General features: G+C 33.0%; 11 protein-coding genes, 1 long non-coding RNA gene and 1 other non-coding gene across 21 annotated transcripts; 10 read left to right on the plus strand and 3 right to left on the minus strand.

The window, feature by feature from the left end:
- The first annotated feature begins 3,144 nt into the window (after positions 1-3,144).
- LOC140184045 (uncharacterized) lies at positions 3,145-3,693 on the plus strand. Its single transcript, XM_072234327.1, has one exon. It carries the CDS (start codon positions 3,145-3,147, stop codon positions 3,691-3,693), a length of 549 nt encoding a protein of 182 aa, XP_072090428.1.
- A 3,128-nt stretch (positions 3,694-6,821) lies between these two features.
- Positions 6,822-12,295, minus strand: LOC140184046 (uncharacterized). Its single transcript, XM_072234328.1, has 4 exons — positions 12,253-12,295; positions 9,858-10,649; positions 9,702-9,783; positions 6,822-7,058 (listed from the first exon to the last, which is right to left on the minus strand). The coding sequence occupies exons 1-4, from the start codon at positions 12,293-12,295 to the stop codon at positions 6,860-6,862; spliced, it is 1,116 nt and encodes a 371-aa protein (XP_072090429.1). The 3' UTR covers positions 6,822-6,859.
- A 20,664-nt stretch (positions 12,296-32,959) lies between these two features.
- Positions 32,960-34,784, plus strand: LOC112794207 (ferritin-like catalase Nec2). The gene is made up of 3 exons (XM_025836314.3): positions 32,960-33,323; positions 33,562-33,787; positions 34,292-34,784. Exons 1-3 carry the CDS (start codon positions 33,001-33,003, stop codon positions 34,658-34,660), a joined length of 918 nt encoding a protein of 305 aa, XP_025692099.1. The 5' UTR covers positions 32,960-33,000; the 3' UTR covers positions 34,661-34,784.
- A 10,720-nt stretch (positions 34,785-45,504) lies between these two features.
- Positions 45,505-48,867, plus strand: LOC112796308 (ferritin-like catalase Nec2). The gene is made up of 3 exons (XM_025838689.3): positions 45,505-45,964; positions 46,811-47,036; positions 48,291-48,867. The coding sequence occupies exons 1-3, from the start codon at positions 45,657-45,659 to the stop codon at positions 48,663-48,665; spliced, it is 909 nt and encodes a 302-aa protein (XP_025694474.1). The 5' UTR covers positions 45,505-45,656; the 3' UTR covers positions 48,666-48,867.
- A 1,809-nt stretch (positions 48,868-50,676) lies between these two features.
- Positions 50,677-53,526, plus strand: LOC112796309 (uncharacterized). Of its 2 annotated transcripts, XM_025838690.2 has the most exons (6): positions 50,677-50,763; positions 50,833-50,912; positions 51,508-51,658; positions 51,954-52,149; positions 52,763-52,782; positions 53,136-53,526. In XM_025838690.2, the coding sequence occupies exons 3-6, from the start codon at positions 51,543-51,545 to the stop codon at positions 53,164-53,166; spliced, it is 363 nt and encodes a 120-aa protein (XP_025694475.1). In that variant the 5' UTR covers positions 50,677-50,763; positions 50,833-50,912; positions 51,508-51,542; the 3' UTR covers positions 53,167-53,526. The 2 variants fall into 2 exon arrangements, with proteins under 2 accessions (XP_025694475.1, XP_025694476.1); XM_025838691.2 differs by lacking the exon at positions 50,677-50,763 and having other exon boundaries at positions 50,911-51,034.
- A 4,750-nt stretch (positions 53,527-58,276) lies between these two features.
- Positions 58,277-62,099, plus strand: LOC112796310 (nuclear poly(A) polymerase 3). The gene is made up of 10 exons (XM_025838692.2): positions 58,277-58,948; positions 59,068-59,145; positions 59,656-59,763; positions 59,884-59,946; positions 60,025-60,186; positions 60,308-60,421; positions 60,565-60,627; positions 60,714-61,019; positions 61,138-61,302; positions 61,393-62,099. Exons 1-10 carry the CDS (start codon positions 58,709-58,711, stop codon positions 61,795-61,797), a joined length of 1,704 nt encoding a protein of 567 aa, XP_025694477.1. The 5' UTR covers positions 58,277-58,708; the 3' UTR covers positions 61,798-62,099.
- A 383-nt stretch (positions 62,100-62,482) lies between these two features.
- TRNAW-CCA (transfer RNA tryptophan (anticodon CCA)) lies at positions 62,483-62,554 on the plus strand. The gene has a single exon. It is a non-coding gene; the product is annotated as a tRNA-Trp (tRNA).
- A 3,528-nt stretch (positions 62,555-66,082) lies between these two features.
- On the plus strand, positions 66,083-66,619 carry LOC112794208 (cell wall / vacuolar inhibitor of fructosidase 1-like). Its single transcript, XM_025836315.2, has one exon. It carries the CDS (start codon positions 66,083-66,085, stop codon positions 66,617-66,619), a length of 537 nt encoding a protein of 178 aa, XP_025692100.2.
- Positions 66,620-75,522: 8,903 nt separating this feature from the next.
- Positions 75,523-80,230, minus strand: LOC112796311 (uncharacterized). Of its 3 annotated transcripts, XR_003199088.2 has the most exons (6): positions 79,768-80,227; positions 79,356-79,398; positions 77,848-78,021; positions 77,214-77,261; positions 76,593-76,804; positions 75,523-76,494 (listed from the first exon to the last, which is right to left on the minus strand). It is a non-coding gene; the product is annotated as an uncharacterized lncRNA (long non-coding RNA). The 3 variants fall into 3 exon arrangements; XR_003199087.3 differs by lacking the exon at positions 79,356-79,398 and having other exon boundaries at positions 79,768-80,230; XR_003199085.2 differs by lacking the exons at positions 79,356-79,398; positions 79,768-80,227 and having other exon boundaries at positions 77,848-79,163.
- A 1,230-nt stretch (positions 80,231-81,460) lies between these two features.
- LOC112796312 (cystathionine beta-lyase, chloroplastic-like) lies at positions 81,461-85,621 on the plus strand. Of its 6 annotated transcripts, XR_011880952.1 has the most exons (11): positions 81,463-81,824; positions 81,921-82,036; positions 82,174-82,211; positions 82,536-82,591; positions 82,888-82,952; positions 83,425-83,495; positions 83,604-83,695; positions 84,025-84,070; positions 84,155-84,261; positions 84,884-84,985; positions 85,287-85,621. XR_011880952.1 is itself a non-coding variant. In XM_072235074.1 (10 exons), exons 4-8 carry the CDS (start codon positions 82,950-82,952, stop codon positions 84,177-84,179), a joined length of 237 nt encoding a protein of 78 aa, XP_072091175.1. In that variant the 5' UTR covers positions 81,463-81,824; positions 81,921-82,211; positions 82,536-82,591; positions 82,888-82,949; the 3' UTR covers positions 84,180-84,261; positions 84,884-84,985; positions 85,287-85,621. The 6 variants fall into 6 exon arrangements, 4 of the variants coding, with proteins under 4 accessions (XP_072091175.1, XP_072091176.1, XP_072091174.1 ...); XR_003199092.3 differs by having other exon boundaries at positions 81,461-81,824; positions 82,536-82,952; XM_072235074.1 differs by having other exon boundaries at positions 81,921-82,211.
- Positions 85,622-89,548: 3,927 nt separating this feature from the next.
- Positions 89,549-90,085, plus strand: LOC112794209 (cell wall / vacuolar inhibitor of fructosidase 1). The gene has a single exon (XM_025836316.3). The coding sequence runs from the start codon at positions 89,549-89,551 to the stop codon at positions 90,083-90,085; it is 537 nt and encodes a 178-aa protein (XP_025692101.1).
- A 9,263-nt stretch (positions 90,086-99,348) lies between these two features.
- On the plus strand, positions 99,349-100,101 carry LOC112796313 (cell wall / vacuolar inhibitor of fructosidase 1). Its single transcript, XM_025838694.3, has one exon. The coding sequence runs from the start codon at positions 99,398-99,400 to the stop codon at positions 99,983-99,985; it is 588 nt and encodes a 195-aa protein (XP_025694479.1). The 5' UTR covers positions 99,349-99,397; the 3' UTR covers positions 99,986-100,101.
- A 924-nt stretch (positions 100,102-101,025) lies between these two features.
- Positions 101,026-104,600, minus strand: LOC112796314 (uncharacterized). Its single transcript, XM_025838695.3, has 4 exons — positions 103,980-104,600; positions 102,511-103,354; positions 101,780-101,918; positions 101,026-101,458 (listed from the first exon to the last, which is right to left on the minus strand). Exons 2-4 carry the CDS (start codon positions 103,061-103,063, stop codon positions 101,404-101,406), a joined length of 747 nt encoding a protein of 248 aa, XP_025694480.1. The 5' UTR covers positions 103,064-103,354; positions 103,980-104,600; the 3' UTR covers positions 101,026-101,403.
- Positions 104,601-127,135: the final 22,535 nt, after the last annotated feature.

Below are 127,135 nucleotides of genomic sequence, written 5' to 3' on the forward strand. Positions count from 1 at the left end.
CAGAACACTTTCAATATCTCAAACCATTTTCAATTTAAATTCATTTTTCTACAAATCAAGCTCATTTCCAACATTATAACCCTTTCCAGATTCCAATTCATTTCCAACAAAGTCAACTAACATTTCTCAAACACTTTTCATCATTTTCAAACCCAAGTCATTCACAAATCCCAAATCGTTTTCCGAAGTCAAACTAATTCTAACATCAAATCATTTTCCAATTCTCAAATTATACTTAATAAACATTCGAATCATAATTTCAAATTAATCTTTCATCCACTATCCCAATATCAACTCAATATTTAGAACTAGCCACAGATAAGTAAGCAATCACATTCATTCAAGGCAGTTCAGTTCAACTCATAAGACCCCATAATCACTAAAAATATTTACTTGTCTAAATATCAATTTATAACAACTCTTAAGAATAAAAATGAGTTTTAATAAAAATGCATATACCTCGCGAAACCACTAACCAAACGCATTGGAGAATTCCTTTTTCCTAATTCCAAAATCAAACGGTATTGACTCTGACTATTTCCCGCAGCCGTATAGCCCAAAAAGCACCATTCACAACAAAACTCAACCATGAGACATTAAAGTCGCGTAAAACTCAGAAACATATAATTGAATACTAACATAAGGGTTTCGAGACAGAAACACTTGCTGTACTAAGAAAATGAAACAACGGCAGTGGCATTAGCTACACTAAAAACTGTCCGCAACAACACCATCAAACACGACTCTATAGTTACAATGGTTTAACCCTGAAACGTGAATACCCAAAACCCTCAACAAGCATATAACAACAATAATAATAAGGATTTTAGTTAGGAATTCACTACAGTTATGGAAAAACAAAAAGATGAAGCGGCATCACCCATAACTCTAGTAGCAGCAACAGCAACTTTGGGAGGAAATTTAATAGAAGGTGAAGCAAATGCAAGGGTAAAATAGAACAGATCATCAAAGGAGCAATAATCAGAATATTGGTTGTAGAACAAAACCAATCTTACCAAAAAAAATACAGGAAGGGAGCAGCATTAATTAGGACAATAGCGACGTCAATTCCAATGATACTCCAGTAACAACGACATTAGTAATCCTCACAGCAGTAATCAAGGTTGCAACAAAATTAAGAGTTCAAATTCAATGGGATTGGAAATGGAAATAAATTCAATGGAATTGAAAATAGAGATAGCTTACAATAAAATAATGAAGCAGCAACAACAGGGTTTTCGAGCAGCCCCAGTGGCCGCTTTCAGTGACGACGACAGCAATTAGAACAATGGTGGCAACAGCAAGAGTTCTGGCGGTGGCGGCATTCTCCGGCGGTAAAGGTGTGGCCGGAGGCTTCAGAGGCGGTGGATCTGACAAGGATGGCGACGGCGACGAGGCTCGGGCTAGGCGGGCTGGCGGCGACGGGTCAGACACGCGTCTCCTCTCCTCGCGGTTTGGCGGCGGTGATGGCTTGGTGATGACGAAAGCTACTTCCTCCTTGCGCTCAGCCATCTCAACGGCAACTAAGCAAGGCGCGGCGACAGCGGCGGTCTTCACGCCTGCAACCGTGACGACGATGGTGACACTCCTCTCTCTCCTTAGCTCTCCTTCGGCGATGCGACGGCGGCGACCGTGGGCTCCTCGCCGATGCCGTTCCTCCCCCAGTATCTCTTCTTCTCCCTGTCCGCTTCTCTTTCTCTCTTCTTCACCCCCTTTCCTTTCCTTTCTTGTTTCCCCATTCCTTACTTTCCCTTTCTGAAAGGTGTATATGTGTTTAGATTAGGTTAGGTTTAGGAATTGTATAATTAGGGTAAAATTAGGTGTAGATAGAATTAGGATTAGGTTAGATATTTTTATTAAAATTTTAGGTATAGTAATGTAATTTTATAAAATAAATAAAAAGTAGGATAATAATAAGAATTAAATTAAATATAAAGTATCTATCTTTAAAAATATCTTCTAATTAATAATCTTTAAATAATTTTCGGTTAAATAGTAATTTAGTGAAAATTAGAGATAAGTAAATTAATCCTTCTCTGTTTATAAAATAAGGTTAAAATCTATATATTAAAATTAAGGCATATGAATAGCTCATTATTTTTCAATTATAAAAATTCTAAATAATAAATAAGAGTTTACTCATTTTTTATATAAAAATATCTAAAATGTAGTATTAAATAAATATAATACATCATAATAATTTATTAATAACTTTTAAAAATTTAGGGATCTTACACTGTCATTCCTCTACCATTCCATGTACCTGGTGAACAATTTGTTATTTATCAGGATCTAGAACGTGTAGAGGACGTTGTTGACAAGGCAGAGAGCCAAAATACCATGTTTTTTGCTTGGATGGATGCTAACAAGGAATATACATAATGACCACCCTGACATATTCTGAGTTTCCTATAAAGTCTGTGTGGCAAAGAGATGGGAAAATATGGACACCAAGAAAAAGGGGATTCTCTATTGGTAGATTGACACATGTTCCTACAACAAGTGGAGAAGACTATTACCTTCGCCTTCTACTGAATATTCAGATGGATTACGCTAACTTTGAAGACATAAAGACGGTGAATTGTGTAACTAATGATACATTTTAGGATGCCTGCTTTACTCCTTGGTTGTTGCAAGATGATAGAGAGTTTATAGATGCCTTAAATGAAGTATAAATTTGGGCATCTGCATCACATGTGAAGAGGCTATTTGCAATTTTATTGGTATCAAATAGTCTTTCAAGACCTGACATTGTCTGGGAGAATTGTTGGCTGCAACTTTCAGATGATATTCTACATCGACATCAAAGGCATTTGAACATGAATGGTATAAATGTTACTATCTTATTTATATATTTCATAACTTCAAATAATATCTTATGGATAGATATAGTTTGTTGACCTAGCTTTTTTCTAAATTGTGATAGATTTAGTTATGTTTGATGAGGATATCATGAATTTTACATTGTCAGACATAGAAGATATCATACATTCTTATGGAAAGAGCTTGCAAGAATATCCTCCAATGTCAATCCCTTCTGGTAGTAACTATTCAATGCAGGATGCATGACTAATAATAGAGGAACTCAGGTATTACAGACGTCAATTAGAGACCTTAACATCATTGATTTTGTGCATGGTGACTATGGAACAGAAGAAAGCGTATGACAGGGTTATGAGGGTTGTGAATGGATCCGAGGAAGGATTTTTTTTCCGTTATGGTCATGGTGGTTGCAGTAAAATATTCATTTACAATTTAATGTCAGCAAAAGTTAGATCAAGGGGTAAAATAGTGCTTACTGTGGCTTCCAGTGGAATAGCACCGCTTCTCCTAATAAATGGTAGGATTGCACACTCTAGATTCAAGATACTTATAACTGTAGATGAATATTCTACGTATAATATCCGACAAGGCTCACTCCTTGCCAAATTGTTGATAAAGATAGATTTAATAATCTGGGATGAGGCACCTATGCTTAGCAGGTATTGTTATGAGGCACTGGATATATGTTTGAGAGATATTATAACGCATGCATCAATTGCTAATTGTGAGCGTCCATTCAGAGGAAATGTAGTTGTACTCGGTGGAGACTTTAGACAAATATTGCCTATAATTACACGAGGATCTCGACAGGATATAGTGCATGCAACCATAAATTCTTCGTATCTTTGGGAGTTTGCTGAAGTCATGTGACTGTCAAGGAACATGAGGCTAACTATGAGATGTGAAAAAACCAACAGAAAATCAAGGAATTTAGTGATTGATTGTTAAAAGTTGGTGATGACCTATGATGAGCGGATAATTTATATGCTTTTTGGCATTGTTTTTAGGTAGTTTTTAGTAGGATCTAGCTACTTTAGGGATGTTTTTATTAGTTTTATGTTAAATTCACATTTCTGGACTTTACTATGAGTTTATGTATTTTTCTGTGATTTCAGGTATTTTTTGGCTGAAATTGAGGGACTTGAGCAAAAGTCTGATAGAGGGCTGACAAAGGACAGCTGATGCTGTTGGATTCTGACCTCCCTGCACTTGAAATGGCTTTTCTGGAGCTACAGAACTCCAAATGGCGTGCTCTCAACGGCGTTGAAAAGTAGACATCCAGGGCTTTCCAACAATATATAATAGTCCATACTTTATTTGAGCTTAGACGACGCAAACTGGCATTTAACGCCAGTTCCATGTTGCATTCTGGAGTAAAACGCCAGAAACACGTCACGAACCAGAGTTAAACGCCAAAACACGTTACAACTTGGCGTTTAACTCCAAGAGAAGCCTTTGCACGTGTAAAGCTCAAGTTTAGCCCAAGCACACACTAAAGTGGGCCCCGAAAGTGGATTTCTGCATTTAAACTTATTTCTGTAAACCCTAGTAACTAGTCTCGTATAAATAGAACATTTTACTATTGTATTAGACGTCTTTTGATTAATCTTTAGTGAGTGTATGCAATTTTAGACCTTCAAAGGGGGCTGGTCATTTGGCCATGCCTGGACCACCACTTATGTATTTTCAACGGTGGAGTTTCTATACACCATAGATTAAGGGTGTGGAGCTCTGCTGTACCTCGAGTTTTAATGCAATTACTACTATTTTCTATTCAATTCATGCTTATTCTTATTCTAAGATATTCGCTGACCTTCAACCTAATGGATGAGATGATCCGTGACACTCATAATCATCCATCCTTATGAACGCGTACTTGACAACCACTTCCGTTCTACCTTAGACCGAGCGCATATCTCTTGGATTCCTTAATCAGAATCTTCGTGGTATAAGCTAGAATTATTGGCGGCCATTCTTGAGAATCCGAAAAGTCTAAACCTTGTCTGTGGTATTCCGAGTAGGATTCAGGGATTGAATGACTGTGACAAGCTTCAAACTTGCGATTGTTGGGCGTGGTGACAGACGCAAAAGAATCAATGGATTCTATTCCGACATGATCGAGAACCGACAGATGATTAGCCGTGCTGTGACAAGAGCATTTGGACCATTTTCACTGAGAGGATGGGATGTAGCCATTGACAACGGTGATGCCCTACATACAGCTTGCCATGGAAAGGATTAAGAAGGATTGGATGAAAGCAGTAGGAAAGTAGAGATTCAGAAGGAACACAGCATCTCCATACACTTGTCTAAAATTCCTACCAATGAATTACATAAGTACTTCTATCTTTATTTTATGCTTTATTTATTATTAATTTTGAAAACTCCATAACCATTTATTATCCGCCTAACTGAGATTTACAAGATGACCATAGCTTGCTTCATTCCAACAATCTCCGTGGGATCGACCCTTGCTCACGTAAGGTTTATTACTTAGACGACCTAGTGCACTTGCTGGTTAGTTGTGTGAAGTTGTGAAGAATGTGAGTGAACCATAGTAGTGTGCACCAAGTTTTTGGAGCCATTGCTAAGAATTTTAAAGTTATGAAAAGAGTGAATCACAATTTTGCCTATCAACCTACTAGGAGGTAACCTAGATAGAGAGTTAGAAATTGAGATGCCTATGGATATGATAGTTCCAGATTCTGAATAAGCATTTGATGAGTTAATCGACTTTGTCTTTCCAGGCTTGGTGCATAGCTATCAGTCAAGCATTTACTTTAATGATCAAACATACTAGCACCGACCGTAGACATTGTTGACAAGATAAATGGTCAACTACTATCAATTATTCCTGGTGATGAAAATATGTATCTTAATTCAGACAATCTTTGTGTTGATGAAGGTAATATGGAAAGCCACATGAAATTCTTTGGTCCAAAAGTATTGAATGCTCTTAATTGTTCTAGTCTTCCACCTTATAAGCTCACACTTAAGATTGGTGTTCTAGTAATGCTACTTAGGAATATAGATCATTCAAATGGCTTATGCAATGGTACACGCCTACAGGTTAGGAGATTTGAAAACCACTTAGTTGAATGCGAAATACTAACAGAGACCAGAATAAGAAAAATTACATTAATCCCAAGAATGAATATGGTTCCAAATAATGACAGAATTTCAATAAAGTTTTAGAGAAGATAATTTTCATTGATAGTATCTTTTGGTATGACAATCAACAAGGCTCAAGGACAGACGTTGAAAACTGTGGGTCTATTTTTACCAAGACCGATTTTTACGCATGGATAGTTATATGTGGCACTTTCAAGAGTTAAGAGCAAACAAGGGATAAAGGTTTTAATTCAGAATTATGAAGGGGTCTCTAAGAATTGCACAATTAATGTTATGTATAGATAAGTCTTTGATAAATTGCGATGATCATGTACTGTTTAATCAATTGATATCTCTTTGTTATGAATTGTGTTATTTCATTTTTTTTTTGTAGTTAGATATAAATTATTAGATAAATAACATATAAATTTTATTTGATACAAAAACAAAAAAATACAACATATAGATGTACAACGATCAATATTAGAGACAAAAAAAATATTTATGCACATTTTCTCATAGAAATTAAGACATTATTGATTTATTACATATTATGACTTTTTACTTAATTAATCCAATTGTTTAGTGAACTTCTTTGTTATGTACTATTGTTTATTATTCACATGAATAAAAAGATATAAATTGAGTTTGATTTAAAGTTTAATGTGTTGAAGAGTACTTTGGTTAAAAATACTTCAGATATAAATAAAATATTAAATATTTTCCATGCATTGCACTGGTATATATGTAACACCCTAACTACCAAAGTTCACGCTTCCGGCTGCGCAACTCTGATAGCTCGGACATTACGATGACACTTATACTATTTAATACTAAAATATGAGCATGTTTAAAACTTTAAACCGCAATACCGCTCCCAAGAATACTTTCGTTCGACAACGTACGTCCATAGATACCATATAACTTACAAAAACTCATAAAGGATACATCCATATAGATACATATATTTATAAATAATATCACAAGCAGTATCCAATACAATTCCTATCCCTGTTACAGAATATATCAAGATAAAGGCGAGGGTACAATAAACCATAACTAAAACAATACAGAGCATCACAATAACAATTAAATAAGCTCTTCGTAACTTCTGCGCCCATATCCTGAAAGGGGAAAAATGTAGGGGGTGAGAACATCATCCTCGAAAGGGTTCTCAGTAGAGGATTTTTGGGAATTACTGTAATAGGATACGTGAAGATAAACCGTACCAGTGATTCATAACTGTCTTATGCCTCTTTTCAAAAACAACGGTTTACAATAAAAGTAAAGTCGGAAATCCTTTCTCAAAGAAGAACCGTTCAATTCTCAAAACTCAAAAGCCTTTCAAAAAGGTTTAACCATGCTGAACTAAATTAGCATTTTATACTTTTCCAAAACCAGAAACCCAAAACCGAAACTAATCATCGGTCCATCTTATTTCACCCACGGCCCTAGGCCCAAACAATCCAACCATCAACCAATCACCACAGTCCAACAGAGTCTCAGTAGCAATCACAAATAGGAAGATGCAAGCACAAACAAACAGTTATTGCAAGTAGAACAATTAGCAGTTAATCACATAGGCAAACCAAGTACAGTATGCACACCAAAACAATGTCACATAGATGCATATGATGCATGCCTATCCCTAGTGGCTGATGATATCATCTGTCGATTATATAGCCAACTCGACACGTCCTGGTAGCTAACCATGGACAGAAACACCCATCGCGGAACAATTAGGTTTGAGCTACAACCCATTGCTACTATCCGCTCAACCCAGAGCCAGTGGAATAACCACTACTACGGCTACTACCCAGGCGGGTGTTTAAAAGCTCAACCTGGAGCGAGTGGAATCACCACTACTACCGCTACTACCCAGGCATCACAGTCTCTGACCTGGGGCAAGTGGGACGAACCACAACCCTTGCTACTACCCAGGTATCTCAAGCATATATTCATTCAGTCCCAACCATGGATCAACATCCATCTCAGCCATCCGGCTTAAATTCATAATTCATAGTCAGCCATACGGCCCATAATTCATTCGGCAATTAGCCATAAATCAATATCATACACAGCCATTCTGGCTCACAGTTCAATTCAAAACCAGCCAATATTCATAATCATACACAGCAATTCCGGCCCATAACAAACAACACTTCCACCATTCAACATCATCAAATTTATAAAATCGGCGTTTAAGCCATAAATCACTTTTCTCAAGCCATTTCACTTTGAAATCAAATTTCAACTCTTTTCAGCTTTGGCTTTAAAGATCTCATTTCTCAAATTATCTCAGGCTCATAAGCCAAATTTACTCAAAGTGAGTTCTCTTTTTAAAACAAAGCCACTCTCGGCATTCTCTTTCCAAAACTTCCAAAACCATGGCAAGTTAAGGATTTATTTCAAAGTATTCAAAACCACCCATCCAACAATGGAATTTTATAACAAAAGCTTTTCGGCAGAGTCCCAAGTCTTTAGGGAAGCTCAACTTATATCAATTCCTTCAAATTCATTGAAACTCTTAAAATCATGGATTCTCGGTTCAAGTAAATAAAATTAAATTTATTATGAAACCGACCATACAAAATCACAATTTCCAACCCGGTCCAAAAATCAAATCATTTGAAACGGAATCGGTTCATTTGAATCAAACCACTTTCAGGTTTCTTTTTGGAACCCATTTTTCTAACTCTTTCAAAATGCCTCAAACTTAATTACTCAATCAAAAGTCTAGATTCTTTTAAAATCACTAAAAGCTTCTTTTTATATTGAAATTAATATTAGAGCATCATTCGTTCCTTCAGTGATTCAAACGGTAAAAATAGTTCATTTCTAAATAAGTCGAACTCAAGGCATAAAGTTCACTAAATAAATTAAGCTTGAAAACATAAATATTCTCTTAATAAATCAAATAATACAACTTCTCAACTCCAACCCGTTTTAAATAATTTTTCAAATAAGACTAGGATTTTGTAGAAATTTCGGCAACACCTCTCCTAAAACTTGGACTTTTGCCACCCGGTTTGGGTCCCAACTAAACCGTTTCTCATTCCTTTTCAACAGCTCAAAACCAGAAATCAATTCAAAAGCAAGCTAAATCCAACAGTCACCTCAGTGGCATATCTCAAGGAAACCATTTCAAAATCAACTCAATATCAACCGTTTAACTCATTTCCAAAACTTTAAAGAAACGGCTCAGTAACAAATCATTTGTCAAAAACCAAGTCAATTAAAGTAAACCATGCTGAATTCAAAAGTGCATTCGACTTTTCACATCACCAAAATAAACAACTCAATTCAAAACAATCCTCAATGAATTAAACTCAAATTTCAAAACTTTAAAGAATCAGCTTCAAAACATTACATTTTGCAAAGCCGCACAACAATTCAGCCAAACCAACATCCATAAACATTCGAGTCAATCAAATAATACATAAGGCCGATACAATCACCAAATACACATTTTCTCACATCAGTATCCATATGTAATAATTCCAACATATAAAAATATAGTTTTTGGAAAGCACCCCTACCTCAAAACGCAAATTCCATAATCCAAACGCCTCATAAGTTCTTTCCACCTCAACTCGAAATTAAAGGCAGCTTCAAAGCACAGCCCCACACATTTTCGCAGCAGCATAAACAGCTCTAAATTACAACAAGCAACCTCAGTTACTAAATCCTAAAAACATTAATACCGTAAAGGCTTTAATACACGTACGGGACACTAACGTAGGGCTTTCGAAAACCGATATACTCACCGAATTAAGAAAATGGAACAGCTACGATTTCGAACCGGCCTGGCAACGGCTCTGTCGGCGGCCAGAAGCTCCGGTGGGTCATCTATAAAAAACCGCGCAGCATCAAAACCTTCTCGAAACTCAAAATGACCGGAACCACAAATTTAAAACCCTTACCGGTAGAGTTCTCTGGCGACGGCAGTGAAGTTTTGGGCGGCAGGAGCGACGGCTTGAGCGGCACCCAGGAGCTGGTAGCAGTGGCGATAGCTCCCTGCCTGCTCTTCTGATCGCACTTCCTCTTCCTCAGATCGGACCGGTGGCAAACCCGACAGAGGCCACATTGGCGACGTGAACGGCGGCTGGTTGCGGTGGTTAGACCCCCAGCTCGATCGCAGCTCTCTCTATCTCTCCTGCTCGGTGTGACTGGGCGGCCTCCCTCCTCCTTCAAGTTTGACGGTAAAGGACCCACGGTGGCGCTGTGCTTCCTCCACGATTGCGGCTCGATAGTGGCGCGGGTGGTAAACAACGGCGGCGGCGCTGCGACAAGGAGCACAGCGGCATAAGCACCACGGTGCACCCCCTCTGCTCTTCTTGCACGACCAAATCCTCCCTCTTCACTGACTCGACGGCGTCCATGGTAGAACGGCGATGAGGGTGCGGCAATGGCTTCCTCAGCAGCGCCTCGCGAGCGCTCTCCCTCTCTCTGCCCGATCTCTTCTCCCCCACGTGTGTGGGTGTGTTCGGTGTGTGTGGGTTTATGAAATCTGAGGGTGAGGTTATGAGGGAGAAGAGTGGGTGTTGGCGGTGACTGACGGCGAGGCACGGTAGGTTCGGCGGCGGCGCAGTGGCATTGACAGAGCACGGAGAACTGAGAAATGACGGAGGTGGCTCTACACAGCACGGCGGCGGTGAGTTCCCTCCTCCCTTCCTCGCCGCAGCTCAGTATCCCTTTCCCTTTTGCTTCTGATTCTTGGGTTCATGGAAGGAAGGGAAAAACGGCATGTTCTGCTTGTAGCTGGGTTCTTGGGGGAGGGTTTCAGTGGCGGCTGCTAGGGTTAGAGGGATTAGGGTTTTATTTTCAAAATTTAGGGTTAGGGACATTTTAGTAATTTCACTTAAAAATAGGAATAATATAGTAATTAGAAATGAGTTCTAATCCAACAATAATAGTGTATAAAAATACTATTTGCTCATCAATTTCACATTCTATTTTCAATAAAATGTTCAAATCAAATAATTAGAAATAATATACTTAATTTCTTCATTTTCCAAAATAGCAGTATTAATATTTAAAATATTACTTATCTAATCCAAATCATATAAAATCCTCATTATTTCATAACTATCAACTTTATAATTCAAATATAGAAAACAATCCAATAATTATAAAATTGAATAATGATCATAACTTATCTTAAATTCAATAAATCAAAACTCGCCTTAATTATCTTTAATAAAATAATTTCTGAAATCAAGACTATAAATAACTATATGATTTGAGACTTGATCATAATAAGACTTTTCAAAGGTTTTGGGTCTTACAATATACACTAGTATTATTATACAATGGTGCGAAGAATGCTAACATGGCATATTCTGGTACCACTATCCATACCTCTCTCTTCTCAACTTATTTTAAAAAATTATCTCTTTTATAATTATATGAAAATCAATATTTAATCCACAATTATACTAATTCCTAATCATTAATATTTTCAATCATTTTAATTATCAATCATTATAATATAATTTTTAATAAAAAATAATTAGTCATAAATGTGATATTAACATTAATAACTGTTAATATTCTCAATAATTAATTTTTATAATTAATAATTAATTTCTTCGTGCTATTAAAAGGTATATATAGTGTTTCTTTTGTGGTTTATGAGTTTAGATTTAAGAGTCAAAGCATTTTGTTTAAGCTTTTAATTTGTTATTCATTCTTGACTACTTCATAGAATAAGAATGTATTCTTCATTTTTTATTGAAGTTGATTGTTTTAAGGTACAAGTTATAATTTTTTATGATATTTTTTATGTTGTCATTCTATTATTCTTTTGATAATTTAATGATTGTTCTTACTCAAACTTATTCTTTTTGTTTAATGTTACGACACGAATGTTCTTTGACGTAATTGTTTACAATGCACCACATTTATCAAATACCACATCGAGTTGTATTCATTGATTCGGGTTCTAATTACATGGTTATAAGAGTTTAATAAAGGGACAATGAACTCTATTTTATTTAAGAATGGTTGAATCTACTCATATATTATGACCAACCTAATGGAAAGTGGGTAAAATTAGATTTTTTTTAAAAGGAGTTCGATTTTTTATAAAGCAATGGCTTCCAATCATTTCTTTCATATTTTCTATATCTACCAGAAAAACTTTAAAGTTGAGCATATAATGAGATTGAGTTTTCTCAATTTAGGTTCAGTTTTCAAATAATTGTATTAGGTTTGGAGATGCAATTTTAAAGGTTGGTACTGTATTTAAATTTTTTTCTTTTAAATTTTAAGTAATAAAAAATAATTTTATAATATATTATCATATTTTTAAATTACCATCACCCTTCTCGTGCGTCAACGCAATGCCATTGATGGGCATAAATGTCAATTTAGTTTTTTACTGTGGCTATTCTATACTTTGTCATAGTACATAATTATAAATAGTAGATGATAAAACTTATTTAATATGAAGATGATCCAAATTTGTTCAGGTTTTAAATATTCAAACTGATGACATTATTTTAGTTGGTTGTTGTTACAAGAGTGACTCTAATATATGTCTAAGGTCTAGAATAGTTTAAATATTATTTAAATAATTTAATTCTAATATTAGCATAGAATTAGATTAGTTTTAGAATTTCTTAAATTATTATTACCTCAATTTATATATTATATCAATTATTTTTTGTTATCTTATTTTTCAATTTTTCAATTTATTTTTTATTTTTATTGACTCTCATGATAACTAATAAAAAATAAAATAATTTAAGTTAAAAAATACGTTAATAATAAATAATATTTTAGATTATTATTCAAACAAAAACTAAATCTTATATAATACTATTAGTTGTACTAAAAAATTTTATTGACATTGTATACAATAGTTAATAATTGTGTTAAAATTTATCAACAACTGTAAGGTTAAAAATTTTACTTATCCAATATGATATATTTAATTGAGTTAAATTTTCACTAACATATAACTAATAGGATCATTGGGTTAAAATTTAGTTGTCAAATAATATATATTTAGATATATAAAAAAATAATCATGGGCATAAAAAAGCTAAGTTAATAACTACAATTAATGACTATAATTAATATATATCAAATTAATTTAGTATTAATTAAAAATTTATTTGTCCAGTGTGATTAATTTAGCATTAATATATCAAATTAATGACTATAATTAAAATTTTGTTGTCAAATATTATTTATGAAGATTACTGTGATTTATGAAGATTACCGTGATTTATGAAAATTATACGTACAATGTCGTGTCTGCGTGTCGGACACATTTCGGACACGACACTCATGGACATTCGTTCGACACGTATGTCTGTTATGTCCAACCGTGTCCGATTAAAAAAATAAAAAATTCTTCTCTAGACACGCTTGAACACACTTAAATACCATCACGTGTCAGCGTTTTCAACCTTATTTTTAATATGAATTCTTAAAATAAATTTAGAAATAATATATGATATTATTTATTAAACAAAAGTATTTTAAATACTTTATATAATAAAAATTAAATATTAAAAATAACTAAAAAATTAATTTATGATTTAATATCATTAAAATATCAAAATATCATTATGATTTATATAAAAAATACTTTATATTTTATATATATGCGTGTCTCTGTTTCTTATAAGATTTTAAAGTTTGTGTGTCGGAATGTCTCATGTCGTGTCGTGTCCTGTGTCCGTGCATCATAGCTTGATATTAATAATAAAGAATAAAAAATCATTGAATGAATCATATATATAATCATAATTAGAAAATAATTAATATACGTGACTTAAATATACTACAGAAAAAACATTGAGTATCATCAAATTTATCTGCGAAAAACGAAATTAATCCGCCGATAATAAATTTACCATCGGATTTTGTGTCGGTTCCAATCCAACGATATAAACCAAGGTTTTGGAAACCGAACTGGTCATCAAACCGCTCTAGCTACTGGTTTATTAGTTTATAGGTTTAACTGGAATAACCATTTTATAATAAAATAAAAAATAAATGAACACACTAAAACAAACCATTTTAAATTCCACTCCCCTCTCTTGAGAGATGCTAAAATGATACTCTTCTTCCCTCTATTTGTAAAATATACATTCCGCTCTCTTATAACTTTTAAAAAACTTTCTCTTTAATCCATTTTAAATTTTGTGTTAACTAATGTTAACTTTATCCATTTTTCAAGAAAAAAATAAATTATTTTTTACAAAAATACTCTTTAGTAAAAAATTTATTTTTTTGTCATTAAATTTTGCTTACCAAAATACTCTTTAATAAATTATTTTTATTGATTAAATTGTATTTTTACCAAAATATTTTTAAAAAATTTAATAATTAAATTATTTTTTCTAAGATACCCTTTAATAATTTTTTAATTATTAAATTGTGATTTTATCAAAATTTTTGTTAACAATTTTTTTATATTTTACTATTAATTTTCTGATATCAATATATATTATTTTAATATTAAAAAATCTAAATAAGATTATTTTTCGATATCAATATATATCAATTGTTATACATATTAACAGTGGTAATATTTTTTTATTTAATGTTAAAATAACATGTATTGATATCTGGTGCGCAAAATTAGAACTTGCACAACTGAACCGTCAAGTGCACCGGGTCGTACAAGTAATACCTCAGGTGAGTGAGGACCGATCCTACGAGGATTGTCGGATTGAGCAAATAATGGTTTTCTTGCAGATCTTAGTCAGGAGAATAGAAGAAATAGTGGTTGTTGTAAGCGCATAAAATAAACAATCGATAAAGAAAAGACGTAAAAATAATGATAAAAAATCAGTTAAAGCCTTGGAGATGCTTGTTCTTCCTGATTAATACTTCTTACTGACTACTTTAATAATGAGTGATTCATTCAGTGGCAAGACTATAAGTGATTAAAGCTCGGGCTAGTGGTCATTAATCTCCTTTGATCCACATCAAACACCGATGCTAATGGTCATTCAATATGAACGAGGGTGAAGCTCACGCAATTCAATCTCTGGTGATCCAACTCAAAACGCCACAGACAAGGTCAAATCTTTCGGATCAGAGAATGATGCTCAGTATTCTAGCCTTAATGCCACATAGACCTCTGTTACCCATGGCTAACGAGTTTTTATGTCACTTATTCCAATTAGCCCAAATACGTGTTGGAACTTGTGATGTATTCTCAAGTTGTAGCTCAATACTATCCGGCTAGGGTTTCGCAAGAGCTCATGTAGAATAAGGGGTCATACACTCGTTCCACCCTAGATTCATAAAGATGAAGAACGATAATACATCATAGAACGGAATCAAACAAGTATTAAAGTAGAAAATTAATGATATTAATTCATAGGAATGAGTAGAGCTCCTATCCTTAACCTAAGAGGTTTAGTTGCTCATAATTTACAGAGAAAACAGAAAAATGTATGATAAGTCGGAAGATCCCTAAACATGGGTGATCTTCTCCTATATATACTAATCTAAAAAATAGAAATTACAAAAATGAGATAAACTAAGCTAAAAGGTGCAAAAATCCACTTTTAGGCCTACTTGGTGAGTGTTTGGGCAGAACTTGGCGTCCAACTTGGATGAGTGGGCCTTGAACGCCCACTAGGGGGTGTTCATGCTACCTTGTGCTCCCTTGCTGGAGTTGAACGCTAGAGAGGGGGTAAGTTGGGCGTTCAACCCCCGTTTTGGGCAGTTCTTTCCAAAGTAAAGTATAAACTATTATATATTGTTCAAAAGCCCTGAAAGTTAGCTTTTCAACGCCATTGAGATTGCATCAATTGGATCTCTGTAGCTCAAGATATGCTCGTTGGAATGCATGAAGGTCAGGATCTGACAGCATCTGTTATCCTTTCTTTGCCTCTAAATCAAACTTTGCCAAAACTTGTCAGTTTCACCAAAAAATCACCTGAAATCATAAGAAAAACAAAAAAAACTCAAAGTAGTATCCAAAATGTGAATTTTGCACTAAAATGTATTAAAACTAAATAAAATACTACTAAAAACACTCTGAAAATGCACTGAAAAAGGGTAAAAGATGCTCTGTCATCAATATCAAAAAATTAATAGTAAAATATAAAAGTAATTGTTAATAAAAATTTTGGTAAAATTATAATTTAATTATTAATATTTTTAAAATATTTTAGTAAAAATACAATTTAATCAAAAATAATTTATTAAAGAGTATTTTTGTAACACCCTCACTATCAGAAGTCACGCTTCTGGCTGCGCTACTCTGATAGAAAGAAGTATTACGACCACTTTACATACTAAATACTAAAATAGGAGCCCGTGACTCGACACCGTATCGCTGATTTCTTTGAAAACCGGAAATAAATACTTTGTCTTAAGAAAAACACAAGCATGCATAAAGTCATATACCAGACTCCTTACAAGATAACTCATAATATAATATACATATAAAACATACAATTCCTATCCCTCTTACAAACTTGTAATAATAGAGACGAGGGAAGAAAATAATCTAATTAATACAACAACATATAAACCAAACGCAGTATAACTCTTCTTAATGCTTCTTCATCCGGTTCTTGAAAAGGTAAAGTTGTAGTGGGTGAGAACCTAACCACATGGTCTCACCACAGAGTTTTCGAAGTTCTCATAAGAAGATATTTAACAAGAAAACTGTTTTCAAACTCAGTGATTATCATTTCTTTATGAGTCTTTTTAAAAACCAATAGGTAATCATTCAAAACGTTTTCAAAGAAATAATGTTTAATCTTTCAGAAATCCGAACCTTCCCTTTCTTATAAGAAAATCTCAATCAGAAACCAACCACGGAATTAACCACACAATCATTAATTCAACACCAAAATTCATTCTCAAATGTAGCACGCCAGGGCTAACACAAGCAAGGCAGACAAGGAAAGCACAAGTTTAGGTAGCAGTTACAGCAAGTAGTTCAAGTAACAGTTAAGAACAGTTTAGCAAGTAGGCAAACCAAAACACGTTCAAACCCAAGCAAAGCATACAAATGCATATGATGCATGCCTGTCCTATGGCTGATGAGGCTCATCTGTCGGTTATCCAGCCAACCTGACAAGTCTGAATTGTCCTTAGACTGTCTCCCGACGTGCATCCCCAAGAGTCTATACATAGCTTTTCTCAAATAATCAATAATGCTTAATAGGGGTAACATTCCCGGGAATTTATATAGTGCCCGGTCACACTTACGTCGTAGGGTCAACAGAATATCGAGTTTTCAACCTGGTATACTTGGTGGCAAGCCACGACACTTAATCCAGGGAACCTCGTATCTCAGATATTTCAAATTCATAAGCCAAATGAATAATTCAAAGATCATATCTCAACATTCTCAATCCATATCTCAACATCATCATCATTCATCAATCCAAATCTTATTTCTTAATTCATTTAAAAACTATATTTCAAAGAAATCCTCATAATCTTTTTTCCATTCCGTTCACTAACAATTTTCAATCCAAAACATAGCTTCTCCTCTAATAAATGAGGTAATCAATTACAGCAAGTAGTTCAAGTAGCAGTTAAGAACAGTTTAGCAAGTAGGCAAACCAAAATAAGTTCAAACCCAAGCAAAGCATACAAATGCATATGATGCATGCCTGTCCTATGGTTGATGAGGCTCATATGTCGGTTATCCAGCCTACCCGACAAGTCTGAATTGTCCTTAGATTGTCCCCCCGACGTGCATCCCAAGAGTCTATGCATAGCTTTTCTCAAATAATCAATAATGCTCAATGGGGGTAACATTCCTGGGAATTTATATAGTGCCCGGTCACACTTACGTCGTAGGGTCAACAGAGTATCGAGTTTTGAACCTGGTACACGTGATGGCAAGCCACGACACTTAATCCAGGGAACCTCGTATCTCAGATATTTCAAATTCATAAGCCAAATGAATAATTCAAAGATCATATCTCAACATTCTCAATCCATATCTCAACATCATCATCATTCATCAATCCAAATCTCATTTCTTAATTCATTCAAAAACCATATTTCAATGAAATCCTCATCATCTTTTTTCCATTCCGTTCACTAACAATTTTCAATCCAAAACATAGCTTCTCCTCTGATAAATGAAGTAATCTTAAATCGTAAAAATACTTAAAATTTAAACCTTTAAAAATAACTACTTCAAATGAAACTTCTAATTTTATAAAATTTTGGCAGCATCTCCTCTAAAACTCGGATTCTGCCACCCTTTTTGGGTCCCATCCAAACATTTCTCACCTTTTTTTCAACCATTTCCAATTCTCATTCACTTCCAAAATTCAAACAGTTCCAATATCAAATTATTTTCAAAGCAAATCAGTGCCAATAATAAATCTCTTTTTAAAATCAAACCAGTTCAAATACTAAATCATTTATAAAATCATTTATAAAGTCAGACTAACTCAAAATTAAACCGTTTCCAAAATTAATTCAATTTCATAATCCAAATCATTTCCAAAGCAGATTCGTTTACATTATCAAAAATAGCTTCAAAACCAAGAAAGCCATTTTTCATAATAATCAACTAATTAACCTTTCAAACTAATTCCCTTTTAGCAATCACAAACTACTCAAGAAATCAAGCAATCAGTCATTCACCAGCAAAGAACCACAGTTATAAGACAATCATAAACACAGACATATGTTTCTCACATTAATATCTATTTATAACAACTCTGTATTGTAAAATAGATTTTAAGAAAAATCCCTACCTCGATTAGCCAAAATCGTGGAATTTAAATGCGACAATCCCCTTTTTTTTCCTAATTTGCAGTAGCGTCAATTTTTCTATGGTAATTCCAATGGTTTCACCAGGATTCGAATTTGATGAAATCAAATGTAGGAACAACACTGAAAGTTCAAGACAACGCGAAAACTAAAATGGAATTAAAACCAGAACAAACAAATAAATGAAACCAAGGCAGGTTAGCGTGTAAAAGTGAAACAGAACCAGGAAAAAGGTTAAACCAGGGTAGTGACACTGAACTTGAATTGAGGCAAGACAATAGAAATTCTAGGGCCTTCGGGTGGTGACTGTGATGGCAGCTATAAACACCACGGCGTAGCCACACAAACAGCAGCGGTGATTGTATAACCTGACGCGAATAACCTCAGTAACAACTCACGAAAGAACCAAATTAACAGAAAAGAAGATCTGAGGCAAGATTAGAGCTTACCAAACAGACTTAGGCCTTAGTGTCGGTTTCTGGTGGCGGTGGCGTGGAGCTCCGGCGATGCCGCAGAAAGCATAAATGGCAGCGGGTAGATCTGCGGAGGCGGCCATTCTTCCAGCAGCGGTGGCAAAACGCGAATAACCTCTCTCTCCCCATGGACTCTCTCCTCTGCCTCATCCATGAACGATGGCGACGCTGGCTCCCTTCGGCGACGACGACGGCGCAAACAGTAGCAGGTGCGACGGCGAGCTTCATCACCGACAGCGACGGTGACTGGCACGAAGAAGCGGCATAGCTTCTCCTCTCCTCTCGGATCTCCTCTCTGCCTCTTTGCTCATGACGCGACGGTGCAGGGACAGTGGCCATGACGAGGCAGTGGCGAGCTACACGGTCTTCCTCTCCCGTCAGTGCTATCTTTCTTCTTCTCGGATCTCTTTCTTTCTCTCGGTGATGTATGTGAACTCAATGAAGAAGGGAGAAAGAAAATGAGTGGCGGCGCTGATGGAAACATAGGAGGCTGTGGGTGTTTGAAATTAGGGTTAGTGTAGGTTGATTTGGGAATTTAGTGTTAGGGTTTTTGTACTAAGGATAGTTTAGTAATTGAAAACCAATTTAATCAAACAATAATCATATATAAAAATATCGTTTATTCATTAAAATTATAAATTATTTTTAAATAAATAGTCTAATTTAAAATACAAGATAATATGCTTAATTTTCTTTGTTCAAAAAAAATAAAGTCTTAAATTTCAAATCTCAATTATTTAAACCAGATCGTGTAAAATTCTTATTATTTCACAGTTACCAAATTTTCTAATTTAAATATAAAAATTATCCAATAATTACATATAAGATAAAAAATCTAATTTAATTATCAAAACCTGCTTTAATTAATTTCATTGAAATAATTTATGGAAATAAAATCTCTCTAATAAATAAATAAAATTTGAAATTAGCTCATAAGAAAAAAATATTTTTTTTTGAAATCTTTGGATCTTACATCCTACCCATCTTACAAAAAAATTTTCGTCCTCGAAAATTAAAATAATACATAGGATATTACATAATTTTAATACTTTTCTTTTGAGTACTTTTTAAAAAAAACAAGAAGTTTTGGCATATATATAAATTTTCAAATACTGAATAATCTATAAAACTTAGATATCAGAAAAGAGTCTGGTTTAAAACAGAAATTACAAGATAGGTCCAAAACGAAGAAGATATATGCTGTCAGCATCATGAGTTTTATCATAGTTCACTATCACAACTGTTAACTGTATTTTATCGAGCGAAGCATCTAAGAATTCTCAACCTCATCAATCATTTCACAAACTCTCTACCAATCATAAGTTTAATATCAACCAAACTCTTTCGCGTGAATCAAAGTTCCACAACTCCCTTTGATGTCACTTACCAGAATGTAACTTACTGACATGCTTCACCTTCTGCGTTTACTAACTGTGTTCTTAGTACTAATTTATTATTTACCGTATCTAAAATCGCACGTGACATTAAAATAAACCTCGTATTTACTTAGAAGGACACAAGATTTTAGAAAGGAATAACACACGACGAGGACAGTACTCAAATGATTTAAAAGAATGGATGAAATTGCAAGTAAACAGCATAAACAAGTAATGAAGATTGCCGAAAAGGAATCAATTGATAGCTACAAGGATAACTCTTGAATTCAACGAAATTCAATAGGATCAATAACAAGAAAACTAGCGTATTAGTTTAAAAAAAATTCAAACCGAGATGAAAAAGTATGAGATTTTACAGAAGAGAAATTATTAAAGCCAAAACTGCCTAATTAAAAGGAGCACTTAACACTTTTAAAGGTCTATGTCTCGATGTCGTACCCAAGTAGTTTCAATGTGATATCAAAGAGTACAAGGTTCATGATGAGAAGTATATGACAAAGATAGACATTCTGAAAGATTCAAACGATAGTTTACAAATAAGAGATGGATGCATTGAGAGTTTAAAGAACTTCAATGAAAATAATGAGAGAAAAATTTTGCATTTGTCAGAATTAAAGTCAAGCTTAATTAAAGTATAAGATTTACAAGAGGAAAATTATCAAAGTCAATGGCATTGTTTATCGAATTCAAGAGAATGTTTAAGGACATAACCGAATAACATGTCCACAGAGAAACGAAAAAACTAAAGGAGGAATTATTTTACCTTTGAAAAAGAATAAATATGAATTAAACATTTTTCAGAAGAACCAAGAAGAGTATAAATATTTGTGTTACATCAAAACATATTCAACTTGAAATGAGTTATATGAGGGTTGTAAAATGAAGGTTATTTGGAACAAGAACAAAAATCTTCCTTCAAGAGTATTGGAAGATATTTAGGTACATAACCAACAAAGATAAGCATAAAAATAGCAACAAAGTTGGTAAGAATCAAGTTACATTTAAATAAAGAATCAAAAGTGAAACCTTCTATAAATCAGTAAAAAAGTAGACGTATATTGCAAATATGTAGGTTTAAACCATATAAAGAAATTTTGAAGTTCATGTAGAGAGGTACATGTAAAAGTAAAAACAATTCTCATAAAAAAATTTAAAAATTGGTTGTGGATAAAATTAGGCAAAGGACGCATCACTCAACTTCTTTAGAAAGATCCAAACAAAATCTCAAAAGAAAGTCATAAGATATGATGTAGCAAAACGAGTTCGAAGCTTATCGAGGAATTGTGTTTTCCATGTACAAAATCAGAAGCCATGAGGTTTGAAAAATGAAGGTTAATTGCGTTAAGACCATATTAGTTTTGCACAATTCTCGAAAGACTTTTAGGTACTAAATTAAATAAAGTTGTGTAATGAAATCGCTACAAAGTTTGAGGGAAATTAAATTTTATTGGAAAAAGAAGGAAAGTTAGCGGCAAAATTTTAAACTACATAAAATTTCAAGATTCTTATTCAAACTCCATTTAGAAAAGAAATTTCCAAGGTAAAATTTGCTTATAGGTCAATAAAGAAAATAGGTGTCGCGTTGCAACAGACAGATTTCTGCTAAATGAGGAAACTTTCAAAACTTCATGTAAGATAGTGCAAGCCAATTTCAGAACAATTTTGTCAAATTTAATGAATGGCTATGGATGCATTTAAGCAAGAAAAAATCGATTTAAAATTTCTTAAGAAGGGAATCTAAAACTTGTTTTAAGAAAAATTCACATCAAAACTTCAAGAACACACTTGAAATTGTCATCACCTAGGGACATTCAAGATTATTAAGGTATACAAAAAAGAAATCAAGCCATCTGAGAAAGGATCTTAAATCAAGGGAGTTCAAACAAGACCTATGAGGCATGAGATATCAAACAAACTTTCAATCGGTCCAAAAGAATACAAAACTCGTAAGAAAAGATAACTCAATCAATAGTGAATTTTCAAGAGAGAACCTTGACAAAATGAAGACAAATAAGAGGACAACCGGTGCACTAGATTGAAACAAATTCAGGATGATTCAGACGAGTATGAAATTCACAAGAAAAGGAAAACTAAGATTAATGGTGATGTTCATAATAGTAAAAGAATAATTAAAAACAGAACTAAGTATATCATTTAAAGAAATGAAAAGCTTAAAAAAATTGGTCTGTTCCTAAAAGGAAGGGTATGTGCCAATACTTTTAAAAGAACAACAATCGCATAAACAATGTGTTATACTAAACCAAATTCAAATTAGAAATAAATTAAGCGAAGTTCATCAAATGAAAACCAATTGGAAAGAGACAAAAACCTTTCTTTGAAGAATTTCTAAATACATAATCAAATAAAGTATTCATAAAAATTGTAATAATGTTGTTAGAAATCAAGTTATATATATATATATATATATATATATATATATATATATATATATATATATATATATATATTATTTAAATAAGTATATTTTCATAAATCAGTAAAAGAACTGGCAAGGTATTGGAAGTAAATTGTTTCTAAACTGTATAAAGAATTTTCAAAGTTTTATATAAAGAAAGTCATATCAAATAAAAAATAATTTAATAAAGACTTTAAGAATAATGGTTGTAAATATAGTCAAGTAAGAGAAAAGCTAAATCGCAACTCCTTTTTAAAAAAGAAAAACTCGGAATAAGAGCTTAAAGGGATGCACTACATTAACGTGACCAAAGTTATACCAAGGGATACATGGAGCAAGAAAAGAGTTTAAACAAAGAGAAGCAAACACACCAAGAGTGTTAAGCAAACTTATGCGGTTAGAATCAAACGAGAGAGCACGTAAATAAGAGGGCAGGATTGGAAGATAATCCGATCACTTTCCAAGAAAAAAATCACAAACAAGAACCTTAGGGCATACCAAGTAGGAGCAAGATACATGATATTCGCAGAATTCAAAACACCTAACCAAGTAACCTCAAGAATTAACTCCTAACGTTCCCAAAACCCACAATTCGCACTTTCTATAACTCGTATACCATCTATGACAACCCATTAGTGCTATCATATGCATAATTCACTAATATTAAGCCGGCCAAACTTAATACCAGGACTTATACAATGCAAGACTAATGGTATTAATCAATAGACCGTCATGTGCATAAAGCTCTAATTCTCGTTATTCAAACAAGACCTACTATATGACAGACTCTCAGAATATGTAATTGAAGCATAATCAGTCCATTCCTAAGGCTCCACATGATAGACCGCTCTGATTCCATAATGTAACACCCTCACTATCAGAAGTCACGCTTCCGGCTGTGCTACTCTGATAGAAAGAAGTATTACGACCACTTTACATACTGAATACTAAAATAGGAGCCCGTGACTCGACACTGTATCGCTGATTTCTTTGAAAACTGGAAATAAATACTTTATCTTAAGAAAAATACAAGCAGGCATATATTCATATACCAGACTCCTTACAAGATAACTCATAATATAATATACATATAAAACATACAATTCCTATCCCTCTTACAAACTTGTAATAATAGAGACGAGGAAAGAAAATAATCTAATTAATACAACAACATATAAACTAAACGCAGTATAACTCTTCTTAATGCTTCTTCATCCGGTTCCTGAAAATGTAAAGCTGTAGGAGGGTGAGAACCTAACCACATGGTCTCACCACAGAGTTTTCGAAGTTGTCATAAGAAGATATTTAACAAGAAAACCGTTTTCAAAATCAGTGATTATCATTGCCTTATGAGTCTTTTAAAAACTAATAGGTAATCGTTCAAAACTTTTTTAAAGAAATAATGTTTAATCTTTCAGAAATCCGAACCTTCCCTTTCTTATAAGAAAATCTCAATCAGAAACCAACCACGCAATCAACCACACAATCATTAATTCAGCACCAAAATTCATTCTCAAATGTAGCACGCCAGGGCTAACACAGGCAAGGCAGACAAGGAAAGCACAAGTTTAGGTAGCAATTACAGCAAGTAGTTCAAGTAGCAGTTAAGAACAGTTTAGCAAGTAGGCAAACCAAAACAAGTTCAAACCCAAGCAAAGCATACAAATGCATATGATGCATGCCTGTCCAATGGCTGATGAGGCTCATCTATCAGTTATCCAGCCAACCCGACAAGTTTGAATTGTCCTTAGACTGTCCCCCGACGTGTATCCCCAAGAGTCTATACATAGCTTTCCTCAAATAATTAATAATGCTCATTGGGGGTAACATTCCCAGAAATTTATATAGTGCCCGATCACACTTACGTCATAGGGTCAACAGAGTATCGAGTTTTCAACCTGGTACGCCTGGTGGCAAGCCACGACACTTAATCCAGGGAACCTCGTATCTAAGATATTTCAAATTCATAAGCCAAATGAATAATTCAAAGATCATATCTCAACATTCTCAATCCATATCTCAACATCATCATCATTCATCAATCAAAATCTCATTTCTTAATTCATTCAAAAACTATATTTCAAAGAAATCCTCATCATATTTTTTCCATTCCGTTCACTAACAATTTTCAATCCAAAACATAGCTTCTCCTCTGATAAATGAAGTAATCAATTACAGCAAGTAGTTCAAGTAGCAGTTTAGCAAGTAGGCAAACCAAAACAAGTTCAAACCCAAGCAAAGCATACAAATGCATATGATACATGCCTGTCCTATGGCTGATGAAGCTCATCTGTTGGTTATCCAGCCAACCCGACAAGTCTGAATTGTCCTTAGACTGTCCATCGACGTGCATCCCCAAGAGTCTATGCATAGCTTTTCTCAAATAATCAATAATTCTCAATGGGGGTAACATTCCCGGAAATTTATATAGTGCCCGGTCACACTTACGTCGTAGGGTCAATAGAGTATCGAGTTTTGAACCTGGTACATGTGGTGGCAAGCCACGGCACTTAATCCAGGGAACCTCGTATCTCAGATATTTCAAATTCATAAGCCAAATGAATAATTCAAAGATCATATCTCAACATTCTCAATCCATATCTCAACATCATCATCATTCATCAATCCAAATCTCATTTCTTAATTCATTCAAAAACTATATTTCAAAGAAATTCTCATCATCTTTTTTCCATTTCATTCACTAACAATTTTCAATCCAAAATATAGCTTCTCCTATGATAAATGAAGTAATCTTAAATCGTAACAATACTTAAAATTTAAACCTTTAAAAATAACTACTTCAAATTAAACTTCTAATTTTATAAAATTTCGACAGCATCTCCTCTAAAACTCAGATTCTGCCACCTTTTTTGGGTCCCATCCAAACATTTCTCACCTTTTTTTCAACCATTTCCAATTCTCATTCACTTCCAAAATCCAAACAATTCCAATATCAAATTGTTTTCAAAGCAAATCAGTTCCAATAATAAATCTCTTTTTAAAATCAAACCAGCTCAAATACTAAATCATTTATAAAATCATTTATAAAGTCAGACTAACTCAAAATTAAACTATTTTTAAAATTAATTCAATTTCATAATCCAAATCATTTCCAAAGCGGATTCGTTTACATTATCAAAAATAGCTTCAAAACCAAGAAAGCCATTTTTCATAATAATCAACTAATTAACCTTTCAAACTAATTCCTTTTCAACAATCACAAACTACTCAAGCAATCAAGCAATCAGTATTCCCCAGCAAAGAACCACATTTATAAGACAATCATAAACACAGACATATGTTTCTCATATTAATATCTATTTATAACAACTCTGTAATGTAAAATAGATTTTTAAAAAAATTCCTACCTCGATTAGCCAAAATCGTGGAATTTAAACGCGACAATCCCCTTTTTTTCCTAATTTACAGTAGCGTCAATTTTTCTATGGTAATGCCAATGGTTTCACCAGGATTCGAATTTGATGAAATCAAATGTAGGAACAACACTGAAAGTTCAAGACAACGCCAAAACTAAAATGGAATTAAAACCAGAACAAACAGATAAATGAAACCAAGGCAGGTTAGCATGTAAAAGTGAAACAGAACTAGGGAAAAAGGTTAAACCAGGGTAGTGACACTGAACTTGAATTGGGTTAAGACAATAGAAATTCCATGGCCTTCGGGCGGTGATTGTGATGGCAGCTATAAACACAACAACGTTGCCACACAAACAGCAGCGGTGATTATATAACCTGACGTGAATAACCTCAGTAACAACTCACAGAAGAACCAAATTAACAGAAAAGAAGATCTGAGGCAAGATTAGAGCTTACCAAATAGACTTAGGCCTCAGTAGCAGTTTCTGGTGGAAGTGGCAGTGGCGTGGAGCTCTGGCGGCCGCAGAAAGCATAAATGGCGGCGGGCAGATCTGCGGAGGCGGCCATCCTTCCAACAGCGGCGGCAGAATGCGAACAACCTCTCTCTCCCCATGGACTCTCTCCTCTTCCTCATCCATGGACGACGGTGACGCTGGCTCCCTTCGGTGACGACGGCGGTGCAAACAGTAGCAGGTGCAATGGCGAGCTTCATCACCGACAGCGACGGTGACTAGCACGAAGATGTGGCACAGCTTCTCCTCTCCTCTCAGATCTCCTCTCTTCCTCTCTGCTCGCGACGCGACGATGCAGGGACAGCGGCCGTGACGAGGCAGTGGCGAGCTACGCGGTCTTCCTCTCCTGTCAGTGCTCTCTTTCTTCTTCTCGGATCTCTTTCTCTCTCTCGGTGATGTATGTGAACTCAATGAAGAGGGGAGAAAGAAAATGAGTGGCGGCGCTGATGAAAACATAGGAGGCTGTGGGTGTTTGAAATTAGGGTTAGTGTCGGTTGATTTGGGGATTTAGTGTTAGGGTAATTTTGTACTAAGGATAGTTTAGTAATTGAAAACCAATTTAATCAAACAATAATCATATATAAAAATATCGTTTATTCATTAAAATTTCAAATCATTTCTAAATAAATAGTCTAATTTAAAATACGAGATAATATGCTTAATTTTCTTTGTTCATAAAAAAATATAAGTTTTAAATTCCAAATCTCAATTATTTAAACCAGATCGTGTAAAATTCTTATTAGGGATAAGTATTGTTTTGGTCCCTCACATTGAGGGTCGGAATCGAACTCGTCCTTGATGTATATTTTGATTTGAAATCATCCTTAAAGTCGTATTTGAATTTAAAACCATCCTTTCTAATAAAATTTTTTAATTTATTCCTAAACTATCCCTAAAATAAAAAAAATTATAAAATTAAAAAAATAAAACGCGTGGGGGGGAGAAAAGGGTTTACGAAGGGGGATGGAAGGAAAAGGGGAAGGGGAAGGGGAAAGGGGGAGGGGGACGGCGGGGGGACGGCGCCGGCGGCAAAGAGAGGGAGGAGGGGAAGTAGAAGAAGCCGGAGAAGAAGCGGGTTCGGGGTTGGGGGAAGGGGAAAGGGGGAGGGGAATGGTGGTGGAAGGGGGAAGGGGAAAGGACGCGGGGTGGGAGTGGGGTGGGGGTAAGGGGATAGTTATGAACTTTGATATTTGAAGTTGTTTATGTCCTTTTAATGATAAATTATGGATAATTTATTTTGTAAAATTGTTAAATTTTGAATTTTATTGGTTTAGAAATTATTGAATTTAAATTTTTTAAATTATGTATTGAATTTTTTATAATTTTATTCTATATTTAATTAAATTGGTTCAACCCCGATTGAACCATTGAACTATTGAATCAGTCACTCGATCGGTTCAATGACTGATCCGGTTTTCGCAACCTTAAATCTAACAATCATAATTTACAAGATCAAGGACAGCCCAAGAACAATAATTTATCAAAGTAACAAGTTAGAAAGATCAAGAACGTAACAAAACAAGTTAACAAAATAAGTTAATACATCAATACAACAATAGAATAAGAACTAAAACTGCAACCTACTAATTAAAACAACCACTAACTAAAACAAGATCTGCAACCTCGACTCAATCATTGTTCTGCACAATTATTTTCAATTTAACCAAATTGATACTATCATCTAGCCAATAACAAAATTTAGTTAACAGTAACCCAATGACAAAAATAATGAATTAAGATCAATAACATAAACTAACATCAAAATAACAATAATAAGATTAAGATAAAAAATAATGAACCACAACAAGTACAATTTATCAAATTAACAAGTTATTAAAATGTCAAAAATAGCACAACAACCTAACAATCACAATTTACAAGATTAAGAATATCTCTAGAACAACAATTTATTAAAGTAACAGGTTAGAAAGATAAAAAAAACATAACAAAACAAGTTAATACATCAATCCAACAATGATATAAGAACTAGAACTGCAATCTACTAATTAAAACAACCACCAACTAAAACAAGATCTGCAACCTCCATTCAGTCATTATTCTGCATAATTATCTCCAATTTAACCAAACGTCCAACTAAGTGATTATGCATAAAAAATAATTAAGCAAGATCATGAATGAATAAACTAAATCTTACTGATCTAACCAAGCAAAAGAGAGAAAGAATGTCTCTGAATCTAAACAACAAATGAACAAAATAAAAAAGCAAAAAAAAACCATTACTTTCGGTATGATACTCTGAGCAGTGAGCCAGGAGCAGAGTATGAGGGAGAGGGAGTAAGAACGCCATCAATGAAAAACCCTAGTCACTAAAAGTCATCATCATCATCGTCATCCCGCTGGTCTTGCTATTGAGGCGGTGACCTAGGCAGTGATGTCTATGCTCCTCCAGCAGCGCCACTGCCACCAAGAGCAGTGCCACTGCCATTAACGTGCATATGATCATCTTGTCCTATATAAATTTCTCCTGTAGAAAGAATATTTAGCACGAGTTAATCAAAATTAAATACATAACTAAACAAAATAAAATATATAAACTAACACTAAAGTTTGAATATGTTGACTTCTTACCACCCACTTCTGAAACCATTGCTCTCTAGTCTCAGCTGGGATCTTCTTGTAGCTCGGCCATTGGTGGTTGTACATTAGCTTGATCACATTATTACACTCATATGTACATGCATTAGTATTTGGCGCAAGCCTATCAATGGAAAACTTAGGTATGGCACATCTATAACGTAGGTTTAGTACATGTATAACTTCGAAGTAATCTATAAAATTAAATTATATTTAGAACTTTTTAGAAATTTCGGCAGAGTTTCATCTATAGTTAGAATGTGCCAACCACTACAATCATCAACCGTTCACTTAAACAGTAACATCTATCAACAATCAAGAATTATCAAACACAAAATTGTAGTTCAAACCTACTAAACTGAATCGAACCTATCTTAACTACCTAAGTCCACTAAAACTAGTAAAATTGAGTGTCACTAAATTAAACTAGATAACTAAAATTGTTTGCATATAAAAGATTTAAAATAGTACTAACGCTGAAGTCCTATCAAGCCAAATCTGCATCCGTACAATGAGAAGTGGTGGAAGGGTATTTGGCTGTGATCTGTGAGAGGATTCCGGTGGTGTATTGTCTGTCGCTGGAGGCGTTGTTGTTGAGGTAGTGCGCTACTAAGCGGATGGAGGTGGTGGAGGAGTCCAATCTGACCAAACAGATGGACAACTTCCTGGCTACAAGGGTGGTACAGCAGTAAGAGACATGTAGTTAGGGATAGGGATCATGATGAACGGCTGGTCCTATGCACCCATTGCCTATGACATCACAGGGGTAGTCGGCATAGAAGGGGACAACTGAGAAGTCCAAGGCATTCCAATAGAACCCCTCCCTAGCTCTACCATGTCCACATGATCGATCCGTGACATCTCTACCTCTCGTCATGTCTACAAAGAGAATATCAATTAACACTAGTCACAAACACATACATTTATATCAAATATAAAATCTATAGACACTTTAAATCACATTAATCAACAAATACAACACAAATTCTATTTACATTTATATTATGTGGAATTTTTTTTAATATAGTATCCCCTAAAATTGGATATATATCCATCTTTATAGTTCATAATCATGAATTAAAATTTACAAACAACCACAACATATCCAAAACAATCTAATCAGTTAACTAATTAGTTGAGTTCCTAACTATGGTGTTTTAATTTTTTCATAATCAAACCAATGACTTAATCAAAAACACCTCAAAACATGTTTTAATTAGGATCATAACAAATCAGAATCAAATAACGAACACAAAATTATAATAACAAATCAGAACTAAACTTATAATAACAAATTGGAATCAAATAACGAACACAATTATAATAACAAATCAGAACCAAAATAACGAACACAAAATTATAATAATAAATCAGAAAATTATAATAACTTATAATAACAAATCAGAATCAAATAACGAATAGAAAATTATGATAACAAATCAGAACTAAAATTATAATAACAAATCACTACAAATCAGAACCAAAATAACGAACACAAAAGGGAAGTTCAGAAGCATTACCTGAGCACTAGCGCAGAGAAGAAGAGGGGGGCAGCAGCAACGGCAGAATCTGGCAGTAGCAGTGGTGACGAACAATGCCGACGAAGACGAGGCTGCTGGTCGGCATCGGAGGGGGATTCCAAAGAGGAGGGGCCTGCCGGAGAGATGAGAGGGGAGAGAGAGTGGGAGGCAAGAGGGTTAGAGAGAGAGAGAAAGAGATTCAAATGAGAGGAAAGATGATCGCTGTTTGAATTTAGGGCACAATTACCAGCGGATAAATCCAACGGTAACATGTTGCGAAAAATACAGCGTTTCACTAAGTGGGTTTACTATAAGAATTTTTCGACGATAAATCCGACCCTAAATTTCACGTATATTTTTCCCGTTTTTTTTCCAATTATTATCGACAAATTTACCGTCGGAAACGAAAATCCACTGATAATATTTTGACACTGGATTTTACGCCTAAACTGCTAGTAAATTTGCCGATAAAGATGCCGCTACTCAGCAACACTAAATCCGACGGTACTTGACGTTTTTCTTGTAGTGATATATTTAAGTACAATTAATATATATGTATGTATGTATAAATAAAAAATATTTAAAATTATTTAAACAAAATAATATATCCTAAGAATATAAAAGCTATTAATTATACAATTAATATATGCGTATATATAAATAAAAAATTTGTTAATTAAAAGCTCTATAGTAAATTTTTAATATTATAAATCAATCGCATATAATTAGAATGATTTGTTCTAAAATTAGACAATTAAATTAATTTAGCATTAATTAAATATTTGTATTCCTAATTTAAAGTAAATTAATCACACACTATATATATGCCCCTTAGCATATTAGGTTACTAGGTTATAAATAATTCTTTTAATTTTTTTAATTTTTTAAATATAAATCAGAGGGTTCGATTTCTGTAACTTTTAAAAATTAGACAATCCGATTTTTACTCCCTAAATTAAATTATCCTACATCTTAAAAAAATGCCATAACAGTATACAATTCATAAAAACACCGTTATTAATCCAATATTAAAAATAAAAATGTGTCACACATACATATGCTAATTATATTCTTAGGCTGGATAATATATAACGTGACAATGCCATTATTAAGGGTGTTAACCTTCAAAGTATAATTGCAATATATTTAAAAATAAAATTAAAATAAATTAAATATTAAATATATTTTAAAATTTTAAAAATAAAAAATATAATTTATCCGACTTTAAAGCATATTCTCCAAATCGAGCAATAATGATATAAAATTTAATAGAATGATAAATTAAATCTTATTATTGTTTTTTTCCTTCAAGGATAAAAATATACGACTTTGAAGCATATTCTCCAAATCAAGCAAATAAAGATATAAAATTTAATAGAATGATAAATTAAATATCATTATTGATTTTTTCCTTTTTGATCGACAAATTTTGTTGAATATTTACATATTTCATTACCAATATTAGCTTCTTTTGATGTTTTCAAAAAAAAAATTAGTTTCTTTTAATGTCAAAAAAAAAATTATACATGGACACATCACCATGTCTTGGACTCAAATTCTATCCGCTTTCACTGTATCGAAGATGATAATAACAGTAATAATGTTAATAATTACAATGATAAAGTTGTTAAATAGTATAAAATACCAAATATTTTTTGTTATTTTTTTTTCTAAAATAAAACGATCTTTTTGGTATCAAAATTAAAAAATATAAGAATAATATTCAATACAGATTTTTTAAAAAAATATTTTATTTATTTTATAATAAATGACACTTTCATTTGAAAACGTAACTAATGTATTTAAACACAAGATCTAAATACATTAATTTTTTAATAAATACAAAAGAAAAAACTGTCATTTATTAATGAAAGGAGCACGTTTTCAAAATGCAAGGAGTACGATTTGTTCTTCTAGAGGAGTTATTTGTAATTTTCTAATTTCCGTTTCAATATTATATATAGGTACACATGTGAACCAACCCATATGTCACATCATCATTATCTAGAGAAAAAAAGAAAAAGGAAATCCCAATAAAAAGAAAAGAAAAATGATCCATCATATTTTCAATTTCATGAATTCCTTTGTTGTGTTTCTACTAGTTCTCCTTTCTTATTCTCATAATGTAGTTCCTGTAAAATCATTTCGTACTATTCCAAAATCTGATGTTGATTTGATTGAATTTGCTCTGAATTTGGAGTACTTAGAAGCTGAATTCTTCTTGTATGGAGCTTTGGGTTATGGTTTAGATAAGTTTGCCCCTAAATTAACACAAGGAGGACCTTCTCCTTTTGGTGGTAAAATTGCATATCTTAGTCCTCTTATCAAGGATGTTACTTTACAGTTTGCTCTCCAAGAAGTTGGACATTTGAGGTTATTATTCTTATCTATCTATCTAGCATACGTTTATGAAATGATAAAAACTCAATTACAATTAATTTCATGTTAAGTTGATAGATAAGAGTCATTAAATGAATTGACAGTTTGACTGAATTATCATCTAATAGCTCTTAACTATTAATTTTACATGAGATTTCTTGTACTTAAGTTTTCACCTTATGAAATATTTGAGTAAATAAATTATGGTAGAACTAATAACTTTGATTTGCAGGGCAATAAAGAACACCGTAAAAGGATTTCCAAGACCATTACTGAATCTAAGCTCAGAAACATTTGGCCAAATAATAGATAGTGCTTTTGGGAAAAAGCTCTATCCTTCATTCGATCCCTATTCAAATGATATAAACTATTTGATTGCATCGTATGCCATTCCTTATGTTGGCCTCAATGGCTATGTTGGTGCCAACCCACTCCTCAAAAGTCCACTTGCAAAAGGGGTAATATAAAATCTCTAATTAAATTTTATTATTATATTACTAAACTTAGTTATACAAATGAATTGGGTAAAAGGAATGGTAGTATTTAGATGGACATTACATGTTGAAAAAAGAAAAAAAAACTAATACTAATACCCAAAATTAGTATTAACCAGATTCTAAAACTGAATTGATAAAATTAGAAGTTTAATAGTTCAATAATCTAATTAAAATTTAACTGAAATTAAATCAGATATAATAAAATAATATATTTATATATAAAATATATATTTTTTAAAAAAACTTAATTTTTTGTGATTTATTATTTTAAATTGATTAACTATTAAAAAATTATGTCAATTCGATCAATTATTAGTTTTTTAATTTTTTTTATTTTTTATTGGTTCGTTGCCAAATGATTTTTAACTTGAATTGAACCGGTCTAATAATTAATTTTCAATTAACTGGCCGATTCGGTTTGGTTTCTGAGACCATGGTTAACATTGAGTTATGTTGTATGTATAGCTTATTGCAGGACTATTGGGTGTGGAATCTGGCCAAGATGCAGTTATTCGAGCATTACTATACGAACGCAAAGATGAGATAGTAAAGCCATATAAATGGAATGTGGCAGAGTTCACAAATCATATCTCACAGCTCAGGAACACTTTAGGGAAGGGAGGTATTAAAGATGAAGGTCTTGTGGTACCTAAAGAACTTGGTGCTGAGGGTAATGTCACAGGAAATATTCTTGCTGGTAACATTTTTTCATATTCATATGCTAGATCTCCACAAGAAATACTGAGGATCGTGTATGGAACAAGTAATGAACGTACTCCTGGTGGATTCTACCCTCAGGGAGGTCGTGGTACCATAGCCAAATCTTTCTTGTAATTGCACAATTAGCTCACTAAAGCTATATATGTCGATATGCCTTTTGAGGCAAAAAAATTATTTAACAAATATATGTAGAGTCTTGTGTTATAAATAAAACATATATTGAATAAATTTTTTGGCATTTGTTATTGTATTTAATTTATCATTTAAAAATAAATAGTCATTTTTTATCATAAAAAATTTAAACAATGACAAAATTATGAAAAATTAGATTTATAATTGGAGCTTTAGGAACTAATCCATCGCCCTAACTTCACCGTCACGTCCTGCATACTCTCGTACCTCAACCTTATTGCTTTTTTCACACTCAACTCAAAATTTGCGATTGGCTAACCACCACAAACCCTAACAAACACATCTCATTATCCTACGATCTTACTTCTGTCTCAATCTTCTCCGATAACATTGATGTCGGTGACAACACTATTCCCGCCTTCGACCACATAAAGAAGAACATGACAGCTCGCAAAAATTAAAAATAAATTAAAAATGAAAAGAGAAAGAGGTAAGTTGCGAAGCAGAAAGAGAGAGAGAAGGGATTCTTCTATTGTTATTGACACCGTTATTGCAGCCGTCGACAATAAATTTTAAATTATGGGTTGTTAAATTAAAAAAAAATTTTAAATATACTTCTATCTTTTTGTTTTGATTTAGGATGAGAATGGAGAAAGAAAGAATTTTGTAGTCTAAACATCGATGTCAAATTCAATATCTGAAAATAGACTATTGGATAAATATTATCATCATAGTTGCGGTAAGATGCAACTGTCTCGGAGAAGTAGAAATGGAGGAATAAATTTGGTGGAATGGTAGATTCTACAGCAAAGGTAGTAGTGGTTATAGAAGGAAAATGAAAAAAAAAAAGGAAAGGAGAGAAGTATTTATAAAATTATTAACAATAATTTAACAATTGATTATTTTTATCGAATAAAATTTATTTTATGTATAATTTTAGTTTCAATTTTTTATGGTTAATATTTTTAATGTCCGAATTCTTCATAATTAAAAATAATTATTTATTCTAAAAAAATTATATAGTTTACTTATTAATATCACACTTAATAAAATAAGTAGTATTTATTTACTTATATATGTAATGACACTTGCTCACTTGTTTATTATGAATTTATTATAATCAAATTTTTCTAAACTACTTTTTTAGGTCCAATATCAACAATTAGATTCAAGAGTAGTATCTAAAATCTTAAGAAATCAGTTTCGATGATTATCTCATATTTTAAGGAGATTTCAAAAAAAATATTACAAAAATAATAATAATTCCTCCTCACAATTAATATAAAATCTAATAACTCACATTTATGATTTGAATGGCTATATTATAACTATTATTCTCCTCTTAAAATAAGATGTTAGAATATTAACTATACATATAGATATAACCGTGTAAGGCAAAGGGAACTGAAACTCATCATGATCATGCATATCATAAAAAGATAAACTCATGAAAAAGAATAACTCGTTTTCCTAGATAAATTAAATTTAAACCATGCATAACCTTACAATCACATAAGAAAATAAGTACAAGTATGACCTCTAATGATTAGCAAAAATAAACAAATTATTTTATAAAAATAAATAGTCAATAAAATGTCACAGAAATAGAATACAAAAAAGTAGACAAATAAAAAAAATAAAATTTTAATTCCTATAAATTTCAGTAATTATCGTCGTCATCGTCGTGGTCTCTTTGTTGAGGTGGTAGAATAGGTACTAATGTTGATGTCCCACCAATAATATTGTCGCTGCCTCTAGCATGTATTTACTGATTGTACGCCTCCATTTGCTCTCGCAACTGATCGAGTTGCTCCAACTTCTCCATCAGATTCGAACTTATGGCAACATCTCCTCTCACGCGTCCTAAGAAGGTCGTTGTACATCTACTTAGACTACTCCGCTTGCTGGTGTAACTCCTGTGTTAGCTTCTGTACCTCCTCCCTCAAATCGACAACTTCCTAGCAATTGGCAAGGCTGGTGATAGAGGTAGAGGCAAAGGAATCTGCCAACATGAAGGAGTGGCCACTGACGAAGAATGACCCCAACCTGAAGCGGCGATTCTTGTGGAGTTCAAAGATGGTCTCGCACCAAATCCTATCAGGATCTACCGCTGAGGTCTCGGAGCCGGCTTCGTCGTTTCCATTAGGCGGCTAAGATTGCTGGATCGCGATCTCCAACCTCTATGTATAATCCTCCTATATCACACACGTTGTGATTAGGATAACAGTTAATTGACTTTAAACCAAATAAATTTGAAACAGAATTAATTTAAACTCACATAATGGGTCGCAGATCGCTCCTCAGCAAATCTCTCCTTATTGGGCTTCAAAGTATGTGTATACTTGAAAGTCTTCGCTAGTGTCGCCTCACGGTCCAACATCTTAGACTACAAATTAATATATCAACCAATAAAATAAATGAACAAATTAACTAACTAATTCAAGTAACTACTATAAAGTTACACAATGACAAAATTCTTACCAGTCTGCTCTTCGTCTTCATGAAGGTCGCCGACTCACCCATATACTTATATACTTCGAGGACTTGGGCAAAGCTCTGATCTGTTATTGACGTTTGTCAGACGTTGATGCTTGAACCCCTCATCATTGTTAAAATAGGCTTCCAGTTTCTTTTTGATGGTTGGACGGATCCATGACGTTAGGTGGTCGCGCCCCTTACAAACGTCGCTCATCATCTGCTGAAGTCGTTTAGCTGTCCGGTGGTCGTAGATCTTCCTGATCATGAGATTATGTTCCGCACCCCATATAAATTTCAACTGCACAAAGTGATTCAACAATATAAGTTAGTCGGAATAAAATATAGTTCAAATATAGTTAATTAATTCAATATTATTGGGTTCTTACCGCCCACTTCTAAAACCATCGATCTTTGGTCTTAGCCGTGATCTGCGTGTAGGTCAGCCACGAGTGGTCGTACATCGACTTAATGACCTCAGAAATTTCCTCTATGCAGCATTATTTTTTTGTGCAAACCTATCAAAGAAAAAACCTAACATTAACAAACATATAAAAATGCATAAACTTAAGATTAACAAACTTAACCTTAAAAAATTGTATGTACTCACGCCTGTATGCCATCGGGCCAAGTGCTCAGCCAAATGAACTGTTGGTCCGCTGGACTCGCCTGTTACGTTGCAGGGGTCGACATGATAGTCAGGGTAGAGGGCGAAGACTGAATAGTCACAGAGAATTCGGTAGAAACTCTCCTTTACCATGACCACAATACCCACTAGGTCTACCTCTACTATCTATCATCATGTCTGCAAAAAAAATATATTACTAACACAATTAAATTCACCAACTCAGTAAACATATTAATAACAAACCCCAATAAATAATAACATAAGAAAAATTCAAGAAATAACAAATAATTATAACAAACATGAGAAAATGTATGAATAACAAATAATTATTTTAATTATAAATTAAGAAGTCAAAGTTAATTAGTGCGAATAATTCAGTATTCAAGATTATATTGCAATGATACAATCATATGAAGAAACTCAAGATAAAAAATTATACATGGACATAACCCAAAACACTTAAAATAAGAATTTTAAGGAGGAACCAATTCATGTCATAATTGACATAATATCTATCAACCCTAAACATATCTCTAAGACTTTCGAAAATATAATTTTATTTTTTTTTAATTTCACTCAAAATCTTATTAAAATTTCGACAGAATCTCTCATAAAATTCAGATTTCTCCACTACTCTTCAAGGGGTTCCATCCAAACAAACATATAAGGAATGAAATCCTAATCCACCAACCAAATAAAATAATTATTCAAATTAATGAAATTTATGTCAAAAATTAAATCAAAAAAATTTTCTCATAACTCATGATTTTCCAATCTAACAAAAACAAGTAAAAACAAAACACAAATAATAATCAAACAAGTAAGAATAAATCCTAAATTATTATATGATAACCAAGGTACAAATTCTAAATTAACTTAACCCTAAAACTAACATGAATCTAAATCATAAATTATAATTAAGCACTATATGTTCTGATATTCTAATATAACAATTAACACACACAAACATACACACCAAGTATGATTCTTGAACCAACATTCTCAAACATCCTGATTCCTAGATAAAAATGTATAACACTCAAATTAACTCAGAATTATTCTACAGCCATAATCCTCACTAATCAAATTCCTAACATTAATAGAATAATAAACTAACAGGTAACACATTAATATTAAAAAAATTATGTTTCTAATTTTAAAATAGATGTCGTGGAGATGGAAAGTGAGGATGTACCTGAATCTGGAGCGATGGCGATGCTGGAGCGACGGCGAAGGGCTGGGTAGAGAGAGAAACAGAGAAGCGACAAGATAGCAGGGCTGGCAATGGCAGAGCTGAGTCGCGTGTAGAGAGAGAAATAGAGAAGAGGGTTTGAGAGAGAGAAAGAGAGAGAGGGTTTTCGAAATGAAGGGAGAAATGGTTCATATTCTCAATTTTAGAGCTGATTACCGTCGCATAAATCCGACGGTAACCCACTGCATGTTACCAAAACACAACGTTTAACTAAAATGTGTTATTGTCAGAACAATCCAACGATAAATCTAACAAAAATATTTGCACCTATTCCATACCTTTTTCTCCAAATGTTATCCACGAATTTACCATAAGATAAGTGAATCCATCAGTAACAATTTGATGTAACAAATTTCACAACAAAATCCTCCATAAATCCATCGGTAACTCGAGACGCTAAATTTAACAATAAATTTGATGATACTAAACTTTTTTCTTGTAGTATCAACACACTAAATTAGCACATACAGAGAACTAAAATAAGAAAAAGATAATTAAAAAAAACATCCACATATTATTATCTCTGATATTACAATTAACAATAAAATTAGTCCACATTACTTTATTTTTGATAACTCTTATATAACTTGCTAATAATATCTGCTAATTTTGTTCAAATAATTTTTTAACTCAAAAGAATTAAAATACTTCTAAACACAAATATAAAATGTAAAAATCATATTAAAACGAGCAAGATCTAAAAATATCATAATTGGAGATCAAAGTGATTGAACTAAAACAATCTTCCAATCTACTCTAGCATTCAATCTCGATGAATTATCCTCTTGGAAGATTTTGCAAACTAAGACGAAGCACAAAAAATTTAGATCAAAATTAAGATAACATAGTTCATCAGATGAAATAAGATTAAAATTTAATTATGTTTGGAGATACAAAAATAAAAATTTGTCAGTGAAAAATATGTGATGTATGTTAAAAACAAGAGATTTAATTAGAAAAAGAATGGTATATTATTGAGTGTATCACAAAAGGTATAATACATAGGGGTATATATAGGTGGAAGAAAAATCAAAGTAATAAAAGCATACAATCTTACAATTAATATACAGATATTCTATATAAATATAAATGATAGTAACTGATCTATATTGATTCTAATTATTCTCTAACATTCCCCCTCAAACTCAAATGGGAGCTAAGGATACCATCTTAAGTTTGGATACTAGAGTCTGGAAACGAGTAAGATGATGAGCCTTCGTGATGATATCAATAGTCTGATCCAGAGTTCCAATAGTGATAAGGCGAACAACATCAATAAGGAGACGTTGCTGGACAAAGTGACGATCACTCTCAATGTGTTTGGTGCATTCATGAAACACATCATTATGCGCAATCTAAATAACATTGCGATTGTCACAAAAAACATCGGTTAGGGATGACTGAGGATTACCCAAGTCTGTGAAAAGCCAACGAATCGAGACAACCTCAGTAGTGGTGTCAGTGAGAGCATGGTATTCAGCTTCTGTGCTTGATCAAGTAGTGGACGTTTGCTTCTTAACTCACTAAGAAATGAGAGCGTCTCCAAGAAACAAATAATAACTAGTAGTAGAATGAAGATTAGTGAGATCACCAACCCAAACAGCATCTGAGTATACCTGAAGGGATACAATTGAATGGGCAGAAAAATAAAAGCCATGAAATAGAATACCTTTGATGTAGCGAAGAATGCAAAGAACTGTCGCATGGTGAGTAGTACGAGGAGCTTACAAGAACTGGCTACTGGATAGGCGATATCTGGTCGGGTGACAGTCAAGTAGACAAGACCTCAAATTAACTGTCGATAAAGAGTAGGATTATCTAAAACAGTGCCATCCACAGGTTTAAATCAAACATTAGGCTTAAGGAGAGTAGACTCAGTGCGACTATCTGTAATCCCGACGTGAGCAAGAAGATCTAAAGCATACTTAGCTTGACAGAGATAGATGTCATTATCTGTGGATATGACCTCGAGACTAAGAAAATAATTGAGAGAACCAAGATCTTTCATCTCAAAAATATTGTGAATGGAGGCTTTGAAATCAGAGATACCATCAACATCATCTCCAGTAATAATCATATCATTAACATACAAAAGCAGAAGAACAACTCCACGTTCACTTTTACAAATAAAGAGAGCATTCTCATGAGGGTTGCAAGTGAAACTGAGATTGCATATAGTGGTGTTGAACTTGTCAAACCATTTACAATGAGCTTGCTTAAGACCATAAAGTGCCTTACGAAGGAGACAAACTTTGCTAGAAGGACAAGGATAACTCGGAGGTGGTTTCATATAGTCCTTCTTTTTCAAATCTTCATTAAGAAATGCATTCTTCACGTCCATCTGACTGAGAGACCAATTTTTTACTGCAATGGCAAGGAGAGCTTGAAAAGATGTGAGACGAGTAACAGGAGCAAAAGTCTCTTCATAGTCAATACCATACTCTTACATACAACCTTGAGCAACCAATTGTGCCTTATAATGGTCAATAGAACCATCAGAGCAAGTCTTTATCTTGTATACTCATCTACAACCCACAACTTCCTTATCAGAAAGAGGATCAACCAAATCCCAAGTGTGTACTTTTTCAAGTGCTTGGATTTCTTCTTACATTGCTTGCTGTCAGTTTGGATTTGTGGAGGCTTCTCTGAATGGCTTAGATTCATGTTGATAAAGAATAGAAGAAAAATAATGATAATAAAAAAGATGAGGAGGTGAATGTTTTACCCTAGAAGAACGAGTAGAAAGAGGAGGCATGACAGCAAGAGCAGGATCATCGTCCGGTCTAAAATCATCGGGAGATAGAGAAGGCAGAAGAGTAGGAGGTTGTAGAGATTGACTCGAGATAGAACTTATAGAATCATCACTAGAAAAAGATCAACAATGGCGTTAGTGAAAAAAGGTGACCGAGTAGGAAGAATGGACTCAAAGGAGGAGAACCGAGAAAACATGTGATGATCCCAAAATACAATATGACGAGATATACGAATACATCTAAAGAGAGGATCCTAACAACGATAACCCTTGTGTTCAGTTCTATAACCAAGGAAACAACACATGCGAGACCGAGGTTTAAGTTTACTATGTTCATAAGGCTGAAGAAGGACAAAACAGACACAACCAAAAACTTGAAGAGAACTATAATTTGGAGAGGTATGATAAAGACGCTTAAAGAGAGTAATGTTACCAAGGACAGAAGAAGGAAGTCTATTGATAACATGAGCAGCATTAAGAACAGCTTCACCCCAAGTAGGCTCAGGACACGAAGAAAAAAAATATTGCACGAACAGAGTCAAGAATGTGACGGTATTTGCGTTCAGCTCATCCATTTTATTGAGATATATCAGGGCAAGAAAACTCAGACAAAGTACCCTGTTCTGCAAGAAATGTTAAAAGTTTGGAATCACAGTATTCCATAGCATTATCGCGTCGAAAAACCTTAATGACCTTGGAAAATTGATTTTTAATCATAATGGCAAAGTTAATATAAATCTGAGGTAACTCATGGCAATTAGTCATCAAATAAACTCAAGTGAAACATGAATAATCATCAATGAAAACAACAAAGTATCGAGCTCCTCCGATAGAAGCGGTGGGAGCGGGGCTTCAAACATCATAATGGATAAGATGAAAAAAAGAGCAAGCAAGAGATGAATTATTGTGAAAAGATAAAGTAGGTTGTTTGGTAGTTTGATAAGAAATGCAATCAAAAGACTCATTTTTAACCTGGCCCAAAACACCCTGAGACACAAGAGGACACAATTTTCCTAAGGAGTTGTGGGCAAGACGGTGATGCCACAGGTGAAGGGTAGATGGAGAAAAAGCAGCACAGAGATTTGGTACAGGAAGAATATGAAGATTCTGGGGTCCAAACAACCTTCTGACTTTACGTCCAATCCCGATGATTTGTCCCGTCCGACGATCCTGTACACGACAACCAGAAATAGAAAAATTGACATCAAAATTGAGATCAACAAGTTGACCAACAGAAATAAGATTGTAGTTCAATTTTGGAATATAATAAGTATTAGAGAGATTAAGCGTTAACTGGGAGATAGAACCTTGTGTGTTGCGTGCAAGAGAGAACCATTAGCAGTATTGACAGAAGGTGCATTTGTAGTGGTAGACAAAGACGAGAAAAATGACACAAATGAGACACGTGATTAAAGTAACGAGTCAAAATACCATTTTGAATTACCTAGATGAGTCGAAAAAGTAGCATGAGTATTACCAGAAAGGGAGAGAAGATGTTTAAGAAGAGACGCAATATCATATAGAGAGACAGAAGACGGGTTGAGAGGAGCAGAGGTGGTAGATTCAGTAGTAGCAGCAACAGCCAAAGCAAACACATTGTTGGAGAAGTTGGGATGAGAATGATACTTGAAGTGATCAGGACGTGATACGCGAGCAGGACAGACAATAAAAAATGTCTCGAGAGCTGGCAGTAATGGCAGAACAGTTGTGGACAATTGTAACTAATGTGGCCTTTCTGTTGGCATTTGCGACATTTAACAAAAGGATAGTTTGAGAAGAGGTGCCCAGAACGGTTACAGTTTTGACAGAATTTATCCTTTCTGTCTGTGGCAGCAAAAATATCTGATTTTTTCATAATAGTAGAGACAAAGATCAAAGAGAGGAGAGAAAACTGCAAATTCGGGGCCGAAAACAAAAAAATAGATAGTAGAATAAAGAAGAACTCACCAAAAAATATTAGGGAGGGTCCTACTGTCAGCCACGTCAACAGAAAAAGGGCAACACGTGGCAACGCGTGATAGGAGAAGGGAGACGCGTCAACGCTGACGCAGACAGGGAGGTGGCATGTGGGTCGGAAAGGCGAGTCGGGTTGAGTTCGATGCGGGCTAGAGCGGGTCTGTGGGTGTTGCTGACTTCGACACGTGGCGCCGTTTGGTGCCGTTGATCCTGGGCGTGGATCCAACAATACTGGATGGCGTCTGGAGAGAGGAGAACCTGAAACGAACATCGATTTTCAGGCGGCACGTGAAGGCGTGTCCGGCGGTGGCAGGCGACGAGTCTGGAGGCGTTGGAATATTGACGACGAGACGAACACGCTGATGGAGGCGATGACGAACCAAAGAGTCGGGAAAAGGTAAAAAACGAAGGTAAAGAGCACTGCTGGAAGAGAAAAACAAAGGGACTATGAACTAATTTTCATAGAAAAAAAGGAACTTATGCTCTTGTACCATGTTAGAAATAAGAGACTAAATTAAAAAAAATGGTATATTATTGAGTGTATCACAAAAAATACAATACATAAGAGTATATATAAGTACTAAAAGAATCAAAATAATAAAAATATATATTTGCAACAACTATTAGTCACTCATAAAGAGTGTGTATGCATGCATGCATGTCACACATGCATAATATACTCACCAGTTAGTTTGGGTCATGAATGCATCATTTCCGACATTTCGGTGCCACATAACCCAAAGGAAACCAATACACTCTCTAACAGGCACCAACAACGTTAACCAAGCACACAGGTGATGAAAAAATAATTCAATGACTCAACCTAATTTAGTCTTCCAAATCGTTCCCCACCAAAATTAAAATAATAACCAATTATTGTTATTCATTTAATCACGCAAAGATAATTTACCATTTTAAATAAATAATCATTTTTATAAATTTTTACTAAGTGACCTTTTTAATTTAATATAAAATCTCAATTTTTACTAGTTTTTACTATAAAGATAATTTTTACTAATTAAAAAAATGACGTTTTTAATTTAATATAAAATCTCAATTTTCTCTTAACTAATAGAATGCTAGGAATTAGGATCCCTTTGAACAAGTTTACGACTATAAGTCACACCCTCTTGGCATGTAGCATTTCCCTGTTCCCTTTGCTCATTCTCACAATTAATGCATTAGTTATTTGTATCCACTTTATTTCAGATGAATTATTTATACCCATAGTCAAAGAGTGTACAAGATAGAATGAATATATAAAATTATAATATATTATAAATAATTATGTTTATTAATAGAAATATGTAATTAAATTTATGGTTAAATAAATTTTAAATTTTATAAAATATTTTTTGGTTTTAACTTTATAATTTGTTTTTTTTTTTTAGTTTTGATTTAATAAAATTGAAAATGTCTTTATTTTAGTCTTCGTTGTTAGTTTATTCGATTAAATGCTAATATAAGTATATAACAGGCAAAACGAGACATGATAATAGCAAGAATAATTATTAGAAAATAATTATTTCACCTTTTATTTATTAAAAAAATATAAAAACAATAAAAATTAAATTAGTTGAGTTGTTAAGTGATTTATAATTGAACAAAAGATCATGAATTCAAATAAACTATTTTGTATTCTCATAATATATAGTATATAAGTATAGATATAGATGACATGTTATTGTTAACGGGGTTATTATTATAAACTTATAATATAGATAATGCGCATTTATATGCAAACTTATGATGACGGTCGGACCAAGGAGTAGTACAATAGCAAAAGTTTATTCAAACCTTAATTTATTGATTTATGGAACTTGTTTACAAAGAGAGTGATTATATATATATAAATATAAAAGAAAGGCGAGGTATAGTGAAATTATAATTCATGCATATCAGAAAATAAGAAGAGATGGCAGTTCATCACATTCCCATTATTTCATTTTTAATAATAGCGTCGCTCCCCTTCACGATTGCTGTAGAAGCCAAAGGAAACTCATCAGAACCTTCAGATGCAGATCGGATTGAATTCGCTCTGAATTTGGAGTACTTGGAAGCCGAGTTCTTCTTGTATGGAGCATTGGGTTATGGCTTGGATGTGGTTGCCCCTGAATTAGCAGGAGGAGGACCTGCTCCCATTGGTGCCCAATTAGCCGCTCTTAGTCCTCTTGTTAGGGATCTTATCTCACAATTTGCTTATCAAGAAGTTGGACATTTGAGGTTCTTTCATTATTTATTCACTTTTCAAAATATCTTTATATGAAAATAATAAATTTAATTTTGATGTGCTATTTAATATAAAACAGTTTTATGTGTAAATAGCTATTTTTTATGGTAAAAATTCATGTGGAATCGACTTCACATGAAGTTAATATCTAAGAGTCGTTAGATGATTTAACTGATTTGACTAAATTTTTATCTAACGACTCTCAGGTATCAACTTCACATGAAGTCGACTGTACGTGAATTTCCACGATTTTTATATTAATCAATCACGTAAATGGTTATCCAAAAAAACAAATGTAATTAGACGACTTTGTAAAATATTTTACATTTTCGATTAGTACATCAAAATCAAATTAAAGCGTAATTATTAAAAATTATTAGGTCATTTAATATGTTACTTGTGTTTATATCTTCATTATACAAGAAGTATATCCGTTGGCATGAATAAGTTTTATGAATTTATATTCTATTCTAAAATAAAATATTTTTTTAAAAATTTTTTCCACTTGTGGATTCCTATTAGTTGTGTGCCTTCATAACCATTATTAATATAAATTAAGATATACTTTTTTATAAGGAGCGTTTTTTATATCAAATAATTAACTGTGGGTTTTAAATTTTAATTAATAATTTATTGATTAGTTTACATTTTATATACAATTTTTTAATTATTTTTCTTGAAAACATATTAATAAAGATCATTTTTATGGAAAAAGAAAATCATTTCTGATTAATAAATAACATGTTTATTTTTTTCAACTAAATTTGTGTATTCTAATATTGTGTTAATAACAAGAGTAAATAACTTAAGAAAGATACTTAGTTTTTGGATTATTGCAGGGCCATAAAGAAAGAGGTGAAAGGGTTCCCAAGGCCAGTATTGGATCTAAGACTAGGAACATTTGCGAGAATAATGGATAGTGCTTTTGGGAGAAGGCTCTATCCTCCATTTGATCCCTATGCAAGTGAGATCAACTATTTGCTTGCATCTTACGTTATTCCTTATGTTGGCCTTACTGGTTATGTTGGTACCAATCCACAGCTTCAAAACACCACTTCTAAGAGGGTAAATTAAACCTCCAAACTCAACTACTAATTAATCATGCTTTATTTTATAATTTTGTATGAGAAAACGTTGGAAAAAGAAATACTTGTTAAACATTATATGTATGTAATATTATTAGTTTTACAAGGTAATTAATAACCTGCATGAAAAATAAAAATTGACAAATAAACTCTTGAAAATTTACAGTTTAGATAAATTAATCTCTAAAAAAATGTATAAGTAAGTTTTTTAAAATAACAAATGTATGTGGACAAGTTAGTTTAAATTAAAACTTTTTACTCTAATTATAGAGGTTAATTTGAAAGCAACGTGTCTAAATCTATTATTCTAAAAGACTATATTAATACTTTTTTTCAAGAACAAAGATGAGTTGTTATCTTACCCACTATTATATTAAATTAATTAAAAATATTATTTATACAATAAAATTAATTATTATGTATTTACGTAAAAATATATATATATAATTTAATTTATTTTAAATGTGTATTTTATATTTTAACATATAATTTACTTTAATAATTAATTTTAATAACTAATTTTAGTATACACCTAACATAATTATAAAATTAATACACGATATATATTTCTCAATTAAAAGTTTATATGTGCATAGTAATTTGTTATATTCAAAGGTTTAAGAAATATTACGCAATACTCTTATTTTTTTAAAAAAAGTTTAATTATTCTATTGATCTCTATAGTTTCATGAAATTTTTAATTAGGTCCTTATACTTTTTTTTAATTGGGTCCTTGTACTATTTTTTTTTTCAATTAAGTCCCTCTTAATAGTGATTGGCTTAATTTTATAAGGACCTAACTAAAAAAAATTGGTATAGGGACCTAAATAAAAGGGAAAAAAAGTGTAAGGACCCAACTAAAAAAAAATTGGCACAAAGATTCAATTACAAGAAAAAAAGTATAGGGACCTAATTGAAAATTTCGCAAAACTATAAGGACCAACAAAATAATTAAACATTTAAAAAATGTATCTTTTAAAAAAATGCATTTTATATTCTAATTATAAAATTTTTATATAGGAATTTAATTACAAATAAATAAATATTATAAGACCAGCAGAATTTATTATTTTTGACTAGCAGGTTTTATCATCAACCCAATTTCTTTTTATTTAAATGATAAGAACCTAATTATTTAAAAATTAAATCTATTTGAATCAATAAGCATTTATTATTAAGAAAATTTGTTTTGTTACAGTGTACAAAAAGTGAATCTTACTTGTGTAATGAACAGCTGGTTGCAGGTCTACTAGGAGTAGAATCTGGGCAAGATGCAGTTATTCGAACATGGCTATACGAACGCTTAGAAGTTCGTGTGATGCCTTATAGATTGACAGTTGCGGAGTTCACAAATCGCATCTCAGTGCTTAGAGACAGATTAGGAAACGCTGGTGTGAAAGATGAGGGTCTTGTTGTTCCAATGGCATTGGGTGCTGAAGGCAGGGTTGTAGGGAATGTTCTTGCTGGTAACAATGCTTCACTCTCATATGATAGGACTCCTGAAGAAATATTGAGAATTGTTTATGGAACTGGTGATGCTCATATTCCTGGTGGCTTCTTTCCTAATGGAGCTAGTGGTGCTATTGCTAAATCTTTCTTGCAATCTTAAAACTAATTAATTATTAGCTTATGTACGATTATGTAGTTTCTATGTAAGTGTTACCATACTACTTTTGTGTGAGATTATAATATGTATCTTGAAAAATGTTATGCTTCTCATAGGCAAAAGGAACTATATATCACAAACATGCTATGTTAAATTATTATTATTATTATAATCTCTTGAATAAAATGATAGTTTATCAGTTGTACCACTAGCTTTTGAATGATCAGTTAATTTATATTATAGTATTTACTCATTTTGGTTCTCAAAGAATTTTGGGTCAGACATTTTAATTTTTAACTAAAATTAATTATTTGATTGGTCCCTAACAATTAATTTTGTCAGTCATTTAGGTTTTTGTTTCCGTCAACTCTAATGGAAGATAAAATAATCCCTGACAACTTTAACAGGGGACAAAATGATCCCTGACAATTCTAACAGGGGACAAAATCATCCATGACCCCATTGTTCAAAAACGACACTGTTCTTCCCCAATTTTTATCATATCTCGCATAATCCTAACATTCATACCTTTCTTCTTCACCTTCACAGTCTTCTTTTTCATCTTTTTCCTTCCTCCTCTTCATCTCCAAGATCGAGCCATGGTGTAACTGTCATGCGTGTTGCACCTACCTTAACATGTCATGGACCACACACTTCCAACATCTCTGTGAGTGGTACATCCACCCCTCTGCACTTCACCAATCAGAAGCATCCGTCTCCATGTCCTCGATAACAGTATCACCTCCAATTCCGACAACGTCTACCACATTCTCAAGACCAAGTTTCACAACTACTCCAAGGGCACGTCTTTCTCCTCTCTCCGACAAGCAATATAGATTGTTGGACATTAGAACATCATGAGAAGATTCTCCTTCGACATCATATACAAATTCTCATTTGAAATGGACCCCGAGTACTTCATTTCTTCTTTCTCAGAGTCCAAATTGGCACACAACTTTGGCCTCACATCCAAACTATTACTATAACGAGTAATGTCACCATTGCCACTCATATGGAAACTGAAGGGATTATTGAATATTGGTTCGGAGAAGAAGCTGAATGAAGTGATCGGAGTGGTAGACAATGTAGTCATGGAGATGATAAAGCAGGGGAGAAGGGAGATAGCGACGACGACGATGGGTCTTAACAAATCTGACTTGTTGTCTAGATTCATGAGATCCATCGATCGAAGACTGAGTACTTGAAAGACATAGTCATTAGTTTTCTGAGTATGAATTGGTTGAAAACAAGTTGAAGATTTTTCTTTTTGTGAACATTGAAGTTGCAGAGTGTGCATTGTGTAACTTGAAGTTATAATGTTAAACTGTTAGTGTTATGCGAGATATTGTGATGAAAACTGGGAGAGAACAGTGTCATTTTCGAACAGAGGATGTCAAAGATAATTTTGTCTTCTGTTAGAGTTACCACGGACTATTTTGTCCTCTGTTAAAGTTAACGGAGCAAAGGACTTAAGTGACTAACGAAGTTAATTGTTAATGTTGAGTTAAGAAATTAACTAAATTAATTTGATGATGACAAACATTATTTTTAGTGGTTAAACACTCAATTAGTTTTTAATTGTGCTTGATAAAGTGCTGCAGGACAAAGAAAGAATATTGCAGTAGCCCAATAGGAAGAAAATCAAACCAGAAATAAAGTGGGCTACAAAGCACTAAAAGCCCAACGTTGTTAAGCAATAGAATCAGTTGGGCTGAATGGAAACATATCTAACCCAAGTCCAAGTTTTTTTGGTCATCGTGGTAATTGAAAGGCCAAGTTATAATTTTATGCCGTTTACCCAATTTGCCTCCCACCAAGAAACAAAAGCCCCAATTCTCACTGCATTTTGCGCGGCCCAATCCACCTTCATTAGGCAACAACTATCAAGGCGGTCAACCAAGTTGGGTTGGTCTAGTGGTTAGCTCACTAGTCCGCTTAAGCAAGTGTCGGGGGTTCGAATCCCGCCTTGTGCATGCAGCAACCCATTGGCCAGCGGCAAACCCTTAAATGGAGCTCAGTACCGCGGCGGATTAGTCCTTGGCCTGCCGGGCTGGGGGATACCGTGGGAAACCAAAAAAAAAAAACTATCAAGGCGGTCCTGGTAAGTTTCGCAATTTTTATTTTTATACCATTATTTATTATTATTATAATAATAAATTGAGATGAACAGGGAAGATCCGAAAGGGAGCAGAGTGGCTTCAGTTTTTCAGTATTGACTTGCTCTTACACTGTTCTCTCTCTCACAACGAGGTAAGCTCTTCTTCGCATCAATTTCCTTTGATTTAATTTAATTGAATAATGCCTAATCTAATACGAATCGCCAGCCTCTACTATTCGAATCGATTTTCCAGCAACGGAACCGCTTTTCTCTCGTAATTCTCTGTTCTATTAGATTATTTTCATTTGATTTTATGTCAAGTTTTTCCCGTTTGGTTGGAATTTATGCTCTTGAAACGCTTTCACGGATCATGCTGAAATTTGAACATTGCTTTTTTTATTATTATTTATTATTAGATATCGAGAGTGTAGATTGCAGAATCTAAAGTGTTGAAATACTAGTGTAGCTGAATAGGGAATCCCCTCTACCTGGTTCAAAACGCTTAATCATAGTGGTGTTTGGACGGAAAATTATGTTTTCAATTAATTTTCTTCAGAGTGATTCATAGGCATACGATGTACTCTACTTTGGAGAACTTGTGACTATGCAGTTTAAGACATTTCATGTCTGGTCATGCTCCCTTTGGATGTGCTTATTATTAGCATCAGTGCAATTGTGCTGAATGTGTATTTAAAAATTCATCTGCTATTTCTACACAAAATAATTTGATTTTGTTTCTGTTTGCAGAAATATCATCAAATTAGTAAAGGTAGGGGGATATCATGGCTGTACACTCCGAGTCAGGTTCGCAGGAGAAGAAATCAGGCAATGGATTGAATGAGTTACTGACCTTTAATGCTGAGAACATGCAGAACAACATGAAGATTATCTATTACAGGTTTGTTTCTATAGTAGATAGATTTAATATACTATCTTGAATACATTTATATAGCCAGGAGCATTATATTTGGGATTGACTACTAAGTAGCAAGAATGGTTTGACTCTTTTCTTTCTCTACCAGCTTATTTGGGATGGTGATTTTGGTATGGATTCCAATGTGTGGTTCTACCTGGGTGCTTGAAATGCGTATATAAAGCACTCTTAGGAAAAGGGAAAAGAGTGAAAAAATTTGTGTGTTTAATATTGACTAAGTTTTCAACCGAAGTTTTTATTATGTTTGTCGCTTTTGCAGTCGGACATTTTTGTCTATAATTGGCGGAGTTGTTGCTGGAATTTTAGGATTTACAGGCTTGAAAGGATTTGTCTTTTACTTACTTCTCATGGCAGTTACTTCAGTTGGGCTTGTAGCCAAAGCAAAATTTTCAATCCCCACTTACTTCGACTCTTGGAACCGAGTGCTGCTTGATGGCTTTCTTGGTGGTCTAATGGTAGGTCTTTTGTATTCATTGCATCTTTGTTAGGAATAATTAGTGTATAGGGAACTTCCTATTTACATCAAAAGATGAAATTAGTTTGGATAAGAAAGGTAGATAGGAATAACATACACAAACAGAGGATAAGATGTAACTAGCATCATGGATAGGAATACAAGACATCAATTATGTAGAGTTTGCCAAATTTTGCATACCCACCATTGATGCCCTGTGAAATATTTGAATAAATTAGCTATACCAACATAAATGGGTGAAAGGCCTTTGTGTTGTCTTTGGAGGCAAAAATGATAAGGTGTACAACATGAAATTGTTGACCCCTCTTGAGTGTTAATGCTCGAGCTGGAAATTTTTATGAATAGTGGTGAAACTCATGTTGAATAAAGTACACTTGAGATTTTAAATGGAAAGCTTGTGCAGTTTTCTACATAGGAGGTCTATGTAATTGTCTAGTTTTAACACCTCTTATTGGCCAATTCAACATACATTACATTTAGATGCTGTGGGTGTTTGTGCTCTCTCTCTCTCTATATATATATATATGTGTGTGTGTGTGAATATATATTTTTGGCGTATAGCATTCTAACTTACTTTTTAAAACTTTCTGCAGTCGTTCGTGCTGTTTTGGACGTATCCTTCTCTTATGAAATATGATAATATCAGTGAAGTGTGACTGCAAATTTAACTTGATTCAACAATATAAAATCCGTTAAAAATGGGAATACTTGTATGTCTACCACCAAAGAGTGATGGAGTAAGTTATTTTAATTCAAGCTGTAGTACTAGTAACAAGTAATGACTTCCCAATGTTTAAAATAAAGTGATGGATATTTTCAGTTGCTCTTGAGCAGCCATTGCTGTGCCATTAGAGTAGTGCAATGACATTAGTGGCCTCCTACTCGAATATAACCTAACATTTAACTTGTATATATCTTATGCTGAAGTTCTTGCTATGATACTGTGCTTCTTTGACAAAAATAAAGATTTGCATATGACATTGTTCATATATTCTGATGGAGGGAGCATACAAGTGTTTAAACTGAAGGCGAATTCGGCTTCTGTTGCTGCTACCATTGCTTGCCAGGATGCAGCTACACCCTGGAGTTATTAGATAGCTTCAATGATGTAACCGTTTTAAAACTTTGTAAGCTTCACTTCATTAGATTATTTATCCGTTGATGTATTATTTGAAAGAGTTTCAAGAGGCAAGGATGTTACAATGTTGCATCTTTTCTCGCTGTCAAAATTGGCCTATACGAGATTGCTTTTGCAGTATGTTTTATGACCCCCTAAGCAATTTTGTCAATTTTATTTTATCATTTTGCTTAGCTTTAATTCTCAATGAAAATTTAGCTGAGACTGTTTATTTGGCAATTATTGTGATTCTTTCACATTCTCCTCCTTTGGTCCAAATGTTGCCCATTTATTTATGAACTAGTTTTTCAGCTGAATTATCTATTCATAAATGCATTCTCACATGTTATGGTGGATAGATGGCTTATTATGGCAGGTGATGTGTGTTGGGTCGAGGCCAGGTTGGTTTTATTTTTTTATGTTGAGATTGTTCTGTTTGCTTTGTAAGGAGATTTCATGGGTTGAGCGTATTTTGGTTTAGATGGGTGAAATGAGAGGATGACACAATCAGAGGTAGGATGTGTAGTAGACAAACTGAATTAATACTATCAGAGGTAAGATGCTTCTTCCTATGGATTTCTTTGCAGCTGCTAAGGCTCCGGTAGCATTATGTATGCAGTGTCTTATGAAGAAACTAAGAGAAAGCTCTAGCCCTGTGCAACAAAGGGAAGAGTTAATTCTACCCAAATTTAGATAATTAAAGAGTAAGGTTAGAAAATTAACTTTTTTTCTGCGATTGTTAGTCAAATTTTTAAAATTATTTTATATTTTAAATTTATAAATTTTAAATTCTAAATTATAAATTTTAAATCATAAATTATAAGATTTAAACTCTAAAGTTAGCAAATATTGACTAACTAAAACTTAGTTTCATATATTTTCTCTTTGGAGAATCCACCATCCTTGTTTCTGCCTCATCTTCTAGTGAAGTGAAATTCTTCAGAAGAATTTTAGCTTTTTTTTTTAACTCTTGGGCTCTTGGGCCCGAAGGTTAGAAAAACATATCTGACACAATGTATCAAAGATGCCAAAGATATAAAGATATATTTAACAATACCAAAAAAGAGTAAAGATATATTTAAAAAATATATAGTTAAGAGAAATAAAATAAAAAAAGATATATTTAAAAGGACTTTAGACGAGTCACCAAAAATTTAAAAGGACTTTAGACTAAATATTTTTATTCTAAATTTATTTTAAAATATAAGATCTTTTCATTTCCAAATTTTGTAATATTACGTTAAATGAAATTTTGTTGACAATATTTTACATGAGTGACCAAAAATTTGAAAAAAAAAATCCAAAAAATTGAATTTTGTTTCAGTTTATGTTTGTGTCCTCTAAAATAATTATTGAAATCATTTATCATTCATAAAAAAGAATAAAAAAGAGTAATACATTTTGTAGGAACCAAAATAAAAATAAGAGTGTATTGACTTTATTCGAACTCATCTTACCGAAGAAAAGATTGAATAAGTTAAGTTGTAAAACGTGGAATTACATCAGCTTGGATTCAGAACTACAATTCTACAAAGACTCTTCTTTCTCTTCCTAATTTGTATTTCATTATTTTGATTAAAAATTACCAAAAAAAAGTAAGTGAACTTTAATATAACTTTGATAAAGAAAAATGGAGTCTACTATACTTATCTAAATAAATAAAAAATATAGATTTGAATTCTCTAAAGTTTGAATTTTACTTTAAAGAGTAAAATGTGATCTTCTATTTTTGAATAGTTTTTTTTTATATTTATTTTTGGTTTTACCTATAAAATTAATAGTAAAAAATCACATTTTATTCTTTAAAGTAAAATTCAAAATTAAAAGGATCCAAATCCAAAAGATATATACAATAATAATATTTTATCTTAAAACAATCTAATCTAATCACGTAATCATGGAAGGAAAATTCTGGTGGGTGGTTCTGGTTGAACACGTGTAGAATATAAATAATAAAAAGATAAAGTTCCAAATGATCAAAGAATTCAACCAAAAAAAAAAACTTAAAGGTGAAGGAGAAAATAAAAAGGAAAGAAAGAAGAAAGTATATCATATATATATAGATGTCAGGTTCCGGACGGTGGTGGTGGTACACGTCGAACATGCGGTGGCCAGAACTGGATCTGTCGCCACCTTGGACGGTGTTGCGGTGGCCAGCGGTAGACTTATCGTATTGGTGGGTGAACTTTTCCGTGGTAGATGACGTGTTGTGGGGTTTTGTGACGGTTCTTGAATCCGTTGCTTTAGCGGCCATGCTTTGCTATTTCTTCCTTTGTTGTGGTTGTAGTCTCTAACCTTTTCATCTTTTTTTTATTATTATTATTCCTTATTTAATTTTTTATGTGAATATATATTTTATTTCATGAAATTGGAACTTGTTGTATGTATTATGAGATTATGACCTGTGAACATATGAATCGTATGTATTTAATTTGGTTTATAAGAAGAAATTATAGGCGGAATTTCGTGTTTGTGGTGTGAAGATTTGGAAATGGGAAGGAATGGATCACACTTTGAGTGATCACATATTTGATTGAGTTTTGCAAAGACAATATTATGTTATTTTGGCACTTAACAACTACGCCGACACTTTCATTAACGAAAATACTCAAGAGAGAAGAACATTAACAAGCTCCTCCGAAGGGGCTAACCACACAGCTTCATCAATAGTTCTTCGAGTTCCATAGTCAACAAGTCAATTTGCAGTTTTGTTGGCTTTTCTCATAATCCAATCAAATTGCACAGTCCAAGCGCAGAGGATAAGTTTCTGAATTTTTAGAATAAGATCTGTCTCACTTATTAAATCGCACTTCTAAGTTAAGATCTGACCCTCCAAAGTTATAATCCAAAGTTCCAAACAGAAAAGAGTTCCCAGCGGCAAATAGTCCAACAAAAAAAAAAACCTAGTAATCCAATCTACATTTGAATCTCTGATAATACAATCAAATCTAGTTTTTTTTTTTTGTTTACACCAGGGTATCCATCAGGCCGGAAGCCCAATGACTAATCCCTCGAGTACTGCAGAGGCACACAAAGTGGGCGACCCTCCCAAGCAAGCAAGTTCCATTCCCATCCTCCAGTGAGTATCGAACCCGGGAGAGTACAATCAAATCTAGTTAAATCTTGATCAGACACGTTAAATCTTGATCAGACACGACACTAATATCGCAATTCAACTTAAAACAATTATCTCGAAGAGACTCCCACCGAATCTACTGACCAAGAATAAAATTCAACTTCACAGTACTGTCAGTGTCAGCCCAAGCGTTTAAAAATGTTTTTAAAAAACAATTGTATACCAAATTTTTCATATTATATTGCATGTATTAATGCTTATTCGGCATGTATCAATTGTAGTCTTTTCATAACTATTTTGAACATCGACCTATATATTTACTTCCCTTCAAACTGTAACTTTAGTTTAGGTTGGTTAAAGACGGGTGCAAGTGATTTTCTCGTGTGCTATGCATGTATGTATTGTATTTAGAGGTTTGGTACACATACAAGTCTTTTTTGTTTATAAGTTATACAAATTGGTCCAAGTCCAAAAAAAATATGCGCACCATTCTTTTAAAATTGAGCGTCCAACGCACATGCCTTAATCACCTGTTGCATTTTTCCACAACACGTTCATTATGCCGCATTCTTCCTCTTCTTTCTCAATCAAAACGCAAACAATTAAGATTCAAGCGACATTCGAAACAAATTACGATTCCGAAGAAACGTTCCAACTCCTCGCGAAGAGTAGAAAAAATCAAGAAGAAAAGATACAAATCTTCATAAAAAATCACCAGAAAAAACGAAGAAACATTATTCAAGATACTGTTTTACTGTTCTTCTAGGTTTTTTTTAGATTGTTGTGCATCATTCTTAACCAACAAAATATTAAAATATTTTAAAAAAAATATACTGTCTTTCCTGATATTATGATAAGGTGTATTTCAACGAATTTTGGGTGTATTTCTAAAATTCTTTGGGTGTATTTCTGTAATCCTTTTAGTGTATTTCTGTTATTATTTAGGTGTATTTCTGTAACCGTTTGGGTGTATTTCTGAAATTGGATCATCCATTATTTTCAAAACGATTTTAAAGCTTGATATCAGAATCCATTAAAATCGAAAAAAAAAACAAAACAAGAATACAGAGAGAGAAACACACGTAAATGACGATGAAGAAACCAGTGATAAACGCAGGTAAAACAATGACTGAAAAGACAAAGAGAGAATGCACGAAGGAGATCGAACAAATTTGGCAAGAAACTTGAAAAAAGAAACGAAATCTTTTAAAAAATAAAGGTTATATATTCGCGCGTTAATTGATTTGAATTGATTTAAAAGTCTGTTAAAAATACACGTAACATAAACAACACGTTTAGGAGTTTCTTTCTTTTCAAAGTTTGTAAAATTTGTAAGCACAAAATATTTGTATGTAAAGATTAATCCTTGTATTTATTATGCAACGATAAATCACAAAGCTTAATTTATTCTCCTATCTGTAGTTATTATATAAAAGTATTTATGCTTATTTAAAGTGATTATTCACATTAAAATATTTTATATGAATATAATAACCATAAATAATTAAATAATTGAATCTGACAGCCCCTTCCTTCCATCCTAGCTCCCAAAATAAAATATATATTAATTTTTTTATTTTTGATTATTTATTTAAATTTAAAAATTTTAATTAATCTTCAACTATTTAAATAATCAATCTAAACGGCACTAATAAATAGTGAATTGTTGATGCGTTAGAAATTATTTTGTCGAGTGAAAAAGACTGTCTAGAGAAATTACTTTAATTACTTTAAATAGTTAAAAGACCGATTAAAATTTTTTTAACTGTGAATGAAACTTTGTCTTTCCGACAAATAGTTGGGACTAAAAATAATATTTAATCTAAAAAAATAAAATAATGAAAATAAAAAAAGGAAAAATAGTGGCGTGTGATTGATGACTAGGTCTAAAATGGGGACACCTGGCAATTCAGCATGTTGGCACTTGTCCAGCACGAGCTTTCACCTTTCCCTAGGACACAACGAACAGATGACGAAGTTTCTCACACAGAGGAGTTCACAGTTCACAGCGTAGCTGAGAAAGACAGATAGATAGATAGACATAGAAACCAAATTAGAGAGAGAGAGAGAGAGCAGAGAAGTTCACATTTCAGTCATTCTTTTCGCGATTCCGATTCTTACTAAATATAGGTTTCAAGCTAGTCAACAGAAAAATTCGCATACTCGGTGTTCCTCTTAGATTTCTTTTTTTTAGAACTTTTGACATTCAACCTTCGCACGAAGAATCGCTATTGAAATTTTTATTATTCCATCTACCACTCTGTCACCAGCTTTATTTTTAGGGGTTTTGCAATTTCTCCGAGGGTTTTCTTCTTTCTAATAAATCCCCCCCTTTCCCCAACTTGCATGGAATTTGAAGCACACGCCCCTTCTTCTCCTCCTCCTTCTTATTCTTATTCATTAAGCGGCGTCGTTTTGGACCCTCCTATTCATCCTCGACCCCCGACGCCGCCGCCGCCACCTCCACCGCCGTTTCTGCGTATTGATCCTTCTTCGGGGGTGCTTGTTCCACCCCCGCAACCTTTCCCTTTCAACCTTTCTCTCATCTTCTCAATGGATCACCAGAGGTCTATGTCCCTTCTTCAGGTAAAACCCTAATTTTTGGGTATTTTAGGGGTTTCTTTCTTTCTTCTTGGGGTTCTGGGTTTTCTGTAAAGTTTGTGGCCTTTTTGTGATTTGATTTTGGGGGTTTAATCTTTGTGCAGTTTATGGCTGATGAAGGACTTGTTCCTTCTGTGGAAGAGGAAGAGAGAAGGAAGAATGCTATTCAGAAGCTCAAACAGGTTTCTATCTACACCCATTGCCCTTCATTTCTGCTTACATTCTTGTAGTTTTTCCTGTGGCATTTTTCATGCTGATCTTTCTGTGTTTCTTTTATTGATTCATTGCCTGATAAATTTGCAACATTGTTTTTTAGCATTTTAGGAAATGGGCTGTTTTTGTTGTGATCGTCATTCATTATGTATTTATCAAATTGGAGAAAGATGTGAAGTTGTTCATACAATAGTCAAGTTATTAATCAAATTGCACAAATCACATAGCTATAGATGTTGCAACTTTCCTGGCAAAAACATGACTTTTTCATTTCTAGAAACCATGTTGAGTAGGTTAGCAATCCCTGCACTTGAGTCTTGGCCACTTGTATGCTAATCTTAGTTTTGTTTGTCTCAGCTTGTATATCAATATTTATCTATGCACTTTGCATGACTTTTTTGACGGGCTGTTGTTCATTTAGTAATCTGGAACTTATATGTTATCACTTTTCTTATCATGCTATTTGTTTGAGTTTGCAGATTGTGTCAACATGGATCAAGCAGGTTGCTGTACAACGGCGATTACCAAAGCATCAGATTGCAGCTACATCTGCCACGGTATTGACATATGGATCTTATGGCCTTGGAGTAAGTGCTTCCCTTTTAAGTTCTTTTCCATGTATCTTCGAATTTACTGGCATTAGTCTATTCAACTTGTTGACAAGTCTTGAAAGCTTGTTTTTTCTTTTTAACACTCGTGATGTTCAGGTTCACAGTGCTGACTCCGACATTGATGCTTTGTGTGTTGCTCCTTATTTTGCAACCCTTTCGGTGAGTTTTTTTTATCTTTTCCTTTCTGGGTATGTTGTATTTATTTAATTTAATTTCTATGCGATATGATCTATACAGGAAGACTTCTTTGTTGTTTTGCACGACATGCTTAAAAGTAGGCCAGAAGTGTCGGAGCTTTACTGTGTCAAGAGTGCAAAAGTCCCTCTTATGCGATTCAAATTCGATGGAATTTCCATTGATCTTCCATATGCTTGCTTGAAAGTACTATACGTTCCTGAGGTCAGTATGAGAAGTCATAATGTAGTTCCTGTAATCTTGTTTATCTTTTGGATTTGTGAACATATATGTTCAAAGTTTCTTCCAAATAATATTATGCTCACATAATTCTATTGGTGTGCAGAGTGTTGACATACTACACCCATTCTTCTTGAGGAATATTGATGACACCAGCTGGAAAAGCTTGTCTGGTGTACGAGCAAATAAACGCATTCTTCAGCTAGTACCAAATGTTGAGGTATGATGCATGTCAATCCTTTGTCTCCCCTTTTTTCTGTTATTCTGTACCTTTGGGGACAGTGAGGGATCTTAGTTTCGTTTTATTTTGTGGTGTTTAAGCATTTTGATTGTGTTTCTTACATTAATATTCGTGTGTTTCAGAATTTTCAAGCTATGGTACGGTGTCTTAAATTATGGGCAAAAAGGCGAGGAGTTTATGGCACAGTAAGTTCAAGCGTACTCTCTATCTTTTAAGTGATGCTTATGTATGACATCATGCACAAACTCATCCTTTATGGCTTGTCTTGTAGTTACATGGTTACTTGGGAGGAGTCCATTTGGCAATTCTCGCAGCTTATGTTTGTCAACGGCATCCTGATGCCTCCATAAATGCTTTAATTATGAACTTTTTCCGAACATTTGCCTTTTGGTCCTGGCCTTCGCCAGTGACGCTGCAGGAAGGAATGTTCCTAAAACAACTAGAGAGCATGGAAATGCGATCTTTCATGCCTATTTTGCTGCCATCTAGCCCTTGTGAATTTTGCCATTCAAATATAACCAAAAGCACTTTCTACCGGATCAGGACCGAGTTTGTACGTGGATACAATATGACAAGGGTATGTTTCTGTTTTTTCAACATAAGTCTCTTTATTAGCATATAGTATACTAATACTTTGTAGGTTTGAACCTTATTCTGTTTTTGCTCATTTCGCTTTGTTTGGTTTGTCATTGAAGGATCTTTTGAAGCCAGGTTTCACGTGGGACAATATATTTGAGCTTTTTCCATACTCAAGAAGGTATTCCAAATTTGTCAAGATTTACCTATCTACTACCAATCAATGTGAGCTTGGCGACTGGGTTGGTTGGGTCAAGTCACGCTTCCGCAGTCTTCTCATCATTGTAAGTATCTCAAGTAGTAAACTTAGCCATCTTGTAATTTATTGTTACTTTCATCATCAGTTCCTCACCTGCGGTATTCGTCCGATGCAGCTTGAGGGGATCCAGGGTTTTTGTGATCCTAACCCTACAGAGTACACTGACCCCGACAAAAGCGAGCCAAACATGGTTTTCTACTGGGGCTTGCAATCTGGAAGGAACAACTACCTGGACATAGAGTTGGTGGAGGGAGAGTTCATGAAGGTTATCAGAAACGGCTGCGAGGGAACTCCCGGTAGGTTGGAGTTGCACCTCCTATCGCCGTCGCAGCTCCCCAAGAATGCCCAGTTTGATGATAGAAGTATAATTATTAATAACAAAGGTAGAAAAGCATGCTGGAAAATGGTTGGTTGTGACAAGAAAAGGAGCCAAGTTTATCCACAGCATCATATTCAACATTGCCTTGTTGGTCATGTCTCATCTAATGGGGAGGGTGAATGCTTAAGTTCTAGTGGCTAGATCCATTTATTTATTCATCTGCAAGGTGGATGTACATACCATTTCCGTCTGTATTCTTTTTTTCTTTCCTCCTTTTTTCCTCTGACCCCTTTTGTTTTTGGCTTCAGTAGGAGCATAGGTTCCACAGTTTTTTTTTTTTTCTGTTGAACTTTTGTAGGGTGGTATAGTTTGTATAGTTAAAAGAAGGAAAGGCCAAAATGTTAGGAGGGTTTGGAGATTTGTATTGGAGAAGATGAAATGTAAATTGAATGGAATGAATAAACGCCTTTCAAACTCGCACAGTAGAGGAATCATTTCTTGGATATTTAAATGTTTATTCTAGAAATAATTTTGTAGTAGGATTTCTGACACTTTAATGTGCTTAAAGAGCGAGTTATGTGCGAGACATCTTCGTAGATTATAGTGCAACACATCCAACACAATTTCTAGAATCATCAATTAACATGCTGGCCTTAATTTGATGGTGGTATGAATGAAACACAACGTTGATAGTTCACACTTGACACCTCGAATAAAGCAAATTTTCTTTTGGTTGCCACCATGAAAGATGAAACACAGAAAAATACAGGCCTGTGTTATGAGTGCAAAGTTCGGATTCATGCAATATAAAAGCTATTGGAGCATCCAAAGTTCATCTATCATACATAATAATAAGATATTTAATTGAGGAGAGAAAAATAACCGTGGATCCGTGGCGCAATGGTAGCGCGTCTGACTCCAGATCAGAAGGTTGCGTGTTCGATTCACGTCGGGTTCAATCCCCTTATTTTTTTCCGTCTAAATTTATGAATATAATAAATTCACCTAATAATATCCCCATCGTTTCTCATCTCTTCTGTATCTCATTGCACATTTTTCAATTAAATCAACTCTCCTTCTAAACATTTTAATAATAATATATAATAAATAATCTTCAATTCAGTATAAATATAACTTGGAAAGACAGACATAATTTTGTACATTGGCTATTAATTATGATGTCAAATTGACAAATTTTTCTTTTTTGTCAAAAGACCCCGATGCTAATGAGCCTTAAAAAAGGATGTCAAAATTACACAACAATCAATAGGAGAAATGACAACATATTTTAGGTGACATATATGGTCTTTTTTGTTGTCTAACATTCACATGTAGAATTTAAAAAAAAAAGAAACAACACCCATATTATTTTTAGGCAAATTCGATAAAAATTCTATCAACATTAAAAAATTTTCCGTATATATATCATATTATTAGGGTAGGCACACAAATCAACTTGGGTTGCATACAAATCTAATACTTGTTCGCTTAAGAAAATATCATAGGTTTGAATTTTGTGTGTGTAGTAACTCTTAAATATGGTTTAAATTCACTACAAATTAGTCTTTAGTTTATTAGACTAAGATTAGTAAAAAATTTAAAAAATGAATTTAGCTATTTTGTATTCTAAAAGTACATTTTAAGAGAATATATAATTAAAAATTTTTCAAATTAGAAATATATAAAAAGATTATATTTTCAACAATTTTTAATAAATTTTTTATGATATTTTTAACATGCGTCTTTAATACACTCATTAGCAAGACCCCAAAAAAAAATTAGGGAAGACACACGTATAGGGACTGGATCCTCTCCAATAAAAAAAAACTTGATGGTATTTAGTGTTTAATTTAACTATTCATTACTCTTCTTTCTTATTTATTTTTGGTCCCACTTATAGAATCAAAGGTGAGAGATCATACTATATTCTGTCAAATGTTAAAAAAACTAGAAAAGATTCATTTTCCACATATAGTAGGTATATTTTTTCATTTCTTTTTTCTTTCTTACTTCTTGCCTTTATTTCTTTTATTTTCCATTTTTTCCCACTTCTCTTCATTCTTTTTGTTTTCTTTCTCTACTCCTCCATAATTATTAATTGTTTTATATCTTCTTTTTTTATGTTTGTTTTTTTTATTATTTTTTCTAACCAAACAAGTTAAAGTTTTTAACATATCATTTTTTTCTAAAAAAATTATATTTATATGTCTATGTATTATGTATGTTATGTTTGTAGATTTGTAGAAATACGAAAAAAATATATATTGTTTAAAATTCATACTTATTTGTTTATGTATATAAGTAAAAAAAAAAGTTAAAAAAAATATAAGTAAAAAAATGTTTATCTTTTTTCAAAAGCCCCCCTCTCTCTTTCAACTAAAATTATGTCACCGTCTAAAAATTAAACTTGAGAATAAATTATCTTCTATCACGCATTATTATATGGTAGGTTTTATTTAATTATACGTTTACTAAGACATAAAATAAATATTTGATGGTAAGACATAAAATAATAAATATTGTTACATATTTTACTTGAATTTGAAGTATTGTGTTTAATTTCAATTAAACTCTAATATTTTGTCGAGTCTTTTTAATCTTATAGAGAAGACTTTATTTTTCTAATAATTTGCATAATTTTAAAGGGTATCTAATATACTTTTTTAAAATCTTATTTTTCTCAAATTTTATAAATTTATTTGATTGGTTGCAGAGGCGGAGTTAGAAATTTTTTTAGGAGGAGCGAACATAAAAAATATAAGTTAAGAAGAAAGAAAAATTGAAAATTAAAAAGAACTAAACTAAAAATTTAGAGGTTTGGGAGAGGCCATTGTCCCCTTCCCACAAACGTGGCTCCGCCACTGATTGGTTAAAGTGTCATTATTTCATCAATTATGTTTCGTATACATAAAAAATTAGTCATCAAATTAATTATTTATATAATTTATATATTAAAATATAAAATATTAAACATAAGTTAAAAATACATATATTTATATATAAATATATAATAACTGAATTGATGATTTATTTTTAATATGCACAAAGTACTTTTATTATTTCACATATTAATATATAGTATACAAAATAGACATGTTATGTAATAATTTTTGACAAAAATAATTTACTCTCTAATTTTAGAAGATTACCGAAGCAATTAATTACCACAAATGAAATGTATCTTGTACCTATAATGCAGCTGCGTTTTTTAAAATACTTTTGCTCATCTAAAAAAAATTACAAAAAATTCACTTAGTGTATAATTACTAAATCTTAAAAATAAAAATAATTTTAATTATATTTACAAAAAATACATCAAAATTAAATTTAAATTCTAAATTTATTTTTGAGAATATATATTTAACGATTGAATTTTTGTCGCGTTTTAATTTTTTTTTTACAAGAACTTTTATTTTAACAATTTTGAAGAATACTTTTATTAATAATTTGATAATTTCGATAATCTTTTATGATTTACTCATGGAAAGGGTATATTTTTCCGTTTATGCAAAAATTTTATGGTATGATTTAAATTTAGTGCGTGTTTTACTAACATGTATCATTAAGTCACATATTAAAATTATTATTAGTTTATTTTAATAAATATATAACAAATTTAAAATTTAAACTTTGTGTTTTTTTATAAAAAGAATAATTGATAGCTTTGATATGTGTTCGCTATATATCTTAAAACATGTATTAGCTAAAAATTTAATTTTGATGTACTATAAGTATAAAATAATTTTATAGATGTATTCAATTATATTAATGTATTGACAACAAAAATAACTATTTTTACATTAATTGCGTAAATAATCATAAAAAAATAATATGTGAATTTAATGACTATCCAAAATATTTTATTATAATTTTGTCAAGTTAATACTCAATTTTGTTCTTGAAAATTAAAATCAAAGTCAAATTGACTCTAAATATATAATTGACTTAAGTCGTCCATCAAAATTTACAATAATAACTCACATTAGCTCATGAGTTGATTTTTTTATATGACGTGTTGATTTTGCGGTTAACTTGCTAAGATTTGGATTATTTGCTTAGATTTCATGTGACTAAAACTTGATCTACTATACTTTTTTAGAAGTTTAATTGACTCTCCGAAAAAAATGATAATAACAAGTTCAATTTAAAAATTTTGGGAGTAACAATCAAACTTTTAGAATTCTAAAAAATTTTGATCACATAAAATTTGTACAAAAAATCAATATACATTAATGGAGATTAGCTCAAAGATTAATTAATGTGAGTTATGATTGTAGTTTACTAAAAATTTAATTTCCACTTTGTCATCCGTGCAACATTAAATAGCTAGCATTGATGACCAACCCACGAATAGTGCATGTAAATGGCCTCATTACTCTGAGTGGAAGAACAAAAACCCCACGAAAAATTCAGTTGATCATTTTTCATTCCATCCATCCTCTTGTCTATGATAATCTTTGTGAGTATTTTGTTATCCTTAACAAAGATGGCAAAAAACTTGAATCCCACATCTCTAGTCTTCACAATTCTTGTTCTAATCACAATGCCAATTGGTCAATGTAGTGTTTTCCACCCCAATAATGAGACACTAATTCATTCCACATGCAACGAAACACTATTTCCGAATCTGTGTGTCCAAATCCTCAATTCATACCCAAGTAGCAGAAATGCTAATCGCAGAGAATTAGAACTAAACATGATTGATTTCATAAAATTAAGATCAATCGTTGTATTGAACAAGATTCATCAACTCCAACAAGGGGCTACTAGTAAATTTAAGGATGCCTTGGATTCATGTATTGGCCATTACAACGACAGAATCTTAAAGGTTGGTTTGCCACAAGCCATTAGCGGAATTGAGGCTAATAACCCTAAATTTGCTGAAAATGCCGTTGCTAATGCAGTTATTGAGTCTTACATTTGTGAGAAAGGGTTCAATGGTAATTCACCATTAAGCAATGAAAACAAGGTTGTGCGTGATGGGGCAAATATTGCAAGAGATATTGTTATATTGTTGTATTAGATGCTCAAAAAAATTAAATATTGTAATAATGTTTGAATAAAATGTTGATTAGCAAAGTTTGATTTCTTAGATATATATATTTTGATTCATCAATATATTAGATGAGATTAGTTCTTTTACATTATAGATATTAGATAAGCCATTCTCTTTTGAAACAAAATTAATTTTAATGCACTGTTGTCATAAAATATGTTGATATGCATATATTTAATTATATAATGTAATTAAAAATAATTATCTTTTACATTGACGTACCAAAAATCTAAAGCAGACAAGGAGAAGGCGAGATATCAGAAATTAAAGAAACAAAGAATTACAGGATCAGTCGTATCTGGAATTCGAAACCGAGATTACTCATTCGCAAGAAGGTGGACTACATGCTCGCGTTGATTAGATACATTATCTTCCTGCGCCAGCAACAAATGATCGTTATTTGAGGCTTCAAAATATCAATTAAATTAGTTTGAGAAGAAGTTATCGGAGAGACTGTGGTTGTTGTTGTTGCCTGAGAAAAAAAGTTACGAGAGGAAGTAGTGGTGAGAAATGAACTACGCGACAAGGAGCAATAACAGATCTGGACGGCAAGGCGACAATCTGCAACAAAGGAATGAGTAGAAGAGGCGGCGCGACCAGAGGAGGCAACGGTGAGAAAAGAACGGCATGACAATGAGAAAGTCAGATCTGGACGGTGATGAGATGATCTGCGAGCTCAGTCAATGCCAACGATGCCGAGGTCTAAAAGACGAATGCGACGACGCTAAAACCTCAGAAAGACAATGGCGTAGAGACCTCAAAAGACGGCGCTGCAATTAGAAGATGACAAAGACGGCGCTGCGATGAAGAAGATGGCAATGGTGTGGGTAACTCAGAAGACGGTGATGTGATTTCGGCAGGTAACTCGGTAATTATTTGGAGAAGGTGAGAATGGTGTGGGTGAGTTGAGTTAGGGTTAGTGAGGGTAACTCAGGAACTATCTTATTTTATTTAAATTAGTGGCCGATTTAGTGACTGGTTAGTTTTTAATAGTATTTTTTTATTGGTTTCTAAAATCAATCGCTATCGTAACAATTAGCAACTGATTTAGAGATCATAGTCTTAGCGACCAAAAAATTTTTCACCCTATTTGTTTATCGATTGCAAATTTGGTCGCTAAATTAAAAAATAGCAACTGATTTTGTGACCAGAAGTCCCAAAGATGTTACTTCTTTGTTTTGGTTGCTAATTCGGTCGCTAAATTAAAAATTAATGATTGATTTTAGCAACCAACCTTATTCTGGTTGTATAAAAACTTATCGGTGGCTAATTCGGTTGCTATTAGTGACCATTTTGTTAGTCACTAAAATTGATCGCTATCTGAACAATTAGAACCAATTTAGCAACCAAACAATTTTTCACCATATTTTTCTATCGGTCATTAAATTAAAAAATAGTGACCGATTTTGTGGCCAAGAATCCCAAAGACGTTACTTCTCTTATTTTAATTGCTAATTCGGTTGCTAAATTAAAAAATAGTAATCGATTTAGCAACCAACTTTGGTCTCGTTTTATAATAAACTTATCAGTCGCTAATTCAATTGCTATTAGTGACCGAATTTGTTGGTCGCTAAAATTGGTCACTGAATATAATTTAGCGAGCAATATTTTTTTGATCCTAGAAATTCTATATTGGTCGCTATTCTGATAATTTTTTGTAGTGTCTCCTCTTTAACCCATTTCTCTCCTTCCTCTTCTTTCTCTCATTCTTTAGCATTCATCGTCTTCCCTGTTTTTTAGCCGTTATATTCTCTCACTTTTTCAATTCAAGAATAGACAAAATATATTGATAAGTTACAACTGATAACGACGTCAGTTATATTACTTTGATTCCAAAAATATGATGATACAAAAATATAAAATAGTTTTAGATAGATTTTAACAAAAATAATTTTTTATAATAGTTTATTTTGCTATGATAATAAAAAATATATTTTAAGGAGAATTTTATCTTATATTGAATTGTACTTGTTTAAATCGGTCTTTCATAAAAGTAAGAGTATTTGAAATTAAAGTTTTATTCCATAAATTATGAGACTAATGTTATTTAAAGAAAAATATTTGAAAAGATAGGATTCTAATATAAATATTTTAATTTAATTATAAATTATATATATTACTATTAATGAATAATTGTTATATTTGAAAACAAATAAAATCATTACTCATTAATTTTATTAATTTCAATATTGAAAAGAGTTAAATTTTAAATTTAATTTTATAAAAATTTTATAACAAAAATTACTATACATATTTTTATATATTATCCTATGCAGGACACGAATAAATATATTAATTTTACTCAAATTCAAAGTATTATGTTTAATTCAAATTAAATTCTAGTTAATTATGTTGTTGAATCCTTTCTAGCGTTAAAGTTAGTAGTATGTACGAAGTTAGAGAAATACTTGCATAATTTGGCTTTTTTTATCTAAATAAGCATGGAAAAATGATTTATTCCCTAAATGCACATAGTTTGAAATGCTTCTCAAAATGCGCAGCTCCATTTCATGTATAGCGACCACGAAATGAAATTTAACACCATTTCACATGAGGTGTCCACGAAATGACCATGTGCGTGTTAGAACTCCACCTCAAGCCCGCCTACCACAAAATGGAGCACATCATTGGAGACACCCACAAAATGGCCAACCCGTCTCTGGCACTAGCGAATTGGTGTCATCAGTTGAGCCAGCCACGAAACGGCCCAATTAGTGACCGGCGCACACGAATTGGGGCGTGAAGGATGCAGTCCCCGTACCACACAGGAGTAGCTGGTCTTAGTGGCATGTTTTGGAAGCTTATGGATTGAATGAATATAAAAGGGGAGATAGGGAGGGACCAGAACCGTGTGGTAGGGAAATAGGAAACAAGGAATGTGGTTCTGCTGGTGGGGTTTCATATGTTGGGAAAAAAATTAGTACTTATTAAAATGAGTAGAAGTGGAATCAATGTCGAAGAAAATCTTAATAGGTTGGATGAGTTTTACATTTCTGCCCACTTACATCTGAAGGTCAGATTTTTTTGTTAGCAAAAAAATATCTATGAATAATAATACATTTATTAATTGACTAATTTTGTTTTTTTTTTTCCATTATCTATTTCAGCCGACACATGTGCTAACTCTGCATAGCACATTAGTAGACGTCTTTACTTCTGATTAAGCTGATCCAGCCATGGAGACTAGGTGGCAAATGCTTGAACCGTATTTAAGAATGGTTGGATTCTATTATGCGTCTTTAATAAAGCATTTTGAATACAACAATCTATTAGTGCGCTTGTGGAAAGATGGCGTCCTGAAACCTACACGTTCCACCTCCCATGGGGCGAGTGTACTGTTATTCTAGAAGATGTTGCCATGCAGTTGGGGTTACCAATTGATGGTGAGCCAGTGAGTGGGACTTTGAGAAGCTGGAGTAACTTCCATTAGAAGGATATTTGGCAATGGTGTGAGGAGCTCCTAGGAGAAGTTCCTGATGGTCATGTCTGGACCACAAAGTATAACATAAAATTGAAGTGGCTCAGGAGTAGACTCCAACGGATGCCTCTTGACTCTCCCGAGGACGTCGTCGTATGGTATGCACGTTGTTACATTATGTATTTACTAGGTGGCGTTTTACGTCCTGACAAGGTGAACAACACGCGGTTCACGTGCGTTATCTTCCCCTCTTGGCCAACAATGACGCCATTAGCACCTATAGTTGGGGCAGCGCCGTGCTCTATTGGTTATATAGAGCCATGTGCTTAGCTACTGATTATAATGTTGACAGAATGGCTGGCTATCATACATTGTTGATGTCATGGATATACTTCAAGCTTCCCTTTTGGGCACCGGAAGTTACGATCCCATATATGTTTTCGTTAGCTACAAGGTAATACATTATATTATATAACATGTCTAGTTTTGAGTTTGTGCTATTTCATCTGCATCGGAATTCCAAAAAGGTTAATACCAACATGTTTCTTTATAGGTGGCAGGTAAGAGAGGAAAGAATGACTACGCTGAGCAACACTTGCTTTTTTATAGTATGATTTTCGTCGTTTGTTAGAGTATAATTTTGTTTTTTCCAAGTATATTGTTTAACAATTTTTTGTGATGCTCGGTATTTGTAGTTTACGTGGATGCCGTACAGGGATGCACGTATTCTGTCGAGAGTGCCTGCGGAGTTTCTTAGAGCCCTACATGGTGATTTCTTCACCGCGGTTGTGCCGCTGATATTGTTCAGGTGCATCGAGATTGTTAACATTGACAGAGTCATGCGTAGTTTGGCGGCAAGCAAGGTCCGCTGAACCCTCCACTGAACATCGACACATTTCATTGCCAATCGGCGCGCAACGACGATGGATGGTGGCCCGTCCGCCTCCAAACATGGTTTGAAGTGTGGGCAAATTAAACTGACGCACTATATCATATTGGCTACAGATTGATTGGGAAAATACCTTGCGACCTAGTCATGATTACTATACGTGGTCCCCTTGAGCACAGAGTTGATACACTCAGAAAGATTCGTTGTCATGTGACCGTATCGGCAACCCTCGTCTCGGTGTTGGAGCCATTTCGATGGCTTTAACCCTCTTATCCAATCCATAATTTCCGGGGAGGTGGCAGGATCCTCGACACTTATTAACTCGAGGTAGTATTGCACCTGCTCTTGCGTCTTTGAGTATGCCGTATTAACAAGGTGCCTTTTGGCTTCCTTGCTCTTGAAGTTTGTTGCAAAGTTAGAGGCAATGTGTCTGACACAATAAACATTGTGTTCCCATCCACACCTGTCTCACTCCAACGTAGCCTTTATAGCTTCATGCCTGTCAGAGATAAGTAATATCGCCGGCTGAGTAGCCACATGCCTTCGTAAGTTCGTCAGAAAGAAGTACCATGAGTCTTGTTCTCCCTTTCCACAAGCGTGAAGGCTATCAGAAGTATGTTGTTGTTTCCATCCTGAGCTATTTCCATCAATAGGGTGCCCGTGTACTTACCATACAAGTGTGTTCCGTCGACTGAGACTAGTGGCTTGTAGTGCTTGAATGCTTTGACACACGATGGAAATGACCAGAATACTTGATGAAATATGACACTGTCACGGTCGAGCGTGTTGCCCACGTAGTACGGTCGGGTATGAAGATCGACAATTGTACCTAGGACGTTAATGCAGATTTATCAAATAAGAGTTACCAACAAAAAACATTAGCGCATGAGCACATAAGTCAATCGTATGTTCTTACTTGGAACGGAAGTTTGCAACGCGTTGAAATATCTCCTCAGGTGGTTGTATGAATCATCCCAGTCTCCGTAGATTCTGGCAATTGCCTTTTTCTTCACTAGCCAAACCTTCTTGTATGACACCTTGTATCCGTACATTGACTCCACAGAACCCTGCAACACCTTTATGCAGATGGTCACGTCTGCCTGAACCATGGGGAATATGTGCTGGCATATGACATTTGAATCAAGTTGAGCATGATCTTGCGACATCACAGATGCCAAACAACTGTGAGGCTTTTGGTATTTTTGGATTTCCCAAAATCTGGAAGCCCTCGTCTTTGCAACCTTTACCATCTAGCGACACTGCTCACCAAAGAATTTGCATCGACATACATACCGAGTATAATCTGACTCTACCACTTTAAATTTTGCACTTCTACAAATATTGCAATTCATAACCGCTAGCATCGCTGTTTTTTTATTTAGGAATTTCAGGCCAATCTCCAGCAGCATTTCACCGGTCAAAGCATAGTTGCTCGGTATGTCTTCCGCGATAGTCGAGTTCATTGGACCAAGACGCAGTTGAAGATATTGGCCGGGAGTGCTGCTTGAAAAACCGCCTAGCCCCCATCACATTTATCGGTTCAACCCAAGTTGGGCTAAACGTTTCTTCTTGAACAGATTGGGTTTCCGGAACAATTTCTGCTTCGTCTCCACTATCATCCTCAATCTCGCCTTTGTCAGATGAGTCAGCCAACCCGTGTGCAGTACCTTCCGGAGATGCCCCATGAGTTGTGAGGGAGGGACGTCCGTGCAGATTTTCTACATTCTGGGCAGGCACAACAAAGGCGTTAACGACGGACTACGAGCCCTGCCAATCTTCAGAAATGGAATGGCTTCACCTGAACCGAAATTCCACAGTTCCTCCTCATTATTCGAACTAGATGAGCTACCCCCCACATCTTGAAGCTTCACACAAAGTTCCATCGAATAGATGCTTCCAATACTACTTTGATACGAAAACATCATCGAAACCTGCTGGTCAGATTTAATATGCATTTTCTGATATGCAAATGAACTGGCTACCGCAACTGGCATCCTATAAGTCAAGGTACTGATCTCCTTTTTTCCAACCAACCCAGTGTTCATCAGAATAAGATTTTTTAGTTGTTGCAAAGATGATTGTGGGGGAATCATTATCCAAAGTGGGTCATCACGCATAAATGTCACTCCTTTGGTAGTATGAGAAATTTCTCCATTCGGATATACGACCACATAAATGTGTTCAGAGGCCATTTTCACACCAAAAATTTATGAAACGAAGCTCTATAGAAATGAAACTCACGGAGAGAAAGAGAGAGTAAAAGAAGTGAGAATTCGAATTGTGACATTACTTCTGCAGGAGAGGGGTTTATATAGCCTAGCTTTCGTTTCAATTCGTGTGTGGTACACACTAAGTTGGCTCATTTCGTGTGCGATACACTTGAAACGGGTTCTTCATTTCGTGTGAGTCCAACCTGACATGCTCTCCATTTCACGTCTGGCGTGCCACCATGTACCTTCTACCGTCCCTGGGTTTGCAAGTCCATTTCGCGGCTGCCATGCATGGCATGGGACCTCAATTTCGTGACCGGTGAGGCAAAAGTGGTGGTGTCTTCATTTTGCGGTCACCAAGCTTGAAATGGTGTTAAATTCCATTTCGTGGTCGCCATGCATGAAATGGAGCTGCGCATTTTGAAAAGCATTTCAAACCGTGCGTATTTAGGGAATAAATCATTTTTCAATCCGCATTTAGATAAAAAAAAGCCTGCATAATTTTAGAGCATATTTCAGGCTTATTATTCTAATTTTTTTTAATTGAGTAAAGTATTGTTTTTATCTTCAACGTTTGGGGTAAGTCTTAAAGTTGTTCCTAACGTTTCAATCGTTCTATTTAAGTCCCTAACGTTTCAAAATTGACTCAATGTTGTCCTGCCGTTAGGGATCCGTTAACAAAATTGACGGCGGGACAAAATTGAGACGATTTTGAAACGTTATGGACTTAAATAGGACGAAAACGTTAAGGACAAAATGATACATAAAAATAAATTTTAATTTAATTTTATCTTTCAATAATATTAATATTTTACTGTACATAGTATTCAATTATTTTTTAATTACATCTAAATAGATTACACTTAATCATATTACTTTTATTTTTAATAAATTTATTTTTTTATAATTTTAAAAAATTTTGATACATTAGAGACAAAAGGTATAATTTATATTTTATTGTATATATATATTATTTTTTTCTTTTCTGCAAGTTTATATACTAGTCATTCTACAAATATTCCATGATAACTAAAATCCTTAAGAATAAAATTATAAAGAAAATTAATTTATTTAAAATGAAAGTAATATAATTAAGTGTAATTTACTTAGATGTGATTTTAAATTAATTAAATACTATTATACTAAAAAATTGATATTAATGAAGGATAAAATTAAAATTTATTTCTATGTATCATTTTTGTCCCCAACGTTTTCATCCTATTTAAGTCCCTAACATTTCAAAATCGTCTCAAATTTGTCTCGTCGTCAATTCTGTTAACGGATCCCTAACGGCAGGACAACATTGAGTCAGTTTTGAAACGTTATGGACAACTTTATTTGGGACTTACCCCAAACGTTGGGGACAAAAACAATACTTTACTCTTTTTAATTTTATTTAGTTTAATTTTAATATACTAATTAACACTTAACAGTATAAAATATTTCATATAATCGTTTAATATTATATTTATTCTTTTAGATAATTAATTTTATTAATGTGATGTAATTATTAGATACACGTATAAAATTTCTTTAAAAAGTGCATCAAAATTAAAATATATATATATTGGTTAGTGTCATCATTTCAACATCAAAACGAAATAATTTATGATAAAGATAATTTATTCTCTAATTTTAGATGATCATCAAAACAATTGTCACCATGGAATATATCTTAAAAAAATATTAGAGGATCAACAAAATTTATTATTTTTTATTAATAATATTTAAAGTATAAATTAAAAATATATTATTAGATTATTAAACTAAAAGTATTAAATTGATAACTAAAAATACAAAAAATTAATTAATTTTACTAGTTCTTAAACTTTTTTCTATATCTATATCTTGTACCTATAACAAATTACATATTAAATACTATTAATGAATATTAATGACAACCCAAAAATATTGTATTTCGGATTATTTTTTAATCAAATCAAGATAAATTGATTGACCTTTCAAACTCGAATATGGGTTTAATTAAACCCGGTCCCGCCATGAACACCCTAATGACAACCCAAGAAATATAGAGAAATTTTCCACATACAAGCGTTTTTTTACATAAGTCTTTACAAGTGCACCTCCTTCTTCTTCTTGTACACGTTCTTCTTCCTCTTCCTCTTCCTCTTCCTCCTCTTCTTCTTCTTCTTCTTCTTTTTTTTCGTTTCTTGCATTCTCTTTCTCCTTCTTCAACCATTACTGCACGTTTTCACTGCACCTTCTTTTTCCTCTTCCTCTTCTTCTTCTTCTTTTCTTTCGTTTCTTACCTTCTCTTTCTCCTTCTTCAACTGTTACTGCATGTTTTTACTGCACCTTCTTCTTCTTCTTGCTACACGTTCTTCTTCCTCTTCTTCTTTTTCTTCTTCTTTTCTTTCGTTTCTTGTCTTCTCTTTCTTCTTCTTCATTTACGTGTCATTCTCTCTGTTTTCTTTCTTCGTGATTCTCGATTTCCATTATTTTTTACATCAAGCTCTGATCTGAAATCGTTTTTGAAGAAGAAGAAACAACAAAAGATGAGGATGAGAAAGAGAAAGAGGTCTGAATTATGCATAAGGTGTACTTCAACGAATTTTGGGTGTATTTCTTAAATCCTTTGGGTGTAGCTTTTGTAATCCTTTGGGTGTATTTTTGTAATCCTTTGGGTCTATTTCTATAATCATTTGGGTGAATTCACTACAAGAGATGCGTTACATGGCGGCAGTTTTTTTCTCTATTAGCGGCGGTTTTAAACCGCCGCAAAATCAAATTTCAGCGGTTTATTAGACTGCCATGGATATTGGCGTCGGGAGATGATTTCGCGGCGGTTTTCAACAACCGCTGGTATAACTGTCGCTGAATCAGTATTTTGCGGCAACTAATTTAGCGGCAGTTTTAAACCGCCGCGATATACAGGTATTAGAATTTAGTTCAGTTTTTACCGGCGGTTTCGAACCGCCCCAATGTTCTTACATTTTTCCATTAGAATTGTTTGCGGCGGTTATAAAACCGCCGCTAATTTCAATACAAATTTAAAAAAAAAATAGATTTTCCTTTTAAAAAACACTAATTTTTTTGTTTAATTTTAAAGATATATTTGGTTTGCTGATAGTTCAAGGTATCCTTCAACATGATCCTACAAAATCAATTCACCAAGAGTTCTATTACACAATCTCTAGTTTTTTATTTAGAAATTGCAATCATGATATAATTTAAGCATTTCTCTTCCTATGACTAATTACAAAATCATAGAAATTACAAAAGAGAAATGAGATAGTTTACACATGACCAGTTACACATCTGATGATAATGCCTTTCTCTTCCTCTAGCTTCTTTCTTCTCTCACCTATTTTCATGTTACAACAAGAATAGATAATCAGAAACCACAATGAATTTTACGAAAATGGTGGCAGAATACTAGGATTGATGGATCAAATTATGAACCTTGAGGCATCCAGGATTGGTGGACGGAGTCTCTTCTTTTCCTGCTAATAAAAGCAGTGTTGATTCCAATGACCATGATGTACCTTCTCTTAGGAGTTGATTAAGTTGCTTTTATATCTTCTGATAGAGGAGCGCCGTTGCGAATTGACTCCTGAGCTGCCTTTGCAGAAGCTAACTCCGTATCCAAGTTTGAAATAGTTTTGTCCAATGTTCTACATTCAACACAATCTCATAAGCTTTGAAATGAAAATTTAGCAGCACACAACACAACACAACAGCATCATGGTATATAACTTACTGATGGAAATATACAAGACAGATTTTCTATTGAGCTCTTTTTCCCTTTATCGATGAAGCAAAACAATTAATGGATACAAAAAACGAGTGAAACCAATTTCAAAGTTCATAGAAAGAAAATTCAGAATAAATCAAACTAAAAAGAACAAACCAGAAGTGAATAATAACAAAATATCCATAATAAATGATAAAACCACAAGGATGTGAATTCTATGTTTTCTCTTTGCTCACGCACCCACACAAACATTTATGCCATAAGAAAATTTGCAAACAAGGCCCTTACTATGGATCTCAATAAAGTATAAGCCAAATAAAAGTAATTACCTTTTGTCAAGGTCCTACAGTTTCAGTTACAGCCGGTAGGCCTTGTACCTGCCAATGGGAAAAAAAGAAAAAAAAAAGAAACAGGTTTATTTAGAAATAAGCTGGACTTGCAAAATTATCATGAAAATATAAGGAGGGTTGGACTTGTAAAATTATCATGCAAGTATAGTTTTCCATGAAATCTTCTGCTTTATCAACAGATAACTTAAACATCATACAAAGTCAACAATTGCCAGGAGAATAGGTGTGAAATATTTTCCAGATTTCTTTAATATTTTAAAGATTATGCTCCAAATGTTCTTTGATTTAAGGAGGGTGGTGGTGTTTTCTGATGTCTGATTTTTTCTGTTCACATTTTTGAGCTATGTCTTTTCCTTTTTCTCCCTTTTTATTATTTGTGCAGTTGCTTCTGATTTTAAATTGTGGGAGCTTATAAAACAATAAGCTGTACATGGATTAAGATACTGGAGCTATATCCAATTCACCAGGTAAATACAACAGCCATGTTTAATGAGTTTTTGAGTTTCTTATAAGTTAAACCATTGGAGTACTTCATGAATTTGGGCTATTTTTTCCAAAATGTGCTGCATATATTTAATGATTGGATGTAAGGTAAAAGAAGAGGAAAACATACCTAAAGAATCTCCAACTATATCAACTGTGAAGGGTGGAAATCTATAGACTGTTAGTTTGGCCTGGATCTATTATCAGGCTTTCGCCAAATCAAAACCAGCTGTGCTCTTGTTCTTGGCAGGAATCATGGCATCATTGTTAGAAAATCAAATTCATGATAAAAGGCCAAGAACACCTATCATGTAATAATCCCTTATTATCACCGATGACTATGACAATAAAACTAACCTACTAGTACTTTAAAATGGGAAACATACCTAAGGAATAATATGAAAGTGAAACTAAAACAGCACACTTATAAATACCACCTGCACTAGTTTTGGTTTTAGTGAATGACATTGCAACAATTTCATTCATTAAAGTATAAGACAAACAAAAATAGTTGACTTCTGACATCTGAGGACTATATTTGTGATGGGTCTAAACCGTGGGGGTGAAATGCAATTCCAAACCATGGTTTCTCTTACAAGATTGGAATTAACGTTTTCTATGGTTGAGCTGCTGTTCTAAATCGATGTGTTCTTTGTTAGCATCTTTACACAATTTATGAGCGTGTCTAAGACAGTGGTATGCATTAACTTAGGTTGTGTTTGTTGCATTCCCATTTGTGGTATTCTTTTGTGTTGGTAGCGAAGCAATGCAAGCAAAATAGTAAATAAGCATCCAAAGACTCTAAAGATTATGATATAGAGGGTCCCTCATTTATCCAAGGCTGTTATTGTGATTAGTGATGGCCGATGAGGTCTTTAGTATGTGAAATAATAAAACATAGCAAAACAAAACCAAAACTACAAAGAATCAAAATTGATATAAGAGGACACGCACAGCAAGATTGATATTTGATAACTATTCATTCTTGTTTCAGTAAAGCTATTAAAAGAAGAAAAAGAAAATGTAAACAAAGTTCCTTAAGAGTAATTTAAAATACTAAAAATAAAGTTCTCTTCATAGAGAACAAACTCTTAAAATTTCAATACATTAAAAACTTTTAATTCATTATACATTTAATTCTTTTGACTTAAGAAGTTTGATTCCGGATAGAAATCATCAGCGAATTATATGCAAAGACATACATTGTCTTTCTAAAACATTAAAATATGAATCACTTGAAATAAAAAAAATATATGCTCCAGAGGGTGGCTTTAGAAAATGAACACATCTAATTTACTTTCTAATTCTAATCACTTTCAAAACACATTCATGTAGCTAACTTTAATAATGAAAAGAGGCATAGTTGGCACTGAAAACGTACTATCTAGACAGTTCTTCCTAGAGGATGTGGGTATCCATCAATTAGAAAAAAATAAATAAAAATAAAATGCTTTTGCAGGATTAAGTATGGTAGAAGATCATGCCATTGGAGCATAAGGCCAATTAAAGCAGAACATACTACACAATTAAGAAATTTTGTACTTAATATAATTTATGATGATCACATAAGAAGTAGATCATAATGAACCAAAAGGGGGAAAATATACCTTCTGAGATGATTTAGATTCTAAGACTTACTTTCAAATGAAGATAATTTGGATTTTGGTTTCACTTCTGTAAACTGCAAACACTTGGCATATTGTCGAACATTTGGCATGCAAAAGCATAAACAACACAAAATAGCACTAAAAATTATTCTTTGCAACACCAATTCAAAATTCAGCACCAATGACATGAAAAATCAGCAGCATTTCACAGTGACTCAATAAAGTATCAGTCAATCGATCCAAACAAATTGAAATTCAAACTCAAGAAGCTTTTAACAGCATGTTTAACTATGTATAAATTAACACTAATTCTAATCAGAAAATCCTAATTCTAACCTAAACTCAACTAACAACGGCAAATAATCTTAACCAAATTAAATTAACACTAGAATCAACATATAACTAATCCTAAATTAACTAAAACATAGAAGAAATCTGAGAACCTGAGTCGAAGAATAGAGCAAGAGCATAGGAGAGAGGGATGCAGTGGCAGTGACCAGCCGCTGCTGCGTCTGAACACGCTGGAACTGGAGTGGCCCTGTTTTGATTCTGCGGCTGGAAATGAGGGAGGCAGGGGCGAGTTACAGAGCCACAATGCGAGGTTGTAAGGAGGAGAAGAAGATGGTCGCGACGGCGCAGGATGGTAGCCAACGGCGAGACAAAGAAGGCAAGAGACAGGGGAAGAGAAAGAGAGAAATGATTTTTGTGGGAGTTGTTCGGCAAAGGTGGAAGAAGAAGAAGAAAGAAGGAAAGAAGAAGAAGAACATGACGGTGGTGGTTCTGTGGTTCTGACGGAGACGCTGGGGTGATGATCGATGATGGCGCTGCGTTGGTGGTCGAGGAGAAGCTAGGGTTGGAGAAGGGGGAGTCTCAGAGAGCTCTGAACTTGGTCAAGTGAGTGACGAGGCACTGAGGGTTTTTGGCTCTCTTTTTTATTTGATTTTCGGTAGTTGGGAAGATAATCGCCGCTATCTTGGTTTCTTTTGTAGCTGAAGCGCAAACCGCTACTATAACCACGCCTATCTAACCAATTTTGTGGCAGTTTGATAAACAGCCACCAATCAACGACCGCTATCCTCTGTATTTGCTGTAGTGATTCCTGTAACCGTTTGGGTGTATTTCTGTAATCGTTTTTGTAATCGTTTGGGCGTATTCTGAAGTTCCATTATCTTCAAATTTGGCAAGAAACTCGTTTTCATGGAAGAAAAAGAAGAAGAGTCGTTTATAATGCATGGTGAGTAGCACGCTTTGGAAACAGAAAGTGGTTGAATAACGTGCATTTATCTACTCTTAATGTGGGAGTGTAATGCGTGTTTTTTGTTGGGCTTGTACCAACTTGTAAGACTTGTAAGTCAAAAAGACTTGTATGTGTAGTAGGCCTCGAAAATATATAGCCTCATTCTTTTACTAACCCTAATGTAGAAAAACTCACTTGATCATTTTACATTCCATCCATCCTCTCATCAATAATATTTTCGAGTATTTTGCTATCCTTAACAAAGATGACAAAAAATTTGAATCACCTATCTCTAATCTTCACAGTTCTTGTTCTATCCATAATTTCAATGATGCCAATTGGTCAAAGTAGGGTTTTCCACTCAAATGATGAGAGGCTAATTCATGTCGCATGCAACCGAACACCATACCTAGACCTGTGTGTCCAAATCCTTAATTCATACCCAAGTAGCACAAATGCTGATCTAAGAGTGATAGTACTAAACATAGTTGATTTCATAAAATCAAAGATCAATTATTACATTGAACAAGATGCATCAACTCCGACAAGGTACTATTGGTAGATTGGGTGCATTGGATTCATGTATTGACCATTACAACAACGGAATCTTGAAGGGTGATGTGCCACAAGCCATTAGCGGAATTAAGGCTGCTTTTACTGATGAGGCCTACTCTTGTGAGCAAGGGTTCAATGGTAGTTCACCATTAAGCAAAGAAAACAATGCTGTGCGTGACGCAGCAAATATTGCAAAAGTTATTGCACTACAAGATTTCTCTTTGTTTATGGGAGTTTTTTTGTGGAAGTTTTAAAAAACCTCCCTAACATATTTTATTTTTGGCAAAATATGAAACCCCCATTGATTAATATAAATTTAAATTTATAAGCCTAATTGTCCAAACAAATAGCCGGTTTTTAATCTCCTGCTCTGACCCAAACAAATTTCATTTCAAACAAAAATTTGTCCAAAAAATGAAGAGTGTGATACATGAAACCCTAGGTCTACTCGCCACCACTGCATTCATCTCTCGCCATTATCACCATCAAGCTCGCCGTAGCGTCTGATATCAGAGGGAGAGTAAGCTCGTCGCTGCTGCCATTCATGTCTTCGTCGTTGTCGGCATCAAGCTTCTACATCAATGTGTTGTCTCCTTCATCTACATGCAATAACTTTTGAGACCAGAGAAGAGTGAGTTCGTAGCCACCACTGGCGCCACCATCAAGCTTATCCATAACCACGTTTGATTTTCTCCGCACTCACCTAAGGTCAATTTTTATTTGTTCATTTTTCTTTTTCATTGTTATTTATTTAACTCAATTTAGTTATTCTTTTGTTTCTCTCTACATTTGATGCCTATATAGCATGGTAAGAATTTGATATGAAGAGAGATCGCGACGGTGGTAGTGCGACGGTGTTGGCGATGGTGGAACATAAAATAGTTCCTCAGAGGGCGCAGAAGGTGAAGAAGAGTCGGCAGGTTAAAATACACTTTAATTGTTTGATTTGATCCTAGTTGTGTGCAGGTTTAAGTGTTTTTCTTTGTATAAAAAGAAATAAAAAGCTTTGATAGAAGCTGTAGTCATATCATCTTTGATTGTTTTTGTTCTGTTGCAGATGAGAAACTTCACAAAGAAAGAGATTCTTTAGAAAAAGTGAGAAACATTTGAATTCTGATATAGCAATCATTTGTATAGAGACTGGTGCACACGAAAAAGGAAATGAATTTGTTTGTAAGAATGATTCAATATTTCAATTGAAACTGGTTGAGATTGAACTTGTGGAAATGGGACTCCATATGAGATCCCTTTATAAAGGTTGATTCTAATTTGAAGATAACAGAAAGATGATTAAGAAGAAACCATTTTGGCATTACTGATTTAGATTTAGTGCTTAGGATTATGTGTTTATTCTGGTTGCTCTATTGTTCTTAGGTGATTTGATATAATTGTAACTATGTTTTGATGGAATTGTTGAAGGACTGCAAACAATTGAAGCATGTGTTGTCTTAGATCTTCAAGAATTTATCTGTTTAGTAAGAATCTGTTACCAATTCTTGTTTTTAATTGGTTATTTGATTCAATTCAGCTCACATCATATACTATAGTAAGTACTCTCCTTGTCACTGTTCAATTATTGTATCCAAATACATTGTATTGAGTTCTTGGGTTGGAATGGAGTTAAATAAATTTCACTATGATCCATGTCACAAGAACCGTATATAGTTTTCATTTGCAATGGACATAAATCACATTTGATTTGATAGATTAGTTGTCAATACTGAACTTTCTGATATATGATTAATACTGTATGTTTTCTATAATGCTTCAGACATGGGATCAAGAACTTCACTTTTCCATGGTTGATGGAGACTTTAAGAAGTTTGATGGCAAATGGTATGCACAGTCTTTCTACTTGAGAATATGGCAATTGGACACTTGTAAACTTCGTCAGATCCTTTAAATCACTTCATTCTGCTAATCATTTGTTCCCTCTTTTTCTTAGTCAACATAGTAATTAAACACTTCAAAAGCTGCTAAAATCTATGACTACTTTCTTTCTTCTTTATTGTTATTTATCTAGATTTGATTAATATATGTTAGAGTCATGTCGTGTGGGAGACAGAATATTTTAGTCAAATAAATTATTCTTATATGAACACTTTTCTTTTTTCTGATTTAATTACCATAATAATAATTAATTTATGCATATTTGAGACATGAACCTTTCCAATGTATTTGGACATAAATGTGTCTAGATACATTGATTTTCCGATGTACCGGAAAAGTAAGAGTGCTAATTGGAATGGAGGGAGTAGTTTTCTCTTGATCTCATTATGTTTATTGACCAGTACTCCTATTCATGCAGCCTAATGCAATAGAAAATGGTCCCTATGATTATACCAGAAGTGAAAATCCCACTCGAGATGCTTCAGAAAGGTTCACTGTGTCCTGTTAGTTGTGTTTGTTTACTATTGCAACTGCCAATATTGTGGCATTAATGTTTTCATTTATCACCATGTTTTACCTTGCATGCTGTGTTCTCAGTTTGTTGGCGAAACTTGATAAGGCGGATAGAGCCCTATGCTTCACCAGTGGAATGGCTGCTCTGAGTGCTATTTCTCATCTTGCTCAAGCTGGTGCCTTTTCTTTTTTCATTGTGCTAAATAATTTGGTTTTTCTTCATTTTTAGTTGTGAAATTTATATTAGATTCATTACTGAGTATTTAAGAATATGAGTAGTTTCATGCTTTGGAGTCTCTGCATGCATTCACTCATGCAGTGCAGTGTCATCACTATTGGTATTTTCCCTAGATTATTCATTTGTTGGATTCATTTTGAAAACTTACCGATTAATGCACTATGAAACTGAAAGCCATGAATTTCCAAAGGACTGTTCTTTTTCTCCCTTTTTGATGCAAAAATTATATTTTCTGATATTTGGCGCTGATAATATAATATAATGTAGGTGAGAAAATTGTTGCTGGAGATGATCTAAGTTCATCTCAGAGGAGGTAGTTTTTTGCTTTGAATTTTAACTAGCTGGTTCATGAGTTGTGTTGGTCCTAGATCTATAAGTTGTCTTAATGTTCATGCAGGTTGATGAATGCATTTTTTGGTTAAGCATTATATTCTCAATCAACACAACGATGCACTGTTTCAGCGAGCGCAATTAAAATTCCATGTTTCAATCCATAGCCAAGAGGTAATCTCTGTTCAAATCACCATGTGCATTTTGTAAAGGTATTTGGATTTCCTGAAAAATGTTCTAACTTATTACCAAGAAAAGCAAATCATGATAACAACTATATAGGGAAGGCTACTAATTTACCATGATGAATTTTTATAGTATCTATTATGCTTCTCTCATTCTATTTCCAATTTTGAAGGCACCTGCTTTGAATGTTATCAGTAAGGATAGAATACATAATTGAATACATCTATCCTAGGTATGGAAGTATGAAACCAAGAATTTCTTTTTTTGCAAGACTTCAACCTTTACATTAGTGGTATCTTATTATTAGAAAGCTTAGGGCATATTAGGAACTAGGAAGCATCGCAATGGCATGCTCCTAAATCACTGCTAAATTGAAACTAACCCAGAAAGTTAGGTAATTGATAAATTGACATGTAATGCTATGGTTATTGCTCATTATGCATATACTGGCATATAATTGATGTTATATGTGCTATACTGAGTAACTTCAACAATATATGTTTTAGACAAGAAGTATTTGTTTTGATACATTGTATGGTTGAATTTCTGCTGTGGTTGAAGTGATCATTTGACATTAACAAGAGATTGTGCCATTGATATTGTGTTGCAGATTGAACTTCAACTTTTATCCGGAAAGAATGTTATGATCGCTGCCCATGGAAACTCCCTGAGATCCATTATCTTGTATCTCGACAAGTTAACTTCCCAAGAGGTAATTGTCAGTTCATATATCACACTAAATAGTGATTATTTATTTATTTAGTGTTTTCCTTCTAACCTTTCTATAGGTTATTAGTTTGGAACTGTCACATATCATAGAAACTTGGACCTTAATTTTTAGTTATGGACCAAAATCTAGGAGAGGCCGCTATCAATTTTATCCTTTCTTTAGCTTGCTATTGCTGAACAGAATTTGTGATAAATAATATTTTCTTCTTTCTACATTTTCATTGCTTAGTACATTAAAAATAAATCTCGTTATTCTCTTCACTTCAATTTTCATGCTTGTATAGATTTCTGCTAGCAGAAGAACTGAAGCTACCAAATTTGCCCAATTATGGAATGAAATTATTTGCAATTTTCGTGAGGAAGATGTCATTAGTGATAGGCAAGGCTTCAAAGAAAATGTCTTTACTTGCTCTTACCTGCCTTCTATTACTTTCGCCTTGATTCTTATGTTTAATTTAATTATATTCCAGAAATTGATCGTTTCTATTTTATGCATCTATATGGGTATTGACCTCTTGTTATTTTATTTTACTTTTTAAAGAAAAACAGTTTAAAAACAGTAATAGTTATGTAGAACAATACCATATGAAATTATGTTTGGAACTATTGACATTGAGAATTCTTTTATATATAAAGTTATGTCTTATATTATTGAGGAATTGTTATAAAAGATTTAGTTTTTAATTTGAGAATATGTAAATGAGATGAGATTAATGAATGATTTGAAATTTAAAATAAATAAATAATTACAGGATTTGTGTAGGTTTGAAAATCCCACAAAATAGTTAATATTTGTTAAATAAAAAAATTAATTTGTGGGGGTTTTAAAACGTCACAAAAGTGATTTAAAACTGCCACAAAAGTATAATATAAAACCCCCACTAAACATACACAAAACCTCCACTGAATAGATTGTGGAGGTTTTTGAAAACCCCCACAAAAGACCTCGTGGCACCTCAAATTTTGGGGGTTTTGGAAACCTCCATAAACCATTTGGTGGGGGTTATAAACCTCCACAAATAGAAGAAAAAACCTCCACAAATAAATAAAAATCTTGTAGTGTTGTTATAATGTTGTATTAGCTAGTTGCTCAAAAATTAAATATTATAATAATTGTTCGAATAAAATGGTGATTAGCAAAGTTGGATTTCATATATGTATTAGGTAAGATAAATGAATCTCTTTTAAAAAAAATTATTTTTTTATTAAATATGTAAATAATTATCTAAAATAATGAACATAATTAAATGACTGTATGTATATGCGTGTGTCTATACATATGCGTGCGTGTATATATGTCTGTGCATGTGTATTGTGGGTCTACATGCGTGGATGTGTATACATGTGAATGGGTGTGTGCACACACTTGAACGCATATGCCAACTATATATGCTATTTCAGTTAATATTAATTAACTGCTCATTTTTATTATTCTACTAAACATATTGGTTCTCTAACATTTATTATTGAAATTTTAGACCATATATGATCTAATGTTCACAAAAAAAGATATAAAACTATGAATATAGCAAATTCATTAGAACTTTACTACAAGAACAGCTAACAGCCCCGTTGTTTCTCATTGCAAATCAATCGCTTGCCCTTCTTCAATCAATTCTTAGAAATATTTTAAAAAAGATGGGAATAAAAAATATATTTAATTCCAATAAAAAATACATCTTGAGGTTTTAAATACAAAACATTTTTTATAAGTATATGACATACATGATCTATTATATATAAACTAAGGAAATAGTAAAAAGAAAAATAAACAGAGTAGATGTATGAAGTATTTAAGATGAAAATATAAGAAATTGAAAAAAAATTGTAGAAAAGGTAAAGAAAAAAAATTTACATCTAGAGAACCACTATATTATAATGGTGAAAAAATATAAATAACAAAATATAAAGAGTCTTATAAGTATAATCCATTATAAAATTTTAAATGTTGGTGATTAGAATTATCTTAAGAAAATAAAAATATGATGACAAAATATATATAGATCTTGGACATATTTTATTTAATTAATTGGAGTGGTTAGTTTATTTTGGCGTGTGTTTATATATACATGGAATATATATATATATATATATATATATATATATATATATATATATATATATATATATATATATATATATATATATATATAAAAGAATTTTAAAACACAAACAAAATAATGATTAGAAGATAATATATAATTTAAATTTTTTATTTTACATAAATATCTATAATTTTATGTATATAATATTTATAATCACCTACTTATTACATTTGAAATTGGTCAATTATTTAAGCAATAATTAAAAAATATACAATAAAATAATTTTGGATTAATTTTCTATTATCTCTCAAATATTTTTTGAAACATTAAAAAGCTTTGATGAGAATTAAAAATAATTAATAGCAATAACATATAATTATTTCTTTGATTATTTACATTTATGCTTTAATATAAACTTAAAAGATCTTATAGTAAACGAAAAAATTTAATTCGTAAATTTGTTCACATGATTAATTAAAATATATTTTTGTAAGTAATTATTTTTTCATGTAAAACAAATCCAAAAATAGTGTAACGATTTAAGTAATAGTGATTCAAACATATTTTAAAAAAAAAAATAGTGAGAACTTAAGTAGATCATATCCGATTATTTAGAAAAAGAAACGAGTTAGACATATTTTGCAGCGGTCGTAAAAAAATCGCCGCCAATAGTTTATTTTGTAACTACTATATCCATTTTGCGGCGGTTATACCAAAATGGTCACAAAATGCTAAACTATTGGCAGTCGTCTTTTTATTCGTTGTATCAACCACTGCAATCTTTTATTTGGTGACGGTTTTTAGAAATCACCGCAATTTGTTGTTTTTTGTATAGTGTCTTACTTTGTTCAATTTGATTATTTTTAAGATATGTGAATTTAGTTAATATATGTCATCAAAATACATGATAAACTTATCATTATTATTAGTAGAAAAATTTAAGTATTTTATTTAATAATTACAAAATAAATATATTAAAAACTTAAATTTTTTATATTCTTAATAAAAAAATTTTAATTTATAAAATTAACATGTGTACATAGCATAAAGTAATAAACCCTTAAAATATTGCGAAAAGAGTGTATGTGTGACCGAATATATGGTACTTGTAGCATCACTACATTTAATAATGGTCAAGGAAAATAAATTTTTTGAATGGAAAGTTAATTCTTTAACAATAATTTTGTCCTTTTTTAATTTATTCTTTGACTCGTGATCTTAATACACTTTTTATAAATATTAGCTAATATTTTGATTAATAATTTATTTTTATATTATTATTAGACTTTAAAATTTAATTTTTAGTATTTTAAATTGATTAAATATTAATTAAAAAAATAAATGTATTAGTTAGGTAGTATTGCTCTTAAATTTATGAATTTAACTACTACTATTACTATTACTATTACTATTACTAATAATAATAATAATAATAATAATAATAATAATAATAAGTATAGTAAACACACACTTGTTAGAATGTTAAATATAAACTTTGTACTCACCAAAATAAAATATAAACTTTGTTAAAAATCTAAATATTTAACATTATTTTTGATAATTTTGCAATACATTTATTAAAAAAAATTAAATGTTTACTTTGAATGACCTTAGCAAAGTTTTCTTTATTAGCAAAATCTTAAATTTATTTTTCAATATTGAATTATTATTATTATTAATTTACAACTGTTAATTTAGGCAAAAAAAAAAAACAAAAATATAGATAAATAATTTTTATCTGATTGACTTTAAATAACTACCATTAATAATTTTTTGACAAAGATTACATAACTTTTGACTTGTAATATATCTTATACCGATAATGTAGCTGCATTTTTAAAATACTTTTGACCATCTAACAAATATTACAAAAAAAATATTTAGCCTAAAATTACTAAATCTTAAAAATAAAAATATTTTATTTTTTAATTATATATACATAAAAATACATTAAAATTAAATTCTATTTTTAAAATTATTTTCAAAAAAAATATATTTAACGGTTAAATTTTTCGTCATGTTTTAAAATTTTTGCACCGCACTCTCATTTTAACAAATTTGAAGAGTACTTTTATTAGTAACTTGATCATTTGGACAAATTTTTTTATGATTTACTCATGCAAAGTGTATATTTTTCCATTTATTTACAATTTTGTCATATGATTTAAATTTAGTGTTTTACTAACATGTATTATTAAGTCACATATTAAAATTATTATTAATTTATTTTAATAGATATATAAAAAATATATTAATTACGTAAATAGTCAACAAAATTTGTGAATTTGATTACTATGCAAAATATTTTAAGTTGTCACTTTGTCGGTCCAATATTAAATAGCGTTAATAACCAACCCACGAAATAGTGCATGTAAACGGCCTCATTATTCTTTGAGTGCAAGAATAAAAACCCCAAGGAAAATTTACTTGATCATTTTTCATTCCATCCATCCTCTCGTCCATAATAATCTTTGTTGAATATTTTGTTATCCTTAACCAAGATGGCAAAAAACTTGAATCATCCATCTCTAATCTTCACAATTCTTGTTCTAATCACCATGCCAATTGGTCAATGTATGGTTTTTCACTCCAATGACGAGACACTAATTCAATCCACATGCAACCAAACAATATATCCAAATCTATGTGTCCAAATCCTCAATTCATACCCAAGTAGCAGAAATGCTGACCTCAGAGGGCTAGCACTAAACATGGTTGATTTCATGAAATCAAGATCAATTGTTGCAGTGAACAAGATTCATCGACTCCAACAAGGTGCTACTGGTAGATTTAAGGGTGCCTTGGATTCATGTATTGGCCATTACAACGACGGAATCTTAAAGGGTGATGTGCCAGAAGCCATTAGCGGAATTCAGTTTAATAACCCTAAATTTGCTGAAAATGCTGTTGCTGATGCAGCTAACGAGGCTTACTTGTGTGAGCAAGAGTTCAATGGTAATTCACCATTAAACAATGAAAACAAAGCTGTGCGTGATGGTGCAAATATGGCTAGAGTTATTGTTAGAATGTTGTATTAGATACTCAAAAATTAAATATTGTAATAATCTTCGAATAAAATGTTGATTAGTAAAGTTTGATCTCTTATATATATTTTAATTTATCAATATATTAGATTAAATTAGTTCTTTTATATGATAGATATAAGATAAGTCAATTATTTTTGAAACAAAATTAATTTTAATCCATTGCGATGGTAAAAAGTATGTTTATATGTACATTTAATTTTATAGTATTAATAAAAATAATTATTTTTTATTTTAATAAACAAATATTTATTTAAAATAATAATTTAATTGAACAGCTATATGTGTAAGTTTGTATGTCTATGCATATGCGTGCATTTGTATATGTCCATGTGTACGAGTTGTGTGTCTATACATGTGTGTCTTTGAATGTGTGTACATGTGTGTGGGTGTGTAAGAACTTATACCCGGGTTATGTTATTTTTAAGAGTACATGACTAAAATAATAGTAAAAAAAATTTAGAGTTTAAAACAAAATTTAGTAAAAAAAATAATGTAAAAACAAAAGAACAAACAACAATTGAATGGTTGTATGTGTGCATGTGTCAATACATATGTGATACATATGTGAGTCTATGGACATAGATAGGTACGATGATGCATGTCTGTGTGTGTGCGTGTGTGAGTCTATGGACATAGATAGGTACGATGATGCATGTCTGTGTGTGTGCGTGTGTGAGTCTATGGACATAGATAGGTACGATGATGCATGTCTCTCTGTGTGTGCGTGTGATATATATATATATATATATATATATATATATATATATATATATATACTTACTGATTATCTTATTTTTAAGAATAAATTACTAAGATAGTAACATAAAAATTTTAATATTTTCAAAAATTTTTATCAAAAATGAAAATGACAAAAACAATAAAAATAAAACTTTCCAATAATTATAGTGAAAGATTTACCAAAATTTACATTTGTTTTTAAAAGAAATGTTGATATGTCAGAATTAATATTTATCAAAAATGCTACATTTTTATTTCACTCGTATTTTCTATTTTTTTCGATAATCAAAATAAAACTTAATGTCCCCAAACAAAAAAAAAGACAAAAACAGTCATACAAATCGGAATAAAGTAACTCTTCTCACATCATCCCCAAATTTTGTCTTGTCTTATAAGACTATTAGGGAGTTATCAACAAACTGAAATCTTGGATTTATAGTGCTACTCTTCTTAATCATATAATTTACAATCCTATTACTCTCTCTGTAGTTATGTATGTAAGTTTAATTTAACCTGCGATTGCCATACAATATGAATTTCTCTCCTTTCTATTTTGGGTTTAAGGTTTAAGTATCAACCTTTTTCTTTTTTTTATATTTATCTTATATTTTAATTAATAGTAATTAATTTTTTTTTATTTTACTAAATGTATTAGTTCTGTAACATTTTCCATTCAATTTTCGACCATATATGATCTAACATTCAGGAAAATTTTTTTAAAATTATGAATATAACTTTACTACAAAAACAGCTAACATCTCCATCGCTTCTCATTGCAAATCAATGGCTTATGTCCTTCTTCAATCAATTCTTAGAAATATTTTTATAAAGATGGGAATAAAAAATATATTTTATTCCAAGAAAAATTACATGTTGAGGTTTTAAATACAAAATATTTTTATGTACATATGACATACATGATCTATTATAAATAAAGAAATAATAAAAAAGTAAAATAAAAAGAGTAATTGTATGAAATATTATTTAAGATGAAAATATAAGAAATTAAAAAAAATTAAAGTAAAAAAATAAAGAAAAAATGTACATCTGGAGAACCACTATATTATAATGGTGAAAAACATAAGTAACAAAATATAGAGTATTATAAGTATAATCTTTTATAGAATTTTAAATGTTGGTGACTAGAATTATCTTAAGAAAATAAAAACATGCATGATGAAAAAATTTAGATCGGAGATATATTTTATTTAAAATGCAAAAAATTGAATAAATATCTAATAATATTAAGAAAATAATAATTAAAAATTAATTTATCTAATTTAATATCTATAATTTTATGCATATAATATTTATAATTATATACTTATTACATTTAATATTATTCAATTATTCAAGTGGTAATTAAAAAATGCAAAATAAAATAACTTTATACATATTTTTTATTATTTTTCAAATATTTTTTAAAAATTAAAATGTTTTTATGAGTGTTAAATATATAATTATTTATGTTGTCCCTTTTTACTGTTAGTTTAAATTTTAAAGATAAATAGTATCATGACATGGTATATCATAACTCTATATTTAAAAAATATAGAATTATATTTTTAGTGAACTCCAAAAATAGAAAAAATAGTATAAGACAAATAAAAAAAAACTTTACATACAAAAATTAAATAAATTTGAAAAATTTCAGGAATGTTAGACATATAATAGCTATTTATGTTTACGTCCTTCTATCAATTTAAATTTTTAGAATAAATAATATTATGACAACAAAAATAAAAAATAATTAATCATAATTATTTATATTTTAAAAAATTTTAAATAAAAAAATACATATCATCTCACAATTTAGTTACTTTAAATATATTGCGGAGAGAGGGTTTTATCTGTGTACTGTGACTGAATACATGTAGGGGTAGCAAAGCGGGCCGGTCCATCCTAATCCGTCCCGCCCCGCCTAGGCCCGTAATATAAACGGTGCGGACCGCCAACTAAGGTAGGTTTAAAATGCTAGCCCATCTCGCTTTATGGCGGATTGGCAGGTCGGCAGGTTAGTCCGCTTGACTTTTTTTTTTAAATAAAATTTATTAAAATTAATCAAAAAATATTAATTAAAAAATTAAATACAAATAAAAATAGTTAAATTATAATATAATTTTTTACTATCTTTTTTTTATTTTTAATTTTAATAAAATTATTCAAAATAATATTATCAATAGAACTATCTTTATTTTAAAAAATAAGTCACATAATTTAAGTATATATACAAAATTATAAAATAAAATAAATAAAGTTAATAACTAAAAGAAGGATAAAAATAAAAAATAAAAAAAGTGTTTAAAAATTATATAATTATTAATTTTGTAGTAATAATCACTCTTTAATTTAATAAAAATAAAAAATAAAAATTCTTGGCCCGGTGGACCGGCCCGTCCCGCCCGCCAAAACTCAGTAAAATTTTGCCATGCGGATTTAGCGAATTTTTTTAATTTGACGGGTTTCAAAATCTAGTCCGACTAACCTTTTTTAGTAAATTCGGTGGGTCGGTCCGACGAATTCGACCCGTTTTACCACCCCTAAATACATGATATTTATAGTACCAGTACATTTAATAGTGGTCAGAAAAATAAAGTTTTGACTGAAAAGTTCCTTAACAATAATTTTATCTTTTTTAGTCTGACTCGTGATTTAAATTTAGATAAATGCTAAGGAAAATATTTTTTTATTAATATTAATTAATATTTTGACTAATATTTTATTTTTATATTATTAAAATTTAATATTTAATTTTTAATTTTTAATATTTAAAATTAATTGAATATTAATAAAAGATAATAAATTTTATCAGTCATCCCATATTATTCTTAAATTTAGGATTTAACTAATAATAATAAGTACCTTAGAGACACACTTGTTAAAATGTTAAATATAAACTTTTGTTAAAAACCCAAACATTTAAAATGTTCAATATTTTTGCAATACATTTATTAAAGAAAATAAACAAAAAACCTCAGCCAGAAAAATTCACTTAATCACTTTTCATTCCATTCATCCTCTCAATAATCTTTTTGAGTACTTTGTTATCATCAAGAAATTAAAGATGGCAAAAAACTTGAAATACCTATCTCTATTCTTCACAATTCTCGCTCTAGTCACAAACTCACAATTTCAATAATGCCAAAAGGTAAATGTAGGGTTTTCCAACCAAATGATCATAAGAAACTAATTCAAGATACATGCAAAAAAACATCAAACCCAAAACTCTGTCTCAAAATCCTCAATTGAAACCCTAATAGCAAAACTACTAATGTCCAAGGCCTAGCACTAATCATGGTTGATGTTAATCTAAATCAAATAATACATTAAACAAGATTCATCAACTCCTCCAAGGTGCTGGTGATGAAACTAAGTTTGCCTTACATTCATGTTTTGATGCATCACTGGAATCTTGGTGGGTGATGTACCACAAGCCACTCATGGAATTAAGTTTGGAAACACTAATTATTTTGCTGAAGAAGCTATTAATGATTCAGCTAATGAGGCCATGTCTTGTGAGCAACAGTTCAGTGGTAATAATTCACCACTCACCAACGTGAACATTGATATATGCGTGATGTGGCACATGTTGCAGGAGCTATTGTTAGACTACTATTGATTCAAATTCTCAAAAATGAATACTGTAATTCTTTGAATACAATATTGATTAATAAAGTTTATTTGATCAATACAAGTTTTCTAATTATCTGTAATGAATAAAAATATATTAAAAAAAAGTTGAATTACTTGGGTTACCTCCTAATCCTCTAGTTGCGTTTAGAAAAGATTGAGATTGAGAGACTAAGATTAGAAGACAAAGATTAAAAGATAGAGATAAAATTAAATTTTTATATTATGTTTGGTGTAAAATATACTAAACTGAGTTATGTCTCAGTATTATATTTAATTTAAGATAAATATAGAGATTAATGAATAAATTTAAAATTTAAAAAATTAAAAAAGAGTATTATTTTAAAAAAATATTATTAAAATTTTTGTCTTTATTCACAAAATTTTAATCTTTTATATTCCCACAAAATAATAAAAAAGCTAAAATTTTATATTTTAGAACTAAAATTTTAATTTCAATTTTTAACTACTAAAAATAATACCGAATCTAATATCCCAATTTCAGTTATAGACTCTAAAAACAAACACTATCCTAATGATTTTTATCTGTGTTTCTAATCCTTAATAATTAAATGACTCCCGGATTTGTTTTTTAACAATTCCTAGCAAAGATCAACTACGAAATTTTAGAAGGAGTTTGTTTACAAGACATGCATTAAGATATATTATTTATATTGGTAATGAGATATAACCATAAATATTGTATTTTAAAATAATAAATTAATGTATTTTATATTTTTTAATAAAAAAGATATAAAAATACTAATAATAAATATATTTTATTTTTTATTTTTATTATTCATATTATTTTTTGTTATTATATTTTTTTTAAAAATAAAACTAGAATAAATTAAATTTTATAATTTATTTTTTAAATATAATTTATTATTAAATAAAATGTAAAAATATTAATTTTTATATCTTTATTTTTTGTGTATTATTTTATATATTGTAATTCTTTTCTCATTCTATTCTTAAAATCAAATGCAATATAATGAGTTGACAAATTAAATATCACTTAAAATACATATAATTATTTTTTATCATCTAAATATTTAATATAATTATATAGATAAAAATTTACGTATAATTATTTTATTATAAAATTAATAATAAAAAATTGTTAAATAATTTAATAAATTTAATTAAATTATTATTTAATAATTTAATTTTTAACTATTAATTTTATATAAAAATAAGTGGAGGTGAGTCTCCACCTTAAATAAAAGGGAAAGTATGAGGAGCCAATAAAATATTTATACAATGTGTACAATGGAGGTTTATGAAGTATTAGATATATAATTATTAGTGTTATATTTTTCCTCAGCTAAATCTTTTGGGATGAGTGGTATCATGCATGGTATTAAAGCGCTAGATCTAAAAGGTCAAGAGTTCGATCCTTGGTGAACCCAAAAATTAGTTTAATTATCCCTTGTACTCGGATGGTTATTCCAGAGAATTTCCAAACATGCACTACTTAGTTGGTGATGTCTCTATACATGTGATGTTCGGTTCTGAAAATAAGAGCAGATAATCCCGTTGTCCACATCACAATGTGCATGTTCCCTAGCTCATTGCATTGTTCATTGCTTCTTAGGTTTTACTATTATTATGTTATTCATTTTTCATTTTAAATTGTTATCGGAATTGGGTTCAATCGTTGACGCGTTATTTTCTTCTTTTCACACCATGGATCGTTTTGTTTGTTTGTGGGTTTTGAAATCATATAGTCGGTCCAAATTTTATTGATGATATGATATGGTATTTGTCTGTTTGTGATGTTAGAATACAGCCAGGTATAGGTTGGAAAAGAACCTCAATCACTTTAAAGGGGTTTTTTCTTTCTTCAATTTCTAATCAAGGGGGACCGATATCTCATTTGGTGCCAACTCTTGGCGTCAAAGGGTCCAATATAACATGACAATTTTTTTTGTTTTTTTTAACATAATCATTTTAATACTCAAAAAATTTTAATTTTGACAATTTATTTTTGACGAAACAAATCCGTTAAATATCTGTTTCGTTTTACAAAATGGCTTCATTATTAACCTATCACTTTAAATAATTAGGCCATTTTATTAAAAAGAACAGATATTTGAGTGTTCATTTTTTATTAAAAACAAATATAAAAATTTATTTTGTCAAAATTAAAATTTTTTAAGTATTAAAATAGTTATTTACTTGCATACAAATTTTAGGAAGAATTTATATTTTACAATGTATTATAAGTCCATTTTTAAGTCATAATTTTGTTATTATGTTTAAAATATTTTATTTATGTTCTAATAAATATTTTATTTTGTGTATTTTTATTTTTAATCAAATTAAATTATTATATTTTTCTTTTTCTTATTTATGTATCGATTTCACTTTAAAGTCACTATAATTACTATTATAATTGCTATCATTACAATATCATTACTTAAAAAAATGATAATAGAGTAAAAATATATTTACAGAAGAAAAATTTTAGATATTAGAATAAAAATAAAAAATTTTAAATGTTAAAAATAAATTAGAATTTAATTCAAATATTATGATCTCTAAAATAATTATATATATATATATATATATATATATATTATCTTTTTGTCCACTCAATTTTATTGTTTTATTTCTTAATTTTGTGCAGTTCTATGTATGCCTAACTCTTTTAAACAATTAAAAGAAGAAATTCAATATTTTAGTGGCAGGTAAAATTTCCATGTGCCACACAGAAAAAAATTCTCCAGACTTTCAATGTGATGGCAGAACTTCTTTTATATTGAAAGAATAATTGCTACTTTTAGATAAAACAAAACAATAAAGTTAATTAATGGTAGTAATTAAGAATTAAGAAGAATACTAATTATATTTTGTTAGTTACCAACTGTCTTTGGTGATGCTTAATGATTCTTCCTTGATATTTGAAAAGAAAAAATAAAAAATAATGAGGAATTACAGAAATCATGTAGTTTTTGTCTTAACAAAATCTAAAATCTTAGTTGCAAAACGTTGGTCGTCTCTCTCTGTCACTTTGCTACTCTTCTTTTATTATTTTTTATTTTTTAAATAAACACAAACATCTAAATTGAATTAAAAAAATATTTTAACATTATTAAAAAATTAATATTAACTAATATTTTTATTTAGGGGGAGGACCCTCTTCCTAATTTGTTTAATTTTATATTTCAACATGAAGGGATTAATTAAGACACCAAGCTCTAGAAAGTTCTCAAATTTGGCATCTTACAATGAAAGAGGGAACAAGATAGAAACACGTGGCATTGTGAAATATAGACATCCGTTATGCAAAGACATTGTAATTTGTAACCTTAAAACAATGTGTAAATAACACCGTCCACACATTCCAGCCCATGGTTCTGAAACAGCAAAACAACCAACCAGTCACAATTTTCACAATTTCAAAATTAAGAATATAAAATACATGACATGCATAATTACATTTTAAATATAGAAATACATATTACATAGAAAATCTATATAATATGTTTTTTAAAAATGCACCCTTCTCTTTTTTATATATAGACACCCACAACTACATATGTCCATTCAAAAACTCATTAATCTGAGAAGAGTAAATTATATTAGTCCCTCATTTATATTAGAATAACTATTTGAAGAGAATAGTTTAATTTAAATTTTTATTTCTATTACATACTCTTTTTATATTTTTCATATTTAATTATTTATTCCTCACAGAATTTCTAAAAATAAATCTAAATTGGTTATTATAAAAAAATATTAAGTTATATAAAAATTATCAATAAAAATACAATTTAATGGATATAAAGTGCTTTGTAATGTATTAGTTAGGATTAAGTATGATTTTGGTTTCTAGGGTACAGGTCGAAAATTTTTTTCGTCTCCAACATTTTTTTATGCAAAATCGTCATTTTTTACTTAAATCTTAAAATTTTGGATCAAATTATCCATAACAAAAAAAATTATAAAATAAAAATAAAGAAAAATAAGAGAAAGAGAATGTTTCTACTCCTGCGAAGAGGAAAAAAAAAGTTGTCCACAATCTACCTCTATCTCTATTTTTGCCGCCAAAAATTTAAAATCAAATTAAACTTTAGGGACGCTTTTAAAATTAAATTAAACTTTAGGAACAATTTTAAAATCAAGTTAAATCTTAGAAATCATTTTATATGCAAAAAAATATTGGAAACAAAAAAAATTTCGACCTATATTTCAGAGACTAAAATAGTACTTAACCCTAATAGTTATATTGAAGGTAAAATTGCACAAAAATTAATACATATTTTGATAAATTGAAAAATAGTGTAATAGCCTTTAGGCTTAAGAAATACCATTACAATTTAGTAGTGTAAACATTTTCATTTGATAGGATAAAAAAATCACTGTCATGATATTCTTTGAAAGGGCCACAAAATGTACATAAAAAACAAATTGAACAAATCAATAAACTCAATCGAATCGATCATTTTCTTTAGGCGATGATTTTAAGAGGGCAAAATAAATAAAAAATAAAAGAGTAGAAATTGAATAAAGAAAAATTTTTTTACACAAAATCAATTCAATTATTAAAATATAAATACATATTGAAAATAAATTGAACAACACATATAAACTATATTTATACATAAATATATTAGTAGTTGATTTTAATTTGTAAATAATATTTTTGTTTTTCGACACGAACAATGTTAGGGGCCAGCAATTTTTGTGATTGTTAGCCATCAATGATGATTTAATGGTGTGAGATTGGTGTGAGATTTCATCCAATGGCTCATCTTCTTCTGTTGATTATATGCTGACTAAAATTCAATCAAACTGCTGGCCCTTAGATTTTTCCTTTCGACACACCCAGCAACCAAATTAACCTTAAATAGCATCCAAGAAACACCGTTTTCAATTTTTCATAGTCTCTCATTCCCTTAAAATTCTTCAATCACTTCCACTCTAACAATGGCTAAAACTCTTCACATTACTTTTACCATTACCATCATTCTCCTCTTTTCTTCTTCTTCTATTCCCTGCACACAATCCCAAACCACCAGAGAGTACTACTATTGGAATGAGAACAACGGTGTTGAAGATCTAATAGACCAAGTATGCAAAAGAACACCCTTTTATGACTTATGCATTTCCACACTCCACAACAACCCTCTTCTAAGCCCCAAGAGTGACATCAAACAAGTAGCACTCATAATGGTCAACAACATTCTGTCAAATGCAACTGACACACTCAATTACATTGAAGCCCTTTTGAAGCACACAAAGGACCCCCAATTGGAACAAGCTTTGGCTCTTTGTGCTGAGTCATATATCCCTGTTGTGAGGTTCACTCTTCCACAAGCTGCTGTGGCTATAAGCCAGGGACACTTTGCCTTTGCAAGTTACTGCATTTCTGATGCTGTTAAGGAAGTTAATTCCTGTGAGGGTAGATTGGTGAAATCACCTTCTGATAAGTCACCTTTGGGTGATAGGAATGATGTTGTTCAGAAGCTTGTTGACGTTGCTAATGCCATTATCAAATTGCTTTTGAAGGCTTGATGATGGGTTCGTTTGTTTTTTTTTTTTTTTGTCTCATACCTCTTATTACTACTACTACTTAGTACAAGTACTATTTTGTAGTTTATTGTTTGTTGAATAAAAACAATTTTAGCCTAGGTGGGTTGGTTTAGCTTGCACAAAGTATGATTCTTTTTGTAATTTCACTAATTTGAATCACCCTTTTAATTTAGTTAATTATACAACATTGTCCACTTTTTTTTTCCCGAAAATCTACCAAGTTGATGTTTTTTTTTTTTTGGACCTGACCAAGTTGATGTTTGTTTCATAGTTTTTGGTTTTCCACAGTATATATCCTCAACCCGACAACCCCACAGCAAAAAATTAATCTGCCGCAAATTTGAATTCTATTTAAGAGTTTTCGTTGGTCAATGACTTACTACATATATAAAGCGAGATTCGAATCCTAACACTTGCTTAAGCGAAAGATTGAGCTAACTACTCAACCAAGTTTGTTTCATAGTTATTAATAATACAATATGGGATTTGGAAAAACTAACAAACAAAAAAGACACTAAGGATGAGAGCAGATTCAAGAATCCATGTCCCATCTAAGGAATCTTCCTACCTACTTGGTAATTTTCTTTTCAAATGTGTTATACTCCTTTTTAAATTTCTTATTCAGTATACTCTTGCATCATTAGATAGAGCATAAAAGTCTAAAAACTCATTGCATATGAATCTCACAACTAATTTAATAATAATAATAAAGTATACATAAATTAGAATGAATAAAAATAACAATTTTCTAATTTTCTTTTCTTTCAATGATCACAGACAGAGAAATAATGTCACTGGTGAGATCATGTTCATATATTCTAGCTATTACTCAAACAAAAACATACACATGACCGAGTCCAAAGTAGGATCTATTTAGCTGACACAATAAGCATCAGGAATCACATCCACAGTATTCTTGGTTCTTGCTCTTTAACGAGAAAATCTCCTTTCTAGTAAGGAAAGGCATTATAAAATATATAAAATCGAATTATAGTCATTAACTTGGAAGGCTAAAACAAAAATCACTTCAACCGAGGTATGTGGAAATTGGATAACATTAGAATGTACACAATACAGCACTTAGTTATGTAGTATTTGTGTCAATCAAACCAATGACAATATACATCATTACATAATAATTAGGCCTTCACAGTCAAAGAAGGAGGTGCAACTTCAAAGGCAAAATCTTGCAGCTAAATTTGTGGCAAGCCAATGAAGAACAGTAAGAACTCTGCTATGGTAATTTAACTCACCCCCAATATTTGATTAATATACATATAGGGGATAAATTACCAATACAGTTAGTCTCATAATGATTAAAGACATATATATTGAAAAACAAGAAAAGAGAAGCACAATAGCATTAAGCCATATCTTCTGTTGGACTAACTGCATTAACCTTAATTTCTTTTCAGTTTCTCAGCCAGATCTGAACCTGTTACTTGCTGTACAAAACTGCAAGGAACCATCAAAAGTAGTAAATTGATATTAGTACGAGGTCACGCCGGCATTATATTTGAGTAAACCCCCAAATGGTCCATATTTGTATTCGTATTCGACAAATTAGTCCCTAACAAATCGGTCTGGTCCCTCGCATTTTCAGGCATACTAGTCCTTAAGAAAACAAATTAGTCCCCAAGAATCCCTTTAGAAAAGAAAACGGTCCCCAATCTTCATTTCATTAGGACTAATTTGTCTAATATTCTAAAAGATATGCGACCAATTTGTGAATTTCTTTTTGTTAAGGGAATAGTATGAAGCATGTGAAACTCTTACCTTGACTGTGAACCAGGTGCTTTTGATTCAACTGCATATGGAGTGAGTTGGAACTGAACTGAAATTAAACCACCCTCTCCTGCCGTAGATAGAGGTGATCCCTGGAAAGTTGCCCCGGAACCTTTTCCACTTGAAATGCCTGAGAAAGCGAAATCGAAATCGGATAACAATCATGAAAATTAAAGCATTCTCACTCCGAATGAACAGGAAAAGGAAAGTAACAAGACCAAAGTATATTTTCTATCACTCCTTGCATAATATAAGAAAACTACTTGAATCTAGCTCATGCATAATCAGAGAAAGTTGCAGGACCCTCAGAATATAGCTGAAGCTGTGAAAGAAAACCAGGACACAGGGAATATGATCTCAAAAAATCTTGGCTATGGATTATAGATAAAGTTGCAACCTCTGCTCACAACGAAAAAGTCAACAGACAATGGAAAAAATGACAATGTTTGATTCCAAAAGCAAGACCATGATCTATTGGTCATACTTTTAACAAACTATGATTCTGAAAAAATTGTAAGTTTGACAAAATAATGATTTGCCAAATATGGAAATGAATTATTTGAAATTCATAATGCCTAGCAAAGCTTAGTTAACCAATGAAAATTCAGAATCCAAAGGTAAGAAAACAAGGCCTCAAAGTCAAACTCAACAATTAGCAAGATCCATATCATATATAAAATGTAAGATGAAAAATAAAGCTTATTTTTTATGATGAAAGTTACCATGGAATATTAGCACAATACAGAAGACAAGAGTAAAAATCATGGCCAAAATGCTGGTATTGGAAGATGATGGCGATGATTGTTTAGCAGCTTTCATCTTCTTCAAGGCTTTCATACGCTCTATCCTTGCACGCTTCAACATGGCAAGTTCAGTTATCTCCCTTATTAACTTATAGTCTGCTGCATTCAATTCTGGAGCTTTCGGAGGCCTCGGAGGTCTGGGAGGTTTTTTATGACTAGACTTTTTACGTTTCTCCTTTAACGGTGTCCTCTCTGCATCAGCCAAGTCTTGCCCCATCATTGGCTTGTTTGCCACTTTCGGCAAGTCCAGAGAAACTTGGCTTAAAGTTGATTCATTGAAGGGGAAACTCGGCATTTCCTCGCCTCGTAAAGAACCTCCGACAAACCGATCGGGAATCTTGGCAAATATTTTCTTCCCTTGGTTTGAAGTACTTGGTGGAGAGATATTCTTTGATTCATCATCTCTAAGCAATGGCAATCCACTTTCAAGATCAACTTCATTCTCGTTATCCTTCGCATTTACATGATCCATCTTGAAGATACAATTGTAATTCTGAGTTCTCACAATTTGTTATCCTACAAATTTCATCTAAATCACAACCAAGAAACTCAACCACCTCTAAAGATGTTATGCACTGATCCTGGAATCGACCAATAATCATCAACAAGACAATCCTTATTCTGATAGCTCCTATGAAGGCACATAAGACAGAATTTAGACAACAATAATCAACACCGAAAACTTTATCCCTTCCTCTTCGATCCTTTCTAAGCTCACATGTACTGCAAGCTCATAATTCCCTCCAAACAAACAGGATTGACCCTGCATCACAACACAACACATTTTTCAATCCAATGACCCTCTTACAATGATTTCCCCTTCAATGGTGGGGAAACTAGTCTTTTCATCATATGGTAACGGCATGAAGAAGCAAACTAAATAATGTACAAACTTTAAGCTACCTTAAAAGCACCAATCCTCAAACCTTTCAAACAAAATAGGAATTAAAATAAATGTGAATTGTGAACTACTTGAGAACAAAGGAAAGGTAAGGGTTTAAGCTTCTAAGATAGGAACGCATATGAAGCAACACCAAAGGCATTGATATGGCTCTCACCCATGAAAATTCCACACAAAAGAAACCAAAACAGAACAAACATATATAAACACTAAACCCCAGACAGAAGAAAATATAGAAAAAAGAAATTTTGATAACCTGCCACCCACTAACCAATACCTCATCATATCATTTAAAAAAAAAAAAAAAAACGAAAACCTTTCACATTGCAACCAAGGATGACAAAATGAACAAAATGGGCACCCATGAAAGTTGAAAAAGTCAACAACTTTGAACTAGTTTTAGCCACAACACAGAATAAAACATTAAATTACATGAGCAGCATAAAGAGAACAAGAATAAGGAATAAGGAACGGAAAAAATGAATACCTTTGTGGGAAATGGAAGGAATCCCAAGTCCAATGACGGAAGAGAGAGCTGAAAATTTGTAATGAGAGAGGGAGAAAGGGAAAAGGGAAGGGGACACGAGAATATAGAGAGAGTTAGTTTGAAACACTGCAAAATTAAGATTTGTTGCAACGAGAATCTCTCTGTAGGAGCAAATATGTAACACACATTTGTAATTTCTAGAAAGGATTTGTTGTGTTAATTTATCCAAAACAAAACAAAAGTGGCTGTTATTAATGGGAATATGGCATATGGCATTTCCCATGTGCTGTGTTGTCTTCAAAAAACGGCATAGCCTGATTGACAGTTGGCACACCTCTGAGTTTCACTGCGTCTGCGTGGCCCCCCATTTTCAATTTTATTTTAGTTTCTCTCTTTTCTTTTTTGGGTATGGGTTCTTCATCTCTTTCTCTTTCTGTTTTACAATAAGTGTCATTATATCATGTATAATTAATTTGTGTATTTTGTTCAAATTTTTTATTGATATACTTTTGTGCCTTGGTCCTCCGATTTAATCTTAAAACTCTGCTAAGAGAAAGAAAAAACAATACTGTGTTGTTATGGGTTATTTCTGTCTAAAAATTCAGTGTTCAATTTAGTAAATCTTTATATTTCATATCTGAAATGTATTAATAACTATTGGTAGCTAGCTAGTGGAAATTATTAGCTTGCAAATGAAACGCGTTTAAGCCTGACGCTTAACGTGCTTACCTCCGCGTCTTGGTTCATTATAATTCAAAATGTGATATCTAGTTATGATTGAACCATATGAATAATCGTGATAAGCTGGACAACACTAACTTGTATGTGATAGGTTTCCTTCAACCAAGATCAAGGTTGTGAGAATGAGTCACTAAACCAATAGAATTAGAGACTCAAAAAGTTAAAGATTTAATTTGAATTGAATCGAGTATAATAATATAAAATATTTATGTAAATATTTAATATTTTTAACAAAAAAGTGATATTTTTATGTTTTATTATTTTAAATTAATTAACTGTTAAAAATTAGTATCAATTCAATTGATTAACTAATTTTTTAACAAATTTTTTTGGCTTTTTAATTAATTCATTGTGTAACACTGGAATTGTAATACTAGTATCTACATAATTGATTCTCACACACACTTACAACAGTACAAAAATAAAAACGCAGAAGAAATCAAGGTGATTATCTCCAGTATTATATTATAGACATATGAAATAATAAAAAAAATATAAAAAAAATAGGAAGAAGGAAAAATTATAAGGGTTGAATTCAAAGAGTCAGCCTCTCTTCTATACCTATCTTTAGTTTTGCTCCAAAAACCTATTATCCATAATTTTAATTTTGTCATCATTAATATTCTCTTGTCCACTCCCGATTTAATTAAAATCACACCTTTCTTTTCGCGTTTTTCTATTACCTATGCTAGGTGGCATATTAGTTATTAGGACATCTCATTTTTTTTTACCCTCCACCCTTTTTTCCTACTGTAGGAGAATCTTTTCCTTCTTAGAATTAGAACCTTCTATTCCCACCTCTTTAGTTTTATCTGAGTATGTAATAATATTCCTTCTTGAAGATTTACTTTGTTCTCAAGGTAGAATGAGGGAAATACCTCTTGAATCGCTGCTGCTGTCTCCTAAGAGTTTTTGAAATTTGGCAAATCTTTTCACCTAATCAAAACATCCATTTGGCTAACTTCATTCACCTTAACTGCCAAAACTTTTGTTGGTTTAGCTTGCAGTTCATATTCAGCAGTTATAGCTACCGGTAGAGACTGGGTGGGAGTGTCAAACTTCACACTCTTTTTGAGCAGCGAAATATGAAAGATTGGGTGCATCATTGAGCCTTCTAAAAATTACAGTCTATAAGTCACCTTCTTAATTCTCTTCAACACCTCAAATGGACCATAATAATGAGCACTCAATTTCTGGTTACTTCGTTTAGCCAAGGACTTGAGCCGATAAAGTTATATTTTGAGAAAAACCTTTTCTCCCACCAGAAACTCCACCTCCCTACACCTCCTATCCACATTTTGCTTCATGCGTGCCTGAGATTTATCTAGGTGAGACTTAAACTTATCCAATATCTAATTTTGTTCCTCCATTAGTACCTTGACTGCTTCCACCGTAGGCTCACCTCCACCTCTTAATAGACTAGGAGGATCTCGCCCGTAAAAAGCCTTGAACAGAGTCATCTTAATGGACCAGTGGTAGTTGGTATTGTACCAATATTCTGTCCAATGAAGCCACTTATGCCATTGAGTCATTTTTGTGCTCGTAGAGCACTTCAAATACGTCTTCACACATTTGTTGACAACCTCACTTTGTTCGTCCGTCTCCAGATGGTAAGCGGAGCTCATCTTAAGTGAAGTCCTTCTACCTTGAATATTTCCTCCCAAAATGCACTCATAAACAAGCGATCTCGATCCAACACAATGGAAACTGAAAATCCACGAAGAGTAACTATGCCTCGAATAAAGATCTCTGTCACATCCTTTGTTGTATACGGGTGAGATAGAGTGAAAAAATGACCATACTTAGACATTCGATCCACTACCACCATAATAATGTCCTTCTCTGCTGCTTTATGGATCCCCCAAATAAAATTCATACTCACATCAGCCCACACATTTTTGATTATAGGCAATGGTTGCAATAATCCAGCGTGAAAAAGTATAGAAAGCTTATTACATTGGCAAATATCACATTGCTTCACATACTCTATAATAGTCTTCTTTATCCCCTCCCAAAATAAGACTCCTGCTACCTTTTTATAAATTCTAAAGTAACTTGAATGCCCTTCCCCTTTCCCAGCTTGGAATCATGAAACTTAAGGAGAATTTTTTGAATGAACGTAGAATTCTTTGGGATGACTAATTTGCCCTGATGAAGCAAATGCCCTTTTCACAGCTTATAACCCTTCAAAACTTCCTTTTTCCTGAGCAATTTGTGAAGATGTCTCTGAGTTTCGCATTAGCTTGTTCTTCCTCTTCTAAATCTTCCCATTTTGCAGCATAAACCACTGATAGAGATGCGAATTAAAATTTTCTGGATAGCGCATCAGTCATTGTATTTTTCCTCCCTTTTTTATATTTTATTTTAAAATCATACCCCAATAATTTAGATAACCACCACTACTATTCCTCTCCCATATCCTCTGGTCCAACAAAAATTTAAGACTTTTTTGGTCTGTGAAAATCGTGAAATGCTTCCCAATAAGTAATGCCTCCATCGCTGGCCTGCCAAGATGATAGCCATTAATTTTTGTTCATAAACTAATTTAGCTTGAGCTCGATTTGATAGCTTCTGGCTCATGTAAGCAATTGGGCTCCCCTTTTCCAAAATACTGCTCCTAATCCTTTTCCTAAAGCATTCATTTATATAACAAAAGGTTAAAAGAAGGATGGTATAGTTGAAATTCAGACTGATGTCATGGCTGCCTTTAGTGCTTTAAAAGCATCCTGAGCTTCCTTATTCCACCTAAAATTATCCTTCTTCAGTAGTTAAGTGAGTGGCCATGCAATTTTTCCGTAGTTCTTCAAGAACTGTCGATAGTATTCGGTCAAATCCAAGAACCCTCTCAAGCTTTTAAGATCCTTAGATGGAGGCCAATCTAGCATATCCTGCACCTTTTTTGGGTCAATGTCCACACCCAAGGATAAGATGAGGTGTGTAACAGCCTAATATTTTCAAACTAGCCTTAAACTTTATTTGAATTATATTAGTTGTTGATATTCAAATTTTACGAAATTTCAAAAAAATAAAATCTTTATATAAAACATTTTATAAAAAAAATGGATAACTAGTTTTTATTTTTGGAAGCTATTTGAAAATAGTGAGAACCTTTATCACAAGAATCGTTACTAGTTGGGAAATATAAGTGGATCTAGTGATACTAAGACAGAAAGTGGGCGTACTAAATTATAAAGGTAAAAACAATGATAAACTTTATCCATATCAAATAATCATATAATAAATAAAAACAAACATCAAAACCACAATTGCAGTCACTCAATAAAGATTAAATAAGATACACAGAAGATCCTAATTCTCACACTTTGCATAATTATGGTTGAAACAATCGTCTATGCTCCATCCTTAATATGAATTTGGGTAAATGCTTAATGTTTCGTATCTATATCCTTGATATCCTGCTCCTAACCATCTTATAATGTACTGGTCTTTTTAACTCAATCAAGTAGGGTATTACTTTGCACCGTGTTGTTCCTAAAGATGGTACGGAGAAAGGGGTGAGAAACAAAAGTTTCTTAATAGTTTATCTATATGGTGTCATCGTATCCATCCCCACCCACTTCGAGTTTTAAAATAAAAACAATGATAATGCAATGTTGTTCAATTATTTTTTTCAAAAGTCTTTGTTAGTCAGAGTGGTGTGACTTTTAGATGCTTCTCATTTACTTATATTGTGACACATGTGACTCAAAACGAAATGTATATAACATTAAAACATATAGAATGCAAACTCATGAACCTTGACTTGGTTTTCTCATAGGCCATAAAGCAATGAAAAATAAATAAGAGAAGAATAGCAACATTGGTATAGATAATCAAACAAAAAAGATCTATGAATAAAATAAGGATAATAAATATAATCATATATCAAACAGAAAAGATCTTTGAACGAAAGGAGAACAATAACATAATCACTTTTTTCTTTGTACTTTTCATTACTTTTTCTCATAACTTTTATGGAAGATATTTGAGCTCAAACTGGTATAAAAAAGTGGGAGTCCCCTTCCCTTACCAAAGGATCTTATCCCAAAAATTTTGGCGACCATCTTCCATTACCAAAGGATCATCTCGATCGATCACTTTCCCTTACCGAAAGATCATATCGATATATTATATTTAGGACTCACCTTCCCTTACCGAAAGATCATTCCCTCAGTTCAATTTACAATTAAGGTTATTTAAGACATACACAATAAGAGAGTCATGCCAAAAGAAAAGAGACATAAGTTTGTTGATCACATTCTCTTACTGAAGAATCATTTTGTTATTTTGTCTTTGGAGGTCACCTTTTCTTACCGAGTGATATCATTCTCTCAGTTATTTAATGCGTATAAGATGGTTATTATAATGTTTAATGTGTATACAATAAAGAGATATTATTATATAAAATTAATAGGAGTCTCATTTTCTTACTGAAGGTTCTTATTCCAAAAGTTTGTTGATCACCTTCCCTTACCAAAGGATCATCTCGATTCGATCACCTTTCCTTATCGAAGGGTCATCTTGATGAGCAGATAATTTATACGCTTTTTGGCATTATTTTTAGGTAGTTTTTAGTATGATTTAGTTAGTTTTTAGTATATTTTTATTAGTTTTTAATCAAAATTCACATTTCTGGACTTTTCTATGAGTTTGTGTGTTTTTCTGTGATTTCATATATTTTCTGGCTAAAATTGAGAGACCTGAGCAAAAATCTGATTCAAAGGCTGAAAAAGGACTGCTGATGCTGTTGGATTCTGACCTCCCTGCACTCGAAATGAAATTTTTGGAGCTACAGAAACCCAAATACCGCGCTCTCAATTGCGTTGGAAAGTAGACATCTAGGGATTTCCAGCAATATATAATAGTCCATACTTTGCTCGAGTTTAGACGACGCAAACTGGCGTTCAATGCCAGCTTTCTGCCCTATTCTGGCGTTAAACGCCAGAAACAAGTTGCAAGCTAGAGTCAAACGTCAGAAATAAGTTACAAACTGGCATTTAACTCCAAAGAAGGCCTCTACACGTGAAAGCTTCAATGCTCAGCCCAAGCATACACCAAGTGGGTCCTAGAAGTGGATTTCTGCATCATTTACTTGTTTTTGTAACCCTAGTAACTAGTTTAGTATAAATAGAACTTTTTACTATTGTATTAGACATCTTTTGATCATCCTTGATCTTGGGATCAGGTCCTTTTCCCTATTTTCGAATTCATATGCCATTGGGGGCTGGCCTCACGGCCATGCCTGGACCATCATCACTTATGTATTTTCAACGGTGGAGTTTCTACACACCATAGATTAAGGTGTGGAGCTCTGCTGTTCCTCGGGTATTAATGCAAAGTACTATTGTTCTTCTATTCAATTCATGCTTATTCTTATTCTAAGATATTCATTCGCACACAAGAACATGATGAATGTGATGATTATGTGACACTCATCACCATTCTCACTTATGAACGCGTGATTGACAACCACTTCCGTTCTACATGAAAACAAGCTTGAATGTATATCTTTTGGGTTTCTAATCAAGGATTCACATCGACTCCCCTCTGACAATGGGGCATCTGAATCCGATATTAGAATCTTCGTGGTATAGGCTAGAATCCATTGGCAGCATTCATAAGATCTGGAAAGTCTAAACCTTGTCTGTGGTATTCTGAGTAGGATCTGGGATGGGATGACTGTGACGAGCTTCAAACTCGTGACTGTAGGGTGTAGTGACAGACGCAAAAGGATAGTAAATCCTATTCCTACACGATCGAGAACCAACAGCTAATTAGCCATACGATATCTGTGCATGGTATTTTTCATTCAAGACGAGAAATCCGACAGTAGATTAGCCATACAGAAACCATAGAGGACCATTTTCACTAAGAGGACGGGAAGTAGCCATTGACAACGGTGACACCCAACATACAGCTTTTCATAGAAAGGAGTATGAAGGATTGGATGAAGGCAATAGGAAAGCAGAGATTCAGAAGGAACAACGCATCTCCATACACTTATCTGAAATTCCCACCAATGAATTACATAAGTATCTTTATCTTTATTTTATGCTTATTTATCTTTCAAATTATTAAAACTCCATAACCATTTGAATCCGCCTGACTGAGATTTACAAGATGACCATAGCTTGCTTCAAGCCGACAATCTCCGTGGGATCGACCCTTACTCACGTAAGGTTTATTACTTGGACGACCCAGTGCACTTGCTGGTTAGTTGTGCGAAGTTATGAAAAAGAGTTGAGATTACAATTGTGCGTACCAAGTTGTTGGCACCATTGAGATCACAATTTCGTGCACCACATCTCAATTATCTTGTCTTTGGGGGTCATTTTTTCTTACCAGAGATTATTTTCTCAGTTCTTTAATGCATATAAGATGGTTATTATAATATATAATGCATATGCAATAAATAGACATTATATCATGACATGCAATGTTAACATCTATATTCAAAAATATTTAAAACATGACATATAAAAAATGGTATAAAAACCCTAGCTCCAGTGAAGTTCCTATATATATTCCAATGCAAATAGACACGATTCATTAGCAAAGAGAGACTTGCTCCATGGCTAGACTGTGTATATGTTTTTATGTATGTATGAGTCTTTGACTGGATAGAAAAAAAATCTCCATACTACATATTTTTTATAATTTAGAGAGGATATCTTCTCGAACAATATATGAGTAAAATTTGTGAATAGTTTGATAGAAGATTTAGAGTGAGAGTAAGAAAGTGAGAAAGGATAAGAATTTTTTCTATAATGGAGTAGAGAAAGTATATGAATGACAATAATTGGAGATAGAGAAACTGGGTTACCTAGAATTTTTGTATATATAAAAAAGGAGAATAAAAATGAGAAAGGAAGGGCTTAAATGGCTCTTAGGTATGTGCAAATTGCCAGATTGTGTTAGGAGAATATAACTCGTGTTTAGGTGAAATCTTCAATCTGAATCGTCACTTTGTGAGCCTTGTAATGTGTTGTATGTTTGGAATTTGGAAATAGCTATTAGAGAAAAATTTATAGAGAATTGAGTTAGATTTAAAATGCATTCTGAATTAAGTCAATTGGATAACCATATGATTGAGATATTTACGAAATACTGTTATTATATCAGGCTGGTTGGTTAGAGCGCAATTTTCTACTATGATCTTTTAATAGATTTATCTACCTAATTTAATTTGAATTTGATTTTGCACTGAACTTAAATAATGAAGCTGATTTTTTTTATCTTTTCATATAACTAAAGATCATTCAAATCCAATAAATATAGAATTAATTATGACTATATTTTAAAAGGTTGTTTGTTGTCGGTTAAAAATTCATTAAAATTAAACTAGTATTTTCGTATTTTCATATTTTAAATTATATATGCTAGTTTTTCAAATGCATTATTTTCTAATTCTTTATTATGAATTTAAATATTAAATTATTACAATTTTAATTAATTATTGAATAATAAACATAATTCAAAAAATTGAGATATTACAAGGTGTCCTAAGTATTCAATTTTCTTGTGGTCAAAACTGCACTCTTTGCAATTCAAACAAAGCTGATTCTCTCACAGCACCTCGTAGCTAATTGCTTTAGATGCTCTTCCCAGCTAGTACTATACACCAATCTATCATCAAAAAATACTAATATAAATTTTCTCAGGTATGGTCAAAGTACTTGATTCATAAGGGTTTGAAAAGTAGAAGGCGTATTGGTTAAACCAAATGGCATTACAAGAAACTTGTAATGCCCCTCATGAGTTCTAAATTCTATCTTATGAACGTCTTCCTCATGTACCCTTATTTAATGATATCCTAGTTTCAAATCTAGCTTGAAAAACATTGTGGCTCCACCCAACTCATCCAGTAATTCATCTATCACTGAGATGGAAATTTCTCTGCGATGGTAATCTTGTTTAAGGATCTATAATCAACACAAAAATACCACCCCCATCCTTCTTCTTGACCAAAATCACTAGACTTGAGAAAGGACTAGTATTGAGCCGTATCACCCCCAATTGCAACATCTCACCCACTATTTTTTCTATTTTAGTCTTCTGATAGTGGGTATACTTATAGGGGTCTAACTCGAGGAATTTCAGCTCCTTCCTTAAGAATGATGGCATGGTCATGCTCCCGTTGTGGAAGGAGGCCCTCAAGTATGTGGAACAAGGCTTTGAATTGCTGGAAGAGGCGCTGGAGCTCTAGACTTAATTCCTCCTTCATGGCTGCTCGGTCGTGCGACATTACAAGGGTGACTAAGAATCTCTCTTCCTCACGCCCTAAAGCTTGTAACATTGACTTTCAAGATGCTTGCTGCCGAGATAGAGAAGGGTCGCCCCTGATCCGTAGTTCTCTTCCTCCTTCCACCCAACAAAAGACCATCTTATTGTAATCATCCCAAAATCTCCCAAGGCTAGCAACCCACCCTGCTTTGAATACCATCTCAACATTACCTAATTCCATAACAAAATATGATTGTTTAATCGTAACCCCTTGTATCTCAAACTCCACACCAATCACATATCGACTTTTGTGTTCAAAAGTCCCATTCTCCACTTCTACTCTAAACTTACAAAGTTCTTGCACTGAAAAGTCCTAATTTGTCCACAACTTTGGTGGCAATTAAATTTATTGATACTCCTGGGTCTATTAACATAACTACCCCTTGGCCCATCATCGTTTCCTCGACCTTGAAGTTTTTGTGGGTAGTGAGGCCCCAAAATGTGTAAGAAAATTGTTGAAGTCTAAGAGCTATACACTAGCTTCTTTTTCTCAAAAGCCCAAGTCTTCTTCTATTTTGGGTTCCTCCTCATCCTAACCTAATAAAAGAATGTGAAAATTTTTCACCTAGCACACATGATCCTACCCCTACTTCTCACCACACTTGAAACACATGCCCTTTCTTTGTCTCTCATTCCATTCGTCTTGGGTCAATCTCTGTACCATTTGTGTTCTAGATCTATTAGATGCACTGCTACTTGCTGGAGCCTCTACTATTTTCCCAGAATTTGAATTTAGGCCAATAGAAGTTCTAATCCCATGGTTACTTCCACCCCTTTCAGTTCAGGACACATTTGCTAAAGCTGCTATTAGACTAGTTCGATCCCATGTTAAGCTCTGACTCGTTCTGAATCTAACTCTCCAATGAAGCATTTCAGCTTGTCTTCCTCCCAGTATCAGCTCTGTTTCACGCCAAGCATTATTTCTAACTTCCAATGCCACCACTCGATCCATCAATTCTTGGAAGCTCTCAAAATTCGAAATGGCCATCTTCGCTTGAACCTCCTTCTTCAACCCATTCAATAAAATATACATAAGAGTTTCATGTCCCAAACTGTGTTGCATCTTCGCTGCCAATTCAAACTCTTATTGGTATTTGACCATTGTATCAGTCTACCTTACCTCCAGCAAAGGGCTCATGAAATTTGTTGCGGTCCCTGGTTAAAACCGCTTCAACATATTCATTTTAAATCTCCTCCACGAAAAGAACAGTGTCTGCTCCTCCCACCACTCCACTATGTCAAGACCTCTCCCTAAAACGTTAAGAGTTATGTAATCAAGCTTCTCCCCCTAAGTGATCTGTGCTAAATAGAAGTAACGCTTAATCTTCACCAACCACCCACACACATCATCCCCCTCAAAGGTCGGTAATTATACTCTGAGTCACCTCCACCCGTGGTGAGGCCAGGGGATTTTCACCTTCTCTTTCTCCATCAGACTCTACTACGTCCTGTTCTCCCCGATCACCTTTCAACCTCGCATTTTTCGTTACTCTTTGATTCATCTCTTCCAATCGCTTCAGAATTGTTGACATGCTTCATGCGTGCTCAGCATAGAACTCTTCCATCTGCCTCTTCAAACCGGTCCACCCTTTCCTCTATGGTAGCAGCTTGTGTGGTTACCATACACAGGAATTTCTAAGAACGGTGTTTTAATACTAGTTGTAATATTGGTCTATGCACAATTGACTATCTCTCACACACACATATACTTATAGCAGCATAGAAGTCGAAATGCAGAAGGAATCAAAGTGATTACCTCCTATACTATATTATAAACATATGAAATAGTAGAAAGAAATACAAAGAAATAGAAGAAAGGAAAATGAGAAGGGTTGAATTCAGATAGCCATTGACGTTAGGACTGTTTGACGATCTAGATTTTTCTCAAAATAAGATTTCTTTCATTGCAAGTATAGTCTAAATCAACAAACAATCCTCATAATCAAATATTTCAATTCAAGTATAGTCTAAACCTCGGGTCGTTCTCCCTAAGAATGCAATTAGAAGTGTTTCTCTTTCGGTTGTGAGGAAGAAGGGGGAGTTTTCAAGCAAGAAATCAAAGATTAAAAGAACTAAGAAATCAGAGAACTAAGGAATGAGCAAAATTGTGAATTAATGCATAAAAGAGACCTTGGCTTGGGAGTGAAGATCCAAGGGGTCCTATCATTGCCATAACCATAACTATGGTAATTCTCATGAGTTAGTCTCGCTTAGTTAACCCCAACCATCGAGGAGTAAGTCAAGCAAGCATAATTGACCTTAATCCATAAGTCCTAGCCAACTCACCAACTAGTTCGTGAAAGGCTAGCTTTAATGGAAACAAAAGCCAACTAACTCCCCAAGAATTACCACTAAATGTCGGACATTATGACTCTAGTATCCTAGGAACTCGAACCACAAGCCAAGGTGTAAAAATCTACTCAAAATCTAAGGTTGGTATATTCACAAACACCTCATGTGCATAAAATCAAAACATGAAAATTTGCAAGTAAAATAGAAAGCTATAACCAACTATGCATAAAATCAACAATAAACATCCAAACAAACGTAAAGAAAGCATGAAACATTAAATTGATCAATCAAAACTTCAAGAAACTCAAAATTTCAATTATAAACAAAGTAACTTGAACCAAAGGAAATGAAAGTAAAGACAATGTAATTAAACTGAAATTAAAGAGTACTTACAATTAAAGATGATCAAAATCCAAAATTAAGCTTGCTATAAAATGCTACATGAGAATGGAAAATGAAACCCTAAGAGAGCAATGCTACACTACTCCTACTCCTACCCCTAATTACTCTCCAAAACTATCTAAGTGAGCCCTCTTTGATATGTGTTGAATCCCCCTTATATAGCACTCAAATTCAGCTCCCAGCCTTCAAAATTTGGGCCAAAAGCCCTCAGAAAATGCACAGCACGTGTTTCATTAACAAAATCACGTACAGGGACCTGTGCGGACGCACAGATGTGTGCGTTCGCATACTTGGTTGTTTTGGCTCCTGTGCGTACGCACAGGTACTTGTGTGCATGCATGCATAGAAATTTTCTCTTGTGCGTACGCACGCTGGCTTGTGCGCACGCACACTTGGCTGAAGCGGTCTTGTGCGTACGCATGCTTGCTTGTGTGCACGCACTCCTTGCTATGTGTGCTTTTCCTTGTTTTCTTCATGTTTTCTCCCTTGTACATGCCTTCTTCCACTTTTGGCCATCCATTCTTGCCTTCAAAGGCCTGAAATCACTCACAAACCATATCACAGTATCAAATTAGGGATCAAAATTGCACAAAATTGCATGTTTTCATATTTAAGATCAAATTAGGGATCAAACACAAAAATATGCTATTTTGGTGCTTAAGTGTGAGTTCATATGCTAGAATCCATTCAAATCAGGGCAAAATATATAGAACAATATGGACTTATCAATTTTCCCACACTTAAACAATAGCATGTTCATGCTAAGCCAACAAGGAGGATAATTAAAGGGGTAATCAACTTATTAAATGCAACTATCTATATGCAGGCATGTATATATATGCTATGTATCTATCTATCTATAATGTCCTATTTATTTGGTGAAATCAAGCAAGCAATCCAATTCCAAGCAAGTATAGACAAGGTAGGGCTTAAGCAAAGAATTAATTCAATGCAAACAAGATCTAGAGAATTGATTCAAGTTATCAAAAATGAAGCAACTTGCAAGAATACATGATAAGAAAAGTGGAAACATAGAATTGAGTAATTGAACCCTCACTAGGTGTATATACGCTCTCAACGCTCAGTGTTTTCAGTCAATTCACTCAAGTCTTCTCTAATCATGCTTTCAAGAATTTGCTTTCTATCTAACAATAAAAAAATATGTGATGTATGAATGCAAGTATCATGAGGTCTTTATAAGGTTGTAATGGGGTTGGGGTAAGGGTAGGATGAGTATATGGCTAAGTGGACTAAGGGATTGAATCTTTGATTAGCTCAAATATCCAACTCAACCTATATCAATCAACCCATAAAAATGCATTCTAGCAACCCGTTACTTCTTTTCACACACATTCATGCCTTAGTTTCTATTCAAAACACATATGCATTTCTTATTCATCATTTTTCATTCATTTCATTTTTTCTTTCTTTTTCTTTGGGATAACTTTTGTCCCATCTTATTACTATAAAAATTTTTTCATTTCATTCATTTTCTCTCTTTTTTTTTCTTTTTTGTGATAAATGCATATGGTTAAGGCAAATTGAAACATGAATATGCACCTATTTTTCAAATTTTTTTTTCAACAATTATCCTAAACAAAATTTTTCTCTACGAATGTTTCTCAAAATTTCTCCCACACTTAAATGACACACATTCCTCAACGTAAGCTAATCAAAGATACAATTCAAGGTAATTCATAATTTTTCGCTTAGGGTTGTGATGTGCTAACAATTAGAATAAAGGGGATTAAAAAGCTCAAAAGGGGTTAATAAAGTTATATGCAAGGGTAGGTCCATATGGGTGAGTGAGTTTGATTCAAAAATAGCCTCAATCATGCTAAATGCATTCAAAACATCAAACATCAGAAATAAAGAATCAAGCAAAGCCAAGATCACAATCATAGAAGGAGATATAACATATAATGAACAAAATTAGTAGTTAAGAGGTGTAACCACTCATTCAAGCTCAAAAACTCACAAGGTATTTTGTTCTTTCTCTCTTCTATGTTTCATAAAAATCATTCAAGCAAGTTAAAAAGAACAATTTTCCAATCAATTCAATAGAATGTCCTATACAAAAAATTCTTGAAAATCTTTGTTGTTTTTCACCAAAATTATTTCCTATATGTATGTATGATGTGATGGATGTAATTTTTTCAAAATTTTTCTAGTTATCTTCCTAATTTTTAACAAGCAAACATTAACATGAACAATTAGGACAAGATTGAACTAGGTGCTATACTATTCACATTATCCAATCACAACTTCTATCTATAAAATATATACTAAGATAAGGATGCAAAAATGCAACATGCAATAGCTAGAAATAAACTATGCATAAGCTAAGATATATATGCTAAAAGAAAATGCAATGCAACAGTTAAAAACACCCCAAATATCTACAAGAACATAATAAAAAGAAACAAAAATAAAGTGCGAAGTGTTCGAAAAAGAGAGTTTACGCCCCAAAATGGCAAATCCTCCCCCACACTTAAGCTTTGCACGGTCCTCCGTGCACGAACACAATCTGGGGAGAATGTCTCTCAGGAGCTCCACATTTGGTTGGCGGATGCGGGGGCTTAGGTTGTGTGGAATTCGCCAATATCCAACGCATTCTTGGCGTCTCCATCCTCCTCTCCCAGCTCCTTGTCGGTATGTCTCATCCTCGAAAAGAAACGAATAAGGTATAATTAGAACTCATAGGCAAGTAGTACAAAAAGGTAAAGGAGGGAACAAATAAACATCTAATTGAGAAGGGTTGCATAGTGGTGTAGAACACACACAACGGCCGATTAAAGTGGCATTCACACAATCAAAAAGTAAGAATTAGTTCCTCAACTAAATGACCTAAAATGCAAGCAATGAATGAGCATCAATTAAGCACATGCAAACTTAGGCAAACAACAAGCGTGAATTGAATGTAGGAATTATTGGATATTGAAGTTGTGTAAGTGAAAGAGACAAATTGATATAAAATAGCGTAACAAACAATAACCAATGCAATGATAAAGAGAACTACCTATTCATCCTTAAGAATAATCAACTAATCACATGGGAAGGTGCTTGCTACAAAAAGTGACAAGTCCTGATAAGAATCAAGTCAAGTCAACTCAAACAAATGCAAAGCATTAACAAGGAGCAAATACCTTGTGATGTGATTATATTGACTTAAAGATCATGATGAATAAGCAAGTCCATTCAATTCACTAAATTCAATATGTACTTGTTAAAAATTGCACCAATGAAGAGACAAAAAGTCAATTTCTAAATCAATTTGGTGCTAGCAACTCAAAGCTTTAAACAACAAGTATATTATTGAAATTATAACCATTCAACGGTGCACAATTCTTAATTAGGATGCCAAACAAGGATAATGTCTAACATATATGGTTGCGACAACACATGCATTAAACCAAAAAGTTCATTCAGGCATTATATCATACATATGAAGTGTGGTGCACATATTCACAAAATTCAAGTTAAAATTCAAACATCAACAACCCATAAATCAGAATTTTGAACACTTGCGATGTAACAAACAAACAAAGGATTAAGAAAAACTTAAGCTAAATTACCAAAGCTAACTAAAAAGATGAAAATAAAACAAGCAACTATGCATAGAAAGAAAATTAAAATGAAAATAAGAAAATTGAAAAGATGAAGAGTGGAGAGGAAAGGGATAGGCAACAGCGGCACTCGTGTTAGCCACTGCGAGGCTTACGACGACGGAATTTTGCCGGGGAAGAGAACAAAGTAAGAAGAAAAAGAAGGAACAAAGAAGAAATAAAAGAAAGAAGAGAAGAAGAAGAAAGAAAGAAAGAAATAGAGAAGAGAGAAAAGACCCGTGCGGACGCACAAGGTCGCGTGCGGACGCATGGAAGGAAGAGAGGGGGTATGCGCGCACACAAGATCGTGCGGACACTGCGAGCAGAAGGTATAACGCGACCTGTGCGGGCGCACATAGGGTGTGCACGCGCACAGATGAAGGAAGGGGGGTTGGGTGCACACACACCGCCTGTGCGGGCGGTGTGGCCAGAGGGTTGGTTTAAGGCTGTGCGTGCGCTTATCTCTGTGCGCACGCACAAGAGGTTTCTCTCTCTCTTTTTTTTTAAGAGAAAGGGGACATGTGCGGCCGCACACATGGTGTGCGGACGCATAGAAGGGGAAAGGATTGTTCCCACGCACAGCCCGTGCGCGTGCTGGGAACAGAAGGGGTGTTTAAGGATGTACGTGCGAACGTTGCTGTTCGTACGCACAGAAACTGGAGAACAGGAGATCTGTGTAGACGCACAAGGGTGTGCGCACGCACAGGTCTCTGTTCCTGCAACAAAAATTATGCCTCTAAGGCATTAAACATGACATCCAAAACATGTTTTCAAGTCCCAAAACATCATAAAACTCCCAAAAATACATTATTTCACTAAAATTACTTAGCAAACATCAAAATAAATCTAACCAACTAAGCAATATAGTGAAATTATTCATGAGGCAAAAAGTAAAAGAGAGAAAGTTAGAAAGATATTACCATGGTATGGTGTCTCCCACCTAGCACTTTGGTTTTAAGTCCTTAAGTTGGACTTTTGAGTGAAGCTTGTGTCATGGTGGCTTATGCTTCTACTCATCCTTAAGTAGCCACCCATGTTTGTTCTTCAAGAATCCTCTAGGATCCCAAACGAAGTACATTAAGCTCCCAAGCAATTTCAAGTAGACAATGGGGATCCAAAATTGTTGGTTGTAGAATTATATTCCCGGATCCCACACTTTGGTTTCTCTATTATCCTCTTGTTGAGTTTCACTTGTGCCCTTGGATGAACAACCTCTCCAAGCACCTTTGAAGTAATCCACTTGAATGTTGGATTCCTCCCAATTGGACCTTGCACCACTTGTTCCTTGAATTCCTTTGACAACCAACACTTATTCTTTCACCATTTAACACTCTGAGAAGCACCTTAAGTTGATGATCCGTTTCCAAGATAGCAATTTGATGTGGTCCTATGAAGCTCATAGAGGATATTGTCACCCACTCACATTGCCCTTGGATCGGAGTCACTCTTGTAAGCTCTTGCACGAAAGCTCTCACTTCTTGGATGTTTTTCTCTTTCTCACCCCCATATCTCTCTCAAACGCAAGAGTAGAAGGTTCCTCAAGATCATTGAGGGGGTTGACCAAGGTGGACAAAAAATCATTGAGGATGCAATCCACTTCTTGATCAAACTCTCTCAATTCACCATCTACCTCTTCCGGTTCACTAATTCTACCTTCCTCTTCGTTTTGCTCAAGCCTTGACTCTTCTTCTTCCTTTTGTTGAGGCTCCATGTTTTTCTCCTCACTACACTCCTCCATCAATCCTCCACATCCCTCAAGGAGAATGTCTTGATTGCTTGAGTGTAGCAAGGTTAAGCGGTTCACCGTTTCGGCTATGGTTGCCATAAATTCCCCTTGCTTTCTTCGGAATCCTTCTTGCTCTTGGAAGAATGCTTGAAGGTCTTGTTCTTCTTGAGGCAAAGGTTGGAAAACTTCACCTTGAGGTGGAAGAGAAGGTTCAAAAGTTGGGAGAAAGGTTGTATATGAGGGAGGTGTGTCATGCGGGTGGGGATATTGAGGTGGTGTATAAGAGGGTGATGGTTCATATGGTTGGTAGTAGGGTGTATAAGTACCTTGATTCCATGGAGGTGTATAGGGTGGTTGAGGGTTGTGTATGGGGTAACTCTCATATCCTTGGGGTTGATATTCAAATAGGGAAGAGTGTGGCTCATTGTAGTATGAGGGAAGTGTTTGCCATGAGTGTTGCTCACACGCAATTGGTTCCTCCCTTAATTGATTCTCCCACTCCATGAAGCAATCTCAACATGAATTCATCATACCCTACAAAACAATCTCAACCAAGCTCCAAGCAATAAGGGTGATAGCTCATAGAGAAAGTAGGAAATAAAAACAAAAGACATTAACAAACAAGAAAAACAAGAACCTAGCTATTAACAAAAACAACCAAATAACCAAAAAGTAAACTATTTACACTATTAACATATTTACAACAACCTAAGATATAACACCAATTGCATTCTTCGGCAACAGTGCCAAATTTGACGTTAGGACTGTTTGATGATCTAGATTTTTCTACAAAATAAGATTTCTTTCGTTGCAAGTATAGTCTAAATCAACAAACAATCCTCACAATCAAATATTTCAATTTAAAACAAAATATAACCGAGAGTATCTAAACCTTGAGTCGTTCTCCCTAGGAATGCAATTAGGAGTGTTTCTCTTTCGGTTGTGAGGAAGAAGGGAGGTTTTTAAGCAAGAAATCAAAGATTAAAAGAACTAAGAAATCAAAGAACTAAGGAATGAGCAAAATTGTGAATTAATGCATAAAAGAGACCTTGGCTTGGGAGTGAAGATCCAAGGGGTCCTATTATTGCCATAACCACAACTATAGTAATTGTCATGAGTTAGTCTCGCCTAGTTAACCCCAACCATCGAGGAGTAAGTCAAGCAAGCATAATTGACCTTAATCCATAAGTCCTAGCCAACTCACCAACTAGTTGGTGAAAGGCTAGCTTTAATGGAAATAAGAGCCAACTAACTCCCCAAGAATTACCACTAAATGTCGGACATTATGACTCTAGTATCCTAGGAACTCGAACCACAAGCCAAGGTGTGAAAATCTACTCAAAATCTAAGGTTGGCATTTTCACAAACACCTTGTGTGCATAAAACCAAAACATGAAAATTTGCAAAGTAAAATAGAAAGCTATAACCAACTATGCATAAAATCAACAATAAACATCCAAACAAACGTAAAGAAAGCATGAAACATTAAATTCATTAATCAAAACTTCAAGAAACTCAAAATTGCAATTATAAACAAAGTAACTTGAACCAAAGGAAATAAAAGTAAAGACAATGTAATTAAACTGAAATTAAAGAGTACTTACAATTAAAGATGATCAAAATCCAAAATTAAGCTTGCTATAAAATGCTACATGAGAATAAAAAATGAAACCCTAAGAGAGCAATGCTACACTACTCCTACTCCTACCCCTAATTACTCTTCAAAACTATCTAAGTGAGCCCTCTTTGATATGTGTTGAATCCCCCTTATATAGCACTCAAATTCAGCTCCCAGCCTTCAAAATTTGGGCCAAAAGCCCTCAGAAAATGCATAGCACGCGTTTCATTAACAAAATCACGTACAGGGACCTGTGCGGATGCACAGATGTGTGCGTCCGCACATTTGGCTGTTTTGGCTCCTGTGCGTACGCACGGGTACTTGTGTGCACGCACGCATAGAAATTTCTTCTTGTGCGTACACACGCTGGCTTATGCACACGCACACTTGGCTGAAGCGGTCTTGTGCGTACGCATGCTTGCTTGTGCGCACGCACACCTTGCTGTGTGTGCTTTTCCTTATTTTCTTCATGTTTTCTTCCTTGTACTGGTACATGCCTTCTTCCACTTTTGGCCATCTATTCTTGCCTTCAAAGGCCTGAAATCACTCACAAACCATATCACAGATTTGCTCTATTAAAGCACAAAATTGTATGTTTTCATATTTAAAATCAAATTAGGGATCAAACACAAAAGTATGCTATTTTGGTGCTTAAATGTGAGTTCATATGCTAGAATCCATTCAAATCAGGACAAAATATATCAAAAATATGGACTCATCAGCCATCCTCTCTCCTATGCCTATCTTTAGTCTTGCTCCAAAAACCTACTGTCCCTTACCTCAATTCTCTCCTCATTAATATTCTCTTGCCCACTCTCGATTCAATTAGAATCACACCTCTCCTCTCGCACTTTCTCGCTACCTGTGCCAGGTGGCATGTTAGTTATTAGAATATTCTCATTTTTCTTTTTATCTCCCACCCTCTTTTTTCTACTGTAATTGACAAACCCCAATTTGTACGGTTTATCTTGTATTGATTTTAGGGGATTTTATGACCTTTTACCCACATTTATTTAATGAAATAGCATAGTTTTGTGATTGTCTCCTAATTTGTGCTTAGATGTGAAAACATGCTTTCTAGACCTTAAATTAGCTAAATTCAATTCACCTTTGATTCCACTAGATGCCTTGATATGTTTGTTAGTGATTTCAGATTGAAAAGGCTAGGAATGGATCAAAGGAGTGAAGAGGGAAAGCATGCAAAGTGGAGAAATCATGAAAAGTCAAAGAAGTTGAACTTGCCCATGGACGCGCGCGCGCACTTGGCGCTCGCGCGCACCTGCGAATCACCCCATGGACGCGTACGCGTGCTGTGCGCGTACGCGTCGGTGCTGTTTTATGATTTTTTTAATGAAAACGTGGCCAACGAATTTTGAGGGTTGTGGGGCCCAATTGCAACCAACTTTGGCGCCAAAGATGCTATTTAAAGCCAAGGATTGAAGAGCAAAGGGGATTCCAATCATTACACACTCATTAGGATTAGTTAGAAGTAGATTCTAGAGAGAGAAGCTCTCACTTCTCTCTAGGATTAGGATTAGGATTAGGTTTAGTTCTTAGATCTAGATTTTAATTCATCTTCTTCTACTTTTATCTTCTCAATTCCTTGTTGCTACATTCAACTTCTTATATTCTTTTATTGTAATTTCCTTTATGTTGTTCTTATGTTTTGTTGTAGATCTACTATTGTTCCTTCCATTTTCTTTCAATTCAATAAGAGGTAATTCATAATAAATTTGTCTCCTTCGCTTTTCTATTGTTGATCTCTTGCTTTTGTAGTTAGATCTCTCTTTAATTCTTGCATTTAATAATGTTTACTTCTATTGCACTTTATGTGTTTGTTGAAATGCCTCTTTTAGTTTTAGTGTAGATTTTGTTCCTCTTAGCCTAGGTAGAGTAATTAGTGACACTTGAGTTATCTAATTCCTTTGTTGATTGATAATTGGAGAGATTGCTAATTGGTTTGGAGTGCACTAAAGCTAGTCTTTCCTTGGGAGTTGGCTAGGACTTGTGGCTCATGTCAATTCATCCACTTGACTTTCCTTTATTAGCAAGGGTTAACTAAGTGGTAGCAATGAACAATTCTCATCATAATTGAGAAGGATAACTAGGATAGAACTTCTAGTTCTCATACCTTACCAAGAGCTTTTTATAGTTGTTAGTTTATTTTCATTGCCATTTACTTTCATGTTTCTTATCCAAAACCCCAAAACACATCACAACCAATAACAAGACACTTTATTGTAATTCCTAGGGAGAACGACCCGAGGTTTGAATACTTCGGTTTATAAAATTAGGGGTTTGTTACTTGTGACAAACAATCTTTTGTATGAAAGGATTTTTGATTGGTTTAGAAACTATACTTGCAACGAGACTTCAATAGTGAGAAACCCAACCGTCAAAAATTCATTCGTCAAAATGGCGCCGTTGCCGGGGACTTGCAATGGTGTTATGTTATTGGTTATTGTATATATGTGAATATTGTGAATATGTTTGCTTTTTGCTTCTTTGTTAGTTTTTAGTTTGTTCTCTTTATTTGTTACTATTTTTGTTTTTGCCCTCTCTTGCTATCATGAATTCTCACTTTAGCTATGAGTGTAGTTACAATTATGTTGTAGGTGATGAGAACTATAATGAAGTTGTGTATCAAGAATGGGATAATCAAAGGTGGGAAGAGCCATATGCTTATGATCAATCCTCATGGCAACAACCCCCACCAATGCACTATGAAGAAGAGCCATTTTTAGATGCATATCAATCCAATGGCTATGGTGAATCTCCTTGTGATTTTCAAGAACCACCACCATATGCCTATGAGTCATATCCTCAACATGAACTTCAACCACACTCACAAGCCTATTTTCAACAAACACCTCCCTATGACCATGATCCTTATCCATCACACCAACCAACTTTTGAACCATATGAGCCATACATGGAACCATAATTCCAAGATTACTACTCCCAAGAACCACCTCAATACACACCACCACCTTACCAAGAAGAACCACCTTCCTATAATGAACCCTTTCTCCAAAATGATGAACCTCCCATCCACCCCAATCTCTAATGGATGAAACCCTCGGTGTTCTTCTTCAAGGACAAGAGCAGATGACAAGGGATGTACAACAATTCATGACCGCCTTGGATGAGGTGGTAAACCGGCTAGCATCCCAACTTTTGGACACTCAAGGAACTCCCATGGCTACATGTGGAGAATTTAAAGAGGAACATAGCATGAAGGAGAGATTGGAAACTCCGGTGGAAAAGGAGGAATCCTACTTTGTGTTAAAACAATTGGAGAAGCCTATGATTATTGAAAAAAAGGAAGAAGTGGTTGAAGACCTAGGAGATGCGGAACCTCCATGGGAATCTAGAGTTATAGAAAACTCCTCCAAGATGATTGAAGTTGATGTTGAGGAGGACTGTGCACAACCTCCAAGGCATATCCCATATGAAGACTTGGAAGGAGTAAAGCAAGAATTGAGTTCCCTTGGTGATGAAGATCATGCATCCAATCTTCTTGGTGAAGAATCCTTTGAATTTGAAGAACCTTCTCCCAATGAATTTGAAAGTGATGTGGAGGTAGATTTCTCTCAACCTCCCATTTATGACTTGAGTGATGGAGAAGAGTTAGAGGAAGTTGATGAACAAAGGATTGAGAATGAAGAAGTTTATGAAGAGGTGGAGATTGACAAGGAAGCAAACAAGGGAGTAGAGCTTGCAAGCACATTGGAAATACCTCTCCCCAAGCCACCACCATCCACTCTCTCATTCAAGTGGGTAAATTCCTTATACTCAAGCTTTATTATTCCCCTTGAATATGGTTTGCTTGAAACGGATGGTCAACTTAGATATATTTATGGCTTTAAGAGTAAAAAGGAGATGGTTAGTGGTTGGAAATTCCATCCTAGGTTCACCATGGTTACATGTCCAAAGCTTGATAGCAAAGGTTGGTGTATAACTAAAGTACATGGGTCTAGAAGGATGTTTGGTCACTTTGTTGAGAATTCACCTTACTCGCCACCCACATGGATTAATGATAATCAACTTGGAGATGGGTGTGAAGACAAAATATGGGATCCGGGAACATATGAGGATCAACATTGGGAGCCCATGGTTTGTGAAGAACTCCATCAAAGCTTGGAGATATTACTCTTGAATGATGGAGATTATTGGAAGTCCAAGCATTGGTGGAAGTTCCAAGATGAATACAAGCACAAGCCACCTTGATGAGGAGCTCCCCATAAGTCCAACTTAAGGACAATAAACAAAAGTGCTAGGTGGGAGACACCCCACCATGGTAAAATCTTTTCATTTTCTCTTTTGTATATATGGGTAGAATTAGTTTAATTTCATGTTTTGGTAGTTTGTTAAGTGCATTTGATAGTTTAGTATGTTAAATAAGGTTTTATGGTGTTTTGGTAGCTGTTTGGAGGTTTGGAATGCTTGGATTGGTGTAAAAATATACCAAAAATTTTTGAAAAACAGA

This window comes from Arachis hypogaea, chromosome 4 (assembly GCF_003086295.3).
Source record: "Arachis hypogaea cultivar Tifrunner chromosome 4, arahy.Tifrunner.gnm2.J5K5, whole genome shotgun sequence".
Taxonomy (NCBI): Eukaryota; Viridiplantae; Streptophyta; class Magnoliopsida; order Fabales; family Fabaceae; genus Arachis; species Arachis hypogaea.

Coding starts and splice junctions, on each gene's coding strand:
- LOC140184045 (XM_072234327.1), top strand. CDS start 3,145: ATGGAACAGAAGAAAGCGTATGACAGGGTTATGAGGGTTGTGAATGGA.
- LOC140184046 (XM_072234328.1), bottom strand. CDS start 12,295: ATGCCCATCAATGGCATTGCGTTGACGCACGAGAAGGGTGATG. Junction 10,650..12,252: donor GACGCACGAGAAGGGTGATG/GTAATTTAAAAA, acceptor CATGAACCCAAG/AATCAGAAGCAAAAGGGAAA. Junction 9,784..9,857: donor GTCGCCAGAGAACTCTACCG/GTAAGGGTTTTA, acceptor GGTTTTTTATAG/ATGACCCACCGGAGCTTCTG.
- LOC112794207 (XM_025836314.3), top strand. CDS start 33,001: ATGATCCATCATATTTTCAATTTCATGAATTCCTTTGTTGTGTTTCTA. Junction 33,324..33,561: donor CAAGAAGTTGGACATTTGAG/GTTATTATTCTT, acceptor TTTGATTTGCAG/GGCAATAAAGAACACCGTAA. Junction 33,788..34,291: donor AAAGTCCACTTGCAAAAGGG/GTAATATAAAAT, acceptor TTGTATGTATAG/CTTATTGCAGGACTATTGGG.
- LOC112796308 (XM_025838689.3), top strand. CDS start 45,657: ATGGCAGTTCATCACATTCCCATTATTTCATTTTTAATAATAGCGTCG. Junction 45,965..46,810: donor CAAGAAGTTGGACATTTGAG/GTTCTTTCATTA, acceptor GGATTATTGCAG/GGCCATAAAGAAAGAGGTGA. Junction 47,037..48,290: donor AAAACACCACTTCTAAGAGG/GTAAATTAAACC, acceptor TGTAATGAACAG/CTGGTTGCAGGTCTACTAGG.
- LOC112796309 (XM_025838690.2), top strand. CDS start 51,543: ATGGCTGTACACTCCGAGTCAGGTTCGCAGGAGAAGAAATCAGGCAAT. Junction 52,150..52,762: donor GCTTTCTTGGTGGTCTAATG/GTAGGTCTTTTG, acceptor AACTTTCTGCAG/TCGTTCGTGCTGTTTTGGAC. Junction 52,783..53,135: donor TCGTTCGTGCTGTTTTGGAC/GTATCCTTCTCT, acceptor ACAAAAATAAAG/ATTTGCATATGACATTGTTC.
- LOC112796310 (XM_025838692.2), top strand. CDS start 58,709: ATGGAATTTGAAGCACACGCCCCTTCTTCTCCTCCTCCTTCTTATTCT. Junction 58,949..59,067: donor GGTCTATGTCCCTTCTTCAG/GTAAAACCCTAA, acceptor ATCTTTGTGCAG/TTTATGGCTGATGAAGGACT. Junction 59,764..59,883: donor ATGGATCTTATGGCCTTGGA/GTAAGTGCTTCC, acceptor CGTGATGTTCAG/GTTCACAGTGCTGACTCCGA.
- LOC112794208 (XM_025836315.2), top strand. CDS start 66,083: ATGGCAAAAAACTTGAATCCCACATCTCTAGTCTTCACAATTCTTGTT.
- LOC112796312 (XM_072235074.1), top strand. Junction 83,496..83,603: donor ACTCGAGATGCTTCAGAAAG/GTTCACTGTGTC, acceptor CTGTGTTCTCAG/TTTGTTGGCGAAACTTGATA. Junction 84,071..84,154: donor CTAAGTTCATCTCAGAGGAG/GTAGTTTTTTGC, acceptor ATGTTCATGCAG/GTTGATGAATGCATTTTTTG.
- LOC112794209 (XM_025836316.3), top strand. CDS start 89,549: ATGGCAAAAAACTTGAATCATCCATCTCTAATCTTCACAATTCTTGTT.
- LOC112796313 (XM_025838694.3), top strand. CDS start 99,398: ATGGCTAAAACTCTTCACATTACTTTTACCATTACCATCATTCTCCTC.
- LOC112796314 (XM_025838695.3), bottom strand. CDS start 103,063: ATGGATCATGTAAATGCGAAGGATAACGAGAATGAAGTTGATCTTGAA. Junction 101,919..102,510: donor TATTGTGCTAATATTCCATG/GTAACTTTCATC, acceptor TCGCTTTCTCAG/GCATTTCAAGTGGAAAAGGT. Junction 101,459..101,779: donor GCACCTGGTTCACAGTCAAG/GTAAGAGTTTCA, acceptor GGTTCCTTGCAG/TTTTGTACAGCAAGTAACAG.